We start from the raw sequence: 113,606 nt of genomic DNA, 5'->3' as shown, positions 1-113,606 counted from the left end.
CTGAGTTTTAAAATTTAAGCCCAAACATGGGACTGTATTGAGCTTCATGGTTGTGTAGAGTTCAACAGTTAATGAATGTTTACTCCTTAGATTACATCGACACTTCTCATGTTATCTTTTTCAATCTTCTAAATTTTCATCTCACATACACCAATTATCTCGTTGATTAGACTCCCAGCCACATTGCTCCCTCTAGACCTCATTAATGTAAATACTTCTCACCTTCCATCGCCTGTATTTTCATAGAGCGCATTGAGTTAAGTCTCCTTCCTGAGGCATATGTCTCCTCCCTTCACCAATTTTCTGTTTCCTTGCCTCCTGATTCCCTGTTTCTTAATTAGGACTCATAAACAGCTTATCAAAATTATGTAAAAGTCCCATATCCTACAGTGGCAATTCCCAGATTATATCAACACCCACTCAGGTTTCACAGGAAAAATCAATCCTTTCACTGAGAGTTGCAAGGACTCAAAGCAATACGACTCTCACCCTTCTTTCCATCTCCATTCCAACCTAAAATCTCTTCACAGCCCTTCTATGGGTGGACGGGAAACTGATCTATTTATTCCGGGTCCAAAACTAAGATTCTGCTCCCAGAGTTGTGTTTTGTTGACCGAGGAACTCAGAGGAGGGACAGAGTGAAAAGACATGCACAAGATGATGAGGAAGAGAAGCTTTATTTTTTTCACAGGCCCAGGCACTGCCAAGCATTGTCACGTGCATAGGGTGGGAGAGTTGTGAGATCCTGGGCATCAGACTGGAAGATCGGCTGGAGAGAGGTGGAAACCCTCCCTGGGAACATCCCAGCTCAGGCTGGGCAGACAGACGAGCATGGGGTGTCTGGGAGAGGCTGAGTCTGGCTGGGGCTTTTCCTCTGGCTTCTTGTCTTTTCTCAAATTACTTGTCTCAGCATCAGATCCAGGTCAGCAGCAGCCCCCAGAGCTGTGGCCACAGCCCGAGCCCCCAGAATGCTGGCCACTGCCAGTGTCACAGGAGTCGGAGCTCTGGCGCCTGCATCGGTGGGACCTGCGGTGGTGCCTGTGGTGGCTCAGGCAGCAGCCGCCCTCAGAGGAGCTGGGGCCACAGCCGCCCCCAGAGCTCAGAGCACAGCCAGAGGGGGCTGGGGGCAAACACTGTGCTGGGCTCTTTGGGGGGCACTTCGGGGAGGGGCACTTGGGGGTGCACTTGGGAGGGGGCTGGCACTGCTGCTGGTTCTGCTGGCAGGACATCTCGACAGGAACTTGACCTTGAACAAATAAAGGACATGTTGAGCTCAGAAGCTTCAGAAGTTTCAATGTCTCCTCCCCACAGCTTGTCAAACACTTGTCCTCCTTGATGACCAAGCTGCCTGCTAAGCCAAGCTCTGAGGTGAAGACATGGGAACATGGAGGGGCCACATGCATTTGGATAAAGCACCTTCAAGGATGCCAGATGGACCCATGTGCATCCCTGACAGCATACTCAGCAGGGATGGGAAGGAGTCCTCAGGACCTTGGCTTTTGGGGTTCACAGCCCCCTGATAGGTGCCTGAGTGGCTCCTTCCTCACCATCATCCTCCCCCCACTGCTTGCCCACTATGAGCCTCTTCCCCCTGCTTCCATTCAGATCTGAGCCCCTCTTCCTACACTCCCAGCTGAGGCCTGTCCCCTTCCAGACACTCACCGGATGCAGAGGAGGCAGGAGAAGCTGTTCCTGAGGAGGCTGTGGATGGGGAGCCCAGGGCAGGAGCCCTTTTATCCTGTGCTGGTTTGTGAGGCAGGGCCCGAGCATGCAGCTGCTTTCACAAGCAGGGGGAGGTGACAGGGCCACACACTTCCTAGTTGCCTCCCTCAGTGTCTTCCTGGGCAGGAGCCTAAACTTTTAATAAGATGGAACCAGGATGTCCTTGTGACTGCCAAATACTTCCCATTCAAGTCTGCCGTGGACCTGCGGCTATACATTCATTCATTCGTTCATCCATTCATTCATTCATTCTTTCACTTCCATGCATGGACACAGGCTCTTTTACCTCATTTAACAGTAATAATGTAGAGATACTTATGACATGTCTCTTCCCTGGAGTATCTCCCAGCCTAAATGGACCATCACTTAGACAAAGAATATAATGGATCCGATGAAATAAATACTGTCATAGGAGTGTTTACAAAGACCTCAAGCCTAAGAGTCCAGCTTTTGGAGGTCATTGCCCCATTGCACTGCAGGCCCCATAGGGAGATGGAGCCTTCAGATGCTCTCTAGGGGTGACAGCTGGGCAAGATCATTGTTTCGTGGGAGTGTGATGTAGGCTAAAGGAAGGAGCTTGAAGACAATTCTTGTCTAGGACAGAAAAATTCCTAAGAGGGCCTCATGTCCCCATGTGGCAGAGGAGTTAGAATGGAGAAGGGACTTATAATTCTAGCCATGACAAGATTCACAATTGATATTCTTAAGAAGAAGGAGGACGGAGACTATAAGGAGGAGGAGGAGGAGGAGGAGGAGGAAGATGGAGAGAAAAATATCTTCTTTTCCATTGTGGCTCCATTTCTTCCTGACTGTGGCATATGTCCTATTGATTCTGACACTGTAGAAATTCTTCTGCCTGGAAGAATTAAAGAAAAATGGTTCAAATGATAAAAATGAGCCATTTCATAAACAAGGTTGATAATTGTGAAGCTGATGATGCTAGAGGTGGTTGGTGAGCCTCATTTGCCCTCATAATGGCCAAGACCTCATAATAGATAAGCCTTATGTAAACCAAATACTGTTTTCCCATTTTCTTTCATTGTGATATTACAGATGAATTCCTCATCACATTTTATCTCAAATAATGGTGATAAAATGTTTCACATTTATTTACCAAAAGAAGATCATTGGGACTTTAACAGTCACATATTTAAATTCAATTAAATAAAATTCAATGGAACAGCCGTCCGCTCACTCTGGTGCTTGCCCCAGACTGTGCCCTGGCGAGGCTGGAGAAGAGCCGGAAGTGGGGGAAGCCACCGCTTTCCTGGTGATGCCTAAGGCAGATAGGGATGGGGCAGCCGCAGGAGAGCCTGCTCTCCGGGAAACCTGGGACCCCTGCGGGCGCTACCCAGACCTTCCTCCAGGACCCTGCTGGAGGCATCGCTCCATGGCTTCTCTGCTCAGCCCCAAATTTGCTCAGAGCCTCTCTCCTTCCTACTGCCACCAGCAGTCCTATCTGCTGGCACACTCTCTCTTAAGTCATTCATCCCCACGATTCTTCACCTGAGAAGCACATACTGAGTACCAGCTGGGCCAGTTAGTACTCTGCTCAGCTAGGATTTCCGCAGTGAGGGGAGGCACATTCTCTGCTTTCAGGGACCTTACAACCGAGCAGAGAGGATACACACTAAAAGAGCATTTGCCTTTGGGATGGCTGAGCCCTAAGGCAACAATGTAGGTGTAACACGAGCTGATGTTGTCTATGGGTTCAAGCCTAGCTGTAGAAGGAAATAATCACTTTTTCATGTCATGTGGTTTCCCAGAAAAACAGTACAGAGGCCGTTTTTAATCCCAGTGATGTGTGATTTTGAGTTGCTGTGGAGCTGCACTTGGGGTGTGACGCATGCCCCCCCCCCCCCCCCCCCCCCCCCCCCCCCGTCAGTGTGGCCCAAACTGTTTCAGAGCCTCCAGCAGAAGTGTCTCATAGCCAGAGGTGACAGAAGATACTTGAACCTATGGCCCAGAGCACGAGGTGACTCCAAAAGTGGGGCACCTTGAGGATGTTTTAGGAGCCCTGACATCCCTGAGGAATCTGGAATAACATGTGGAGGAGAAGTCTACCCGGTTGGTCTAAAATGAGCATTGTATGACCTCATAACATGTATGTTAGCTCTGGGGCAGGAATTGCTTTATCTGAGGTCCAGCTTCAGGCTGAGCCTTCTGAGCAAGGCATATTAGTAATAAATGAGCAACAAATAAACGAGGACCTGCCCTCCTCTTTAGTGACTTATGACTGATGCTGTGAAGAGGGGAAGATGAGATGAGCAAGTCTGAAAGCAGTTGCTAGGAAGATATTTATTCCTGGAGTTTGTCATTTACTTGTCTTGTTTTTGGATATTAACTGCATCGATTTGGATAAGCAAATCCATGGTTTATAATAGATGCTCATCATTGGTCCAGGCAAAGTCCTCTTAATTAATTTATCCAACTGCTTATCTATCTAGCTATCTCTTACATCTCTATCTATCATCTATCTATCTCTATCTATCTATCTATCTATCTATCTATCTATCTATCTATCTATCTATCTATCTATCTTTCTTTCTTTCTATCTATCTATCTATTATTTAAATAACACACACAAAAATCCACCACACAAGTGAAAACAAGAACTCTAATAGTAAGGTGCATATAACTTACTAGGTACCTTATCCGTTACCAGCTCCTGCTGCTGTAACCACCACCCTGAATTTGTATTTATCATTCTTTGCTTCCTTTTTGTGTATTTTTTTATCACATTTAATATTTGTATTCCTAAACTGTATTATTTTATTCTATTTTTAAGTCAGATTTCTTGAGGTATATTTTACAAACAGAAAAAAAAATCACCCATTTAAAATCTGCAGTGCTATGAGCCTTGACTAACATACACCAATGTGCGAACCCCACTACCGTTAAGATAAAGTACAATTCCATCCCTGGAATACATTTCCTCATGACCCTATGGAGACATCACTCCATGACTTTTCTCCTCAGCCCTCCCCATTCCAGACCTTGGCAACTACTGATCTATTTTTAGTCCTTATAATTTTGTCTTTTCCAGAATGTCGTATCATTGGAATCATATACTATGTAGCATTTATTTATTTATTTATTTATTTATTTAAATTTCTTTATTGATTAAGGTATTACATATGTGTCCTTGTCCCCCCATTACTCCCGCCATCCCCCCCACTCATGCCCTCACCCCCCTGTTGTTTAAAGTCTGGCTTTTTTTTTTTTCACATAGAATGATACACTTGACATTTATTCTGTTGTTTCTTATATTAGTAGTTCATTCCTTCTTTATTGCTAAGTACCATTCCATTGTACGGATGTATCACATTTGTTATCCATTCACCTGTTGAAACACATGGGCTGTTTCCAGTTCAGGGCAATTATGAGTAAAGCCACTATAGACACTGACTTGCGGGTGTTTCTGTGAACATAAATTTTTTTTTAATCTTGGTAAAAACCTAGGGGTAGAGCTTCTGGGGCAAATAGTGTATGTTTAATTTTTAAAGAAACTGACAGACTGTTTTCCAAAGTGGTTGTACAATTTTGCTTTCCTGCCAGCTCTCATTGAAGACCTAGTTGCTCCACAACCTTGCTTGTACTTGGTATTGCCAGTTATTACTATTGTTATTATTTATTTTAGCCATTCTAATGTGTGTAAAGTGGTATCTCATTTTGTTCTCAATTTGTATTTTCCTAATGACTAATGATGGTGTCATTTCATGGGCTTCTTTGCCACCCATATATCCTTGTTGAAATGTCTGTTCACATATTTTGTCCATTTTTAATGTTTGTCCATTTTCTTATGGTTGATTTTTAGAATTTTTATATATTATGGACATACGTAATTAATCAGATAAATATTTTTCAAATATTTTCTCCAAGTCTGTGACTTTTTTTGGCATTTTCTTAACAGTGTCTTTTAAAAAGTAGAAATTTTAAATTTTGATGAAGTCCAATTTATCAAGATCTTTTTTGAAATGCCCCCTTTTCTGTCATATCTAAAATTTTTGGCATAGCCCAAAGTCACAAAGATTTTTTTCTTGTTTTACTCTAAAAGGTTTATGTTTTACATTTTGAACCATATACAGGGTATCCAAAAAATGTATACATACTTTTGAATAATTATAAAAGCAGTTTTTATTAAAATACATTTCATTTTCAAAATGTAACAGAAGCTACAGACTTGGAGTGTATACATTTTTGGGGGACACCCTGTATATTGAGTTAATATTTACATGTAGTATCAGGTACAAATCATTTTTACACATAAAGATATCCAATTGTTTCAGCACCATTTCTTTCTTTTTTATATATGTTTTTATTGATTTTTAGAGAGAGAAGAAGGGAGAGGGGAGAGAGAGAGAAAGGACTATTGAAATATCAATGTGAGAATGAGACTTCAATCAGCTGCTTCTTGTATGCCCCCTACCAGGGATAAAACCCACAACCCAGGCATGTGTCCTGACTGGGAATTGGACTGGCAACATTTCGGTGCACTGGACGATGCCCAACTAACTGAGCCACACCAGCCGGGGCCCTCAGTAGGGTCTTAAAATAACTCATGGGGTCACTGCTTCAGTGTGGTTGAATTTCAGAGTGAAGTGAGAAAAACAAAATTGTCTCAAGGTAGGAAGCTAGTCCTATAGGTTTGAATGGTCATTAAAGAGTAAAACACATGTCCTATAAAAAAGAACCCATTCAAAATCATTTAATTAACTATGTGTGCTGCTTTATCACCTGCTTTTTACCAGTTAACAAAAGGTCATGAACGTTTTTCTTTATAAGAAAATATAAATCCATGATATGATATTATTACAACAGCAAAAATTATGTAAATTACATATGGTTTATTAAAGTTCATAGCCCTAATTATATTTTTTACTATAGCTAGATAGTATGATAGATTCCAGTGTGCAAATAGTTTTGAGTTTAGATAAATTCAGTAAGAAAGAAATACACATTTTTAACTCTGGTCAATGTCCTTATTTGTCCATGAGCACCTAGCTGGGTCTGCTCCCTTCATGCCTGAAACTCCATGCTGCTCCCCGGGTGCCAGGAGGTCATCCGAGGGCTCACTCCGCAAGACAGGGCCCTACACCAGTCCCGTCCCTCGCCCGCATCTCATTGCCAGGAGCTCAAGGGGAAGTAGTCGCTTATACCTGAAGGTCATGGACAGCCTGGAGACACTGTGCACATTAAATTACATGTATCACTTGGAATTGTTTTGTAATTTATTAATTGCTCATGTGAGTCTCTTGGTAGAATGGAAGGACAGAATGTTTTCATAGCCATCCTTGCTCCCAGGACAGTACCTGAGACAGGCTGAACCAAGGCATGGCAGCTGGGAGAAGGCAGGAAGAAAGGAAGGAAGGGGAGTGCCAGGCTTCCAGGAAGCCCGGCGGGAGTTATGTGGTCAGTCATCCTGCTTCCTGGTTGAACCTCATGAGTTGGACGTTATGCAAGTGCTCAGGGGAAAGGCTGGAAGCCTAGTCCTGGAGGTGCACCCGGCTGTCACCTCCCCCTGCTTGTGAAAGCAGCTGCATGCTCGGGCCCTGCCTCACAAACCAGCACAGGATAAAAGGGCTCCTGCCCTGGGCTCCCCATCCACAGCCTCCCCAGGAACAGCTTCTCCTGCCTCCTCTGCATCCGGTGAGTGTCTGGAAGGGGACAGACCTCAGCTGGGAGTGTAGGAAGAGGGGCTCAGATCTGAATGGAACCAGCGGGAAGAGGCCCACAGGGGGCAGCAGTCAGGGGAGGATGATGGTGAGGAAGGAGCCACTCAGGCACCTATCAGGGGGCTGTGAACCCCAAAAGCCAAGGTCCTGAGGACTCCTTCCAATCCCTGCTGAGTATGCTGTCAGGGATGCACATGGGTCCATCAGGCATCCTTGAAGGTGCTTTATCCCAATGCATGTGGCCCCTCCGTGTTCCCATGTCTTTCCCTCAGAGCTTGGCTTAGCAGGCAGCTTGGTCATCAAGGAGGACGAGTGTTTGACAAAAGCTGTGGGGAGGAGACATTGAAACTTCTGAAGCTTCTGAGCTCAACATGTCCTTTATTTGTTCAAGGTCAAGTTCCTGTCGAGATGTCCTGCCAGCAGAACCAGCAGCAGTGCCAGCCCCCTCCCAAGTGCACCCCCAAGTGCCCCTCCCCGAAGTGCCCCCCAAAGAGCCCAGCACAGTGTTTGCCCCCAGCCCCCTCTGGCTGTGCTCTGAGCTCTGGGGGCGGCTGTGGCCCCAGCTCCTCTGAGGGTGGCTGCTGCCTGAGCCACCACAGGCACCACCGCAGGTCCCACCGATGCAGGCGCCAGAGCTCCGACTCCTGTGACACTGGCAGTGGCCAGCATTCTGGGGGCTCGGGCTGTGGCCACAGCTCTGGGGGCTGCTGCTGACCTGGATCTGCTGCTGAGACCAGCGACTCTAGAAGAGACAAGAAGCCAGAGGAGAAGCCCCAACTGGACCCAGCATCTCCCAGACACCCCACTCTAATATTCCCAGGCTGGTTTGCTGAAATGTTCTTGGGGGAGGGGTGAGCACCCCCCAGAAGGTGCTCGGCATGTATTTTCCAAGTTTCTGGGCAGCCCCTCCTCTCAGTGTTATCACCTGTGTCTGCCTCTCAGTGTTATCGCCTGTGTCTGCCTCTAAGTGTTATCGCCTGTGTCTAAACAGGTAGAAAAATAAAGCCTGTTCTCTCCACCTGCCTCTCACTTGTTTGACTGCTCCTCCCAAGGCTGCTCAAGGGGGTCTGCCTCCTACAGCTCCTGAAGGTCCAGCATCCCAGCACCAGGAGATATTCCTGACATGGGGCTGACCCATGAAATGGGTGGGATTTGTCTCACAGGAGAGGCCCTGGGTGACTTTGTGGGTGGGAGGGAGCGGAGTGGAGAGTGGTTGCTGAGAACACTGTCAGGAAAGGGCTGACTTCTCTTGTGTCACATGGTGGGGAGCAATTATCTAACATCGGATCCCCCGTCTATATTGAGGTGGTAGAGAAGATCAGAAATCGAGAAGAATGAGACCAAAGAGGACTCAGGGCCTGGAGGCAGAAGGAAAGGTCTAAGGGAGGAAGATCAAGTCAACCTACAAATGATTGACTTTAGAGAGAGAGGCAACCTGCAAAGTTAGTCAAGTCTGAAGGAAATGAACTGAGGGTTTTCCCTGAGCGAATAGATGGGGCGTTCTGCAAAGGGAGGCTCTGAGAAAAGTGAGAAGAAAGAGAACATAGGAAATGTCTCAGGGGATCACAGACTGGAACCCTGTACATGTCTCTAACCTCTTCTCAGATACCTGGTGTGAAAATATTTTCTCTCACTCCGTAGGTTGCCTTTTCACTCTGTTGAATGTTCATGACGCAGAAGATTTTAAATCTAATTTAGTCCCACTTGTTTGTATTTGCTTTTGTTGCCTGTGCTGTTGGTGTCATAGCCAAGAAATCATAGCGAAGACTGATGTCTGGAAGCTCTGGAGATTTACTTCCAGGTCTTAGATTTAAGTCTTTAATCCATTTTGAGTTAAGCTCAATTTCTTTTTTTTCATCTGAACATACAGTTTTATCAAAGCTGTTTATTGAAAAGTCTGTTCCCCATTGTGTATGCTTGGCACCCTTGTCAAAGATCAGTTGACTATATATACATATATACCTGGTTTTATTATTAGACTCTATTCTGTTCCATTCATCTGCAGATCTATCTTTATGCTAGTATAATACTGTTTTAATTCTGTAGGTTTGTAATGTTTTTTGAAATCAGGATATGTGATGACTCTGGCTTTTTTTTCTTCTTTTTCTCAAGATTGCTTTGACTATCTGCAGTCTTTTGTGGTTTCATATCAAGTTTAGAATGGTTTTTCTATTTCTATAAAAATGCTGTTAAGGTTTTGATGGGGATAAGAACTACCATATGGTCCAGCAACCCCACTTCTGAGTGTATATCTAAAGAATTGAAATCAGGATATGAAGACAATTGTAGTCACTGGAGTTACACTTTCTGTAACTATTACAACAAAAATGACATACTCTTTGTCTCAACAATTAAAATGTTTATCTTAACTCATCAAACACTTGTATATGCGAACAAGGAAAATTATTAAAGCAGATCTATAGCAGCATTTTTAGTTAAGGAAAAATTAGTCTAAATATCTAATATTAACAGGAAAGATGTAAACACTGACATCTTATTCAACAAAGATGAGGTAAGGGAAAGAGGCCTAAATGTCAAGGGACATGACCTTCAATGAACATGCCCTTTACCACCACCAGGTGTCACCTGTAGAAGCAAGAGCAGGCGGAGGTTGACTCAGAAATTTAGTCTCTGGTATCTCCAACATCACCATTATCCTCTTCAGCATCTATAAACTTATTGTAAGTTAACATCTAATTTGCATAACTTGCTTTGTACAAAGTTCTTCCTGTAATCGCCCTTTCATTCTTCGATTATCTAGTAAAGAGTCACTGGAGACCTCAAGTGAGGTAGGCATTGTGTATTGTAAATAAAGCTTTTAAACCAGTGGAAGAGACAATATTAAATAGTTACAATAAGAATTGTGTATACAAGCACTTCAAAAGGAATTTAAATTACCTTGAGGTCAATAACATCTAAGATGATTTGGATTCTGTAAACTGATGGTCATTGAACCCCAACAGGAATCCCCTCCCCACCTTTGGAAGTGGAAAAGGAAACTTTATGCAAACAACTCAACTGTGACCCAAGTGCTACCTGTCTGTGTAAAAGTGCTACAGCACTGCTATGAAAACAGCGCACTGGGAAGTGGTGGGGGCCAGGCCAGGGGGACAACTCAGCTCCTGTGCGTCTGGGGAGACATCTTCACTGTTTTAAATCACCAGGAGAGACACAGTCTTCAGTCTTCACCGAAATGAAAAGTGCTTTCAGAGCCAGAGAGGAGCTGGCTCATATAGACAGGAATCTCTGCCTCTGGTCTCTGATTGGTCTGTCCTCATGTAAATAAGGGCTCCAAATCCTGGCAGTTTGATTGATCCAAAAAGCACTGTCCTGATTGGTCAAAATAGAGCATCTCTGATTGGTCAGAGCTGCACAGTTCTGATTGGATGGGAAAAGCCTTAGTCCTATTGGTTGAAAGAGGATTCCAGGAAATCTTTATAAGGGCTGGCTCAGCTAGCAGAGGCTGTAGGCAGGCAGTTGAATGCAGAGGCCTCTCTGATGAGCGCCTTTTGTGTGAAAGGCCCTGTGCAGAAATGGCTGCTAGGCTTTGGTTTTTATTTTATTTGAGCCCAGGTAGCCACCCTTCTTAGTAGCTCAGGGCTCCTTGGTAGCTGCATGACGCCAATAAGGACCTGGGTTCCTTTTCCTTTGCTCTTCCTCTGTCCTTAGTTCTGGTTTCTATTCACAAAATTGCCAGAGCCCCAGGGTGCTGGGCTCCAACCATGATGTCTGGGACTTAGGAAGAAGCAAAGAGGCATAGCAGAAGGTATCCACAGCTGGGTGAGCCCCTTCAAATGGCACTTTTCAACACTTGCATAGTTTTCCTCAATTATAGGTAAGGCCAAGTCAGTGAGTGGCTCCCGCCGAGTAAATGCAGGGCACACCCCTTCAGAGCTACACCTTTGGAAACTCCCAGGTAATTGCCAAATTGAATTTTCCATCCTCACCTCACATTGGCACCCTCTCATGTTGGTCCATGGAGGTGGCATTGTAGGTGTGAGTTTCCTCAGTCTTTGTGATGAAGATCACAGGTGTGTTTCTGTCAGATATCAGATATGATGCAGGACACCCAGCATTTGCTGCTTCTAGCTACCCAGTGGCCCACCCATTTTTTCTACCGTGAGAGCAACTGCTAGTTGCCTCAATATTCATGTTCCCCATTTCCTTAACTTTGGGCCAAGAGCCCAGTGTGGGAGGAAGCAAACTATGAAGATGGAGAGCTCAGCATTACTGTTTCCTTCTCCCCCTTTCTTCACTGGTCACTGCTACCAGGCACTGCTACCAGGTACAGGGACATACGTCCCTGGCAGTCTCTCAGGGACCAACAAAGAGGAAAACAGAATCTTAGAGTCCCAGAGCTCAGGCTGCTGTGACTATGAGCCCTTGGGGTCATGGGAGGGTGAGGAAGGGATTCTGGTTGTTGTCAGCATTCTGGGAGCTGCTGCTGAGCTGGGCCCTGAGGACCACTAAGGAGCAATACAGGAAGAACCAAATACCAAATAATCGTGGGCCTGGCCCAGCCTGATGGTTCTTTCTCTCCCCTTCCATTTTGTCCTGTACCTCTTGGGCTCAACATGCTTTATGTAGACTCAGATTTGCTCTTGACCTTATAAACCCTACTCAACAATAAAGCTCAAATTTTATGATTGAATTGTGTTTCATTTCATTGTATTTAAGTTCCTTCTCAGAGCTGAAGTCCTTGGAATCTACTTACAACGAGACTTTTAATTTAGTGGACTTCTTCCATTGTGGTGTGGAGCAAATGCAAAATTAGCTCCATCTTCAATTCAGAGTTGCTCCAGCGAAGTGTGATAAGGACCCATCAGTCAAGGCAGGGGGTCTAGGTGATGGGTGGGTAGATTCAGACACATAGGGGCAGAATGGGTCTCCTAGAAATTACCTCCTAGAGATCATGACCACTTCCCAATGAAGATAACTGTAGACTTACAACATGCTTGTTTAATCAACACTTTATTATTCTATATTTGTTTCTAGAGTTTGTGTGCTTATGATTATAAATAATACAAAAATTAACATCTTAAATTTCTGAAAAATTTTAATATTTTAGAACATTATCTAAAATTCAATTTCCAGATTTAAAATTGATTATAAAACTGTTGCAACAGAAATATATGAGGGTAGTTTTAATGCATCTAATCCAGAATTGGATAGTAGCTTTTTAAAAGAATCAATGATGGATATGAAATTATACTTTATTGTTTACAATTGTTATTCTCTATTTATTTTTCTGAACATTTATTGTTCCTTTGAAATATCTATGCTGTAATTAAAAAAATTACTGTTGCCATTAATCTCTAAGCTCTCAGTATTTTCTTATTGATTACATAAGATTTTGAAAGTTATTAACTTGAGTAGTTTAGTGATTCATGTCCCCAGCAAGCTCTATAAATTTTGTTTGGTGTTTTATTTATTATGTAAATTATTCTTCCATTCTAAGAGAATGGAATGAGTTATCATAATTCAACTCTTTTTGCAGTATTTTGTAATGCTACTCATTTTGTAGTTTTATGAATAATTTTTATTCAGGTGATTTATAAATATTTCATGTTTAGTAGTGCATATGTAAAGGGCCATTTCTACTCATAAATTCAAACCAGAATCTGCTTATATATAGCCTGTGATCAATTCAGAGAATTTTCTAATTCTAACTATGTTCAAATAAATTGTTATATTTTTTACTCTCTAAGTCTATCATTGTGTTATTTGCAAATTAAATCTACACTAGGAGTATTTAACTGGTTAAATATTATGCAAACTCTGGGACAATCATGTGTGCAAGCTATTACACTCTTGAATTTTCCCATTATTTTTCCATTTTAGTGGTTATTTTGTTTATGATGCTTATTTATGCAGGCATTTGTGAATTGTATGCTAAATAAAAATATATTTAACATACAATTGAGAGCATGTTGAGCATTAATACTTTTGTGAATTTCAAAAAAAGGACTGCTATCTGTTCATTTTCTTTAAAAACACACACATTTCTTTATGCACCTATGATGCTAATCCTCTACAGGACTACAATTTGACAACCACTGAAGTAATTTTTGTACAACCTTAAGTACCCAGTGTCTGCCTTGCCTCTTCTATGAAGTCTTAACAGATTTTTTTTACCTAACATGGATCTCTTCCTCTATGTCTAGAATGATAATTGGCCTTTATCTCAATTGTATATACAATAAACTAGTTATCTTAAAAAAATACTGCTGCCCTAACCAGTTTGGTTCAGTGGGTAGAACGTCGGCCTGCGGACTGAAGGGTCCCAGTTTTGATTCCCGTCAAGATCATGTATCTTGGTTGCAGGCACATCCCCAGCAGGGGGTGTGCAGGAGGCAGCTGATCGATGTTTCTCTCTCATCGATGTTTCTAACTCTCTATCCCTCTCCCTTCCTCTCTGTAAAAACTCAATTAAAAATTAAAAAAACAACAACACTGCTGTAGGAATACCCAGAAATTTTGAAATCAATTGTTCGATTGTGGTGTCCTGGCAGCATTTTAAAAAACTGCCTACTGAGAAACATGGTGTAGACTCCGGAATTTGCCTTCAGTCATGCCCTGTCTACTGGTTTCTCTTGTGTCTTGAGGGTCAGCATTACCATCTAACTTCTCAGGTGTCTCTGCGTCTTCCTCCAATTAAATTGTGAGCTCAGTGAGGGCAGAAGCTGAAGTTTATTTGTCTATTTTTCATAGGACTGGGGCAGTGTTGGTCATAGATTAAAGGCCCAGATGTGGTTGAGGTTGTTATGATAACGGTTGTTATGATAACTGTTCCTGTAGCCCATGATCTCATCCCTATTTCCATAGACTCTCATCTGAGTTTTGAGTGACATGATTGCAACATTGTATTAGTGGGGAGAGATGGGGTGACGGAAGGACATTCCTAGAGAGATACTTACCAGGAAACTCTTTTCCCACCTCTACCCCAATGCAGACAATCTGAGTTGGTAGCAGAAGCTGTCATGAAGGCAGTTAGTTCCTGGTCCTTCAAGGGTAGAAATGCAAGCTTGGAAGGGAGTCATCTTCCATGTCCTTGTTATCAAATTCATCATCAACACCAGCATCAGCTTTGTCATTATTAAACTTCTATGTTTTAAGGTAGGTGTTTTTAGATGCCTTGTGAGAAAATGAATAAAAAATATATCTTATGGCCCAGTCGGTGTGGCTCAGTGATTGAGCACTGACCTATGAACCAGGAGGTCACCGTTCGATTACTGGTCAGGGCACATGCCTGGGTTGTGAGCTTGATTCCCAGTGTGGGGCATGCAGGAGGCAGCTGATAATGATTCTCTTTCATCATTGATGTTTTTATATCTCTCTCCCTCTCCCTTCTTCTCTGAAATCAATAAAAATCCTATATAATAAAAGGCTAATGTGCAAATCGACTGAATGGTGGAATGACTGGTCGCTATACATGCACTGACCACCAGGGGGCAGATGCTCAACACAGGAGCTGCCATCTGGTGGTCAGTGTGCTCCCACAGGGGGAGCGCCGCTCAGCCAGAAGCCGGGCTCATGGCTGGCGAGCGCAGCGGCAGTGGTGGGAGTCTCTCCTGCCTCCACAGTAGCTCTAAGGAGGTCCAACTGACAGCTTAGGCCTGCTCCCCGGAAGCAAGGGCTCCCGGACTGTGAGAGGGCTCAGGCTGGGCTGAGGGAACCCCCTCCCCCCCAGTGCACGATTTTCATGCACTGGGCCTCTAGTATTAAAATAAAATAAAATAAAGTTAAAAATATATAAATCTTATGAAATATATTAAAAAAGTTGGTTCCCAGAGGGAACTTTCCATAGGTGGGAACATCCAATGCTAAATTTTCTCATCCTAGGTATCTGTGGTCTGGAACAGAAAAAAAAATGTTTTTGATTTTGTGGAGGATTTTTGCCTTAGTGATTTCATTTTTAATTGTGAGAAGAATTCCTTCTGTACAACTCATTATCTTGTATGTTAAGAAAACTCACTTTTTAAAATGGTTACCAGAGTGCATGTGTGCCTATCTGAGTGTGTGTGCATGCACACGTGTATGCAAGCACAAGAGACAGACATATTGAGGGAGAAAGAAGGAGGGAGAGAGAGATGGTGATGGTGATGGTCCGGTGCTTTCCAAAATGGGTGGAAAGTGGTGGCCAGCCTGACCAGGGGCTATTGTGACAGAGTCACAGCCTTTCTAGGCTGCAATTCTTCTGAATTAAAAGAAAAGACTTATTTCTTACCCTGTCCACCTGTATTCAGCCTTTTTGCTCAGGACTGAATGCAACTTGGATTATTGCATGTGGTTGATGGTGGATATAAGGTAGAAATACCAGCAAAACTAACCGACAGTCACTTAGTACTGGCTCACATGTTAGGCGCATGCTTTATTTCACATTAATATTTGCTTGGACTTTTCATCCAAAAGATATTTATTGGTTATTTTTTTTCTGTCCCAAGAGCAGTTTCAAGATCTAAGGCTATAGGTGTGAACAAAATAAACATGGTGGGTTTGGGAGAGGGGAGGGAGGCAAGGAGGCGGCCAGATAAGGACGCTCCCTAGCAAGCCTGTCCAGTGACCACATGTCGTAATGGTCTGTGACCTGGTTGGGATTCAGAGATTCCTGTCTGGTGTCTGCTCCTACCTGGTTGTGTGGCTTTGAGCAAGTTTCTTCCCTCCTGTGGGCCTGTTACAATATAAGGGCTGAGCCCAGTGCCTGTAAAAGTTTTTGCCTGTTGTCTATTCTGTGGTTCTACAATATGATATCTTGATAATCTAGGAGAAATCTCTGATTGTCCCTGAAATAATGGTGCAGAGGCTCTGGGGCAAGTGTCATAGCTGAGCCCAGAAGAGAGACACACATGGACACGGGCTCCGAGGGAAGGGCCTCTGCACTATCTTCTAGTCTCAGACACAGAAGTGAGATTTCTTACTGGATACAATGTTCCTGTGTCTCCTCTCTCTCTCTCTCTCTCTCTCTCTCTCTCTCTCTCTCTCGCCTAGGTGTGTGGCTTCTTAATACCTTCCACTTCTTTTTCACACACGCACACGCACACGCACACGCACACGACCCAGATTTTGCCCTCAGAACCTCTCTAGACCCTGGTCAAAGGAAGCTCCCAGGATGAGAGGAGTCCCAGGCCCTGCCCTCAGGGAGCAACAGGTCAACTTGGGCAACTCCTGCTCTGATCTCCTGATTGAGGCTGGTGGTACCATTGAGTTAAAATCTTGGTTTGGTTCATGCACTTAGGAGCACAGCTTCAAACACATAATTAATGTCAGGATTTGTGGATGCTGAGGCTCTCAGGAACCTTAGAGATACTCTAGTATACAGTTCCTGACTATGAAGATGGTAGTAAGTCCTGAAATGAGCTAACCAGAGGGACTGTAGAGAATTTTTAAAGACCAGAAAATCTTTTAAAGAAGAATAGCCCATTAGGTCAGATGACCTGTCTCTCCTGGCAGGGGCCAGACCGATGACATGTGTTAGTCCCCTGTACCTCAGAGATGCCAGGATTCTGATTCTGTGAATTCCTAATTCTCTTCCCTTCTTACCCCGTGAGTCTACTGGACTACTATTGCGTGAGTCCACAAGTCTCTGATTTTATGAGCTTGTGTCCAAAGGGAAAGATATGTTTGAAGATAGCCCTGTGATTCACCCTGGCACTTGTACCAGTCATCTGACTTCACCATGCCTTGCCTTCTCAGTCTGTAAAATGGGTGGGACACAACCCACCCACCTGTTTTGGTGGCACATGGAAGCGGCATCTCTCACCAGTGATGTTAATGCTGCTTAAAGATGTCAAACCCATTAGTGAGAGCCTAACCCCACAGAGCAGGAAGTGATCCAATCAGAGCTCACAGATGACACAGGACACACAGATTGGCTAACAGCAGAATGTGCTCTCACCACATGGGGGAAGGAAGGTGGTCTAGGTTCTACCATCAGTGTAAAGCATCCCCATTCCTGCATCCGTTTCTATGTTTGTCTAGTGAATGGTCCCCAGGTCCTGTGCTAGAGCCAGGTGATATACAGTGAACATGTCCATAGTTGCCAATGCATGGAATTATAGTCTAGTGGGAATAACTCCATGGATGACTAGGATGTGGAAATGTACATTTCCTTTGTAGAATAGACTTCCATAATCATAGATTATCCCAGGAGGGGCCTCATCTAACTCTTTATTTTAGAGTGGATGGGTATGATATATATGTAAATATAATGGAACACTACTCAGTTATAAAAAAGATGAAATATTGTCATTTGTGACAACATTATGGATCTCAAGGGTATTATGCTAAGTGAAATAAGTCGACGGAAAAAGACAAAAAAGCATATTATTTCACTCATATGGGGAATATGAAAAAAAAGTAACAAAGGAACTAATAAAACAAACTCATAGTACAGACAGCAGGATGGTGAATACCAGAGAGGAAGAGGGACAGGGGGTGGGCAAAGTGGGTAAAGGGGGTCAAATATATGGTGATGAAAGAAGACTAAAATTTGGATGGGGAACACACATTAGAGTACACAGATGTTGAATTATAATCTTGTACATTTAAAATTACATAATATTATTAACCAGGGTTATCCCAATAAATTTAATAAGTGAGTGGGAGAGACTGCAGGCCACAGTGGAATCGCTCTGTGAGGCAGTGGCAGGATCAGGACAAGGGCTTCGTTCCATTTGTGCCTTGAACGCTCTCTCTTGTTTCGTCGACATGCCCTAAAATACTGGCCTTCTAGGACATTTTCTTCCCTGTAAAGTGGGGTTGCCCATCCTACGCGTAAGGTAGTGGGCTTCTTAACTGTGTCTGTTAGGTGCTGAAAGGTATAGTTCCTAAAACATTGTAGATTTTAACACTAGAAGCAGCATGCTATGGTGGAAAAGACAGTAAATTTTAAGTCTCTTATACCTGGGTTCAAATTCTGAATCCACCACTTCTAGTTATGTGAGCTTGCGCACATTTGTTTGTTTACTTATTTATTTGTGACACTCTTTTTTAAATTTTTATTTATTTATTTTTTTACAGAGAGGAAGAGAGAGGGATAGAAAGTCAGAAACATCGATGAGAGAGAAACATCGATCAGCTGCCTCCTGCACACCCCCTGCTGGGGATGTGCCCGCAACCAAGGTACATGCCCTTGACCGGAATCGAACCTGGGACCCTTGAGTCCGCAGGCCGACGCTCTCTCCACTGAGCCAAACCGGTTTCGGCTATTTGTGACACTCTTAAGGGGACTAAATTTGATAATATATCCCATGTGAAGTGTCCAGCCCAATAAAAGATCACCCTTTTTCCATTTCCTCCATAAAACATCAGGCCTAGGTATTAACTGATGTGGGCCACTTAGACGAGCAGGCACTGGAATGGCCTGAACCACATTCCTCCCCACTACACCATCCCCTTGGGGAGAGGGATTGGTGGGCTTCTCAGAGGAAGCTATGGAGTGTTACAAGCCTACCAGAAGCACGAATGGCAGGAGGAAGCAGGAAACTTTCCACGTCTGGGGCAGAATCTCCGATTCTTGCCTCTTCCAAACTATTCGGGGACAGACCTTGAAAGACCTGGGTTGGAGTGAGAAGTGCCTAAGAAGTAGTGGGGGTTTGCGTTGTTGTGTTTTTTCCTTTTTATTTAGGAAGTTTTAGAGCCTTAAGGCTTATGGGTCCTGGGGAGTTTGGGGATCCATTATGGACAAATACAGAAGCATCTTTCACCTGAAAGGCCACAGGGACCATGGTGGGGCCTGGGCTGGCTGATCTGAGGGCATGGGTATTTGGAACAGTGCTAGGCTCAGGAGCAAGCTAACCTTCCACATTGGGCGACTCAACATGGCTTGGTGGGAAGAGTGTGGGCTCCGAAAGTAGACAAGCTTAGGTTCAATGATACCCCCTTACCTACCAACGGGATGACCTTGGTGGAATTGTTAAGCCTTTGGGTCTTAGATTCCTTTTCTGTAAAACTAGGATTAACATAGCCTACACCACAGGGTTATTATGAAGATCAAATGAAGTAACACAGATAAAGCAGTAGGATGGTATTTAGTACATAGTAAGTTCTATATATATATTATTTCTACCTCTCTTCCTACATACACTGCACTGGGGAAAGAAAAGGAGGCAGAGATTCAGGCACAAAGCTATATCCAGAAATAAAAGGTAATGTATTATAGTGCTAAAAATCATGGCTTATGAAGGCCAACTGCCTTATGAAGGCCAAATGCCTGCTTCTCTACTTATTTGCTTGTGACAATGGGTAACTTCCTTAGTCTTTCAGGGCCTCAGCAACACGGCCATCTGTAAGTGTATGTATCTCATGAACTCTTTGGCACACAAAGAGAATTCAACTAAATGTTAGATTCTACTATTATTGTTATCACATGGTGTTCCTTTGGCTGGAATTCCCCCTGTGCTGGGCTCTTGGGGATCTAGGCATGGTAATGAGGTTCAGAGAGATGAAGATGAGGCAGATCATAGGGCATGAGAAGATGGGGAAAGACAGCCTAGATATAGATCCTGGAGTTTGGGATCATCAAGAATTCACCTCGTTTCCCAAATAAACTTAGAATAACCCATCAGTCCATGGGACAAAGCATTTCCTGAGGGCCTTGCTGCCATATTGAGGCAGAGACCACTGAGCCAAATGCTTTATGTGCAGCAACCCAGACCAGCAGGAGCTACCATCAAAGTCCTCAGAAAGAACACTTCATTTAGTCTGGGAAAAATGCAGTGTAGCTCTTGGCACAGCTAGTGTGAAAAATTGAGCCACTAATCACATCTTAGATAAGTCCTTGAAGACTCAAGTGACCCAGAAACAACTTCATGGGGACAGATCTCATCAGCATCTCTCCTAACTTGTAGAAAAAGAAGACTGACTTGCTTCATGAAGAAGGCGACAAGAATAATTTAGGCAAATTCAATGTCAAGCAGAGACATGCCCTGCCTATGACTGAAGAGCCAGACATACTGGGGAGGAATCTCACCAATGCAGTGCTGGCCCTTGTCCTCGTGATCGCCGGTGCTTCATTCAGATACCATTAAATTGCCTCACTACTACCCTATAAAAGGTCTCCCCAACTGCCAGCTCCTCAGATCGCTGGCTTCTTCCAGTCGTGTTCCTGTCAGCAGAGGGTAAGTCTCTGTACCCGGGATAACAACAGAATGAAAGAGAGCCGTGATGGAGTTGGCGTGGAAAAGTCTGGAGGAGGGTGGTCAGGACTAGGCATTGAGGGCCATCGCTGAAGAAAGCTGAGGGCAGTAGCTGGTAGGACAGGAGGCTGGAGGGTTGGAGGCGGGTAGAGGTGTGAGCTGAGCTATCGGGCTTGTGGGAAAAGGGCTTTTCAGAGAACTGGGTAACCATCCTCTCTCGCTGACTGTAGTTGTGCCATCCTCTCTGAGAGCCATTAAGGAGGGAAAGTGACAGTCTAGCTGATCCAAAGAGAAAATGGTGGAAATTTACTCAAATTTGGCCTTGTTAGGCTCTGCCAGGCTCAGCTTGAGACTCATGTTGGCTTGGGGTCTATTGACATGAAATTGCCTTCCCTGTGTCTGCCTGGCTGGGCAGGAGGAAGGAAAGCCACTCTTTTTTTTTTTAAAATAACTTTATTGGGGTGACATTGGAAAGCCACTCTTGAATGAATTGATGGCAAGATAAACTCAGTGGAAACAACAGTTTTCCAAGAAGCATTCATAATGCAGACACCACAGTGCCTGAGGGGAGAGGAGGCTTAGAGAGTTGGGCAGAAATGCAGACATCACTCTTGCAAGCCCTTCATTTTCCGTTGTGGAAACTGAGGCCCAGTGATGAGTGGTGCCTTATCCAAAGTCACACGGCCACATGAGAGAACAAGAGCTGAGCCTAAGGTAGCAGGTCCACCTGAATGCCAGGTTGGCAGCTTCTGGGTGCCCATGACCTTCTTGAAAAACTACTCCTCACAGATCACGCTATCCAAAGCGGGTGCTGCAGGTGCCCCTGGGCATCCTCCTAGTTCTGACTAAACCTTTCTTTTCAGACTTTGCAAAGCACAGCAAGATGTGTGACCAGCAGAAGCAGGTGCAGTTCCCTCCATCTTGTGTGAAAGGTTCGGGATTGGGGGCTGCGCAAGGTGCCCAAGTTACCACTGTGAAATGCGCAGCTCCATGCGCAACCCAAACCTGCGTGAAATGCCCAGCTCCATGCGCAACCCAAACCTGCGTGAAATGCCCAGCTCCATGCCAGACAACCTATGTGAAATGTGCAACTCCCTGCCAGACGTATGTGAAGTGCCCAGCTCCGTGCCAGACGACCTATGTCAAATGCCCAACTCCCTGCCAGACGTACGTGAAGTGCCCAGCTCCGTGCCAGACGACCTACGTGCAATACCCAACTGCCTACCCGACCCAGACATACTATGTCCAGTACCCTTCTTCTTCCCAGAGCTACTACTACCTTCAGTCTTCTGCAGGTGGCTCGGGCGCCCAGTGCTGTGTCCCTGATCCATGCTCTGCTCCCTGTTCCACCAGCTACTGCTGCCTGGCTCCCCGGACCTTCGGGGTGAGTCCCCTGAGACGCTGGGTCCAACGGCCTCAGAACTGCAACTCAGGATCATCTGGCTGCTGTGAGGATTCTGGGTGCTGTAGCTCCGGGTGCTGTAGCTCCGGGTGCTGCAGCTCTGGGTGCTGCTCTGGGATCTGCTGTTTGGGAATTATTCCCATGAGGTCTGAAGGTCCCGCGTGCTGTCATCGCGAGGATGACTGCTGCTGCTAAATACAGAAACACAGCTCTAGCCCTCCTCCCAAATTCAACGCCTGCTCTACCTTCTGGACCGTCACCTGCCCCTGCCTGCTCTCTGTCTTCCCCGTGATGTAGAACCTCATCGCTTCACCTCCGCACGTTGCTTCTTTATCAAGGCAGCCTGCCAGAGTTAGCGCAGCCCCCAGACTTTGGCAAGAATAAAACTTTGGATGCAATTCGGTGACTTCCTGTTTGTTTATTTGGTCCATGTTTTTCCACTAGAAACTCTTCCTCCTTCCTTTCTTACTCTTTCTTACTCTCAACTAGAGGACAGGTCCACGGGGGCATGACCAAGCAGACCAAGCTGGTGCAATCCCATGTGGGATCCCTATGCTTTCTAGAATGCTCGGAATAAACCTCCCTCTGCAAGTCAGCAGGATCTGAGGGTGGAGATTTGAAGGTTGAAGAGTTAAAGGTTGAAGGTTGCCTGCCCTCTAATTAGTCCGAGGAGAAGGTTTGGCCATGATGAGGTCCTCATGGTAGCATGTTCTCTGAATGTAAGTAAACTCAAAATTCATCTTCCTGGATGTTGAAGGAAATGCAAAATCAGATCTGTTGGGGAGGATCACTGGATGATGCCCCTGCTACTGTGTGAGTGGCTTGAACCCATGGTGGCTGTATGGGTTACATTTTCTCATGGTGATAGGTTTGCCCTCCCGAAGTCAAAGGGTAAAGGCCTGAGGGAAGAGGCTGGGTGGGACTCCCTGAAATAGGTAGGCATTCCCCATATCAGCCCTGGTGAGGCAGCCTTGGTGGTGAGAAGTCTCCAAGAGAAAGGTGAGCCTCGTGGGACAAGCATCTGGGTCCCAAGGCCAGTCACCCTTTCTCAGTAGCGTGATCTTCTTTCTCTCTTGCTTGCTAACTCTAGAGCAGGGCTGGGGAAACCTTTTTCTGCTAAGGGCCATTTGGATATTTATAGCATCATTCACAGGCTGTACAAAATTATCAACTTAAAAATTAGCCTGCTACATTTGGGCAAACACGTAATTAACTCACCCCTAATGCCTTGGCAGCGCCAGACCAAATGATTTTGAGGGCCTTAGTTCCCCACCCCTGCTCCAGAGGCTTTGGGGTGGACTTTTATAGCTGGAAACTGTGAACACACACATTAAAAATATAGGTAGACCGACAACTGCTATTCCAAGCAACCCCATAAGGAGACAAATTTTTTGGCAGATTCATAAACAAATGGATAAATAAGAGCAGGTAATCTCATGTTTGCCTCTAAGCAAGCTCTGTTCAGTCACCCTGGGACATACTGGTAGCAGAAAGTCATTTTGACTGCTACGCTGCCTTTGAACACTAAATTACCTGTGGCTCCACAAATCAGACTCTGTCTCCCCCTCCCCCCTTCCCAATCCAATCCCATGAACTTGCAGCCCAGCAGCAGAGAAAGAATAATCCAAAAAACTGCCCAGTAGCATTCGTTTACCTGTTCTCTCCTAGCCCTGTTATGCTGCTGTGTGTAACTTGTCTCTGGATCTAGTTCTCACAGTTTGGGTCTTCAAGGTGCCTTCAAGCGTCAACGTTGGTGGCTTTTGTCTCCCAGGACAGGTACCTTCACACGGCTGCACAGTGCTGGCACGCTTATGTCTAAACCTTATGGTTATAAAAGTGACCTTCCGAGTATTCCGTTTCAGCAGGTTTTAGGCTAATTAAAAGTTCTACCCTAGCCTGTTTCTTTTATAACTTAAAAAATCGTAACATGTCCTTTCTTATGTAAGACAATCCAGATTTTCTGACTCGTGGTCCCTCTACAATATTCACCTGGGACATTCTATGAGCAACTTAAAGAGAACGGCAAGCCCAGAACGTGGAGCCAAACCCCTGGGAGGCTGGGAAGAGCTTCCTTGGACAGGCTGAGGTGCTCTCTGCTGGGATCCAGGCTGAGTCTGCTCTGCACAATTGTCACAGAAGAGGAAAACCTGCCGAATAGAAGTCAAACTCCACTTCCCAGTGTGCTATATTTTTCAATGATGTTTTCTCTTTCAGAAAAATGCCTATGCAAAAATTATTGACAATGGTAGGTTAATACATAGAGATAGACTTCATAATATTTCCCATAAACAATCAATACAAATATGGCTATATACATCTAAATTTTTGTATGTCATAGTATATTATCCATATGTTATACATGAATGTATCACCAATATTATTAAATATCCAGAAGAAAAATGACTCAAATCTGTTCTTGACTCCTATAGGGGAAGGGCAGAGGGAATCGCCCTTTATTGATCGAGGGCCTACTATGTTCTGGGCGCTGCACTAGTCACTGTGCATGTGAAGCTTCTCTTTTCTGAGCAATGAAATGACTGATGTAAATTGCCTGGCAGGTATGGGGGGAGCACCAGGAGCTTTTGAGCCAGACAGGTCCATTTCCTGACCCTCTGATATCAGACAAGTTATACACTCTCTCCACTCTGAGGGATCCTGTCTCATAAACCTGCCTAAAATGGCACCTAGCGTGTGTTAGCTCCACAACCATGAAGCCATTTTCCTGTTCCTGGTTGAAGGGGTTTCGTCAGTGAATCTGAAAGGCAACTTAAAGAGTGACAATCATATTAAATGAAAAATATTAAGGGATTTTCGTTGTTTGGAATTTTATAGCTCTAAAATAAAATGCAACAAGAGAAGGGTTTCTTCATGGATAAAATTATGAGAATGTGTAACTCGACATTACAAATGCCTATTGTCCCTCATTTTCTCTCCCATCTGTTCTTATCCCAGCTCTGCCACCATTCTTTCTGTAACATCGAATAAGCCATTTCACCTCTTTGGACCTCTGTCTCCTCCTCCATAAAATGAAAAAGTTGGATGAGACCATCCCTAAGGACCTTTACTATCTCTGACAGTCTGTACTTTCAAGTCTTTGAATCTACCTCAAAGTTCAGAGAAATATCTTTTCAAGAAAGTAGAAATGGGGTATAGTTTGATGGATAACTAGTTCCATCCTTTCAGTGGGCGGTGGGAGGCGGGCACCCAGATAAGATAACAGCTACTCTCCTGGGCTCAGAGCTTGCAAGAAGGGAATATAGGCCAGGTCACCAGACAGAAGTTGGCTGGGAAAATGTCACAATCAGATGTCATTCTTTGTCGTTGGTGTAAGCATCTCCACCCAGCTGATGGTTACTGACAACCAGATTAGTAAGGAGACTCTGTGAGGCAGGTGGGTGTTGGAGGGGGCTGGGCAACAGGGTAAAAAAGAGGGGGTGGAATAATGTGTACAGCACCAAATGCATGAGAAAGATTGATAGTGATTAATATCCTCAGAGATCCTCATGGCAAGGCCTCGTGTTAACTCACATGGATGATCTGCTGGGACACCTGTTCATCTTAACTACTAGGCCAGGCCTTACTTTGAAGCCTTTGTTCTTAACCAATATGTGGTTCCGCCTTCCAGTCTAGAACTTGAGTTCCCACATATGAAGGGCTTCAGTGCCTTTATGACAGTTGAGAATCTGCTTCTGTTACAGTGATTTTTGTCTTCACCTTCTCTTCACTTCACTTCAGCGTCACTTCTGTGCTTCGTTTTCTCTCTGGGTCTCCTTTCAAATACCACTAATAATAAAACCAAAAACTTCAGTGCAAAAGCTAGTTTACGTGCTCTTTTTGAATTACAAAGCAATTCCAAATCTATCACCTCGTTTTGAAAAACAACCGTATGCAACAGAATTGATGTCATTACTGCTTCGATGTAACAGCTGAGGAGCCTGAGGTGCAGAGGTTAAGTGACTTGAACCAGATGACTAGTAGGAGGTGGGGCAGGACTCAAAGCAGGTGTTTTGTGCATAGATCTCATTCTCGTTTTCATGACAGCTGTTGCTCACTTGGGTCTCCCCATTTTCCACGTTCTATTTCCTCATCCTCTGTTCCTTGTCCCCGCATTTGGGGACCTGTGGCCTGGGGACAAACCAAGGTGGCCCTGGAAAGCCAAGCCAGAGGAGATGGCCTTACATCTCAGGAGTTACCTGCCTTATTCACACACTGGAACTCTCCCCTTCAGTTTCCATACCTTCAGAAGGGCTTGGTCACTCATTGAATACACACTATTGGATGCATGCTCTGTCCTAAGTGCTGGGTGCAGGGAGCAGTGCTCAGTGCTGGGAACACAGGATGAAGAAGGCATGTCTCTGCCTTTGAGGGGCTCACGGTCTTTTGGTAAAGGCAGTCCACCAAACAACAAAACAAAAATGGTAAATACAGCAACTAAGGCATTTTGGGAGCATAGAGGAATCAACCTATCTTGGATGGAGAGGCTAGGGTCAGGGAAACTTATGAAAAGCCTATTATGAAGTGTAGGCCAGAGCTGAGCAATACTTCAGCCAAGGAGGGGACAGTGAGGGGTCACTGGCCTGCACATGTACTTTTAGGAATAAATGAAAGCCTAGGATGCAAGTGCCTCTCTCTAGAGATGATTTATGATGGTTTCTCCCAGGGGACCAGAGGAGTTCCTGTTCTAAAACCACCTTTACCAGGTTCAGGTCGAGGGGCCTGGAGCACAGCAGTGAGTCTGCCCAGCTGGTTTCCTCTGGTTCACCCCTACCCTGAGCGAGCCCTGCTACCTCTGGAGGGTCCCCTATTAGAGCTGCCACCTTGTGGGGAGCCTGAGCTCTGATGTTTGCCTTCCTCACCAAACAAAGTAAAAAGGAAAAAGTCAATGCGTTTGATTTTGCCCTCGGGCAAAAGCAGCTTCCTTACTCTGCTATGTTTCTAGTTTCTATTTTGTTTCATTTTCCTTTCGTTTTTGCCTGGTAATTTATATCCCTATTCTGTGTGTATGTGTATACATACCTACACATAAGAGAGTAAGGAATGCATATGTATGTGTGTCAATATAAATAAGTAGATTTCATGCATCATTTTTATTAGGACAGGTTATTAGAATAATATGGTCCACCGTTATTGAAACCGAAAGGTTAGATCAGTCTCCTAAATTCCGTTCCCATAAAATTCATTATAAAGAAAGGTTCCCATGTTTAAATGCATCAGGAAACAATGAGTTGTTTGAAACATCGCACTGTAATGAACTCCATGCGTACCAACCACTGTGTAACAGTGTGTTGTGCACTTATAGAAATGCTGCATTAAACATGGACAATGCGATCGTTTCCCAAAGAGGATATCTATGTCCAACAGTTGCATCCTTCACATCACACCGCTAACGAATGTGGCCTCAGAAAGTGCTGCACCTTTAATGATCTGAGCTACTTTTTCAATAGAGATCAGAGAAAGGATCCACATATTTCCAATTGACCTTCCAATTATCACACAGTTTCACATACGTGGGCTGTTTCTGGGCCATCAGATGTTTAATAGATGTTCATGACACAGATATGAAAATATTTGTTGATGTTTATCATAGATGCAGGGGGAAAAAACAGTGAGTATCTACCGTGTGCTGGGCAATGGCTGGCTCTTTCCCATTATTTAAACTCATTTATAATTAATCAAAATTCCCTACAAAAGGCAACTGATGGGTGTCCCCCCAATTCCAACAATCTGATTACCAACCTCTTTATAATATAAAGTGTAATGGATAAAGTTTACATAGCAAGTTTTCCTCAGTGTGGTAGAGTGTTTCTAGAGTATAAGTTTATCTTTATTACCTGCTAGTTCAGTACACGTTACCGGGTCATGTACACATTTTTGAGTGGATATTTTTGTTTTTCTTGGTAGGATTTTCATTTTTCTAGGAGGGGAGTTGGTGGGTCATGTAGTTTAACTTTTGAAGAACTGCCAAACTGTTTTCTACAGTGGCTGTACCATGTACATTCCCACCAGCAATGTATTGAGGGTTCCTATTTCTCCATATCCTCCCCAATACTTGTTACTGCCTATCTTTGTTTATTATAGGCATGCTAGTAGGCATGAAGTGATATGTAATTGTGGTTTTTACTTGCCTTTTATTAATGACTAATGATGTTGATCATATTTTCATGTGCTTATTGGCCATATAAATATCTTCTTTGGAAAAATGCCTATTCAAATCCATGATCCATTTTAAAATTGTGATATCTTTGTTCTTTATATATTATAGATACAAATCCCTTTTCAGATATATGATTTGCAAATACTTTCTCCCATTCTGTAGGTCATCTTTTCACTTTCTAAGTGGTATCATTTGCAACTCAAAAGTTTTTAATTTTTCTGAAGTCCAATTTATCTTTTTTTCTTTTGTTGCATGTGCTTTTGGTGTTGTAGCTAAGAAGCCATGGCTTAAACCAACACCATAAAGATTTACTCCTATGTTTTCTCCTAATATTTTATAGTTTTAATGTCTTGATCCATTTTGAATTAATTTTTGTGTGTGATATGAAGAATCATATATTCTTATCTTAATTTCACCCATATTTTATGAACAATGTATATAATCTTATTGTACAAATTTCTCCTCTCATCTTTCTATTTACATATCTAATGCTGACACTGTTTATTGTCATAGCTTTATATCATTGTTCTGCCTCAATCTATATTTTTATCTCTTTGTCTCTCTCTTTTTCAATTCTATCTCTATTTCTATAACTTGAATCTAACATTAGGAACAGAAATAAGTTCAGAATTTATCTAGGCCAACTGAGACCCAGAGAATTTAAATGATTTTAATGGAGGCCACAAAACTCTTAATCTTCTTTATGTTAATAAAAGGGATTTGTAATAAGTAAATTAATGTTATACTAATAAATAAACCTCAAGATTAAATTTAGGAAAAATATATATTATATGAAATATTAAATCTCTAAACTGTAGAGTCATATATCTTTGAAATCCACAATAAACAAATAATTCAAACATAAAAGTTTAACTTATATCTTTACTTTGAATTTAACAAATGAATCTTATCTTTTTTTTGGCGGGGGGTGTGGGGGGAACTTATGTCCACTGAAGTCTTTCCTTGTATCTTATCAGACAACCAAGTTTTTAAATTGGCCCTTAGGGCTTATTGCTATTCTGATTTACATAATGCATTCAATAAACATTTAACGTGCACTTTCTAGGACTCTGACTTTTTGCTAGGCATAGTCTTCTGCCACCAAGATGCTCATCATTTAGTGAAGAAACCAGACACATCAGCAAAGAAGTGCAGCATTTGTAGGTCCTATAAAAGAAGACTTTTGGGGACCCAAAAGTGACTCATTTTACCTGGGACAGTGGTGTGATTAGAGCCAGGTAAGACTGATGGAGACAATGGTGTTTGAGCTAAATGTCATATTTAGCTCACTATTAAATATGGGAAATATCTGTAGATGTTTGGCATACACGGGGAATAGAGGTAGGTGGGGAGAGAGGGACAGGAGAGAGTGTTCTGAGCAGAGGAAAGAATTCTGAGAAAAAGCAGTGAAATGAAACACCAGACTACTTGGGGAGCAATTGTGAGGAGTTAAGATGTAGCTGAAGGCTTCTCAGCAGCCAAAGAAGATTAGTGTTTGATGTATCTTTGCCAATGAGTCCCCTTTGCTGTGCTCTAGATTATGGATATTGATAACCCAGTGATGCTATGTTGGTCACATTCGATGAGGCTGAGGATCTGATTAAGCAGGACTTTGCATTTGCCACTGTGATGATTGAGAGTTTACTATGATTTAAAAAGTAGTTGGTTTAGTACTGACTTAAAATATTATTGCTTGATGGTATGAGTGTTGCAAGATAACCAGGAAGCCTTTCAGAAACCCCAAATTCTCTGTACAACTGAGTACAACCTGCCTAGCCTAGTTTTTATCCTAGCAATGAAACATACATATACTTCTATTTAACTGAGGCAACATTATCAAATTTGAAAAATGTCTAAAACACTTACATAGATATATAGCTCTATTTTGTGTCATTGTGTGATATGTTTAGTATTAACATTTCTTTGTTCTCCTGACACAGCCTTCAGGTGTCCTTGTTTCTTCATTTATTAAACAGCCACATGGTGACAATCTGTGATACTATTTCATGCCATTACCTTTACCCTGGTTGACACATAGGTACTCTGTGGTTTAAACACACATCAGGTCTTTTGAAACTGGACTTAGGGAAAAACACCAAATGGTACTCTGTGCCAAGAAAAAACCCTGACTACTGCAATTCTTGAGGGTGGAGGTCATAAGACACTAAGAATTTTGCCCAGCTGGTGTAGCTCAGTGGTTGAGCATTGAGCCAGGAACCAAGAGGCCACTGGTTTGATTCCTGGTCAGGGCACATGTCCGGGTTGCTGGCTCAATCCTCTGTTGGGGGTGTGCAGGAGGCAGCTGATCAATGATGTTTCTCTCTTATCAATGTTTCTATCTCTCTAAGCCTCTATCTTCCCCCCCCTCTTTCTAACATCAGTAAAAAAAAAAAATATATATATATATATATATGTATATATATATATATACATACATATATATATATATATATATATATATATATATATATATAAGAATTTATATGGAAAGATTGAAAAAACCTCAGATAACAAATATGACCTCCATTTCAGGGACAAGTTTTAGTACCTCCAGCTATTATAGTGATATGAGGGGGACTAAACTGAAAAGAAGATTGTGAAATGATCCAAAGGAAGAAGAGTCTTATTGCATCTATTGAAAACATGTATCTTTGCAAACAGAGGGTAAATGTTCATGTCCTAGCTCTTGGATCAAGGCATCATTAAGACACCAGTACATTCTTTTAAGGTTCAGCAAGCCAGGGCCCCAAAGGCTCATAACTCCTGAAAAAGATCTCAGAGTATAATAAAATGTAGAGTGCACCTCTGTGTATCCGTGACTCAAGGTAACTATCTCATTTTATATTTACCCCCAAGGCCTTGTTCTCTAGATACCTTGGCTGTGAATGCTGGTTCTGCTATTTCTAAGCTTGTGACCTACAACAAATTTACTTCCTTTTTGAACTTTTGTTCTTTTAGTTATAATATCATGATAATAATATGTACCCCCACAGGACTATTTTAAAGACTAAGAGGGTTAACCTATGTCAAATTCTTAGCCAAGCGACAATGAGATATCAGGGCTCAATGAGCCACCTCTAGATTTATGTGTGCTTTCAAGTTGCCTCCACCTTTTTTTTTTTTATGCGTCCACATGCACTGCTACCCCCGCACCTCTATGTGTCTTTCACATGACCCACCCCACCCCCAATTTGTAGCATTCACATTATGTATTTTAAAAAATCTATAACTTATATTTATCTTTTGCTCTGCATTTTATTATAATTATATGTATTTTATAATTTTGTAGATAACTATATATTCAGCTCTCTTGATATCTTTATATCAGGTTTGTAAATTGCCACATTATCACATATTCCTAGATTTATATCATTATATTTCTAGCCATTTATATTTCACCCTACACTCCTATTTCCAACAGCCCCCCCCACCCGATCTAAATAGCCTTTATATCTCTGCCTAAAAGTAATGACCTATCTCTGGAGATAACCACTGCCTTTAGCACATTTTTTAAATCTATCTATCTATCTATCTATCTATAATCCTCTATGTCTTTTGCTACTTATTGTGACTTTTAATCTGGTATTTATAATGCCATATATCTATTTATTATATTTCAGTATTTAATGAAACCAATAAATCTATAAAATGCAGTATAAATATATACATATGTTAGACTTACATGTATGCATGCATATGCATGAGTGTGTGTATGTTTGCATGCATGAAAATTAAATTACTTAATCAACAAGGTGAAATGAAAACTATGTACTGGAACAGTGCCTGTTTCTGGGATACAGACTTCTTTTCCTGGAGGTACTCATAGGTTGTGTGGAAGACAAGAATGTAAATAATCAGAGAACACATGATAGCTCTGATGATGGGGTGTGTCTAAAGTGCTGCCAGAACATAGAGTGAGTCATGGCTTTGGGGAGTCAAGAAACATTACAAAAGAAATGACATTGGAGTTGTTTCAAATGATGAGCAATTATTCTATACATAAAGGAGAGATGAAAGGATGTTCCAGAAAGAGGAAACAACATTTGCAAATGTCTGCCAGAGTGAATATCAAGATGTATATAGAGAATGAAAACCACTATGTATGGCTTCATTTGATATATATTTATTTTGATGTGTGGGGTGTCGAAGATTGCGGTCATTTTTTTTTTTTTAAGATCAGTCTTGTGGCTATTTTAAAAGTTACATGGAAGAAGGAAAGACAAGGGGCAGAGAAAACTGTGAGGAGACTATTGCACCAGTCCATATAGGGGATTATGAAAACTTGAGATAAAGCAGGGACAGTAATAAAACATATAGATAGGCTCAGAGATTAGAAGGCCACACTAAAGCTTTATCCAAAGAGGCAATTTAGTTTTAAGACATCTCCTAATAAGGAATGCCTTTCTAAGAGTTTTAAACCTCCCTGGAGAAACAAAAGAATGAGCTATATCTACCCCCACCTTTAGACAATTTCAGTACTAATTCCATTTTTAACCAATGACAATTTTCCAATTCTAGGACCTTTCATATCAAAGAAGGAAGAATGTCAGGAGTTAGATGTTTTGTTTTTTTGGCTTGGTGACTGGGATCTAAAGTTATATGGTTGAAAATTCTATAACCTAGCCTCATTGTCAACTTCAAAATTTATCTCTCCCCATCCTTGTCCCATTTGTCTTTGTAAGAAGCAAGAAATAACAAGAGTTGTAGTGCTCTTTGGTCTTTGGATTGAACAATATTAACTTTCTCCAGTGGTTTAAGATGTGTGAACCAAGCCCAATTTCTACCATCTTTCCACTCATCTATCTATCCGTCAATCAACAGATTCATATGAAGTCAGGAGTCTAGAGATACCAAGATGAATAAGATAGAGATTCCTCCTTCAAGAAGTGCATATTCTATCAAGGGAGAGAAACAACTATTAGGATTCAGTAATTCACATTCTGGTTGGGCCAGCTGGTCTATGTTCTCAACTTTCCTATTTCACTGCTTTTATGATTAGACAGGATCAAGTCCCAGAGCTATCCAAGTTTGTAGCACCTTGGCAAATGACGTGATCAGAGAAATAACTTCTCTGCAGTAGTAGAAAGAGTCCTTGTCTGGGACTAGAGCTACCTGAGATATGGGCCCTCCAAGGCAGTCATTAGCTTTAAGTCTCCACATAGGTTCCTCTCTTTCTGGGCTTATCCTCATCTTGAGAATGACAGAATGGGACCAGATTGTTTTTCTGGCATTTTGAAAATTTCTGATCCTACTCAAGTTCGAAATGGTGTTTGGACACCACTTTGTAATGAGTAATAAGATCCAGAACTTGGACTCTGAAGTCATTTGATCTAGACAGAGACTTCCTCGTGGGAGGGATTTCATAGCTATAATTGGCATGTGCACCAAAGGTCCCAAAGCACTTTCATACCCATTACCTGATTCTCTCTTCATGAGAACTTGGTGAAGCATTTTCACTCCCATCCTTCTAAGACAGTAGTTCTCAACCTTTCTAATGCCGCGACCCTTCAATACAGTTCCTCATGTTGTGGTGACCCCCAATCATAAAATTATTTTTGTTGCTACTTCATAACTGTAATTTTGCTACGGTTATGAATCGTAATGTAAATATCTGTGTTTTCCGATGGTCTTAGGCTCTACAGCAGCAGTTCTCAACCTGTGGGTCACGACCATCGAAAAACACAGATATTTACATTACGATTACGATTCATTAACAGTAGCAAAATTACAGTTATGAAGTAGCAACGAAAATAATTTTATGGTTGGGGGTCACCACAACATGAGGAACTATATTAAAGGATTGCGGCATTAGATAGGTTGAGAACCACTGTTCTAAGAGGAAACGAAAGTCCAGAGTGCTAAATGATTAATTAAAAACTAAAACTTTAGACTAGTTATTTCATCTAATTCACACAATAATCCTGTGACTTTTCTAATTCTTCTTTCTTCTCTTCTTTCCTTCCTTCTACTCCTTATTTTTCTTCTTTCTGTCTTATAGGTAAGGAATCCAAGCTCATGAAGGTTAAGTAGCTTTCACCCCATTAGCAAGTACTAGAGCTCAGATTCAAACCCAAACCTCTATAAATCTAAAGTCCCTGCTCACAAGCTTAGCCAGAATTTTAAATGCTGACAGGGGCTGGACAGTTACATAAAAAAAATGAAGTTATCCAGGTGGAAGGATTATTTCACTTCCCTTTTAGTTTCACCAAAGATAAATAAGAATATAGGTAAAATAATAAAAGGAAGTTTTCCCTTTGCATTGCATTGTGGATACAGTAATAAAAAAGATGGAGGATTACAGAACATCAAAGTATATGACCTCCCTAAGAGGGGCAGATGTTAATTAGGTTGAAGTCAGGTGGGCCCACCTATGCCTGATCTTTTAATTTTGAGAGAAAACTAGAGATCTGTAATCTTAAAAACAAACAAACACAAAACCTCTCAGTTTGTAAATATTCATGATTACTTAAAAAACTATGTGAGCAAAAATGATTTAGGCGAAAGATAAGAACATATGCATCTTGGCTGTATCTGGCTCACAAGATGCCAGTGTATTATTTCTGTCCTGTATTGCGCTGCTCTCTTGAAGGATGACTCCATAGCATTAGCTGTGCACCTTCTGTGATGACATCAGACGGTTCAGCCCAGGACTGGGATACCACAGGCAGCCATCAATCCAGCTGTGTCTGCTGCTTGGTCCCCAGTTACTCTGAGTGGATGTTAGATATTGTGAATGTCATTATTGACTGGATGCTTTTGCATAAAATAGTTGCCTTAATCCTCACAATAGCTCAGCAAAGAAGAGTTAATATCTCCATTTTGCAGATAATTGGATCAAACTTAAGTCAGTTATAAAGGGCACACAAGTGTAAGTAGCCAACCTGGGATGTTAGATTCATCTCAAACCCAATGTTCTCTTCATTCTGTACCTTTGAGGTGATTTTAACTGCTTCCAGTTAGGGAGATTTTCTTCTTTTATATCCATTTGGTGAGAATGTCAGACAAGGAAGAAGGTAGGGGCCTGGAGTCATCATTCAGGAGAACATGTCTCTTTGTCACTCCTCTTCATCCCCACCACCAGCTCCTCTAAGGGTGAAGGAGAAACAGACAGGGTGAGAAAGGAGGAAGAGAACAAGAATCTGCTCCTCCGTAGTCCAGAAGCTTCATCACTGAGGTGAGACACTCCCACACCCTGTAGGTGACTGCAAGGACAGGCACACGGGGAGGGGACTGGCTGCTGGAATGCCAACCTGGGTGATGAGCCAGGCAGATGCCAACCAATTGTCTCATGGTCTAAGCCAGACCCAGAACCCTTTATATAAACACAGCCTTCTGTCCAGATGCCTCAGCCTGAATGACTGCTTGCCTTGAAGAAGGTAAGTCTAGGGGCAGGTCCTGGGATTGGGTGAAGCTAATGCTTAGGGGGTGTTCAGATTCATAGGGTGACACAGAGTGAGGGGGGAAGCTGGGAGCAAAGGAGGACTGGTCTATCAGCCCGAGGAGAACAGGGGACATTCAGGGGACATAAGAAGGCTATCTGTGGAGTCTCTGTGAAAAAATAGGGCAGTGAAGTAAGTGTATTTGCCTTCTATAACCCTGGTCTCATCCTCGGGTACCATTTTTTCTCTTCAGGACCTCTCTCCCTAGAAAAGATGCACTAGTAATTGCACCCCATGAGCAGAGTTGGGTGAAGGAGGGAGAGTTACTTTCCCCAAGGGCATACATATTTAGATATTCTCTATATATGGATAATGCGAGGCTTTGCCCTTCACAAAAGTATTTTCAGTATTTCAGGAGCTTATTGAGAAGTGTTTTGTTGAGTGAGCTAACTATCAAACCAACCTCGCTGCTATGCTGGTCCCTGGGCTGCCTGTACCTGAACAGCTGGACTTGGGGAGAGTGGGGGGACTGCCCTCTGTTTCTGCCTGTTGGGTATGGTGTTGGGTGGTATGCCTGTGTCCCCCACGTCTCGTTTGTGATGCCCCTGCTGCGTGGGCTTTAAGTGTGGCTGAACGTCAGTCTCCTAATTAGGAACCTGGCACTTTGTGGGTTACCCTCTCTTACGTAACTCCACCCTGCCTCTCAGAGGGGCTGCCGAGTGGCCCTTTCTGAAGCTGGCAGGTGAGTAAGGACATCAACTGGCTCGGCAAGTTGTCATGTTGATCCTGAGCCTTTCCAAGGCTGGTGTTTTGTATGCGCATTTTTTACCTATGCCCACGAGGGCCAGTTTAAACAAATTCACCTCGAAAAGATTGAACATAGAGAAACAAACATTTTAGGTTGGGATTGAGCTGCCCAATAACTGAATTCTTTACTCCCCAGTGGATACTTTGAGCACAGGTGGTGCCTGAGTGCTTGTTCTCATACACACATTTGTTCATGTGTGGACAGTACATGTGTCTGAGAAGTTTAAGCTCTTATGGTTGGGGAGTCCCCACTCTGGACGACAGCCTTGGAGCATGGGTCGCCTCCACTTCTGTAGAGCTCCCTCCCACCACTTAGGAAACCAGGAGGTGATGGGACCCTTCCTGTTGTGAGCGCCCTCCTGTGCTGGACACTGGTATGCCCGGCCTCCAGGGAAACAGCCCAGATACCTGCAACCCTGGCTGTGCCCTTGAGGCTGTCCCAGATCAGGACCTTGGTCAGGTCTTTCAGCGGGTCCAAGGCAGGTATCTTGGGCAATAGTGACTAATCTTGGGTCCAGACAACTCAGCGAGTATTCTAGAATGAAGGTCGAGGGTTGGGGAAGAAAGGCCAGGGAAGAAGCAGGGTGTCAACCCTTGGTCTTGGGCCGTCCTCCCCAAATCTCACCCTCTTAAAGCTGGTCTTTCTGCCCCTCAGGTCCTGTTCACACGTCTGCACCGGAACCATGTGTGACCAGCAGCAGATTCCGTGTTGCCTGCCGCCCCCGCAGTGCTGTGTGAAGGGTTCCTCCTTCTTCCCCTCCCCGTACGCTTCTCCCCAGGGCCAGGTGGTAGTTCAAGCCCCTTGTGGGATGCAAATCGTGGAGTGCCCTGCACCATGCCCCGTTCAAGTCTCCGAGGTGAAGTGCCAAGCTCCCTGCCAGTCCCAGACCATCCAGGTGAAAAGCCAGGCTCCAGGCCAGTCTCAGACTATCAAGGTGAAGGGTCAGGCTCCATGCCAGTCCCAGACCACGCAGGTGAGCAGCCAGGCTCCGTGCCAGCCTGAGGTTTGCTACGTGCAGTGTGGAGCCCCATGCCCTGTTCAGACCTGCTTTGTAGAATGTGCTCCAGCTTGTTATACGGAAACTCGCTACGTGGAATGCCCCGTCCAAACCTACGTACCCTACCCAGCTCCCCAGCCTGTCCAGCGGTATGTAGCGTACCCCTCAGCATGCCAGACTCAAGGAAGATTCTCCACCCAGTGCCAATATCAGGGCTCCTTCGGCGGCTGCACCCCCCAGCGTCAGTCCCGGGCTTCATTTCGCACGTATGCACCCCAATGCCAGAGCCAGGGCTCTTATGGGGGCTTCCCCATGCAGCGTCGCGCTAGGAGCACCGGCAGATGCCTCCCACCCCGCCAGATGCAGCCTTCTTACCGCAGCTGCTCCCCACCCCGCCAGATGCGGCCTGCTTACCGCAGCTGCTCCCCACCCCGCCAGATGCGGCCTTATTACCGCAGCTGCTCCCCACCCCGCCAGATGCGGCCTTATTATCAGAGCTGCTCCCCACCCCGCCAGATGCGGCCTTCTTACCGCAGCTGCTCCCCTCCACGGCGTGAGCCCTACTACAGCAGCTGCATGCCATCCAGATGTGATTCGGGTTCCTATAACTACTGCACCCCACCACGCCGCTCTGAGCCCATCTACCACAGCGGCGGCGGTGCTCAGCGTCCCACTTCGAGCTGCTCTCAGAGACGCGGGCCCAGGTGCCGCATAGAGATCTCCTCGCCCTCCTGCCCCAAGCAGGTGCCCCCCCAGAGGCGTCCCGTTCAGGTCCCTCCCATCGGACGCTGCTCTGAGAGTTGTGCTCCACGACCCTCCTGGGGGACCTCCTGCCCGGAGCTGAGGCCACGTGCGGAGCCGCGTCCACTCCCAAGCTTCCGTCCACCCCGGGGTTTTGACCAGTGCCCCGTTCCTGCCCCGCGTCCCTCACGCCCGGCACGGTGCGAGAGCCCGGAGCGCCGCCGGTGTTCCCCGCCACGGCGATTCCCCGAGCCCTGTCTGTGTCCGGAACCCAGTCCGGCCCCGCGTCCCGCCCCACGATCTGGCCCCACGCGGTGCGAGTTTCCAGAGCCGCGCCCGCAGTCCTGTGAGCGCCCAGAACCTTGTCCGGAGCCCGTTCCCCTCCCGGCACCCTGCTCAAGCCCAGAGCCCTGTGTGCAGCCGCAGCGCTGCCCCAGCCCCTGCTCAGGCCCGACTCCAATGCCAGGCTCAGGAGACTTCGGCTGTCATGAGTCCCGCCCAGGCCGCCTAGACAGGGAGGGCCCCAGCTGCGGCCCAGCTGCTTATAACCAGTGCGGAGAGGGGGACGCTGGCTATGGACCTTGTGATGTGTTCCCCGAGCCGCGGGGTCTGGGCGGTTATGGAGACCAAGGAGGCGCCTCTGTTGGGGTGAAAGGGGGGGACTATGCTGGAGTGAAGAGCGCCTACTTTTAAAGGAAGCGAGGCTGAAACATCCCGGCCTCCGGCCCTGAAGAGGCGGCTCCTCCCCTCCCAGCACCCACAATGTCCCTGCTCTTGTTTGCAATGCTCCAAAGACAGTCAGAGGCTCCCTGCTGCAGAGGCGATGTCCTCTGCATGTCATCCTAGGACCCACACCTGCGTCTCAGACACCGCTGCAGCCTCCTGTCCGACTCCTCTCCCATAAGCATCCTCTCTGTTCCCGCCAGACCAGTCTCACAACCAGGGCACATCTTGGGTGTTCCCCAGGACATACCTTAGCGATCCCTGCCTCCAAGCCTCTGTCCATTCCTCACCCCCGGGATTCCTGGACCACGTCTCCGCTCCTCCCAGTATCTGAAACCCAGCCCATCTTTCAAGACCTCTTCCTCGGAGCCTTTTCTGCTTGTTCCTACGCACAGAAGCCTGCGCCGACTTCCTAGAATGCACTGCATCGTCCACACCACCCATTTGGCAAGTGCCTTGCAACATCTCTTGAACTATTTAATTTTTCAGGAGTGTCTGTCTTACCTGCCCAGCTAGATTGTAAACTCCCATTTGAGTGGAGTCAGAATATCCCTCAAGTCCCTTGCTTCTCCCGGGGCAGGCAGCTACTCCTCAAGGTTTGTTGGTTGGCAGCTTGAGCCATGATCGGTCCTGATGGGCAACCCCACGCCTGGGACAAGAGGAGACCATGTAACAATAAAGATGATGCGACACTCGGATCCTGACTCCCTGGGATAAACTTTTATTTTTCTTTTCTTTATTGTTTTTCTTCTTGGGTTTATTGTTCCCCATGGCTGAACTCTCCTTAGACTAGACCAGGTGGTCTGCTTTGTGGGTTTTCTGTCTCCCCTCAGTGTCCCTGGCCCCTGCTGAGAAAGGATGGATGAAAAAAAAAAAACACAAGGAATGAGGAAACAAGGAAGGTAGCTCTTGCTCCTCAGTCTAGGGGTAGAGGTCTTCAAGCCCGCCGTGGTCAGGTCACCCAGCTGTGCTCTGGGGCCGTAGTCACTGCCATGTGACCTCTATGGAGTCAGGGGCAGAGAGAAGGGCTCCTTCCTAGGCTCTCTGGGATACTCTGCACAGGCTACACTCTTCTGTATTTCTGAATAAACCATCTGCTGTGTTTTGGGGGACATACTAGAAAAGGGAGCATCTGAGGCTGTCTCTGCATTCCTCTATTGCTCCCAAATTCCATTAGGCATGTTGGTCTTGGCAGCATGAAGGTGGGGCTTGGAGGGGCAGGAGAGCCAGGGGTGTCTCTTCCTCATACTCCCTTCAGATGACAAGTACTGGCTGGGGAACTAGTGTTCCCGAGGAGATCCCTTCCCCAGAGGGAGAGAGTACCTGAGGCCACCAGGATGAAAGGGAGGCAGCTCTGGTCTGGGTCCTGAAGGTCTGATCCAGTGCCTTCCTCCTCAAGGGCCACAACCCCAGAGGGCCCCACAGCTCCGGCACCATAGTGGGCACCACAAATACAGGGCCCGGCTCTGAGTATGTTTCTCCCTTGCCCCAGGGATCTAGTAATGCAATATCAGTGGTGGAGAACCCAAGAGACTACCTGTGTTATATAAAGAAAAATTGAGGCTCTCCATGTGTAATCCACTCATTTATTTATTTATTGATTGATTGATGAACTAGAGGCCTGGTGCACGAAATTTGTGCACAGGGGGTGTCCCTCAGCCTAGCCTGCACCCTCTCCAATCTGGGATCCCTCTCACAATACAGGACTGCTGGCTCCCAACCGCTTACCTGCCTGCCTGCCTGATTGCCCCTAACCACTTCTGCCTGCCAGCCTGATCAACCCTAACCACTCCACTGCCAACCTGATCGAGACCTAACTGCTCCCCTGCCAGCCCGATCACCCCTAACTGCCCTCCCCTGCCAGCCTGGTCACCCTTAACTGCCCTCCCCTGCCAGCCTGGTCACCCCTAACTTCCCTCCCCTGCAGGCCTGGTCACCCCCAACTGCCCTCCCCTGCAGGCCTGGTCACCCCTAACTGCCCTCCCCTGCAGGCCTGGTTGCCCCCAACAGCCCTCCCCTGCAGGCTTAGTGGCCCCTATCTGCTCTCCCCTGCAGGTCTGGTCACCCCCAACTGCCCTCCCCTGCAGGCCTGGTCCCCCCCAACTGCCCTCCCCTCCTTGCCTGATCGCCCACAACTGCCATCCCCTGCTGGCCATCTTGTGGCAGCCATCTTGTGGCCACATGGGGGTGGCCATCTTTGACTACATGGAGGCAGCCATCTTGTGTGTTGGAGTGATGGTCAATTTGCATATTACTCTTTTATTGGATAGGCTATTCACTGCTTACTTGCTAGGAAGACACTGGTAAAAGGGACAGACAGAACCCTTGTTTGCTCTGGTAGCGTGCAGCCTTGCACACTGATTCTCAAAGTGTGGTACCTGGACCAGCAGCATCAGCATCACCTAGGGCCTTGTGAGAAATACAAATGTGTCACCCAGACCTACTGATACAGAGCCTAGGTGAGTCAGGCTGGGCCTGAGCTAGGGAGCCCCGGATGGCCTGGAGCTCCTCACAGGCCAGGGCTGTGCAGGAGCCAGCCTCAGTGCCATCTCTGAGGCCAGAGAAGCTCAGGGCCCAGTCTCTCCTGGGATTAGTCCAAATTGGCCTCAAAGGTCCACTTCCTCTGACAGTGTCCAGCCCTGAGCCTCCAGACAGGCCCATAGTGAAAAGTTACAGCCTATTTGTAGCAGTTCAGAGGAAACCATGCCCAGGAGTGTGTGTGTCTGCATGTCCTTCTGTGGGCTTTGCATGTTTCTTTGTGTGAGCCCATGTGTCTGCTGTTTCTGTCTGTATGCTTTAAAAGCTGGAGGATGGTTTAAAATGCATTTGGCAATGGGGACTGTGACCTCAGGAGCATCATTTATGATACCCTACAGTCCTTCAACACTGACTTTGGGTGACCCTTCCCAGACATCCCTTCCATCCCCACCCTCTACCCTTTCACTGACCACCTGCCTCCAGTTCTCTGCATTTTTCTTCTATGCCAAGATTTGAACAAAAATTAAAGAGTCCTTGGGACCAGGGCTGAGGATTCAAAATTACATTTAAAAATACCATTTATAAAGTTCTTTGAAGGTGCTCAAAGATCTGCGAGAGACTCCCCTTTGAATCTCACAGTAATCTGAGGCAATACACAGGTTGTATAGCATTGTTTCCATTTCAGTTTGACAGACTATTGCCCAGAAGTGCCAATGCATTGGCAAAGTCACAGAGGGTGAGACAGAGATGGCCAGACTCTCACGCCTGACATCCCACCATGCCAGAAAGGAGGGCCTGGCTTCCAGAGATGAGGGCCAAGTCCAAGTGACTGTAAGAGAGATTAAGATCATGCTTCCTATGGAATCGTGTTTCTCTATTTTTTCCTCTCTCTTTCTACACCTCCCTCTCAGGGATTAGCATCCTCACTGTAGAATGAGGGAATTGCTCTAGATGTTCTCAGAGGTTCCTTCCTCTTTGTCGTGGCACTAGGCTAGGGTGAAATGACCTGGGAACCCACTTAAAGACATGGAATCCCAGAAGTGATCCTAGACCTACTTAATTTGAATTTCCAGAGAGAGAGAGAACCGGGAATCCATTTGAAAATTATTATGATCAGCTGGAGGTAGAAACCATTCCGATAGTGAATACCTAGGTGTGTGAACTTGCTCAAGACCTGCAGGAGAGTTGACACTTGTACGCAGTGGCTACAGCATGCGTAGGATGTTGTGGCAAAATGGAGCTGGTCTGTAACTGTTTTTGTGGGAGGTTTTATGGAATTATTTGTGTGAAGTCAAATTGTCTACTCTTTAGTCTAGAGGTGCCTCAAGACCAAGGAGTTTCTTCTTTTTCTCAGTTAAATTCTCAGCCCTAAGGCCACCAAAAGTACCCAGAATGGGGTGCTTGTTGCATGGCTGATGTAGAGGGGTTGTCTGGTACATGTTACAGATATTTTTTTACTGGGAAATGGTGGGCCTCATTTTGGTATATTTCTCCTTTATTTAGGCACTACCCAAACATTAAGGGGGAGAAATTCCACATCCCAGAGTTTGTCCTACAAACTAGAGTCCTGATGAACAAGCAAATAGAATGGTCATGCATAAGGGAATAGCTCAGCTGTTTACAATGGAATCAGAAGACAAGCAGCGCATCTGTGGATATTTCACTGATGCATAGAAGAATATTCAGGTGGTGACCAAGACTTCTAACAAGACTAGCATACTCCTGATTTCTGGCATGGTTGGACATCCCAGAGGATCCACATGCCTGCGGCCTGAAACTAGTTGGGAAGACAGGGTGATGCATGATGATCCATGTGCCTCCCCATCACCATCAAACCCAAGGGCCATCAAACTCATTCCTCCAAAAGAGGAAGCTTCCTGACCTAGAAGACTAAACTAGAAGTATCTAGAAGCCTAGGAATAACCCAAGCGGTGCCAAAGCCACCCATCATATTCCTCACCACATCTTGTCATAGGAGCCCTGAGCTGGGTTAACAGCTTCCCTCTGTTCTCTAGTATTGTATCGGTCAGGAAGAAAACCACTTACCAACTTGTATTAACACATCCATTTAGTTGACAATCTGCCAGGAACTGGGTATACTTGGTCCTGGAAATACAATGGTGAGCAAGGCAGGCACTGTCTTGCTAACATGAAGTCTGAGAGACAGAGCTTGTGAGAGTTTCCACCTGGGAGGCATATGGTATCATGGCAGCCCATAGAAAAGCCACTTGAGTGGGTCAGGTGCCTAGAGAAGGCAACTACAAACACAGATATGCAAGATAAATGGGAGGAAAGAGGAGAGTGTTCCTGGTAGAGTTAACAGCAGGTATAATGTCAACATAATGGACACAATGACAGACAGCCCCAGGCGAAGTATTTCCTCCTTACTTGACCATTCTTCCTGGTCTCTGTGTTGCTTAAGGGTCAATACCTGCCTGGTCACATTGAGGATGAAATTAGATAAATTATTTAAAAACACGTTGTGTATTATAAAACACTAAAAGTATATTTGCTTTTGATAGTGAGGTCTTTATCCCTAAGGGAAGAAGAAGAGGAAACAGATGATGATGGGTCCTGGGGCACTGCCCATTTGATAAGCTGGTTGGGCCACAGAGGCAGGTCAAGTTGAGGCCCAAGCAGAGGCCAGATGAGTGGAAGGGAAGCACAAATAGGCATAAGTGTAGTCATCTGGGGCAAGTCATGAGAGGATTGAAGGAGGAGGAATTGAAGGAGTGAAGGGACAAGGAATGGCAGACAGGAAACAGATGGGGTAATTGGTGGGGAAAATGGTTCAGGCAAAATGCTGAATCTAGAGGATTATAAGATTTGGGGACCAGAAGCTCAGATACCAGGATTAATGTTGGGTTCAAGGATAGTGAGGTGAACAGCTATCACAAATGCTCATTGCTATGGATACCACCCATCCAGTTTGCCATTGGGCAGGGCTCCTTGGGTCAGCCAGAGTGACAGGAAGTACCAGGGAGGAAGGCTCTCAGTCAATCAGAAATATCTTTTAGGCTTAAATTGGGTTGGGCCCTTAATCGTTGCAAGACCTGACTTGACCCAGCTTAGAAAAGGCTGGATTGAGCAATCATTTAATTAAGCAGTTATTTCCATAGCGTCTCATCAGCATTATTCAGAGGGTTGTTTGGTTCCATCAGAAATGCAGGAGCTGTTTCCAATGAGTATAGTCTTAATCCTCCTATAGCAAAGCAGGGTTTCTCACCCTCAGCACTAGTGACATTTTGGACTGGATAATTCTTTGTTCTGGGAGCATTATCCTGTTGCAGTGTAGGGTGTTAGCAGTATCCCTGGCCTCCACTTGCTAGATAACGGTATTAAACACCCCCCCCCCCTTAGCTATGAGGACTAAATGTGTCTCCATTGTCCAATGTTCCCTCTAGGGGTAGCGGGGTGCCAAATCCACCCACACTGACACCCACTGAGTTAGAGGAAAGACAATCAGAGCTTGACCTCAGGGCACTTGAGCAATAAAAAAATGCTCTAGGATGTAAGGCAGGAGCACAGGTAAACACAGCCAAGGAATTCCAGCTTTAAGGATCTATGCAAACTTACTTTTTTCTTGAAGGGACTGAGTGCTGATTATGGAAGAGTAGATTACCTCGGCTATTATGACTATTATGACTAATAGATTATCTATGACTCTTTATTATAATTATTTGGCAAACTTACCCAATAGCTCTGAATACTCCCTTTCTAACTCTGCACAGAAATGCCCATGGCAACATGAAAAAAATTATAAGCAGGAATTTCCATTGTCTTGAAAACTCCTAACACAGGACATTACAACACGAACAGAAGGAATTTGTACTGACGATCAGTTAACAGGATTTATAGGCAAAAGCAATGTTGGGAGGGGGGGAATCCCGCCCTCCTCCCCCACTTACCCTTCTTTAGTTCTTATGACTGGACTAATAATAGAAGTAACGCAAGATTGCATTAACAGGGGGAAAAAACAATTTAATACGTGTGCAGGGAATAATCTCTATATGAAAGAAGGCTCAAAGAACCGTTTGAACCAGGCACCTTTGTATGTTTTAGACAAAGAAACAATACATTTGTGAGAAACTGACAAGGAAAAAAAAACGGTAGTGCTCCTTAGAAAGGAAGGTTTGGATCTTCATTAGTGAGGAATTGAAACAAAGTAGTGAATTAGAAAAGAGGCAGTAAAACTTGATGACAGACTCTTTGGCTCTGAGTTGTTTCTCTCTAGAAATAAGGGGGTGTCTTCCAGGTGCTGGAAGGACATCTTCCACAGGAGAGGTCTATTTCCTGCATTCAGGGAGACAAGGGAGGGTCAGGGTACCCTTCTGGCACTGGCTGCTGGTCTATTAGTTTAATGCAAACTAGTCAATATGCCATTGTGGGATAGAGGGGAGCAGCCGGTGTTGGGCCCCAACAAAGAGAGGGCAATGCACAAAGACCCTAGGAGGGCCTGCGATAAGCATGTCCACACTTTCGTTCTTTTGGGTCCCCCACTGAATATAATGGCGTAATTGAGAATGAGTAAAGGAAACGTACCACATAAGGATGAATTACGAATTAAGGTGGTTAGTGTAATTGAGTAGGGAAAATCTTGAGGTGTCCGTTAAAGACGGGGAGGACCTGAGGCTTGCTTAACTCTGTGAATTTTAGTAGACAGACTGGTAGAGCAAGGCCCCATCAGCAAAGCAGTGACGATTAGAGATAAATTGATGTGACTGAAAAATGTTAGAGTTCTGTGTTCCGCTAGTGACCTAAGAATATTTACTAGTATAAAACAGAGACGATAATCCCTTATCTGAAACCCTTGGTGCCATATGAAATTGAAAACTCTTATTTTATTATTATTATTTTTTTAAAAAGGACAGTGTAACAGGGAAGACAAACTTAATACTCTTCTGACTAACCAAGAAATGAAATTAGGATAAAATGTACTAGCAAACTGATAAAAGGAACTTACATACTGACAGTTTCCTTCTAAGCATATTGCGGGCATTAGCAGTGCCAGCCTTCCTTGGACAAGAAATGGCCTTGACCATGACTTCGGTTGATGCAGATCGCCCAACTGCAGGAATTTGGCCAGCACTGACCAGTGCCAGTATGCTGACATTAAAGATCCATTTGGGGACCAGCAAGGACACTGCCTGCACGTCCACAGCGTGTTCCCCTGATCTCTTTGTTCTGCTTCCCTTCTCCCTCCCTGTGAAAACCCCTGTCTGCGCTAAGATGGGCTTTGGGATGAGAGTCCCCCGTCTTCTCAGGTGATTGGCACTTGAATAAACTTCTTTCCTTTTTCACCAACACCTGTCTCATGAGTTTGGCTTTTGTGGTGGCAGGCAGCTGAACCTTGGATTCAGTTTCAACAGTACAGTGAATAGAATTTATTAGCAATGCTACAGGTATACTTCAGTACAGGCCATGTCCAATCTCAACACTAAGGAATTCATACCAAGGAGTCTACCACATCTGGTGTGCAAATAATTTACAGATTCCCCACACCCCATAGCTCAGGACTCTTACCCCTTGGGGAAGCCATTTATATGTCTACAACAGAACATATGGATATCCACAGTAAGGTAAAGAGACCTCACTGTCAACAACTGGACAAGAACCTCTGTTTTCAGAGGTCTTTGGATATGGAGATTATGAAGAAGGGATTGCAGGTCTATAGTGACATTTGGGGGATTAGTGGTGATAGTATTGCCTCATCCCATTGCCGACTGCTGTTATATTCTATCCCAGAGTTTCCCACACAGTCTCCTTCCATATTAGGATCCAACACTAATGTAATTATCCTGATCCTGCTAAAATGACACCCATGCAAGTAATAATAATAACATTAAATTAAGACCTTCAGTGGATTTCTGGTGAACATTCAATAAAACCCAGTGACAGGCCATGACAACAGTCTCCCCACAATCTGGAACCAATCTGTTCTCAGCCTCATTCTGATTCTCACTCTTCCTCCCACTCCATCACACATGCCCTACCTTCCCGTCAGGTTGGGTCACTCACTGCTCACACAAGACCACCTGCATCCCCCTGCTCCATATAGATTCCCACACTGCTTCTCCATTGATGTCCTCCTTTCTCCACGCACCGTCTCCACGACTCAGTCTCACCACCTTTGGAAGCCTATATTCTAGCAGACTTCTTTGGCAAATATTTTCTGACACTCTTCCTCAGAATTCCCCTCTCACTCATTTATTTTCCAAGACTACTAGTAATTTGTACCATCCCTCTGGACATGTTGTACCACTTACTGGCTTTCTTCTTATGTATCCTGTTTTGGATTTATTAATTTTTTGGTCCTGTGGGTTGATGGTTTTCATGAACTTTGGAAAAAATTATTTGACCAATATTTTAAAATATATTTTTCCTCCATTGTATTCATTCCCTCCTCCTGGGAATCCAACTACATGAATGTTAAACTGTTTGCTCTTATTCAACAAATTATCAATCATCTGCTTATTTTCTTCACTATTTCCCCCTTCTTTTCAGTTCAGTTTGAATAATTTAACATTATATTTAATTTGGAACACATTTAACTTTTCAGATATTGTGTTTTTCACTTTTAGAATTTCCATTTGGTTATTTCTGAGCATGGGAAATGTGGGGAATTTATATTGCAGCAATGCAAACAATTTAAATTTGAATATTTAATATGTCTGTTCTTAAGTATACCAGTGACACCACTTGAACCCACTCTTTAAGACCACTAAAATAAGCCATTCTCTTTTCTCTTTTTTCTTTATTGATTAAGGTATTACAGATGTGTCCTTACCCCCCATTGTCCCCCCCATCCCCGGAGTCCTGCCCTCACCTTTACCCCCTGTTGTCTGTGTCCATTGGTTAGGCTCATATGCATGCATACAAGTCCTTTGGTTGATCTCTCCCCCTTACCCCCACCCTCCCCTATCTTCCCTCTGAGGTTTGAGCATCTGATCGATGCTTCTCTGTCTCTAGATCTGTTTTTGTTCATCGGTTTATGTTGTTCATTATAATCCACAAATGAGTGAGATCATATGATATTTATCTTTCTCTGACTGACTTATTGCACTTAGCATAATGCTCTTCTCTTAACCCTTTCCATTTTTATTTTACCTCACCCCTTCAGCTTTGCCACAGAAGACTGTAAATTATTTTCAGGCTATAATTTAGGGCAATATACCCAGCTTTAGTCACTCATTCTGGATCTACCTTCATAAAGCCAAACTCATTGATGTATATAGGAGGGAAAAATATCATTTAGTTTGAACAAGATCCATCTAGTTTAAAAGGTATATGTGGCTTAAAAAAAATCCCACCATCCATTAAAAATCCATATGTGCACCTATTTCTCTATCTATCTATCTATCTCCCAAATGTTGCCCAGTGCTGCATATTATCTTGCCTACTTCCCTTTTGCCATCTTAATTAATTTGTAGATCCTTCAAAAAAGACATTTTTATCATTAGCATTTAAAATATCAGAATGCTTAGGTTACAAAAAATTGAATACTTTGCTGAAGTCTCCAAGGATTCTTTTCCCAACCTCTATACTACACACACACACACACACACACACACACACACACACACACACATTTTAGACATATAGATTTTCACACCAAGCCATCTAGATCCAAAGTCCAGATGGAAAATTAATATCTAGGGTGGCAGGAAAAGAGTTGTGTGAACAGGGCCCATAAGTGTGAATGGAGAACCATTTTCCATAGAAAATAAGGCAACAGAGGAACAATGATGTTCATTTCTACTCACCACACCCCACATTGTAAGCAGGTTTTTTTGTTTTTTTTTTAGCCAGGAGCAATTGCCCTGAGCCCCATGGACAGAGGCCGGGGAGGTGTGGCCAGTCATCACCTGTCACAGGACCATGTGGGTGGCAGGGGGCAGTCCTCTCATGCCCAGGCCCTGTCTCACTCACTGGGGCAGAGCTCAAGCCCAGCATAAAAGGGCCGTGGGGATGGAGCATCTCCATCCACTCCCTCCTGAGGTAGTGACAGACCCCGTGCTGCTTGTGTACCTGGTAAGTGTCCACTGGGAATGGAGCAGGGCCTATCATAGGGGGAGGCCAGACCAGTGCAGGAGGGCAGGTGGGCAGGGCCTTGGGGACTGGAGTTGTGGTTGGCAAGGATGAGAGCTCAGAAAATCTGAAGGAGAAGAGTGAGGGTGCAATGGGTGAGAGAGACCACGGTAACTGGGAAGATTTGTGTGGCTGGTGCTAGAGGTTTAGAGAAACCAAATTGCTTTCAGTTGCTGGGTGTGTTTCTTTGGCTTTAGAGGATAAAAACATTGACCATTAGATTATGCTGGAATAGGTTGTAGAATGGGAATATAATTTTGGAACTACAGCCATAACCAGTTGTAGAAACAATGTGCTCAGGACATTGGTACTTAACAGAGAGAACCAGAGTGGATCGGACTAGACTCCAGGAAGATCCATGATGGGAGATGGGGACACACTGAGTTGCGAAGCCCTGTGACAGGCCTGGGGAGGAGGACTGTAAAGGACAGAGTGTGAGGTTGAGAATCAGGGAACCTGGGAACAGAACTGTGACATGCTGGTGAAAAGCATTGAGCCAGTGAATTCACTTCTTTTGCTTTTAGTTTCTTCGTTTATAAATTGAATTGATTGAGACAAATAGACTCCAAGGCACTTTGCAGTTACAATTTTCTCTATTCTGCAAAAGCAAACCATATCAGAAATCCTTTCCAGAGAGAATGAGTTTGCTTTTTTCTTAAAGAAGCTTTAGCTCTAAAATGATCCTACATTGGACATTTTCAAGATTCTTGGTGACATGGTAGAATGAATGCCGTCCTGAAGCAAATTTATTGCCTGGTCTTCTCTCCAACACTTAGGAAATGTTAACAGGCATCAATTTTCCTTATATATTTGGGGGTGATATTGTATGACAACCATCCAAATGAGGTTTGAGACTCATGATAAACTAATAACACTGATTAAAAGGTCAGAGATTATTTTCCTATGTCTGATCTCACAACTTTCAAAATAAAAGGGCTAGAAATGATGTTAAAAGGACACGAAGGGGCAGGGGTGGCCTCTGTGTGGGACTGACTTGCTGTCTGACTCTCCCTCAGCTCCTGAACGCCCGCCCGCCTGCCCGCCCAGATGTCCTGCCAGCAGAGCCAGCAGTGTGCCCCCAAATGCCCTCCCAAGTGCTGCACCCCAAAATGCCCACCCAAGTGTCCCCCCAAGTGCCCTCCAGTCTCTTCCTGCTGCAGTGTCAGCTCTGGGGGCTGCTGCAGCTCTGGGGGTGGTGGCTGCTGCAGCTCTGGCGGTGGGGGCTGCTGTAGCTCTGGGGGTGGTGGCTGCTGCCTGAGCCACCACAGGCCCCGCAGGTCTCGTCTCTTCAGACACAGAAGCTCTGGCTGCTGCAGCTCAGGCGGCTCCAGCTGCTGCGGAGGGGGCTCTGGAGGGGGCTCCAGCTGCTGCGGAGGGGGCTCTGGAGGGGGCTCCAGCTGCTGCGGAGAGGGTTCTGGAGGGGGCTCCAGCTATGGAGGGGGCTCCAGCTGCTGCGGAGGGGGCTCCAGCTATGGAGGGGGCTCCAGCTATGGAGGGGGCTATAGCTATGGAGGGGGCTCCAGCTATGGAGGGGGCTGTGGTCAGTCCTCTGGAGGCTGCTGCTGAAGTGAACCCTGAGCCAAGAAGAGCAGAATCAGAGGCACTAAAGGGGCAAGATCATCTCCCTTGGGCCTGCCTGTGTTGCTGAGACATGTTAGTGAAGATTGATTTCAAATTCTGTTCTGGAAGATTCTTCTGACTTGGAATCCAGAAATCTGTGTCCTCTCCTAACATCTCATCTCCCGACCTCTGATCCCACCTTTGCAGCTTGCCCTGGGAACCCCAGATTATTTCTTTGGCTGGCCCCTTCTTGAAGGGAAACAATAAAACAGTCTGCTCCCCAACTTGTTCTCCACTGTTGTCTCTTATTATACACTTTCTGGGAAAGGTGAGCATGTCTGGTCTCGGTTCTGTCTCTCCTTGCCACCTGGGCCCTGAACCAGCATTGGTTGCTTTCAAGACTCCGAGAGACCCCACGAACACAATTCCTTCCACTTCTGCCGGTCATTAGAGCTGAAACCAGTCCCTCTGCCATTGAAGGTCAGGAAATGAAAATTACGGGATTTCCTTTAACAGGCAGAACAGAATGTAAAGAATTGCCAACTTGGTGTTGGAGAACTGAAAAGACATGTCCGGGTTGATAAGTGTTCATGGAGGTAGTAACTTGAACTACTACCACCCCTATAAATGGGAGAGACAGGGAGAGATGCTGGAATTATTAAAATTCAGAAACTTGGAGGAGGGGACCCATGAAATTAAAACTCAGGCCTCTGAGGAGGGGCTTCTGCTCACTGATGCAGGGGTCCTTGAGCTCAGATGAGAGGTTCTAGTGGTTGGACCCTCTGAGGAGCAGGTGCCACCTGGTGGTGTCCTCATGTCTGTAAGGGGCACAAGGCCGGCTCTGTGAGAGCTGGGAACACTGCACTCTGGGACCCACTCATGTTACTGTAACAAATGGCCACGGCTGGGTGAGGAAGTAAGATTGGGACGACCTGGAGAGATACAGGAAACTAGCAAGGAACAGACAGCAGGGAGCCTGGCCCATGTCCCTCTGCCTGTCCTTTAATCTCTTTATAGCTCCCCCTGTTGGCAGAGATTCAGGAAGCCAGCTGGCAAAGGAGGAAGGTGGTTTGCAGAGTGACAACCTTAACTAACATCAGAAAGCCAGATGTTGAAGAGGGGGCTTGAAGTTGAGTAACAAACACCTAATTATCAGTACCCAGAAGCAGGCAGGGACCTATTGTCCTACTCAGCCATAACTCTCCTCCTTCCTGATACCCTTGCTCTCTTCCTCTCCTAACAATTTCACTATGCTCACCCTTCAGCCAAAATTATAAAATGACCCCACATAACTCATACTTAAAAAATGTAGACTGCTATATTACAAATAAAACTTCAAGGTCACTTCTGCACATGGACCTCCAGCAGTTTCTATTATCACAGAGTACAAGTAGAATCACCAATTATAGACACATACACACCATCTTCATTAAGGGTGTCAAGAGCTTGGAAGCAATGTCTGTGAGAGACACAATTGCCTCTGTGCTTCTGGTGGTCCTTCCGATGATGTGACTGCAGGTTTTGATTCTGGATGGATGTAAATCAGTCTCCACTTTGTTTTCCAGGGAGCTGCCCTAATGCTTCTACTTTCACACCCACTTTAACACTACAGTTCTTCGGTGATAATATTCTCAGGTAGTCCTCTCTCCTTGTAATATAACTTGTTGTGTGTGTGTGTGTGTTTTTTCTCTTGGGACTGCCCAAGATGTGTTTCCTCTTTTCCCTTCTGACTTGGAATCCTTATAAATTATAATACCTGTAATACTAGGTGTTTCCATGTTAGGGCCAAGGACATTCAAGGTCAGAGGCAGAATTTCAGGCCTCAGGTGAATGACTTCCTAACTTCAGGGGATAGGCTATCACACCATACTGGGGGCTTTCTGGGGGCTTCCTCTCTACTCCTGTGGCTTCCCTCAGGCAGGGAAAACTGTACTTCAACTTAGGATGGGGCTCCTCCTGGGAAGGTAGGGACACTCACCATACTTTCTCCAGAAGAGATCACATTATCTCTTCCTCTTTATTGCTCTTTCTAAGTTCTAAGGGCCAGAGATACTTAGATGGGATCTGACAGATGCTTCAAGGCCAAAAGCTCTTCAAAAACAAGGAAACAAACTTCTGCAGGGTCTCCGTGAGTCTTTCCTTCTCCTGGCTCTCTGTTGAGTCCAGAAACCGATGTCCAGCAGAAGTGGCTGGACTTAATTTCTCCTCTGCTTCCCATATGCGGGCACCCTCCTGCTTACGCACAGGAAATTCTCCACAGTTCTCATGCAGTTTGAGGCTGGGATCTCCACACTGTCCCACAGCAGGAGTGGGTCCAGAATGCCCTCTCTGACTACCCTCCTCCCAGCCTTAGGCAGTCAGACCAGCGGGAGAGATCGTCACCCTCCTTCACTGTCCTGGACCAATCTCTTCAGCTAGCTTGGGGAGTCCCTGAGAAACGCCTCTTACTCTGGCATTGTCCTGCATTCTGATGACTGGGTAACATTGTCCTGACAATGATGGAGCAATTCCAATATGTCAGGTACTGTGTTAGCACGTTGCTCACTTTATGCTATGCTACGAGCAGGTCCATTTTTAGCCCCCATTTTACAAAAGCAGAAACTGAGGCTCAGAGAGGTTAAGTGCACTTTTCGACACTTGTCACAGTTGGTCACCACCACTCCTCTCCACTGTTCACTGTCACTGCACCAAGGGTCTGAGAGTGGACCCCTGGGATGGTGTTTGTTGGTGCCTGTCCTGTAGAACTGGAAAAAACACACACCAACATGTCATGTTCTATAATGAAATGAGTTTCATGTAGATTAAAGAGCTAAATTTTTGAATCGAATCACAAAGTTGGACTCATGATGGAAACAAATTTGGTGTGTAAGAAAAACAGAAGAAATGTTTAAGGGAAATTTTGATAAACTAATCCCATCAAAACAAAATTCAAAATAATATAAACAAAACAAAATAGAAAGCAAAAATCATATAAACAAACCAAAATAGAAAGTCAACACAGTGTATGTAAAGTAATAAATATTTATTAAGTATTTACTATATCGCAAGCATTCATTACCCTAAGTGTTTGTTCTTCTGTCTAATTTTTAGGAACATAAGCTTGTCACGTTCCACAAAGCCAAGACAAAGCAAAGCTAAGCAAAGTGTGCTGTTGGAGTTTTGACTGGCATTGTATTAAACTCACATAATACCACAGGGAGAGGGTGAGGATTTTCATCTTAATATTTACTTTTTCTATCCATATACCATGAACATATGCTATAGATTTCTACTTAGATATTTTAAAATATTTTTCAATAAAGTTTTAACATTTTATACATAAATGCCTTTAAAATATGCATTATTATATATTGTATTTTGCTGTTTTTTAAATAACAGGTTAAATTTCTTTTATTTTCGAACTTATTTTTAAAGAAAAAAATATTGCTCTCATGTCTGAAAACTTGCTGTACTCTTATTATTTGTAATTAGTTACAGGGAAAATTCTTATACATATATTTTTCCTTATCATTCCCTTATCTCCTTAGGTTCTATTCAGAGATGTTCAAATGCTGTAAAAGAGTATGCTCATTTTACATTTTAATTCATTTATACATCATCATAAAGTATGTACTGAATGAATGAATCATCATATTATCTTACATAATAATTATGCCAAACCAATGAAGCATGAATGCCTAATTCCTCACTTCCCCTCCAACACTGAGCTTTTGTTAAACACTCAATCTTTGACTATTTGTATGAAATGAATGAACACTGTAACATAAAAAGACAAGGTATTTGTTTTTGATTTTTTATTCTTTGATTAATAGTAAAATTGAACAGATTTTCAATTATTTTTTGCCATTTGTATTTCTTTTCTGGTGTGTGCATTGCCTCTATATGTTTGTTCTTTGCTCATCCTTTTTTTTTTTTTTAGTATGCTTGCATATTTTCTATTGATTTGTAAGGGCCTTTTTTCTATATTCCTAGTAAGTATTTTATAATTTACAGTACTATTTTTTATATAAAATTTTAACTTTTAATATATACATTTATCAATTTTTTTCTTTCATATTTCCATTTCCTCTTTTTCATTCAAAATAATTTCTTTCTCGAATTTGAAATAATAAATATTTTCCATAATACTTTTAGCGTGCTTTGAAAAATAATTTTATAATACAAAATAAAGGTTTTGAAAGGGAGAGGAACAAACTAAAATCCAATCATGAGATAAGATCCTGTCTCTAGCAAGGGCTTTAGGGTGCTGGGGATAGAGTGAAATTCACACAGTTCTCATGACTTCCCAGTGACCTCAGCAGTTTTTTTCTCTCATCCCCTGAAAGTAACAGAGCACAGGGGAGACAGACGCCTCTGATGAGTAAGTGACCTCAGAAAACCTCGTCATTAAACACTTTTTGCTATTAAATGTTGCCAAATCAATTGCAATCTAATAACCAAGGCTGAGGACGGAGTCCTCATGGTATTGCAACCATGCTACTGATTTATTACCTGCCCTGAAGTCACATTAATTGATGGTTGGGCGCTGCCTTGTCTGCAGACAGAGGCATAACCGGATAGCATCTCAGCCACATCATCCTAGGAATCCCTGAGCTGGGCTTCTGAGTCGTACTACCTGTGTGAGCCAGGGAATCAATATTCCGACCTCTCCTTCCATAACTAAGCCCTTTGGAACAACCTGAGAACCAACATCGCACCTGAGTAATATCGAGGCAGATCTCTGTTGGATGATATGGCCAGCACTTATCACTGTGCATGTCTGAATGGCAAACTCCTATCCGATTGCCTAAGTCACGTGAAAAAGCTATTTGCAATCTCTCAGCTGCTATGAAATGCTGGTGATGTGACTATATGCATATCTGTGTTCTCGATGCTGATGAGGGCATGCAAGCATGTCATATCCAGACTCTTGCTCCCAAGAAGTATTCAATCTCATAGCAGAGGCATAAGAGAGCAAATAGAAACCTGTAGGAACAGACCAAGTTCATACTTCATAGATATTTGAATGCTGGGGCAAGGAGTTTAGATTTTGTCCTGAATCAGTCCCCTAGAGAAGACTTTATTTAATGGTAGCGTGACTGTATAAATTATCCAAACTGAAACACAGTTGAGATAGAAAAGGAGGTTTATGATGATTTATGTTGGGACAAAAGGCATAATCCCAAACTGTCCCTGGTAAATGGGAATGGACAGTTACCCTATTCAATGGTCGTAGGTAGTTATTTTTAGAAGAATCTTAATGTGGATGAGATAGAGGGAGAAAAATCGGGAAGATGGGAAACAAACAGACAACAAGGTACCTACACACACACACACACACACACACACACAAAATTACCATAGAATATGTGTGTATGTTTATGCAAACATGCACACGTGTAGTCTATATTATTTGCACATCCAAATGCACAGACACAAACATATTTATATTTGCAACTGCATGTTAGCTGGCTTCGCCCTTCCCCTTATGACTTACTAATTTATTCCGTTGTGCTAGGCTCGGGGGAATTTTAGATTCTGCCCCAATTTTCCTGCCACTGACAGAAAAGAGAAGCTTTTTCTTCACAGGGCTCTTAGGGCTTCAATGTGCCTTCTTCTAATTAATTCATTCGTTTGCTTTGGGAAAATCTCCCTGTGGTGTTGTACACCAATCTGAACCAAACGTGAGCTCCTGCCCTAGCCCGTCATCTACTGAAAGCATCGGAGTAGACAAACCGTGCAAGCAGAGAAAACAATAATAAAAACTTAAGAACATAAGCCAAAACTGCCTTAAGAGATTTAAAGAGAGCCCTTCGAGGTTGCTGCACTGCCTCCCCGCCAGTTTCCCTGGCCCCCGTGTTTGGGAATCCCATGTGTGATTTTACGCTTTCCCTTCACGTAAAAGGGATTTGTCTGATTAAGTGGTGCAATGTGGAGCTCTCCGACCCCTCACCACAAACTCCTTCTTGGCTACATTTTCATGGTCAAACACATCAAGATGTTTAACAGAACAAAAAGGCCTGCAATAGAAATATAAAGTAACTAATTTGTAGAAAACCAAACCAAACCCAGATTTACCGTCCTTTGAAAAACGCTCTGACTTAACAATAACACCCATTTTTTTTTTCTGTTATTTATGAGTCCAGAGGCTTCATCATTTGAGGGTCCAGCATATCATAGGTCTCCCGTCAGGCTCTCTCTTTATATTACCTTGCTGACTGGCACAATACTCCCGTGAGATATTTCCCTCACTATTCATGTTTTTATACTAGAGAAAACAAGCACACGAACAAATTTAGAAATAAATTCAGTAACTTTCACAGGACACACAGCTGTCAGGCGGCTGAACCAGGATTGCTTCCTAGGTCTGTGTGACCCCAGGCTCCGAAAAATACTGGGATGCAGCAGGGGCCAGCACGTTTTTGGATAAAGGGCTGAGGAGTAAATATTTTAGGCTGTGGGAGGCATAGGGTCTCTGTCCCACTTACTTAACTCTGCCAACGCAGTGTGAAAATAGCCACAGATAATAAAGAAACGAGCACAGATGAACACCGAAATTGGAACTTAATATCCTTTTCAGGTGTTATAAAATATTCTCCTTTTGATATTTCTCCCCAAGCATTTAAACACCTAAAGCCATTCTTAGCCTGAAGGCTATACGAAACACACAGTGGGCATACTTGGGCTGCAGATCAAAGTCGATGGCCTCTGATAGCCTTGTGGAGTGATTTGGACTTGAACTTAAGTGGAGAAATGTGACGCCATCTCTGAATTATAGTCCAAAACAGGCTGCCAAGAGCCAGTGAGTTTATATCAGCTGCTATTGGGGTCCAAGGTAAAAAAACAACAGGATTTAAGAGGCCTCCAGGCTGGCACTTCCCACAGAGATGAGGCAGAAGATCAAAATAAACCCCCCCAACCCCACCACTCCTGTTTCTAACCAGCCCTATTCCTAGTCCAAGGTGGGTACCCTGATCCTCCTGGAGGGAGGCAGGAAGGAGCAGCCAGTCATCACCTGTCACAGGACCATGTGGGTGGCGGGAGGCAGTCCTCTCATGCCCAGGCTCTGTCTCACCTGCTGGGGCAGAGCCCAAGGCCAGGATAAAAGGGCCTCTGGACCAGGGCACCTCCATCCACTCCTGACGGACGGACCCTGTGCTGCTTGTGTACCCGGTGAGTGTCCACTGGGAATGGGGCAGGGCCTTCCATAGTGGGAGGCTCAGACCAGAGCAGGAGGGCAGGCAGGCAGGACCTTGGGCAGGGGGAGGCCACTGTGTCAGAGGAAGGGATTCAGGAAGTTTGGGGGAGGGGTACAGGAAAGGGTCTGGCACCCACTGGGGGCATAGAGAGAAAAGCTAGATGGCTGTGCCCTTGGGCTCCAGAGGAAACGAGCTGATCAGCAGCAGAGTGGGCCTCTCAGGACAGGGACACCGAAGCAAAGAACACTGTGCTCCACTCTGGCAGGTGCCATGAGGGAGCTCACCTTTGAAAACACAGGCCTGTCCTTGCCCACAAAGGAGGAGCAGGGTTGTGCAAGGAAGCTCAGGCTCCTGTGGGCTTGTTAAAGCCGCACATCCATAGCCCTGGGAGTTTGTTGATCGGGACACAGCAAGCCTGAGAATCACCAGGCCACCCCATCAACTCGGGTGGGAAGCAGAGACTTAAGCTCTGATTTGAGACCGGGGAGCTGAGCAATCAAGAGGTTTACCATGAGCTTACTGAGGTGGGTCATCTCCAAGACCCCTTGCAATGCCAATCTTACAGAATAAAGTCATCATGGAGGTAATGACAAGAGGGAACGATGACTGAATTTTTCCTTGAAGAAATTATATTCCCTTAAAGTGGCTGATAAGTAAAACTGCTTCCGATTGGGAGGGCATAGCTGGATTGAGTTCTATCACCACTGATGAGGCTTTAGACTCTTGGATGTGTTCGGTAATATTGTTTGGTCTTAACGTTACTTCTTCGAGCAATAGACGGAAGTTCATGTTTGACTTACAAGGATATACTATGGTTCCAAAGAGATGATGCAAGAGTAATGGGAAAACTACTCAAAGGAGTAAAACTACTGGAGGTTATAGCGATATTCAGAGAGCAAGAAGAGACTGGGGTGGTCTCTGGTGTGGGGCTGACTTGCTGTCTGACTCTCCCTCAGCTCCTGAACGCCCACCCGCCTGCCCGCCCGCCCAGATGTCCTGCCAGCAGAGCCAGCAATGCACCCCCAAGTGCCCTCCCAAGTGCTGCACCCCAAAATGTCCCCCTAAGTGTCCCCCCAAGTGCCCTCCAGTCTCTTCCTGCTGCAGTGTCAGCTCTGGGGGCTGCTGTGGCTCTGGGGGTGGGGGCTGCTGTAGCTCTGGGGGTGGTGGCTGCTGTAGCTCTGGGGGTGGGGGCTGCTGCCTGAGCCACCACAGGCCCCGCAGATCTCTCCGCCTCAGACACAGAAGCTCTGGCTGCTGCAGCTCAGGGGGCTCCAGCTGCTGCGGAGGGGGCTCTGGAGGGGGCTCCAGCTGCTGCGGAGGGGGCTCTGGAGGGGGCTCCAGCTGCTGCGGAGGGGGCAGTAGTCAGTCCTCCGGAGGCTGCTGCTGACCTTGATCCTGACCTCAATTTCCCCCTGAGCTCCCTGAATGGCAGAGGGGTCCTGGGAAACCTTGAACTCTGTTCTAGAAGTTCCCTCTACCCTGGTATCCAGAAGCCCAAAACCTCTCTCTAAAACCCGGTTTCTGACCTCCTTCCCCATATCTGTGACTGCCCTGGGAATCCCAAAGCACAGATCCTCTGTCCCTTGGAAGCTCACGTTATTGTATTCTCATGCTTGAATTGAAAAATAAATACAGAATCTGCTCACTAACTTGGTCTGGGCTGATTTCATTTCCTGTTGGGGCACCACTGTTCTATTCTCTAACCCTGCTGGTGGCTGAGAGGCCTCAGCGGACAGAGGACAGGGTGAAGAGTCAGGAGAGAAAAATGTGTGTTTTTGTATGTTTGCATTTTTCTTTATTTTTTTTTTTTGTTTTCCCCTTTAACCAAAATCCTGGAGCAGCAATAATTGCACACATTGCTCCTTTACATTTTGGTTCTCTTCACATGTCTAACTCTGTCCCTCAGGCATGGCCAGGTGACAGACATCCTCCTCCTTCTTCCCACCATTCTCTCCTCACTCCCCATTCCACACCCTTCTCTTCATCAATCTCCATCTGACTCTTTCTTCAGTTCAAATAAACATGCATGTGTGCATGTGTGTGTGCACACACATACACACCTACACACACACACACACATATATATGTATAAATCCTTCTTTTTAAAAATTTTAAAATCACTTTTATTGTTGTATACTTACATGCAATAAAATTCACTAATTTTCAATATACAATTCAATGAGTTTTGTCAAATTTATGCAGTCATATAACTACAAGTGCAATCAACACCTAAAAATGTATTTGGTGGCTATAATTATTTGGAGAAAATTTTAAGAATAACACAAAATCCATAATATATAGAGGAAAATGTGGATATGTGTAATCTATGTCATTAAATGCTAACAATTAAATTCAAAATGGTAGAAAGCACCATTAAAAATATGGGAGGATAGAAAATTAACTTGGTGAGAAATTCTAAGCTTTCCTTCTAAGATCAGGTATAAATCAAGGATGTTCCCTTTCACCACTCCTTTTCAATATGGTATTGGAAGTTCTAGCTAATACAATAAGACAAAAAATAAATTAAGGGTATATAGACTGGGAAGGAGGTAGTAAACTGCTGTTGTTCACAGATGCCATAATCATCTGCGTAGAATCAACAAATCTCACTGACATTGCGTCTTTCGTACATTTTCCTATAGCGAAAATGTTCCTCTATTATCTCTATAGAGGAACTAGAGAGCAAATTGGCATTGCCTTGCACAGTAGAATAATTTGTTTCCCCAAACTCTTGCACAGGGGAAGAGGGTGAGCCTGTGGATGAGAAGCAGGAAGGAGAAGAGACTGTTAGAGGGTCAAGCCTGGGGCACATGTTGGGGAGGACCCTGTGGAAATGAGCCTCTGGGTCAAGCAGGCTGGATGACCTTACAGAACAGGAGCGTTTGGAAGTCAGTAGGAATCTCTAGCGTCACTGCTTTGTTCCTCCATGGGCACAGACATCCTGAAGGATTTTTGTATTTGAGCATTTTCAGATATTAAGACTAGTGTCAATTTAGCAGATAGATGCTCCCTCCATGTCTAGAGGGCAACATTATTTTTAAATAAGGAAATAATTAAAGGAAGGCAAATTTGACCTAAGGGGATTTATGAGAAGAAAGTCTCCCTCCAGAAGCATACAAAATAATTCTCCAGAGCTTGAGATGAGGTACACATGACACAATAATAATGTGTTATGTGGGTCATAATGGGCAAGGATAACCAATATCTTGTGAAATATATGTGTACACATGACTACTGGTATTTTTGACTGTTTAGCCATTATATAAGATAATTATATACATATATATACACACACTAGTATATATATATATGTATATATATGTATGTGTTTGTATAGATGTATATAATTATCTTATATAATAAAAGCCTAATATGCTAAGTGTCCGGTCAGCCGGTCAGCCGGTCAGCCGTTCAACCAATCAAAGTGTAATTTTATATAATAAAGAGGTAATATACAAATTGACCATCATGCCCTCATAAGATGGCAGTGCCCACAGTGGGGGCAGGGCTGGCTGCTCCGCATGCCGGCCACCAGAGTCCCCTCAGCCCCGCCAGGGGCCTCGGGTCCTCCTGCACCCCCCACTGACTGACAGCTCGCCCAGGCTCCTCCAATGAGCTGCCCATCTCTCTCTTCCTCTCTCCCCCAAAGCTGAAGCCTGAATGTGGTGTCCAACAAATTGGAAGTTATAACTCACATCCTTGAGAGTATCCTCCATTCCTCAGCTGGAGCCGGCCGCTCTGGACACCTGACGCCAGAGTCCCCTCAGCCCCACCTGAGGCCTTGGGTACTCCTGCACCCTCCACTGACTGAGGCTCAGGCAAGCCTTGGGTGGTGGCTGCCCAGCCACCCAGGGTCAGCCCAAGGTGCAGGCAAGCTGCTGATGGTGGCTGCCCAGCCACCCAGGGCCGGCCTAAGGCTCAGGTAACTAGGGCTGGCTGAGGCTTGCACTGCCGGCAGTGGCAGCAGCAGAGGTGTGATGGGGGTGTCACCTTCCCCTGATTGCCAGGTCGCCTCCCACCACTGAGGCCTCCTGGACTGTGAGAGGAGGCAGGCCGGGCTGAGGGAAATCCCTGCCCCCCGCCCCTCCCCCTCTCCCCCCCCCCCCCTGCTTCCAGTGCATGAATTTTCATGCACCGGGCCTCTAGTATGCTAGTGATATGCTAAGGCGCTCAACGACTTGCTATGACGTGCACTGACCACCAGGGGGCAGATGCTCCAACAGGTAGGTTAGGTTGCTGCTGGGGTCCAGCTGATCAGGACTGAGCGAGATGGGCTGGACATGCCCTGGAGCCCTCCAGTGGTCCCTCCCCGGCTGGCCAACCTCCCACATCCCTTCCCAGCCCAGATCATGCACTAGTGGGGTCCCTTGGCCTGGCCTGCACCCTCTCAGAATCCAGGCTGAGGGACCCCCTCCCCTCTGCCCCAACTGAGTGCACTGGGCCTCTAGTATATTATATAGAAACAGACTATATATGTGTGTGTGTGTGTGTGTGTGTGTGTGTGTGTGTGTGTGTGTGTATAGAATCCACCTTATCTATTATTTTTAGCATCTGATAGCACAAGGTTCATGGCCTTCCCTGAAACTCCACTGATTCCCATCTGTCATGGTTTCTCTTTGATTCTCATCTTCTTTGGGATCCAAACATGTTCTTTCTTCACCATCTCCCACTACAGAAGTAATTAGCATGACCTTTAAGGTGATGATAATCTGCTTTGAACTAAGACTCACAGAAGACTTTAAATTTCTCTGGATGTTTAGGAAGCTATATATAGGGCTCCACAGTGTGTTCAGGATCAAGGCCAGAATTTTTGACTGACATCCAAAACTCTGATAAATATTCGTACAACTACCAATGTGCAAATACAGAACTTTGTAAAACTTATCCAATTTCTATATTACTTCCCAGGAAGAACTGGTATTCTGCCTCTACTGTAAACATGTCTCTCCCTACCCTACTCCTATGCTTTATTCCATGATATTTCCTTTCTGAGACAATGCAGTTCAATTACCACTTGCTCCATTATCCTTTACGAACATATCTTACAAATGAGAATTTAATAAACCCTTTAACAGCACAACTTGTGCCCTATTCTTATTCCCCATCAGCAACTAGTACAAGGCTTTACACATATGGGTGGTTAATAGATTTTTAATAATCTTTTCACTACATTAGCATCCACTTTACAGTTTACAAATAGTTGTTCCTATGACCTATGTCATCCTCATCAGGGGACCACACTCTGAGACAGACAGAGAGAGAGGTGTGATGGCCACATCACCCTACAGAGGTAGATCTGCCACTCTCTCAGCAGGGCATGGCATTAGCTCAGGTTGTTGCTATGGGTTCCTATGTGGGCGTGACCAGGATATCCATGCCTAGGCTCACACAGGAGCCCAGCTTCTGATTCCTAGAATGATGGGGTGAAGAGGTCATCTGGTCCACACCTCTGCCTCCAGGCAGGGCAGCACCAAACTATCAATGTGCTTCGACTTAAGTAATGAATTAGCAGTGTGGTTATAACTGTAGCATTTGGACTGAGGCCATTCACACATTTTTATTTAAAACTAGAGGCCTGGCGCATGAAACTCATATGCAGGTAGGGTTCCTAGGCCTGGCCGGTGATCAGGGCCAATTGGGGCCTTCCGGCTGCCAGCTGGGGCCTTCCTTCCCCAGCTGCCGGCTGGGTCCTTCTTTCATTCCGTGCCGTCCCCTGGTGGTCAGCGCACATCATAGCGAGCAATCAGTCTCCCAGTCGAACTCCCATGGGGACAATTTGCATATTAGGCTTATATATATATATATGGACATTGACTGACCCTTTGGCCTTAGTTATTGGTTATGGGTTTGGGACCATTCAAGAAACATTTTTTACTAGCAAAGGTTTTCTGAAGTCACCTAGTCATTCAAAGGGTCTCTTACATCATCAGTTTGACATCTTTGCAAGGAACCAAAGGGCACACTGCTGAAATATCTGGGAAATAATTCAGATTCAATTCATTTTCCTGTGTCTTTCCTCTCTCCTTCCTTCTGAGTTATGAACTAGAATATTCACAAATTTAGGGCGTTTTTTCTCCCTGAAAATCTTTCTTTTAAATCATAAATGATAAAATAATACTCTATAAGAAATAGAATATAGAAATGGTAATTGCCTATTAAGTAAAATATAGTAATAATAAAAATGGCACAAATCCTATAATATGTGAAGGAAAAGTTAGATAAATTATATAGAATTTTAATTTTATATGGCAAACTATACCCCATATAAGACACAAAGACAAATAATCAACTGGAAAAAAATATAATACATGTGCCAGGTATGGAATTAATGTCCCTAATTTAAAAATATATCATATAAATTAAAATGAAAATAAGAATACCAAAGAAATCTAATGGACAAGGACAGGGGTAGGCCATTCTCTTTCTCTTTCTCTCACAGACACACACACACACACACACACACACACACACACACACACACACACAATTTGGTAATATGTTCAATGTTATCAATATTAAAAAAAAACTTCAAACAAATCAATGAAGAAATATCTTGTATTTTGATATGTAGTTTAGCAGATCCATTTTTTGTTTGTTTCAAAATAATAATGCTTGTAATCTCTAGCAAAGCTCAGGATGTGTGAGAATGTATGGTAACACACATTTTTATTTGGGGTGGCAATATAAATTGGAAAAATTATTCTGGGTGGCAGTTTGTACTTACTGGTGTATAATCAATTTAAATTTAAAATGAATATATCCTTGTACACAATAATTTTTCCAAGAATTTAGCTTAAGAAAATAAAAATATGTACAGGAGAGCAACATGTACAATAATATTCATTGCAGAAAATTAGATATAAGGGATTAGCCAGAAGGAGGATAAATAATTAATAAGCTATAAGTGTTTAAATAGTTATATAAATATTAAAGTTATAAAAGTCTCTCCCTTAAGTTATTAATTAATAGAAAAAATAGTGGGGGGATTCCCAGATGGCCTGCAGAGTGGCCCGAAGCTGCGTCTGCTTGCTCCTAACTCTTGACCGGACTTGCAGCTAAGCTGCAGAGCAATTGGCTTGAGAGACCAGTGGAAGTGTAGCTGATATGAAACGTTGAGAACAGGGGACAGGGAGGTGAGAGGGGAGGAGATGCAGAGAGGGTGAGCACCCTCATGCAGTTACTCAGCTGGGAAGTTGGAGGGATATTAGGGCAGCAGAGCCCTCTCTCTCCATGATTGTGGGGTCTCAGCCCCACACAGGGATCCCAATCCAGAGCCATAGGGAAGGGAAGGGGAGCCCACCTAGCACCAGGCGGTAAGAATCAGTGAGGGTCCCTGCACACATGCATAACCAAATCCAGGCAAGAAGAAACATCGGACACGCACAAATCAGACATCTACAGGAACAAAGCACTCTTAAAGTGTCCAGTTCAGGAAAGACAAAGAAAGCCTGGAGGACTGTCACAGATAGGAGGAGACTAATGGATTGGATCCTAATTGGATTCGCTAGCAATGACAATGTCTTTTTCTATAAAGGACATTAGAGGCATAAGTGGCAACTTTGAACAAGGTCTGTAGATACTGAGGCCTCAGGAGCCCAGGAGTTGAGGACAGAGTAGGAGAAAGATAATGTAGGAATAAAACTCAGGCAAGGCAAGAGCAAATGCAGAATCATCCTTTTATTGTTTCACATCAGGCTGGTGTGTGAACACACATAGCTGTGCAGGGGCACAGGTCTGCGCTGTAGGGTACTCAGGGCAGCCACACATATGGGCATATGGGGAAAGAAGTTGGGAAGTGGGTTTGGGGGAGAGGTTTGGGCTCCAGGACACCGGGATACAGGGATCCTCGGCACCAGAATTCAGAGGCCTCACCCAGACCTCTCAGCAGCAGGCAGGCCCAGCAGGAGGAGCAGGGGGAGGAGAGGACTGGCCATTGGTAGCCCCCCAGTCAGCTCTTCTTGGCTCAGAGTCCACTTCAGCAGCAGCCTCCAGAGGACTGACTACTGCCCCCTCCACAGCAGCTGGAGCCCCCTCCAGAGCCCCCTCCGCAGCAGCTGGAGCCCCCTCCAGAGCCCCCTCCACAGCAGCTGGAGCCCCCTGAGCTGCAGCAGCCAGAGCTTCTGTGTCTGAGGCGGTGAGACCTGCGGGGCCTGTGGTGGCTCAGGCAGCAGCCACCACCCCCAGAGCTGCAGCAGCCACCACCCCCAGAGCTACAGCAGCCCCCACCCCCAGAGCCACAGCAGCCCCCAGAGCTGACACTGCAGCAGGAAGAGACTGGAGGGCACTTGGGGGGACACTTAGGGGGACATTTTGGGGTGCAGCACTTGGGAGGGCACTTGGGGGTGCATTGCTGGCTCTGCTGGCAGGACATCTGGGCGGGCAGGCGGGCGGGCGTTCAGGAGCTGAGGGAGAGTCAGACAGCAAGTCAGCCCCACACAGAGGCCACCCCTGCCCCTTTCTCCTCCTTCTTGTTCTCTAAGCATCATTTCTAGCCCCTTTATTTTGAAATGTGTAAGTGGAGTATTTGATAATTAAACCCTGAAAGGTTTGTTATTTCTAATAGATAGGCAAACACTCTCAGACTTCCTCCTTTGAGCCTCCCAACTTCTACTTAAGGTAGGCAGGGATTAATATATCTTTTACAAAGAAGGAAACTGAGATAAAAATCAATAAGAAAAAAACTGCTATCATTAAATATCTAGTAAGTGAAGGTCATTTTTTCCATCATTTCAGCCAGAAACCTGAAATTGCAGTTAAGAAAATTGAGAGAGTAAATATCTCTTAAAAAAAGGAAATTCATGATTGTACCTTCCTAGATAGTTTTGTTCTGTAAAGACTTAGGCATGCAGGTTGGAAATAGTCTGTGAGGCCCGCTGGTTATTACTGCAAATGCTAAAGAGCAGGAGTTTTTGAACGTTTAGGGGATTTGAGCTCAGACACCCTGGCTCTTGCCTGATGCTCTCAAGTTTTCAGCACACCAAGGCCTTGCATAAACATCTCGGCCCAGTGATTCTCACGTTATTGTGCCTGACTTCTTAAGCAGAATCCCAGTTCCATTTCAGGTCCACAGATATGTGGGTTTTCTAAAGCCCCAAAGGATCCTCTGGTCAGCTCTCTCTATTGGTGGAGAACCACCATCCCCAGCATTTTTGCATGGAGGGTTGTGATCTTACTCTCAAAGGTAAAGGCTCCTCGTGAAAATGGCTCACCAAGAGCCTTATGGTCAAGGCTGCAGTTCATCTGACCTCAGAGCATAGCCAATAGGATCTAAATTCGGTCCAGCACAAACACACAGACATCCAGTTCTCCCTCATGGTCCCAGTTGGTCCACTCCCACCATGCACATCCTCCCTCAGTCTTCCTCAGGCCCCTCTCCCTCTATCTACAAGGCCTCCAACACCCCTAGCTTCTGCCCCACCTGCCCACCAGCTCTGGTCTGAGCCTCCCTCTTGGGAGGCCCTGCTCCATTCCCAGTGGACACTTACCGGGCACACAAGCAGCACAGGATCCGTCACTACCTCAGGAGGGAGTGAATGCAGATGCTCTGGTCCAGAGGCCCTTTTATCTTGGTCTTGGGCTCTGCCCTAGCAAGTGAGACAGGGCCTGGGCATGAGAGGACCGCCCCCTGCCACCCACATGGGTCCTGTAACCCGTGACTGGATGATGACTTGCAGTTCCTCCCCTGCTTCCTTCTAGGGGATCCAGCACAGCTGCTTCTGGACTACATACGACCCAGCAATTCCACTCCTGGGTATTTATCCTAAAAAATCCAAAATACCAATTTAAAAAGATACAGGTACCCCATGTTCATTGCAGCAGTATTTACAATAGCCAAGATATGGAAGCACCCTCAGTGTCCCTCAATAGACCAAAGGATAAAGAAGATGTGGTACATATAGAAAATGGCATATTACTCAGCCATAAAGAACAATGAAATCCTGCTCTTTTTTGACAATGTGGATGGACCTAGAGGCTATTATGCTAAGTGAAATAATACCATATGATTTCATTTATGTATGGAATCTAAAAAACAAAGCAAATGAATAAACAAAACAGAAACAAACTCATACAGAGAACATATTGATGGTTGCCAGATTAGAGGGAGGTTGGGGAAAAAGGTGAAGGGACTGAGAAAAATGAATTGGCAGTTATAAAAATAGTTCAGCATTGGGATGTAAAATACAGCATAGATAATATAGTCAATAATGTTGTAATAACTGTGTATCATGTCAGATGGGTACTAGACTAATTGGGTGATCATGTCATAAGTTATATAAATAATCACTATGTTGTACACCTGAAACTAATTTAATATTATATATCAACTTAAAAAAATCATAAGGAAGAGAAAATACAAAAACAAACAAACAGACACACAGTAAAAAACGGAAATGGGGGAGAAAAGTCCTACACTCATTTCCTACCTTAGTCATCCTGGAGGTTATTGCCTCGCTTACTTTTAGGACTTGAGTTCCCAACCTCTCCTTTCTTGCCTCCCAGATCTTAATTCAATGGCTCTGGGCAATCTCGTTTAAACCAAATTTCATAGAATCCTCCAAGTCTTTATCATTGTATATGTAAGTGTGTGTGCATGTGCATGTACATGTGTGTGCATATGTGCGTGGATTATAGCCATGAAGACCCTGGTTAAAGATTCAGATCTAATAGAGAATCCCTGTTCTCCACCTATTCACTGTATGATCTTGTGATAATTTCTGCATCCTTCTTGTCCTGTTTTGTTGATCTATAGTAGAGGTAATAAAAAATAACTCTTCAGGGGGATGTGAGAGTCAGTGAGCTAATGCAAAGAAAATCTCTGGCAGAGAGTTATAACATGCTATATTTTCTTAAAAAAATGCCAACACATTAATTTAAAAAAATTATAGCTGCTTTCCAAGAAGAGCAGATCTGGTTAGAAAATTTGGGAAGAATTGTTATATTTATAATTTTCCATTCCATTCAGACTCAAATATGGTATATGTTTATTTATTTTTATATCCTGTAAAGTTTTTTTAAGTCTTCTCATTTTATAAAAAATACTTAATACTAAAATTATATTTTACATCATGTATATTATGCTGTTTTAAATAGCTATTTCTAAAATTATATTTTAATATATATTGGTAGCCAATATAAATCTAATTTATTATGTCTTCTGATCTTGTATCCTGCAACTTTTCTAACTCTTACTATTATTTTAATTTTCTATAATAATCGTTCTTATGATATAATTTTCTTTATTAAATTGTTTCTTCTTAGGTGACATTCTTTGAAGTTCAATTACTATATAAAAGAGTATACTACATTTAAATTTTAACTTGTATACATAACAATAATGTTGAATAATGAATCATCAAATTTCCATTCAAATGGTCACGCCAATTTATATTTCCAATAACACAAGACCCATTTTTTTAATCACCTTTAGCAAAACTGAGTTTTGTTATTTATTTTAAGTCTTTTTCAATTCAATATAAAGGAATAAATCTAATAGACCTCATCCCTGAAAAGTCATCCTTGTTTTATATGTAGTTCTTTGGTTATTTATATATACACAAACATGAAGTAATAAATGTCTAAATTTATTGGTCATTTGTATTTCTTTCTAAGCTATTTGTCCATGTGCTTTGCCTATTAGTTTGTAGATAGGTTTGCTTATTTTCTACAAAATTGCAAGAACTTACTGTTTATTATGAGTTTTAATTTATTACTGACTTGTGTGTTTTCTTTTTCCTCAGCTCATGATTTTTTAAAATCTTTCTTATGATGCTTTCTACCATAAAGATATTTTTTTCTATATGGTCAAATTGATCAGTATTTTTTGCCATGCTTAAAATATTTTACCCAAATAATTATAAAGGAACAATTAGGTACATATGCTAGTAATTTTGGAGTGTTAGTTTATTGTTGCTACTGTAAATAGAGACTTGTAAATAGTGCTGGCTCTGAATTTGAGTTAATTTTCACCAGGTCTCAGCATTCTTCCCTCCTATGTTTTGAGATTATGAGATCCCACTGACACAAGAATCATACTCTTCAGAAAATCAATTATTTGCTAGTGCACATTGTTTAAATGGTACCCAAGCCATTGAGCTCTAACACCAGTCCTGAGGATGTTCCATCATGCTGCTATGTTATCCCCTAAACCCAAGTCAGATCAAATGACCATAGGTGATGCCCTTGGTGGTGACAGAGGCATACACAGAATAGCTCCTAAGTCTCATCACCTTTAGAATGGATGAGCTGGGCTCCTGAATCAGAGCTGCCTGTGTGAGCAAAGTAATCAATATTTGACTACACTCTCAGGAAACAACATGAGCCATGACCAGGCAGTTCAGTGGCAGAATTTTGCAGGGTGATAAGGCTAGTGCATTGTAATGTGAATACTCCAGAGTGAGAATTCTGATGATGATGGCTTAAGTCATACTAGAAGTAAAGCTAATGCTAATATTAATAAATAGATTTTTAAATGGATGTCCATTGAATGCATAGCCCTGTGTTAGGAGCTGCGGATGGATACAGAGATATAAGACCCAAGCCAGGGATTCAAGAAGAGTTTATTATAAGTGTTTTTGAGACAAAGGACTCATAACAGATACACAGCAAGTTATATTTGAGTAGCACTGTTTTCGAAGTGCATAGATTATGGAATAAAGCAGGGAAGTTTGACAGGAAGGAGCAAATTCAAAGTAAAGCACACAGCCCATTTAAGCTAAGGAAGAACATTTCTAAAGGGAGGTAGCAAGGCCTACACTGGAGATATAGCAAAGAGTCATATTGCATAGGCCTAAAGCATCAGTCAGTAGAGATGGGAACTCATCAAGAATCCAGTGGTGACCCCAAGATGAAACTTACTTACTGATCTGGGGCAATTATTCCTGAGGGTGTGGGATGGAATCCAATGAGAAATATAACTCAATGAAGAGTTGAAACCCAAGGTAAATAGAACAAAGGAGAAATAAGGCCGAAAATTTTTTTTCTCTGGGCAGACAAATTTAGGGAAAGCTGGATACTAGGTGATATTGGATGCTGAGAGAACCATGGTAATGTGTGTGTGTGTGTATGTATGTGTATATTTAGTGTCTCCTATACTCTCTGTAATTTCTAAATAGAATTATACACAAGGTCACATGCACATATCTTCACTGCATACTAGTAGGGTTCGTACTGCACAACATGACCTAGATATTATGAAATCAACATCTATTCAGGCTCTAGGGAATTCCAGAGTTCATTCCCAAGCGTGGAGGCAAGTAGACTCTCTATGATAATTCTCCTTCATCTGGTAATTTAGTTTAGTTGTTTAATAACCTTGCAACACTATAAACTGGGCTGTTATTAACTGACTTACTATGAACCCAAATGCAAACTCTGGCCCTTTCTCTTAATCTAAAAATAGGAAGTCTCAATTTTTTTTCCCAAGGAAAGCCTGTGTTCATGTAGATAACTGAGTTAAGAGACTCACAAAACAGACAACAAATCACATGAAGTGTTAGACACTGCTGTTCTTTTTTTTAAGAAATATATATTTTATTGATTTTTTACAGAGAGGAAGGGAGAGGGATAGAGAGTTAGAAACATCGATGAGAGAGAAACATTGATCAGCTGCCTATTGCACACCCCGCACTGGGGATATGCCCGCAACCAAGGTACATGCCCTTTACCGGAATCGAACCTGGGACCCTTTAGTCCGCAGGCCGATGCTCTATCCACTGAGCCAAACCAGTTAGGGCAACACTGCTGTTCTTAAACATCCTCCTGCCTCCCCTCCACCAGGGCTGTCTGCTCCTCAGCTGCCTTACCTCCAGCAGTGCCCCCAGCACAGTCTCACTATCTCGTCACTACCTTCCATCCTTCCCATCTGTGGACTTGATTCCAGCCCTCCAGTATGATCCTTGAAAAATCTGAATTCTCACTCTAATTAGCAGATCAAGTCATCTCTCACTTTCTCCTCTATAAAACTTCATTCCTGGTTCACATTTTCTTATTTAAAAACCTAGCAATGAAACAGGAAGGTCTTGATTTTCTAATCAGATCCACTCTGCTTAGAAAGCAGCTATCATTTTTAAAAAAACGAGTATATTGGCATTTTTTAGAGAATATAGCATGTTATAACTCTCTGCCAGACATTTTCTTTGTGTTAGTTCACTGACTCTCCCATCCCCCTGAAGAGTTATTTTTTATTATCTCTACTATAGATCAACAAAACTGAGGACAGGTAGGATGCAGAAATTTTCACAAGATCATACAGTTAATAGGTGGCAGAACAGGGATTCTCTATTAGGTCTGAATCTTTAACCAGGGTCTTCATGTCTATAATACAATACATATGCACACACACATGTACATGCACATGCACGCACACTTACATATAAGGTAATAAAGACTTGGAGGATTCTATGAAACTTGGTTTAAACGAGATTGCCCAGAGCCATTGAATTAAGATTTGAGATGCAAGAAAGGAGAGGTTGGGAACTCAAGTCCTAAAACTAAGTGAGGCAATAACCTCCAGGATGACTGAGGTAGGGAATGAGTGCAGGAATTTTTCTCCCTGGTTTCCATTTTTTTTACTGTCTTTTTATTTTTTATTTTCTCTTCCTTATGATTTTTTAAATTTTTAAAAAATTTAGTTGACATACAATATTAGTTTCAGGTAATCAACATAGTGATTAGACACTTATATAACTTAGGAAATGATCACCCTGATTAGTCTAGTACCTATCTGACACCATACATAGTTATTACAATATTTTTAACTATATTCCCTATGCTGTATTTTACATCCCAATGCTGAACTATTTTTATAACTGCCAATTTGTTTTTCTCAATCCCTTCCACTTTTTCACCCATTTCCCCAACCTCCCTCTAATTTGGCAACCATCAATTTATTCTCTGGATCCATGAGTTTGTTTCTGTGTTGTTTATTCATTTGCTTTGTTTTTTAGATTCCATACATAAATGAAATCATATGGTATTATTCCACTTAGCATAATAGCCTCTAGGTCCATCCACATTGTCAAAAAAGAGCAGGATTTCCTTGTTCTTTATGGCTGAGTAATATGCCATTTTCTATATGTACCACATCTTCTTTATCCTTTGGTCTATTGATGGACACTTAGGGTGCTTCCATATCTTGAATATTGTAAATACTGCTGCAGTGAACATGGGGTACCTATATCTTTTTGAATTGGTATTTTGGATTTCTTAGGATAAATACCCAGGAGTGGAGTTGCTGGGTCGTATGTAGTCCAGAAGCAGCTGTGCTGGATCCCCTAGAAGGAAGCAGGGGAGGAATTGCAAGTCATCATCCAGTCACAGGTTACAGGACCCATGTGGGTGGCAGGGGGCGGTCCTCTCATGCCCAGGCCCTGTCTCACTTGCTAGGGCAGAGCCCAAGACCAAGATAAAAGGGCCTCTGGACCAGAGCATCTGCATTCACTCCCTCCTGAGGTAGTGACGGATCCTGTGCTGCTTGTGTGCCCGGTAAGTGTCCACTGGGAATGGAGCAGGGCCTCCCAAGAGGGAGGCTCAGACCAGAGCTGGTGGGCAGGTGGGGCAGAAGCTAGGGGTGTTGGAGGCCTTGTAGATAGAGGGAGAGGGGCCTGAGGAAGACTGAGGGAGGATGTGCATGGTGGGAGTGGACCAACTGGGACCATGAGGGAGAAGTGGATGGCTGTGTGTTTGTGCTGGACCAAATTTAGATCCTATTGGCTATGCTCTGAGGTCAGGTGAACTGAAGCCTTGACCATAAGGGTCTTGGTGAGCCATTTTCATGAGGAGCCTTTACCTTTGAGAGTAAGATCAGAACCCTCCATGCATAAATGCTGGGGATGGTGGTTCTCCACCAATAGAGAGAGCTGACCAGAGGAACCTTTGGGGCTTTAGAAAACCCACATATCTGTGGACCTGAAATGGAACTGGGATTCTGCTTAAGAAGTCAGGCACAATAACGTGAGAATCACTGGGCCGAGATGTTTATGCAAGGCCTTGGTGTGCTGAAAACTTGAGAGCATCAGGCCAGATGCAGGGTGTCTGAGCTCAATTCTCCTAACTTGCAAAAACTCCTACTCTTTAGCATTTGCAGTAATAACCAGCGGGCCTCACAGACTATTTCCAACCTGCATGCCTAAGTCTTTACAGAACAAAACTATCTAGGAAGGTACAATCATGAATTTCCTTTTTAAAAGAGAATATTGACACTCTGAACTGTTTTCTTAACTGCAGAGTTTCAGGCTTCTGGTTGAAATGATGAAAAAAGAATGATCTTCACTTACTAGATATTTAATGATGGCAGATTTTTTTTATTACTGTTTTTTATCTCAGTTTCCTTCTTTGTAAAAGATATATTAATCCCTGCCTACCTTAAGTAGAAGTTGGGAGGCTCAAAGGAGGAAGTCTGAGAGTGTTTGCCTATCTATTAGAAATAAGAAACCTTTCAGGGTTTAATTATCAAAGACTCCACTTACACATTTCAAAATAAAGGGGCTAGAAATGATGCTTAGAGAACAAGAAGGAGGAGAAAGGGGCAGGGGTGGCCTCTGTGTGGGGCTGACTTGCTGTCTGACTCTCCCTCAGCTCCTGAACGCCCACCCGCCTGCCCGCCCAGATGTCCTGCCAGCAGAGCCAGCAATGCACCCCCAAGTGCCCTCCCAAGTGCTGCACCCCAAAATGTCCCCCTAAGTGTCCCCCCAAGTGCCCTCCAGTCTCTTCCTGCTGCAGTGTCAGCTCTGGGGGCTGCTGTGGCTCTGGGGGTGGGGGCTGCTGTAGCTCTGGGGGTGGGGGCTGCTGCAGCTCTGGGGGTGGTGGCTGCTGCCTGAGCCACCACAGGCCCCGCAGGTCTCACCGCCTCAGACACAGAAGCTCTGGCTGCTGCAGCTCAGGGGGCTCCAGCTGCTGCGGAGGGGGCTCTGGAGGGGGCTCCAGCTGCTGCGGAGGGGGCTCTGGAGGGGGCTCCAGCTGCTGCGGAGGGGGCAGTAGTCAGTCCTCTGGAGGCTGCTGCTGAAGTGGACTCTGAGCCAAGAAGAGCTGACTGGGGGGCTACCAATGGCCAGTCCCCTCCTCCTCCCCCTGCTCCTCCTGCTGGGCCTGCCTGCTGCTGAGAGGTCTGGGTGAGGCCTCTGAATTCTGGTGCAGAGGATCTCTGTGCCCTGGTGTCCTGGAGCCCAAACCTCTCCCCCAAGCCCACTTCCCAACTTCTTTCCCTGTATGCTCATATGTGTGTCTGCTTTGGGAACTCCAGAGCACAGACATGTGCCCCTGCACAGCCATGTGTGTGCACCAGCCTGATGTGAAACAATCAATAAAAGGATGATTCTGCATTTGCTCTTGCCTTGCCTGAGTTTTATTCCTACATTATTTTTCTCCTACTCTGTCCTCAATTCCTGCCCCACTAAGGCCTCAGTATCCACAGACCTTGTTCAAAGTTGCCACTTGTGCCACTAACGTCCTTAATAGGAAAGCACATTGTCTTTGGTTCAGAATGTAATTCAGGACCCAATATTGCACTTATTTGCTATGATTCATTGGTCTCCTCCTATCTGTAAACGTCCTCCAGGTTTTCTTTGTCTTTCCTGACCTTAACATTTTTAAAGAGTGGTTTGTTTCTGTAGAATGTCCAATTTGGGTTTGTCTGATGCTTCTTCTTGCCTGGATTTGGTTATGCATGTGGTGCTGGGTGTTGTGTCCTTAGAGCCCAACATTAAGCTTCACATGGTGTCTAGTTGTCCCATTCCTGGGATCCTGAAAATTAGAATCAAGACATTTGAGAAGATTTTGACAAAGGTGGGACACTGAATTTCTAAATTCTGCCAAATCTTTATTTTTGCCAGGATAAGCAGCCATTCCACCCCCATTTGAGGAGATTAACCCTAGGAAACTATAATGACCTTTCCTGAAATATTTGCCTTGAGCGACACAGCTGTTTCTCTTCAGGACCCACCCCACCATCTCTCTTTGCTTCTGGACTTATAAATATACTCAAATCTCAGTATGTCCCAAAAGATGAGGTACACAGAACTGCATGTCTTTTTCTAATTTATACAGACATAAAACCAGGGAATACACGTGAAATGGATATTAAGTGTGTGGTCTAATTTTGGAGAAGACATAATGTTGGATCAGGCCAAATTTATTGAGATAGATCCAGTATGCATGTATTCTAAACTTAATGTTATAACTTGCAGCTTAGACAAGGCTCTAACACTTTGGTTGGTTGGCTGAACCATGGATCAGAGATGACTTACACGAAATGAAGATGAAATGCCAGAACTGCCTTGGTCTACTATAGGAAGAGACGCAAAGGATTAGGGTTATTGAAATCTTTGAGTGGAGTTGTCATTTAAGATCTGCTCATCTGACCTTGAGGGGGTTCAGAGGACTCATTTTTCACCATGACCATGAGAACTATATTTTTGAGGGTACCCCAGAATCCTCAAAGAGCTCTGTGATTGTTTTCCCCTGCAGTCAGAAATTACATTGAGACATGCTGCCACAGAATTGGGAAACCTAATGCAATAAGGATAATTAGATCCCAGGATGGCTGGGGCAAGTGGTAGTACTTAATCACCAAAAGCTAAGTGGGCATGGCTACTACAATGAACAGCAGAGTCGAAGCACTAATCAGAATATCCTGACACAGAAAGAGCTATGGTTCTGGCTAGCTGATCATGGTTCTCTTAGAAGTGAAACAGATGGCAAGTCTACTAAGTTCTTACTTGATACGTATAAGTAGAAGAGTTCTAAGTCAAGTGAACAAAACTCTGAATAATAAAAACAGGTAATTATGACACTCAATCAAGTGTTAGACTTGAGTCAGTTTACAGACTCAGAACTCCTTGAGTGAAGGGGAGTCCAGGTCCCCTTGAGGATGGACACAAGTACACTGCCAAAAAAAAAAGTTATACGGTTAATTCCCCTCCCTCCAACCTTCTCCAAAGGGACCTATAGGTTGTGTGTGTGTGTGTGGTGTGTGTGTGTGTGTGTGTGTGTGTGTGTGTGTGTGTGTGTGTGTGTGTTTTACCAGGGTAACAATGCACTGGGGAAAAGGAAATAATCAGACTTGGCGGAATAACTGGGTCTGAATTGATACTGATTCCAGAAGACGTAGACCATAATTTTGGTCCACTTTTGTCCCAATTTGGTCAGATAGGGGGTTATGGAGGTCAGGTGATCAATGGAGTTTTGGTTCAGGTCCATCTCAGAGTGGGCCCCAGAGATGCTGACTGCACCCTGTCCTTACTTCCCCAGATCTGGAATGCAAAACCTAGAATCCACTCCATTGGCTCCTCTGGTTCTCAGGCCTTCAGATCTGAACTGAATCATACCACCAGATTTCCTGCTTCTCCAACTTGGCATTTCTCAGGCTTCTTAATTTTATGAACCAATTCCTTCCAGATGATAGATAGATAGATGATAGATGATAGCTTTGTGTTTCTCTGAAAAACCTTTACTAAAAAGCAAATAAAGCATGGCAAGGGGCCATGCTCATGGCTGCATTCACTGTTCTTTCCATGTCCCCCGTCATCTTCAAGCAGCTGGCTTGATGAAACAGTGGAATGATGTTTTAAAGATCTAGTTACAATCCCTGTTAGGTGGTAATATCTTGCAGGGTTGGGTCAAGGCTCTTCAGAAGGCTTTATATACCCTATATCAGCATCCAATATATGGTTTTGTTTCTTCTATAGCCAGAACGTATAGATCCAGGAATCAGAAGCCGGAAGGGAATAACACTACTCACTATTACTCCTAGTGATCTACTAGCAAAATGTTTGCTTTGTATCCCTGTGAACTTACACTCTGCTAGCCTAAAGGTCTTAGTTCCAAAGGGAGGAATGCTTCTACCAGGAGACATGATTCCATGGAACGGGAAGTTAAGACTGCCACCAGGCCACTTTGGCATCCTCAACAGGCCACTGAATCAACAGGCAAAGAAGGAAGTTACTGTGCGTGATGGAGTAATTGACCTTGATTACCAAGGGGGAATTGGACTTCTATTTCACAATGTGGGTGAGGAAGAATATGTCTGGAATACAGAAGATCCCTTCAGATATCTCTTAGTAGTACCATATTCTGTGATTAAAATCAATGGAAAACTATAATTCAAATCCAATACTAATTGTCAAGAACATTAAGGAATAAATGTTGGGTCAACCTGCCAGGTAAAAACAACCACAACCAGGACTGTAATTAATATAAGAATCTCTTCCTTGTTTTGTTATGAATATATATGTATTTGTATCTCAAGTATCTTTTGTTTTCCCCCATCCCTATTCCCTTATCATATAACATAAGCTGCATTGTCTGATGAACTTAAGTATATAAGTTACAGGGTATCGAGAATAATAGTAAATTTAAGGACTTCACATCCTCTTCTGGGGAAAGGGTTAGTGTATTTCCAGTTATACTCAGGATTATTCTATCATGTTAACTGGAAGTATGACCTTGTCAGTTTTTATTTGGAGATTAAATATGATTTAAAGGCATATGGGTGTCAAACTGACAAGAGGTGAACTGCGATGGTTAATTTTACGTGTTAATTTGGCTAGGCCAATGGTCGCAAACTGCAGCTCGCGAGTCACATGCAGCTCGCGAGCCGCGGTTTGCCGCTCTGTTGACTAATGAGTTTGCCGACCACTGGGCTAGGCCATGTTACCCAGATTTTAACTTAAACACCAGCTGCTGTGAAAATATATTTTCAGGTATGATTAACATTTAAGTCAGTAGACTTTGAGCAAAGCAAACTTCCTTCAAATGTGGGTGGACCTCATTCAATAAGTTGAAACTTTAAGTGAAGACTGAGGCCCCCTGAAAAAGAAGAAGGAATTACGCCTCCAGACTGCCTTGGGAATGAAGCTGTAACATCAACTCTCCCCTGAGTCTCCAGCCTGCCAGCTTGCTCTGCAGATTTTGAACTTGTCCCCTCCCACAACTGTGTGAGCCAAATCCTTAAAATAAACCTCTGCCTATATTGGCATTCATCTTATTGGCTCTGTTTTCTGAAGAACTCTAACACAATGTGTGAATGTGTGTGTATGTGAGGGGGAGAGAGAGGGAGAGAGAGAGAGAGAGAGAGAGAGAGAGAGAGAGAGAGAGAGAGAGAGAGAGAGAGAGAAAGAGAGAGAGAGAGAGAGATCTGTGTCCTTTGTCCATTATGTTTTTGTATGTTTATTTATTTTTGGATTTGTAAGATAGCTTTATGTATTAGAAATGGCAATTTCTTAATAAACATGTGTTCGTTTTTCTCTAGTTGATTTGTCTTTTTGCTTTATATGTGATACTTTATACTATTTAAAATTTAATTCTTATGTAGTTTAATTTATCAATTCATTTCTCTATATACAATGGGATTTGTATCATTCTTAAAATACTTTCCCCTAGTTAATTATTAATCAATAATCATTTATATTTTCTATTTATTTTAGGGTAATTTTTCATATTTTATATTTAAAAGAAAGAATTGCTGGGAGGAAACAAAACCTAAAATTTGTAAGAGTATTAATTTGTAGCTCATAAAGGAGAGTGGAAACGCACAGAAGAAAATTAATTTGGTCTGAATTACTTCTTATAAGATCTCAGCTGTGCGTCCCCCACCCCAATCTCCTGCGATGAGAAAATGACAATGTAGAGATAGACCCCTAGGATGAATAGTTGACCTTAGAAAGCCTTTGCTAGTCAAAAAATGTTTCTTAAATGGTTTCAAAGTCATTGATAACTAATATCCAAGGCCAAAAGTCAGTCCAACACCCATTTTAGATGAACATGTATGAGATTTCAGTCCAAATACTATGGGTATAGCCACATTGCTGATTCATCACTTAAGTCCAAGCAGATTCATTTGGACCAGATGACCTCTTCACCCCATCATTCTAAGAATCAGAAGCTGGGCTCCTGTGTGAGCCAAGGCATGTGTATCCTGGCCACACCCACATAACTGAACCCATTGGAACAATCTGAGCTAATGCAATGCCTGCTGAGAGAGTGGCAGATCTACCTCTTCAGGGTGATGTGTCCATCATACCTCTCTGTGCCTGTCTCAGAATGTGGTCCCTGATGAGGATGACATAGGTCATAAGGAATAACTATTTGTAAACTGTAAAGCCGATGCCAATGTAGTGAAAGGATTTTAAAAAATCTATTAACTACTCATATGTGCATAGCCTTGCAGTAGTTGGTGATGGGGAATAGGAATAGGGCACAAGCCCTAACCGGTTTGGCTCAGTGGATAGAGCGTCGGCCTGTGGACTGAAGGGTCCCGGGTTCGATTCCAGTCAAGGGCATGTACCTTGGTTGCGGGCACATCCCCAGTGGGGTGTGTGCAGGGGGCAGCTGAATCGGTGTCTCTCTCATCGATGTTTCTACCTCTCTATCCCTCTCCCTTCCTCTCTGTAAAAAACCAATAAAATATATTTAAAAAAAAAGAATAGGGCACAAGTTGTGTTCTTAAAGTGTTTATTAATATCTCATTTGTAAAATATTTTACATAAAGTATAATGGAGCAAATGGGACTTGAATTGTCTCAGAAAGGAAATATCATGCAATAAAGCATGGGAGTAGGGTAGGGAGAGACATGTTTGCAGTACAGCTAATACATCAGTTCCTCTTGGGAAGAAAAACAGAAATTGTTCAGGGTCATACTGCCCAGAGCTTTGAATGTCGCTCAAAAATGCTGGCCTTGACCCTGAATGCACTGTGAAGTCTTGGGTGGGGATTCATTAAAGGTCAGGACTAATGATTTCTGGAGTGGGGGATGGTGGAGAGAGAACACTTTTGGATCCCAATGAAGATGAGAATCAAAGGGAAAATACACAGATGGAAGGCAGTGGAACTTAAGGGAAGGCCATGCACCTTGAGAGATCTGATGCAGCCAATAGTAAAAAGGTGGATTCAATATCTGTGTATGTATCTGTATTTGTATATCTCTATATCTGTCTATGTTTATATGCATTTATATACATTCATAATCTTTCAAATGTAATCAGTCTAAAAAACCACACATGCACATGCAAATTTACATTCACAAGATATTGGTCCTTCTTGCCCATTATGACTTAGATAGAGATATTATTGAGTCAATCCATATCTTATTCCAGACTCTGTAAAATTATTCTGGATGCTTCCAGAGGGAGACTTTCTTCCCATAATTACCCTTAGGTGTGATTAGCCTCCCTCTAAGTAATTGGGTTAGTTTTTGGTTTTGTTTTCATGTTGCCCTCCAAACATGGAAGAAGTACCTGCTCCATATTACATTAACATTAGTCTTTATCTCGATCTCCTACAAATGTTCAAATAAAAAAAAAGCCTTCAGGATCCCCGTGTCCATGTAGGTACAAAGCAGTAACCCTAGAGATTCCTGCGGATTCCCACCTATCCCATATTCTGAAAGGTCTTCCTGCCGCCTCCACTCAGGGTGGGGAGATCATTTCCACAGGGTCCTCCCCACATGTGCTCCAGGCTTGACCCTCTAACTGTCTCTTCTCCTTTCTGTTTCTCATCCACACACAGGCTCACACTCTTCTTCTGTGTGAGAGCCTTGGGAAACAGTGTCTTCTACTGAACAAGGCAATGCCGGTTCTCTCTCTAGCGCCTCTACAGGGATGCTGTTATATGAAAATACATAAAGGATCTCAGTTGAAAAAAATGGCTGTTTATAGATCAGATGCACCCCTCCTGGAAAATAGCTGTGAAGTAAGAAGACTTGTCCCCATTTTAGGATAGATGGATAATTCACTTATGAAGGTCTACTGTGTTACAGGACCTTTTCTAGACATTTTCCTTCCATGATTCTGCTGACCCTCATGGCACTGTTGAGAGTGATTTTTAAAGTTGAAGAAACTGAGAATGAGAAAAGTGAGGTGCTTTTCACCAGATCACACAGCTTATAAGTAGCAGGACCTGGATTCTGTCCTAGCCTTTTAACTGTGATGGTACACACACACACACACACACACACACACACACACACACACAGGATCTGCCACCAGGTTGGCTGGGACACAAGCCGGGCATTTAGAAGTTTCTGTGAGTCTTAGTTCAAAGCCATCCAGGCAATAGGACAGGAGGGCTTGGGAGGCCAAAGTCCAAGAAGGAGGTATGACAGCGAGGCAGCTGTAAGGAGAAGGAAGCATTGATGGTGAGGATGTCCTGAGTTTCATGGAGGGAGGCGGAGGAGCTGCCAGGGATCACCTGTCACAGGACCATGTGGGTGGCAGGAGGCAGTCCTATCATGCTCAGGCCCTGTCTCACTTGCCCAAGACCAGGATAAAAGGGCCTCTGGACCAGAGAACCTTCATTCACTTCCACCCGAGGTGGTGATAGACCCTGTGCTGCTTGTGTGCTCGGTAAGTGTCCACTGGGAATGGACCAGGGCCTTCCACAGAGGGTCGCTCAGATCAGAGCAGGAGGGCAAAGTAGGGCCTGGGGGTTGGGGTTTATATTATTAGAGAGAGACCAGGCACCGAAGGATGGAGCCAGGAGCAGACAGGAAGACTGAAAGAGCAACAGGTTCTAGCAAAGGCTCCAGGTGCTCTGAGGGGCCAACTGGCCTGCAGCTGTGTGGGAATGCCAGGAGGAGGGACGGAGACCTCTGGCTGCTCTGAGGTCCCTGAGAGGTTTCAGAAAAAAGTTTACCTTTAAGATACCACTGTAACCTCTGCAAGGTATGATTTGGGGATGGTGATTCTCAAAACAAGGAGCAGATCAGAGGCATTCTGGGGGAATGTTACACATGTGGGTAACAGAGGCATTCTTGGGAATGCATGTTAAAACTCCAGAGTTGAAAGAAACACGGAAGTTGAATAATCTCCAGGCTAAGCTATTAGTTAAGAGGTGGTATTTCTGAGAAGAACTGAGCTGCAGGCTGTGAGTCCAGGGACCTATCAGCTTCCTGTTGAATAAAATGAGCCAGCCAGGAAAGTGTCTACAATATGAAATGATTTTTACAGTGTTATGTTTACAGGATATTTTTCCTCGTGAAGGAAATATTTCAGTTCTAACTTAGTCTTTGTTCACAATTTCAGTATTTGGATGGCATAAGTGAAAAAATTGCTTTTCACTTTTTTAACATCATTTGGTCTCAATTTTCCAACTGATAAAACAGATGATGATCCCTTCCTACCCTAAAAGGGTGAGCTGAGGTGCGAAATGATAAAAAGAGGAAGGGATTTGTTTTCCCAGACTGATCGGAAGCAGGGTATTTAAATGTAATTGGTAGAACTGATGTTGAAAGGACAGGAAGGGGCAGGGGTGGTTTCTGTGTGGGGCTGACTTGCTGTCTGACTCTTCCTCAGCTCCTGAACGCCCGCCCGCCTGCCCGCCCAGATGTCCTGCCAGCAGAGCCAGCAGTGTGCCCCCAAATGCCCTCCCAAGTGCTGCACCCCAAAATGTCCCCCTAAGTGTCCCCCCAAGTGCCCTCCAGTCTCTTCCTGCTGCAGTGTCAGCTCTGGGGGCTGCTGTGGCTCTGGGGGTGGTGGCTGCTGTAGCTCTGGGGGTGGTGGCTGCTGCCTGAGCCACCACAGGTCCCACAGGTCTCGTCTCTTCAGACACAGAAGCTCTGGCTGCTGCAGCTCAGGGGGCTCCAGCTGCTGCGGAGGGGGCTCTGGAGGGGGCTCCAGCTGCTGCGGAGGGGGCTCTGGAGGGGGCTCCAGCTGCTGCGGAGGGGGCTCTGGAGGGGGCTCCAGCTGCTGCGGAGGGGGCTCTGGAGGGGGCTCCAGCTGCTGCGGAGGGGGCTCCAGCTATGGAGGGGGCTCCAGCTATGGAGGGGGCTATAGCTATGGAGGGGGCTCCAGCTATGGAGGGGGCTGTGGTCAGTCCTCTGGAGGCTGCTGCTGAAGCGGACCCTGAGCCAAGAAGCGCTAACCTCAGAATCTGAGAGACGGTGAACTTTCGAAAATAATATTCTCCTTGAGCTCCGGAAACTCCAGTCCTCTCCTGAATCCCCATCCATGGCCGCGGACCCCATGTCTGTGGCTGCCCTCACACCCCCATGCCAAAGCCCCTCAGCCACGTCATGTCCTGTCTTCTTACGGGTGCTGCCTGGCTGGTGTAAAACAATAAAACAAGGAGTCTGCTCAGCAATTTGTTTCCGAGGGTGCTTTTCTTCTGGGGTGGCCGTTGTTCTCCTCTACCCCGTCCTCTGCAGGCGGTGGCCTGGGACCCTCAGAGGCAGAGGGTCATTCCGTCCTAAGTTAGGGTGAGTGGGGTGAGCGTATGAGAGACAACAATTCCTAACTCTGTTTTGTCCTGTGTCATCTGGGCCAGCATTTTTGTACAAGCCTCAAAATTTTTTAATAAATATGAATTCTTGGGCTTCTGACCACCTCAGGGCCCTAACCCTACCCTCCATGTTCCTCTCCCTCTGTGTACACATCCTCTAACTGCTGACATACCCCCACCAACACACACACACACACACACACACACACACACACACACACACACACGAGAGGGAAAAAATGAGTAAATTAAATTTAAAAAAAGGAAAATATTTGAAAATACATATTTCTCATCAGCCACCTCAATTGGTTTAGTTCCAGGCGTCCTGGCACCATGGTGTGTAAAAATTACTCTTGTACTAAGTTTCCTGAAAATCTTGCCTATTTCTTCCTTTTCCAGCTCCAATACTTCTCCACACTTTTTCTCCAAACACACTCCCGATGTCACATTTATGCTCTCTACCGAGTAATGTGTGTGCTTCTTAAATACTACATTTAAGACCTGACAGAAAGTGTTCTTAACTTAATTTCTAAGGTGCACCATTTGTACTGACTGGAACTCCATGTCCCTGCTGCACTGAACAACTCACCCTTAGCTAGGTGTAACTGAGACTTGTCTGTGGGGAAGCACAGGACTTGGTTGGAAAAGTCAAGGCAGCAGCTGCCGCCTTCGGCAAGGTCCCCCTAGATGCCCTCAACCTTTCGGAGAATCCTCCTTACAGACTTTCCAACCAAGTCCCGTGCTTCCCCACACTTGTCCATCCTGATTCCTTTGTATGTGGGAAATAGTAGAAGTTACTATCGTAGTTCAGTATCAAGTCTCAATAAAGAATATCTTCCACTATCCTATAGAATAAAAGGCTAATATGCAAATTGACTGAACAGTGGAAACCAGTCACTATGATGCACACTGACCACCTGGAGACAGATGCTCAATGCAGGAGCTGCCCCCTGGTGATCAGTGCGCTCCCACAGGGGGAGCGCCGCTCAGCCAGAAGCCAGGCTCACGGCTGGTGAGCGCAGCAGCAGTGGTGGCAGCACTAAGCCGTCAGTTGGACATCCCCTGAGGGCTTCCGGACTTCAAGAGGAGAGAGGGCACAGGCTGGGCTGAGGGATTCCTCCTCCCTCCCCCCAAGTGCATGAATCTCGTGCACCGGGCCTCTAGTTATTTGATAAGTGCTGTTACTGCTACGACTGTTATTATTAGCCCCATTACTTGCTCTTTCCTTTATCTGGAGTTCACTTCAATTTCCTCTCCGCCTTCTGGACAGTTTGCAATTCTATCCCTCCTTGAAGGCCCACCTTCAATCTTATCTTTGGTGAAGCCTTATCTAGCCATCCAAGTGTTTCCTCAGGGAGGTGGATGTTAAATAATCTGTCTGTAACCCTCACATTGAGCAAGCTTGGCTTGTAGGATATAATAAAAATGTGACATTATTGTTATATGCTACTGTTCTTAAAATTTTACTCAATAGGATGGTCTTCTGATTACTAAATGAACACTTGGGGAGACCTAGTGGTTTTATGGTCCTTTTCAAGTAATAGAAAGAAATTTTGTCGTTTTAGATCACTAACCTGATCTCAGTTTGGAAATTAGAATATTCAGTCTGAGAAACAATCACAATGTCACACTTGTTTAATGGCATATTTGTCAGTCCTGTGGGTTTCCTGCCTGATATTTCTCTCTCTTCCAGTTTTCTAAATGTATTCTCTAGCCCCAGCATGAGGATTAGGGGGAAGGGACACAGTCTCACAGGTGGGTGCGATTTTCTACTGAAAATGGATGAAAGTAGACAGCAGAATCAAGTTTCTGACGACTCCTCTCATGGGCATTTCAGTGTCTTCCCTTTATCTATGACATGGGTGCTGCCCCGCCCATGGCAGATCACTCCAAGGTCAGAGCTGGTTCTACAATCTTCTCTTAGACAAGGGACGAAATGGCTCCAGATCAGTTATCCTCTCTAATGTGATTCATGCCTGGTCACAGGAAGCATTCATACCTCATTTGACCCACGTTTACAGCGAACTGGAAACCTTTGCTTGGTGACAAAGCTGGTCTAATTTCCATCCCATTCCCTGAGGCAAGAGTTGGGTCCTACTTCTCCACATTTCCCAAATCAGAGAGACAGAGGCAAAATAAATTGGAAAAGACATGATCACAGTTATTTCTTTAACTTTCCTGTGTGAGACAGATTGCCTTACTTTAGATTTGCCTTGTATTTCTGCTCTAGATCTCCGTCATGTTCACTCCCTATCCATCCCCGTCAACAGAAGACCTAGAAAGCCAATCATCCTAAATAATAAAAGGGTAATATGCAAATTGACCCTAACGGTGGAACGATCCGAACGACTGCTGGACCGGTCACTATGAGGTGCACTGACCACCTCTTAGTCCCTTTCCCCGGTCGGCAGGCTCCGATCGCCTAATGGTGAACAGGGAACTGGGGGTGGGTGGTGGGTGGTGGGGGACACGGGAGGCACCAGGCCAAGGCCCCTGCCACCACACAGAGGGCGACCAGCGATGGAGGCGGGGCTGGCGTGCGGGAGGGAACAGCTGACCTCTTGGTCCCTTCCCCTGGCCATCAGGCACCGATCACAAGATGGCGAATGGGGAACCAGGGGTGGGTGGCGGGGCCGGCTGTGGACAGCCGGGGAAGATGGTCCTGATTGCCGGCCAGGCCTAGGGACCATACCTGTGCATGAATTTCGTGTGCCGGGCCTCTAGTTTGCTTAATAAAAATGTTCTTATTGACTTGAACTCCAGCTATTGACTTCACACAGACAAAGCAAGCAAACGAATCCTTTGAGGTTTCAAATGTGCTGCCAATGTATCACCCAGATCTAAATCAGGCTGATTGATGATTTGGGTAGCAGATCCATGGAGTCATGGACCATATGATCCCTCAGGCCAGTTATCTTAAGAATCAGTGCTCTGTTGCTGAGTAAGACTTACTTACGTATGTGAGCCAAGGAATTGATATCCTGACCACTCCCTTATAACTAAACCTTTTGTAACAGCCTGAGCAGAAAGACAGGAGTCATGCTCAGGCAACATAGGGCCAGACCTCTGCAGGGTTATGTATCCTAGTCATGTATGTCTGCATAACCCAGGTCTTATGTTGATGGCCTAAGTCATATGGAAAACTATTTGTAAACTCTAAAGTTCTAGGTAATGCTGGTTTCATGCGTGACAAAATATAATCTGTTGGCTGCCACAGCATGCATCCAGCAGGTGATTAACAAAAATAATGGTGATTGCTATGATGATGATAGCTTTTGGTGTGCACAAAATGTGAGCAGTAACGTCCTGCGAGCTTTATGTGTGTTATTGTATTAATACACCTAACAAATTCATGACGTAGAGGTTATTGAACTCACTATCTCACAAATGAGGAAACTGAGGCAAAGAGGTTAAACAATGTTCCCCAAATTATATACATAATAAGTTTCAGAGTTAGAATTTATGCCAGGCGGGTCCGGCTCCAGAGCCACAAACCTAGCTTCTAAGAAATGTTTCCAAGTTTGAGTTGATTTTAAGAGGTAAATGTACTTTGGAATCTGAGCTCCACACAACACACACCAAATGCATACACCACACTTAGAAACAAACACACACATCCCAGACAATAAAAAGTGAATGAAATCCATCACCCCCAAACCAGCATTATAAGAAATATTAAAGGGACTTCTTCAGGAAAAGAAAAGAAAAGAAAAAAAGAACATAAATATGAATACTTAAATGGCAATGACTACATACCTATCAAATGTATTAAGTACTCCAGTCAAAAGATGTAAAAATGAAATCATACTATTTGTGGCAACATGGATGGACCTAGAGGGTATTATGAAATAAATCATACAGAAAAAGGCAAAAATCATATGATTTCACTTATATGTGGAATCTAAAGAACAATATGAACAAACAAAACAGAAACAGTCTCATAGTTACAGAGAACAAGCTGATGGTTGATAGAGGGGAGGGTGTTTGGGGGACTGGATGAAAAATGTGAAGGGAGTAAGAAGAATAATTGGTAGTTTCAAAATAGGCACAGGGATATAAAGTACAGCGTAGGGAATATAGTCAATCATATTTTAATAACTATGTATGGTGCTGGGTGGATACTAGATTTATCTAACCACTATGCTGCACACCTGAGACCAATATAATGTAACTAAAGGCCCGATGCTTGAAATTCGTGCAAGAGTAGGCCTTCCTTCCCCTGGCTGCTGGCACCCGGGACCCGGGCTTCCCTCGCAGCCCCGGCTTCATCCGGAAGATCATCCGGAAGGATGTCTGGTCTAATTAGCATATTACGCTTTTATTATTATAGATATTAAATATCAACTGTACTTGAAAAAAATAGTGATTGACAAATCCAAGTTTATATTAAGGAAACTGAAATAAGCATGCATTTAAAAAAAAAGAACTAAATACATACCTAATTACTCAGAACACAGATACACTGAAACATAACAGTAAACTGACTAGACCATGTGAAAAAGTTTGGAAGCATCTATATTTCTTTGTTTAACATGGAGGGCTGGAGCTAATGAATTAACATTGCAGGAGGAAGGGGAAGGTTTGGGGAACCAAGCTCCGAGAAAGAGAACTGAGAGGCAGGAACTGCTAAGAATAATAAGGCGGCAGATGATGGTAGGAATCCTCCTTCACCCCATTTCTAAACAGCCCTATTCCGAGTCCAGCAGCAGCTGTCCTGAGCCCCATGGAGAGAGACAGGGAAGTAGCTGACAGTCATCGCCTGTCACAGGACCATGTGGGTGGCAGGGGGCAGTCCTCTCATGCCCAGGCCCTGTCTCACTCACTGGGGCAGAGCTCAAGCCCAGCATAAAAGGGCCGTGGGGATGGAGCATCTCCATCCACTCCCTCCTGAGGTAGTGACAGACCCCGTGCTGCTTGTGCAACTGGTAAGTGTCCACTGGGAATGGAACAGGGTCTCCCACAGGGGGGCGCTCACCAGAGCATGTGGACAGGTGGGCAGGGTCTTGGGAGTGGAGGAGGATGTGGAGAGCAGGGAAGGGAACAAAAGTGTAGAAATTCTGATGAGAAAAGTGAGCTGTGAGGCAAGAAAGATTGGAAGCACCGGGATGATTCTGTGTGTCTGTGCTATAGTTAAATTAGTTTTGCATGTTTTTTGGGTTTCTCAGTTTTAAGCAAGTTAAAACAATCTTCCTTAGAAGGAAGAGTTTACCTGGGAGAAATGAACTCTCTCCCTTCCCAGAGTCTGTACTGGGGTCACAGCGATTCTCAAAGAGTGGGAGCAGAGGAAGGCTATTTGGGGCTTCATAAACACAGAGATCCAGTGTCCTTCGGTTGGTGAGGAGTGCTGACTAGGCATCTGAACCAGAAGCCCCAAAGTTGAATAGTGACTAGCAAGTTGAAATTCATGGTGCTACCGTGAAAGATAGAGGAGTCGGTGTATTATAGACTGTGTATAGCTCGGCCTCGGTTCACTGGGCCAGCAAACCTCGGTTCACATCCCAGCTCATATCACTTCTCCATTTAAAATAATAGCTTAGAATTGCAAAGAGTAATCATACAAGCTGTTTAATGGCAATATATGTCTACATATATACACATGTATAATTATATGAGATAATCATAATTTTAATATAATATATGGCATAATAATATGTATTGTGAAAAGCTACTAGTATATGGGAAGTTCTTGCAAAAGGAAGTTTTTTTAAAATATGTTTTTATTGATTTTTTTTTTTTAGAGAGAGTAAGGGAGAGGGAGAGATAGAAGAAACATCAATGATGAGAATCATTGATTGGCTGCCTCCTGCACGCCCCCTACTGGGGGTGAAACCTATATCCAGGGCATGTGCCATGACCTCCTGGTTCATGGGTCGGGGCTCAACTACTGAACCACACCGGCCAGGTGAAAATTCTTATTTCTTCCTTAACAAAGAGCTCTGCAGCTCTAAACTGAGTCCTAGATTGGACATTTCCAAACTTCTGAGTGGTGCAGAGTGGACTTGAGTCAGACTGTAAATGCCAATTTCGCCTTCACTTAGCACGAGCTTTGGGCAAGCTTGTTAAACATCTGTCCTCTATGTCTTGCTTTGTTAAAAGAAGTTCATCTATATCTATTTCAGTAAAAACTCTTTAGGCTCAAATGATAAGCTACTTTAGAGATAATTTTTTATGACTTATCTTGAACAGGCTTCAGAAATGAAGAGTAAAAAAATGATGGTAAAAGGACAGTAGGGAAGGTCTTTGGTGTGGGACTGACTTGCGCTCTGACTCTCCCTCAGCTCCTGAACGCCCGCCTACCTGCCCGCCCAGATGTCCTGCCAGCAGAGCCAGCAATGTGCCCCCAAGTGCCCTCCCAAGTGCTGCACCCCAAAATGCCCACCCAAGTGTCCCCCCAAGTGCCCTCCAGTCTCTTCCTGCTGCAGTGTCAGCTCTGGGGGCTGCTGTGGCTCTGGGGGTGGTGGCTGCTGTAGCTCTGGGGGTGGTGGCTGCTGCCTGAGCCACCACAGGTCCCACAGGTCTCGTCTCTTCAGACACAGAAGCTCTGGCTGCTGCAGCTCAGGGGGCTCCAGCTGCTGCGGAGGGGGCTCTGGAGGGGGCTCCAGCTGCTGCGGAGGGGGCTCCAGCCATGGAGGGGGCTCCAGCTGCTGCGGAGGGGGCTCTGGAGGGGGCTCCAGCTGCTGCGGAGGGGGCTCCAGCTATGGAGGGGGCTCCAGCTATGGAGGGGGCTATAGCTATGGAGGGGGCTGTGGTCAGTCCTCTGGAGGCTGCTGCTGAAGTGGACCCTGAGCCAAGAAGAGCAGAATCAGAGGCACTAAAGGGGCAAGATCATCTTCCTTGGGCCTGCCTGTGTTGCTGAGACATGTTAGTGAAGATTTCAAATTCTGTTCTGGAAGATTCTTCTGACTTGGAATCCAGAAATCTGTGTCCTCTCCTAACATCTCATCTCCCGACCTCTGATCCCACCTTTGCAGCTTGCCCTGGGAACCCCAGATTATTTCTTTGGCTGGCCCCTTCTTGAAGGGAAACAATAAAACAGTCTGCTCCCCAACTTGTTCTCCACTGTTGTCTCTTATTATACACTTTCTGGGAAAGGTGAGCATGTCTGGTCTCGGTTCTGTCTCTCCTTGCCACCTGGGCCCTGAACCAGCATTGCTTGCTTTCAAGACTCCGAGAGACCCCACGAACACAATTCCTTCCACTTCTGTTGGTCATTCGAGCTGAAACCAGTCCCTCTGTCCTGGGATTCAGAAGCCAGAATCCTCTCAGAAGTCTATTCCTCTTACATCAAATTTATTGTCTGTCTTGGGATCCCCAAACTACAGACTGTAACTCATTCCCTAGCTGACCTCCTTGCATTCTGCTTGCTCAAACAAAACAATAAAACAAAGAATCTACTCACCACCCTGTTGTAGACTCTTTCTTGCCTGCTTGTGTCCCAATATTCTTTTCACTACTATCCATTCATATGCTGCCTAGAGACCCTGGACATCAAATACGTGCTAGTTACATGGTGGGCATGGATGGAGGGGAGAGAAAAATGGCTCTGGCTCCTCCTCTGACACTATTTCTCAGAAGAATCCTATGTACCTGCCTGAGTGCAACCTACTGGTGTCTCCCATGAACACAGTGCCTTAGACTCTGGGCTTTCCATTGCCTTGGGCATGACAGGAAGACAGATGTGTATCCTATGCTCTATTGGTCTCCTTTTTCTCTTCGTGACATTCTTCCTACTCATCCCCAGATTGCTTACTCCTTCGGTAAAAAAGAAAAAAAGTTTAGAAATTATACATGAACTTTCTAAAAACAGACCATGAGTATTAGTTAATTCTAACTAGAAATATGCATATTGCATGTGGCAAATATCATAAAAAATTAAAATCCATAAGAAAAGAACCAGGAACTTTAAAAATATCACTAACTTCTCCCTTTTCTTGAGGCCCAAGTCCAAATTTTCAAGTCAAATATTTCATCTCTATATTTTGTAAAGAAGTCTTGCTTTATCATCAAAGATTTTTAAAATAGCAAATTTCATAAGATCTAATCATTATTAATTTTCTTTGAGTTATTATACCTTGACAATCTTAATAAGAACTGGATAGTGGCTAATAAGTCATATATATGTTTTAGTCTATGAAAAAAACACAGGTGGACCAGTCAGAGTATTGGAACCCATGAGGAGAATAGGGTAGTTCACACTTCACCACTGCTGTGATCAGTATGACCTCTAGATGTCACTATGTCTCTAATTAATCACTCAAGATTCAAAGTCCTGTGAGGGATCATCCAAAGAGCTATTCCAAGAAGTTAGAAGAGGAATATATCTCCTTTGGTTTCAGGAATAAGAGGAAACTCAAACACTACACACACTGGGTGATTCCCTCCAAGTCACCTCATACACTAACAAGTATGGAGTTGATTGTTGGCCAAAGTAACAGATATCTACCATCCCATCTACATATAAATTCTCAGACAAAAGCATCTTATATCTCCAAGAACTGTAATGCTGCAATTGAGACCAGGTATACTCAAAGGTCAGAGGTTCTTTCTCTCCCCTTAGACCAGTTGCCTCCTAAGGATGGGTGATATGATATTGCAGACCAGAGTTCCATGGAAGTTAAGATTGTGTTTCCCTACACGGTCATGGAGATTTTCTTATATATTTTCTTCCAAGAGTTTTATAGTTTTAACTTGTCAGTTAGGTTCTTGATGCATTTGAATTTTCTAATGTCATATTTTTTAAATATTGTAGATCATTCTTTTACTTGTGGATCTTCAGTTGCCCTAATACTGTTTGTTGAAACAACTATTGTTTTCTCCTTGAAATGTCTTGACACCTTGCCAAAGTCAAATGACCATACATGGATGGGTTTACTTCTGGACTCTCTATTATCTTCCATTGATCTTTATGTGCATCTTTGACCTAGGTTTTCTTTTTCTTTTTCTTTTTTCAGCATTTGGAAAATGCCATTCCTATGCCTCCTGACCTCCATTGTTTGTTTGTTTGTTTTTGTTTGTTTGTTTCTTTTCAATGAGAAGTCATATGTCATTATTAGGGTCTTTGTAAGTGATTAGTCATTTATCTCTTGCTATTTTTAAGAATTTCTCTTCATCTTTTCCTTTAAACATGTTTACTAAGATGTGTCTGAATGTGGATCTCTTTGTGTTTGTCTACTTTAAGTTTATTGATCTTTTTGACTCTTTAGTTGTGTTTCATCAAATTTGGGGAATTGTCAGCATTATTTTGAATATGTTTTCTCTTTCTCTCCTTTCCTTCTGGTTCTCACATTAAACATATGTTGGTGAGCTTAATGGTGTCCCACATTTTTGTAGCTCTGTTCACTTTTTACTATTCATTTTTAAAATTTTTGTTCTTCAGATTGCATAATGTCTATTGATTTATCCCAAGTTTGATGATTCTCTCTTCTGCCAGTTTAAATATACCACTGATTCCCTCTAGTAAATATTTTGTTTCATTTAGTGTATTTTTTAACTCTAAAGTTTCCATATTGTTATTTTAAAAAACAATTTCTATTATTGACATTCTGTATTTGGCAAGGCATTATCACACCTTCCTTTAATTCTTTAAGCATGTTCTCCTTTAAATATAGCTATAATAGCTGCTTTAAAGTTTACTTAAGTTCCATCTCTGGCGCTCTCATAGGATGTTTCTGTTTCTTGCTTATTTTACTGTGTATGAATAACAATTCTCTGCTTATTCCCATGTTTCATGCTTTTTGCTGAAAATTTGTCATTTCAGATAATATATTATAGTGACTCTGAATAGTGATCCTTCCCCCTCCCCTCTCCCGGGGTTTGTTGCTGTTGTTGTTTGCTTGTTTATTTGTTTAGTGGTTTGGAGGGACTGTTTCGGTGTGGCCTATTTTCCCTGAAGCCTGCAGCCTGAGATGTTGCTCCTCCGTGTGCTCAGCCTTGGGCATGTATTTGGTTGCCCTGGATGACAGTAGTTTCAGCAGAGGTCTGTTTGGTTGTCCCTTTCTCTGTTGAGTTGTCTTCCTCTACTGGTATCACACCTGACAGACATCAGCTGGTTGGTGCTCTACTGTTTTTGATAATGTTCTGGGACATAAATTGTTTCATAATCTGATCCAATTAGATCCAGAAACTTTTGCAAGCATAGGTTTTATTTTTTTAATTTTTTTTTTTTTGTTGTTAAGCCTCACCCGTTTCCATTGATTTTTAGAGAGAATGCAAGGGAAGGCGAGGGACACACAGAGAGAAACATCCACGTGAGAGAGACACATTAATTGGTTGCCTCCCTCATTAGCTCCAACCAGGGCCTGGGATCGCGCCTGCACCCAAGGCACATGCCCTTGACCAGAATCGAACCCGGTACCCTTCAGTCCACAGGCTGACGCTCTATTCACTGAGCCAAACTGGCTAGGGCTGCAAGGGTAGTTTTTGAGGCCACTCTTTGAGGTTTGTTCTACTTAGGGCTCTACTTAGTTTCACTTTCCTTGGTTTTCTGGGATAAATTAGCTGTCCTGCACGTTAGCATGTTGTTCTCATGGATCAACAGGCTCTTCTTAATTGCTTGCCAACAAAAACTCCCTTATTTTCTAGAGTGTTTAGAGGCTTGGACATCAACTCTGCTCTGAATAAAATTGGTTACTTTGGTGAGAATTTTGGTTTTCCATTCTCATGGCCTGCTTCTTTGCCTGGCCAAAATCTCTGAGCCACTGCTCCGGAGCTGGGCATGGGAACGGTTGTCTGCTTTCTTTGGAGTGACACACCTGCTTTATGAACACGATGCTATACCGGGCAACCTCTAATCTTCTTGGATTGCCTCTTTCACCCTGGAACCTCTACTATACAGGTGGATTGGGGCAAAGGTGATCAGGGTCCCAGTATTCTGGGCCTGGTGCACCTGAGGTAGAGTCACTCTTGACTCACAATTCCGATTTGGGTGGAAGAAGGAAGTCCCCAAATGTTGGCTACTGTCCCCTGGAATTTAGTCTTTGCAACTCAGAGTGGGAGGTGATAGAAAACAATGTTTCAAAGATACCACAGCCCATGTCTTGGATCTAGGGAAGGAGGAGCCCCATCATTTCCTGGAGTGGAGCTTCCATCATGCTGAGTTGAAAAGGGTCAGGGAGGAAACAAGTTATGATTTAAGCCATAGACTCTTGCTGTTGTTACTGAGGTTTAGTAGATTTTCTTGGATAAACATTTTTTTTTTCATTTGCTGTGTGCCCTTACCAACAGTTAGAGTGGTTTTGCTGGAAGAGAGTCCAAGGTGTTCTTCATGCTATCATTCTGAAGGTTCTCCTTCAATGTTTTTGGTTTAGTTGTTTTTTAAGCTTAAAAAGACTCAGCATCTCAAGACTTTATAAAGATTTCTTTTATAATCTGTAATAATAAAAGCATAATATGCTAATTAGACCATATGTCCTTCTGGATGTCCTTCTGGGACGAAGCCAGGCTGCAGCCACGGGATCCAGGCAGCCACCCACGGCTGCAAGGAAGGGAATGAGGCAGCTGCTGCAGCTGCGAAGGCCTACCCTTGCACGAATTTCATGCATCGGGCCTCTAGTTTTTCTTATAAAGTTATTTTATGAGGAGTGTGGGCAACCTAAATTCTAGGCACAATTTTAACTCTTTTCTTCTAAATTTGAGAAGCTTCTCCTCTTCTTCCTTTGCATCTTGAGAGATAGGGAACAAAAGAGACTGCCCCCTTTGGTGAATAAAAGACTAATTCCATTCTTTGCTAGTGACAATTTCTTCTATTGAAATGAAAGCCATGCATTTAGACCCAATGGTCTGGGTTAACAAGCTAGTCCTTTTGATATTATAGCCTTATGTAGAAGTCAGGATTTGGCTATCATCCTACCTGAAGGAAAAAAACCAAGATCAGAAGATCGCTTAGCCCTTCTTACTAGAATATATGACTATTGCTGATTTTTAGAGGCAAAAGAATGTACCTGCTGGGGTCATGGCATTGATTTCCTAGACACTCCTACCAAATTGAACTTTTTGCACAATTTAAATAAAAATATGATAATATTCAGGAAATGTAGTTGAAGTGTCCACAGTGCCCCCCTTGCACTTAAGAGATAGCCGAATTAGCAAATGTCTTACTCTTCACACTATTCTTGGTCTGTTGTGTAAGGTGAGGTACACCCACAGATTTCTCTATTCTATTTATGGAAGGGTGTTCACAAAGGTCTTAGGTGAGGATGGTGAACACAAGAAGTCAAGATCTACAAAACAGAAATGGGTGGGATTTTGTTTTCCTATGATTTTTTGTTCTCCTCAAACACAAAGTCTATTCTAATGGCATGTAGGTTATTTCATTCAACAAATATTAATGAGCATCTTCTTTATTGTCAGGCCCTAGGAATGAAGAAATGACAAAGTCCCTATCATTAAGGAACTGTTTAATAGAGGAGATAGGACAAGTATTTGGGTTACCTTGACCCTGAGCAGCTATAAAGTCTGTAAGAGGTGTCCATGAAGTTCAGAGATTGGAGAACTCAGATGTGGCTGGGAGACCAGGCAAGTCTCCATGGAGGCGATGACATTGAGCTGGGTGATGAAAGTCATGGACGATGGGTTGGGGTGGACAAGTAGGGTCTTCCTCAGACTTTGGTGGTATTGAATCTGATTCTCCCTCTCTGATCCTAAGCAGGCCTCAACAGCAGTAGTTTCCACATCCATCCCCCCCAGGAATGTAATTTAGACTTAGTCATACCCACCTCCACTGAGGTCAATCTGAAGGCCCCAGACTTCTGGTCACTCACTCACATGTGAATCCTTTTGATCCAATCACAGGTGTGTGTAGCTGAGGAATTCATCCTTGGGGATTGTGAAACATCCAGATAGATAACCTGCTCCATGGCTGTCCTCCAATAACATGTCGCCTGGAGGCTTCAACTGGAGGATGTATAAATAGCCTCTTCCTTCCTGGCCCCATAGGGCCTCCAGACTCCTCCTGGGGTGACTTTTCCACACATCTTCTTCTAGGGTGAGGCTACTTCTGAGTGGAGAGACACTTTGATGTTCCTCATTCAGATGCTGCAAAGGCAGCCCTAATCTTTCCTCTTGTCTCTTCCCAGAGGTTAGATAAGCCAGGTAGGAGAGGTTTGGGTAGAGAGAAGGGGAGGCAAGTGGGTCCCTGCAAAAGACCTGAAATGATCTCATATGGGAGAATGCCAGGGAAGCTAGAGGGCCAGAGAAGGACAGAAAGTACACACAGACTTCAGAGTCTCAGGACAAAATAAGGTTGAGTGAAGAGAGAGCCAAGACCCAGTTCTCATTTACATTTGACCATGGTAGACATTGGCCTGGGGAATGTGGACTAGGTTGCGTATTGTTTTCCTCATTTAAGAAGAGTAAAATACTAGTCTGGTTGTTGGTGAATGGGTCCCCTGGGATTCCCATCATGATTTACACCCCAAATATTTAGCCCTTTCATATCAAATTTTTTATCCTCCTGGGATGGATTTTAGCAGACTGCAAATGCTAGGCTCCCTTTGACAGCTCCAACTCATGCAGAAGAGAAACAGGCACCCAAGTTCCCGGTCTAACTGAATGCTCTTTTTCCTTCCAGCTTCGACCTGCTAGCCCAGCGATGTCACAGCAGAAGCAACAATCTTGGGAGTCTTTGCAGGCTCCCAAACGCTCCCTTCCCCAGGAACCACACCCCTCCCTGGCTCCCAGCTCCGACCCTTGCTGTGCTCCCTGTTCAGGCGGCTGTGGTTCTGGTTCCCAAAGCTCCCGGACTCAGAGCCCGGCCCGTGCTCGGAGGGCTAGCCGAACGCCCCGCTGCCTCAGGGGTGGCACGGTCTACCACATCAAAGAGGAGGAGTGTTGAGGTGACCAGAGAGGAGAGGGGCACAGGGACAGTTGTCCTCTCCCCACCCAGGTCTTGGGTACTCCTTCCACTGGGAAGCTCAGGACCTTCCCTCTCTTTTGGGGCAGGAAACACCGTCAGGCCCCAGCACTTAAGAAAGAAGTGAGATCTCAGCCGAGCTGCACTTCTGATTCTGTCTTCCACCCACCCCCTCAGCTCAGCAACGCGACAGCTGCTTCGTTCGGAGCCCTGGCTGCTGTGACCCTTGAGGTCCCTGCTCAGATGTGCCGAGACCTCCCCAGGTGGATGCTGCCCCTCCTCCTCTCCTCCTAAGATAGCTGACAATGCTTCCAGGAGACAGATGGTTTGAGATTCATGACTGAGTTCTCAGCATCCTCATGGCCATCAACCGATGTCACCACATAATCCTAGCACTGAAGGCTTCAATGCAATAAACTTACGTTGTACTAGTACCTACTGTGTATTGGGCTCTGTGGTCGCAGATGCAAGTAGGAGGTTTGTCTCTGCTCTAGAAAAGCTTGCAATCTAGTGGGAGAGGCAATGTACTCTCTAGATTGAAATATGTGAACTAATGAATATAATTTTAAGCTGATTGACATACTTGCTTTTTCTCACTTTGTGTCCAAAAATACTTAAAGGGGGGGAAAAAAATTCAAAGGCCAAGAACATCAGGGAGAGGCTTCTTCTGATGTTGATCTAAGGTGGTTTCTGGGCTTTGGAAGGAGAAGTCGGAAAGAGAGAGAGCATGTGCGTTGGGGGAGGGAACAGGCTCCCTGGGGTAGGTAGCATTTAAACAGGACCTTTATTTTTGTGTGTGTTTTGTTTTGTTTTTAATTTTTAATTTTATTGTTTAAGGTATTACAAATAGTAGTACATATGTCTCTTTCCCCCCCACCCCCCCCCACTGACTTCCCCACCACCCACGGCCTCCCCTACCCCCCCACTCCCGGCACTTGCCCTCCTCCCCCCCTCTCCCCCCCCTACCCCCTACCCCCCCCCCCCCCCCCCCCCCCCCGCCCCTAAACAGGGCCTTTAAAGTAAGCTGGCTTTGGTCCTGTGGGTGGAGTGAGGAGGAAGAATCTTTCAGGTGGAAGATACAGCATAAACAGATGCGTGTCACGTGGGGTACTTGCCAATGGCATGAATTTTAATTTGGCTGGAGTGTCAGGTGTAAGATGAGGATGTGGGACTGTAACCTGAATTCCTTATGTTAACTCAAATCAGCTGAGTTACTGAACTTAAGGTTGAAAATCCCAGCTACCAAAGTACTGTCATCTGGGGAAAGTCTGGGCCAAGTTCAGGGTCTATAAGCCTGAAGTTGGGGGAACCTGCAGTAAAGTATAGGGGTCTGGAGGGGCTTGAGGCTCAGCTATGCTGCATATCAACCTAGGTTCCATGGAACAATGTTTATCTGATTCTCACTTTCTGGGGGGTGGAGACAGAAAGTATTTTTTTCCCAGTACTCACCCTAATAGATTATATTGTAGAGGATGCCTATTTCTAGGACTTAGCAGTCTTCCTGGTTGCTGGGGCCTGATTTTGTCTCTGTTACTATATACATAGACCTGTAGATATATCAAAACTATATAAAATTATAATTTTGTATGTATAATTTTTCTCATTAAGCAAATGATAGATACCTGTTTCATGTTATAAAGATTTGTTAATAAAGATAAGCATAAGTAAGCTGATTAAGACCAATTGCAAATCTTATCACCTAAAATAAGCACTGCTAATAATTCCATAGATTTCACACTTTCTGAAAATTACAAAATGGGATCATTTCAGAATATTTTATAATCTGTGTTTTTAACCTAACAATGTCATTTATGTCAATACTCTTCTATGTTAATAAATAACACTATTGCGTGAAGACACCACACTTTGTGTAACTAGTTTCCTAATATTGGACACTTAGGTTGTTTTCACTCTTGTGCTGTCTCAACATAGTAAAATAAATATTCTTATCGGTGATTATTCTTAGCAATTTTTCAAACTGTAATTCTAGAAGTGTCAAACCTTATGAAGATCTTTTTCAATATCTTGGGAGCCATTAAAATGCCTCCATTTAAGTAAATCATTTTCAGGAAAGGGATTTCTTTTTCAAGCTAAAGGAAGAATTCAGCTATACAGAAAAACAATGTCAGAGAAACTTGACAATATCTGCCTATTTTACTGTCATAAAATCAATACTTGTATGAAAGCGTAGATGCTTCTCCTTTGAGAGGAAAAAGGTGCTTTACTAGTATAGTATATAAAGCAATGTCTTATAAGTTTTCGTAGACCATTTCTTGAACTTCCATATTTAGCTCATAGGTATTTAAACATGATTTTAGAAGTTCTGTTATGTTTGTGTGAGAGATTTCGGGGGGGGGGGGGAAGGAATATAATTTTTCCCTAAGAAAAAAGCAGAATATTAATGTTTGGTTGATTGTGTAAAGCAGGGGTCCTCAAACTTTTTAAACAGGGGCCCATTTCACTGTCCCTCAGACCGTTGGAGGGCCGGACTATAGTTTAAAAAAAACTATGAACCAATTCCTATGCACACTGCACATATCTTATTTTGAAGTAAAAAAACAAAATGGCAAAAACACCCGCATGTGGCCCATGGGCCGTAGTTTGAGGATGCCTGGTGTAAAGCTTACCATATAAAAATACCTGGTTTTTTATTTTTGCTCTTTATTAAAAACAGATATTCACCAAACAACTATTGGAGAAAAGTTTGACAAAAACTAATGTTCTTTGATAAAAGTACTACTTAATATTTTGGCCTATTCACATTTTCTTAGTCAGTACTTGGATTCCCTGTGCTAATTGTTCAACTAGTATATTACTCATTGGTACACTGTAAAGAATTTTTGTGAGTTTATTTGAGTCAAACTGCTGACAATTGCTGGGAAGCAGGATCTCAAGTTATTGGGATAATGCTCCAGAGAATGGCAGTTTTCACCTTGTCTTATACATTCCAATCAAAGGAGGAGGGAGAGGTAAGTGGGTTACATGAAATCCATTGGTGATAGATTAGGGAGTTGAAGAAAGCAAAGGAGGAGGGGGAACCTCTGGGATTGGATAAAAAGCAAAATGATAGACACATATTTCTTTTATTTAGGTTGGTACAGGATAGTTAACAGTCAACAATTAATATGCTAACAATAACAATGAGGGAATTTGTGATATTCATCCTACAGCCCAGGGCACTTGGTTGTGCCCTGAGGGGACTGGAAAAAAGTAAGTTACAAATTACCCTGACATTTCAACGATATGTTATTGTAGATGCAAAAAGACAATAGGCTCAGTTAAGGTAAAGATTGACCTTTGTCAGAGAAGATACTGGCCGAGGGCATGACTACCCACCATAACTGCTCCAGTTAAAGCTTTAATTTCAGACTATCCTTTACGGGTTACTTTAGGTCTTTGAGTTTGCATGCAGGCCTCCCCTGAGCTTGTCAGGTTATCATGTACCCCCTTTTTAGTCCACAGAAGATATTAGGGAGAAAAGAGGCTGTCATGCTGGTGCCACATGATATTGGTGTGTGCCCCCCCAAAGCCATGGGTATAGGACTCAGAAGCTTGGGAATGCCTGGGACTACAATAAATAATGGTAATGCTGGCACTGTAACTACTGCTTATGGAACACCACTGAATGCGGGACAGATTTGGTTTCTTTGCTCATAATATTTCTTTTAACCATCATATTATTCATGGTGGGTCTTTGTGTTTAGCTCACACTGTACAGACAGGGAGAATAATTGGCTTTAGAAGCCACCTCATGGAAGGGATGGGGATGTGTTATAATGAGTAAGTCTTGTCCCTTTCTTTTGTCTACTAATTGGGATGCTTTAAGAACTACTGGGCCATTGGATATGGTTATTGAACATGGGTCATGAGTGTTTCTTCCACCCCAAGAGAAGCATCAGCTCTTCAATGACCAATGAATTCCATTGCCCTTGGGAAGACTGTGAATTCTCTTCCAGTGATCTTTGCCAGAGTCAGACCCACATGTGGCCTGCTCACTGGGATTCTAGCCCAATGGAGGACTGCTCAAAGGTCTGACTGCTTCAGGCAGAAGAAGATCCTTGTTTTCCTTTCTTTCATCGCTTGGGAATCAGCGTGATAAGAATCTCATGCATGTCAATGCTGGCCTCACTGGAACCTCACCCTTCTATTAAGGGGCACACCTAACACAGGCAGGAATCCATAGCATGTTTGAATCCTCAGGCAGGCAGGATGGTGGAGGAATGCTTGGGCAGATGACAGCAGAGTCCAGGAATGCATGAACTGTGCTTAGGGAGGCCTCAGCCTAGTAAAGACCCCCAATCACCTTCCAGCCAGTCCCTCTGTCTACAAGCTCATTAACAAAGAGATTGCCCAGGTCCAGTTCTGAGTCTCCTATCACATTTTAGCCTGGCCATTCACAGACTTCAGCTTCTTCAATAACCAAGTCACGGTCACCTGATACCAATAATCTTCCTAAAATGTAAATCTTACCATATTGCTTCCTTACTTAAATGATCAAAGATGCCCCAATTGCTTCTGATCAAACTTTTTAAGCAGCATTATTCTGTTTTCAAGTTAAATCAAATGTATACTTCCAAAATATAAAGCAGGTAAAGGTGTAATTTCTCTGCAGCATGGGGTCAGTGGAAGCCCAGATTTTTGCCTCCTCCTACGCAACTTAAATAGTCAAGGATTAAGAATTGATGGTATTTCAGGCAGAGAGCTTGTGTGTGTGTGTGTGTGTGTGTGTGTGTGTGTGTGTGTGTGTGTTGGGGGAGGTGGAGGGATTAAGCAAAAAAGAGAGAGCTCATGGGCATGGACAACAGTATGATAATTGTGGGTGGAGGTGGAAGATGGCATAGAGGGGACAAATGGTAATGGAAAAAAATAAAAATAAAAATTTTTAATTAAAAATATTCTTTAAAAAAAGTGATGGTATTTTAAAATGTGACTCAAAGTTTTTAGGAACCCCCATAAAATGTATTTTCAACCTACTATCTGTTAAATGTTATTTGCATTATTGCACTACAATATCTCTTTAAGTTTCTTATTGTTAATCCCATTTTACAGATTTTAAAAAAAAAAAGATGAGGCTCAAAACCATTAACATACCCATGGTTCAAATGCCTGTGCTCCAATTCTAGACCCATCTTCTTCCAGCTTCTGTACTATGTAAATACATGAAGCTGATGCAACGGACAATGGTGGAGGCATGGAGGGAGGGCGGGGAGCACCCCAACACAGAGCAACTCAGACTGTCAGGAGGAGTGGCTCATGAAAGAGGTGATGTTTGAATATCCTTGGCAACAAGGCTTCAAAGACTATAGTTTGGAAACCATTTATCTGTAAGCTAAAGCCCACAACCCAGCAAGCAAAGCTCTCATGTTCTGGGTTCTTCCCTTCTTTCTGTCCGCTTAGTGTCCCACTTCTCACTCTTCTCCAATATCATGGCCCCTCTGTTTCCCGAAGAGATCAAGCCCTTTCACATCTCTGTGCCCATGCTTGTATTCTTCCCTCCGTCTGCAACAGCAATTGTCCTGCACCTCCTGACTACCTTCCATTGTTTCTGAGCCTTAGTCTCTTTTATCTGTAAAACAGGATTAACAATAAGAAACTCATGGAGCTACGTGCTGCAACAATGCAAACAACATGTTCGATGGATGGAAGGTTGAGAATAAATTTGAACTTCCTTTGCCTCATATCATCCCATTTGTACCATTCCTTAAGGGCAAAAAAAGTATCTTAATCGTTGAATTCTCAAAGCCCTGCACAAAACAGGCACTCAGCAATTAATATCCATGAAGGAATAGTTGCAAAGTTACTACAAGAAGGGAGTTTCTCTTGGGATAAATAACTTTTCCTTATTGAACCAGTAGTTCCCTGATGGTGTTGGATCAACACAATAGAACAATACTTTCCAACCTTTTAAAAAATAATTTGTAATATTTTAGTGGGGGTCATTGTAGGAAAGGAGCGTACTTTCACCTGTCCCTACACATCTGGGCCTCAGTTTCTCATAGTCTCAGTTAGGAGAGGCAAATTAGGCAAGAGCCCCAAATACTGTGTATACAATACTCTGCTTTGGCACAAGGCCAGAAGTTAAGTGATTTTCCTCTAATAAGTAGGATGAACTAAACAGATTAGATGGAGTTGCCTCCTCATAGCATGACCTACCTTTGAATATTTCATATCCTCATAGACACACCAGTGACCATCTCTCCCTTCTTCATCAAGTTCACCAAACATTGCCACCCCCAGGTAAAATATGTTCATCCGAAAGAAAGAAGAGACCAGGAAAGGAACACTTTGGCTAGTTGTTAGCTTCTTGGGGATCTGATGCTCATAAATGCAAATACAGACTTAACGCCATACTGAGATCATGTGGCCCAGTCTCCTCAGAGCCAGGACCAGAGCTCTGACTTCTACCACAAAGCCCTCGTTGTTGGCCATTATCCATGACTCCATTCTTGGGGCAGCATTCCACACCTGTCCCATGTGCCTGCCTCTGACCTGCTTCCCAAGGTACCCTCTCTGAGGCGTGAAAGGAGGGAGACCTTAACCTCACCCACAAATCACTCATTAATTCATTGAACAAAAAAATTTTTTGAGCACATACAAGAATGTTAAGCACTGTGTAGGTGCTGGGGACAAAGAGTGAACCAGCTAACACTGAGATTTCATTCTATCCAGGATGATAGATATTAAAAAATAAATACGAGCAAGTTGTTATCAGAAATACAGAGCAAAAGAGTAGAGTCAGGGATTAGGAAACAAAAGGGGCTGCTCCTCCTCCAACACAGGAAGTCATAAAGGATGGGTGCAGGCATGGGTCGGCTTGAATACTGGTAGTGGGGAGTGGAAGTACCTTACATTTGACAGCTACTGTTTGCCCCAAGAAGCAGCAGCAGTATTATCTAAGCACAGGCAGCAGAGAAGGTTTAAGAGAAGAGAAATATTGTGTGTGTGTGTGTGTGTGTGTGTGTGTGTGTGTAGGTGTGTGTGTGTGTGTGTGTGTGTGTGTGTGTGTAGTGAATACGGAGAAGTATATAGGATTGCCAAGCAGTGCTTTGAAACTAGCCTAGGTGGATGATCGTGACCTTATGATAATGCCAACCTGCCAAAGTATCTTTTTAAAAAAAATAAATTATTTCTATAGCAGCTAGGCATAGCAGAGAGGATTCAGCCAGGGTTGCAGTTTTGTCAGTCAAGTGTATTGACAAGCCAAAGGGGTGAAGAGTTTACTGTCTTGGCAAAAGAATGGTTGAAATGATGGACTAAGGGAAACACACTGGGTGGGGAGTGGCATGAATGAAGAGGGAGCTGAGGAGACAGTAGATTTCAGGGGCTATAACCACGCAGGTTGAAAGGGGGGACTGTGATCAGAGACAGGGGTGCCTGGCTTTGTGGTGTCAGAGACTCAGAACCTGGCTACGAGTTCAGACTCTGTACAGCTTTGAGCATCTCCTCTCTGGCTCTCAGTGTCCTCATTTACACGTGGATTGTAAGTAGTGATCTAAAACCCTTTCCAGCTGGGCCTTTCTATGACGCTACATTGTTGGTCAATGTTTTAGGCACGTTGGAATCTGAACCAGGTACACTGAGCACTCAGTAGTGCCCCGTGGGTGCTTAGATTACTGGTTCCCACCCTGTTGGTAGAACCTACAGAAACTCTGAGCTACATCCTTCATTGATCCAACATTTGTGGCTTTGGATTTTCAACTCAATCATGCTTTGGATTCTTCCAGACACCTTAAATTCAATCCCTGAGCTGTGCCATTGTAAACTCCCTCATAAATCAGGACCTTCTTATCTTTATAAAAACCCTCCCAAGGTTTATGGGGATGATACTCATGAGGAAGATCCAATAGTGACTGAGCGTGACAAAATGACAGAGCCTTGGAACGTGAGAAGTCGTCATCATAACCACCTGGTTGGGAACAGTTTTCACATCATCGTGGCTCATTCCCTCGTGTTGGGTGCAGGGTATGTATAAAAGTCCTCAGATCACACTGTGTCCTCACTTCATTTGACGCACCCTTCGCTTGCCTGAGGTTAGGAGAACAAGGTGAGTGTCCTTTCTGACCTGATGGTGGTTTGGGAATGGCCGGGTCTGCCACTCATCAGCTGAATGGGACCAAGCCAGTCCAGGTTGGAGAGAATGGGAACTAGCCAGTCATTGCAGGAGGATCAAGCTTGTGGAAATCATTGTGTTGGCTCCAAAGTAGCAATCCCAGAGGAGGCTGAATGTTAACCCAAGACTGGGTTGGGGTTGGGGAAGCTCTAAAGGCAGAGTCCATGATGTAAGAAAGAAAAAAGGGAAATGATGAGGACCAGTGGTATAACCATGGACTCAGGCTCAACACCTGGTTTCTAGAATGTATAAATTAGGAGATGTGATCAAAGCAATTTAAGACTTTGGAAACTACTTAGTGCTCTAAGTTGCTGCTTTTGTAGCCAGGGAGTCTTGGGAGAACCAGGACAGTTAGGAGAAGGTGTCACCAAATTCTAACTTACCTACTGCCTGATTGCTCCTGTGCCAGGAAAGCAGGCCTACTCTGCTGAGTATGGGCCCTGGAGCCACAGAATCAATTACAGAACTTCAGACTCCGTAGAAAGATACTAATACAAATTACATTTGTATTCACTGGACTTTCAAACATTCTGCATTGTTTTTTAGAGTAACTGAACTTTCTCCAAGATGTCCTGCCAACAGACCCAGCAGAAGTGCCAGCGTCCTGCCAAGTGCCTCCCCAAATGCCCACCCAAGTGCCCTCCTCAGGCCCCTCAGGTCCCTCGGGCCCCTCCTCCCTGCCCAGCGCCCTGCCCCCCTCCTGCTCCCTCCTGCTGTATCCCCAGTTGCTGTATTTCTGGCTTTGGAGACTGCTGCTCTCTGGTGTCTCACCGGTTTCCAGAAGTCTGCCTAGGCCAGCCGTCCGCCTGCTGTGTGAGGGAACCTTCACACTGTTGTTCCAGTTGTTGCCATGGCCATGGGGGCTGCAGCTGATCTGTTACTTTTGAGGAGCCAAAGATCCACAGACAAGGACCAGCATCAAATGGACATCTTTCCTCACTCTCAGCCTTGTTCTCTCCTCCTCAACTAAGCTGCCTAGATGTGTAGGGGACAGACCCCTCTTTTTGCTGAGAGCCTCAGACCTCCTGACCTTGGCTCTATTCCTAGATCAAGGAGACCTGAATGCTACAGAAAATTCTGCTTCCCAAAGCCTCATCTGTGTGCAAAAATAAAGCTTATCTTTTCTGGCACCTTGAACTTCTTGGTGTTTGTTGATTCCCCCAGCCTCGGCTCTGAGGAACCCCCATGAACCTGGAGTCTTCAAGAAGACCTCACGATAAGCCAGCCAGATGGGACCTTCACACTAAGGTAGACTCCACATCTGAGCAGTTTGGGAGGGATGTGAAAGGAAAGCTCCAGAGGGGAGTCACACGGGGATGTTCCCTAAGTAACAGCTATTCCATTGCCGCTGCTCCTGGTGCCACCAACACTGAGGTTTTTCCTGCCCATTGACACGCTGCTTTCAGTCCCAGCATTTAGCCTCCAAACCCTTCTAATTTGGGGGAATCGTATGCTCAAGAAGGAAATGGCACAGGGGTACTTGTAGATTTTAGATCTTGGTTTAAAAAGCCATGACAAATACTCTCCTTGAACATATCCACCTGCCTGAGTCCATTCTCTTCACACAGTACGGGTACTAGGTGATTTTCAACTATCAATTACCATATTGATTACAGTACACAAAATTAATGCCATGTGCCCAAAATTTGACTCAAATTTACCCCAAAATAGAATACCATAATTATGTTTTTTTTCACCAGGATGTACTCTTTATAAAGGTTAAAAATAGGTTAAATCCCTGACATGATTTATGAAGTGAAATTTCACAAGGTAGCTAAGCCAACTACTTCCTGATAACTAAAAATGTCATTTTTTGTTGTTGCTAGAAAGCGTAGTATACATGGTCTTGAAATAGCTAACTGTTAATTTAAAAAGTTAATTTAAATATGGCAATGAAAACACATTTATATTATATTTAAAGTGGGTTTCCACATTGTACATAAGAGAAAAACATACATCACTAGAGAATAGCTTGCTAAAGGTCTCGTGTTGTTGAACCTGTAAGAAGGATGTTAGATGACTGATTTAGACATGCAATTAGGATCATTTGCTGATAAAGAAGTCCAGAAAGATTCCAGTATGACATCAACCACACTTTATGAATTATTCTAAATGTTGAGATCATGAGATATTTACACTAAAACTGAGCAGGAGTATGTATGGCTGTTGAGAATATTTCCATTTTGTTTATTTGTTACTATATGTTCAAGCAAGTAAATATAAAGATGATTGATGCACACTTAAGAAAACAGCTCGCCCTAGCCAGTGTGGGTCAGTTGGTTGGAGCGTCATCCCATACACTGAAGGGTGGCAGGTTTGATTCCTGGTCAGGGCACATACCCCGATTATAGATTTGATCACCGGTCTGGGGCATTGATGTTTTTCTCTCTCTGTCTTTCTCGCTCCCTCTCTTTTCCTCACCCTTTCTCTCTCTAAAATCAATGGGAAACATATTCTCAGATAAATATTAAGAAAAGTAAAAAACAACTTTATTTATTGAGATCAGATTTTTTAACACATTATTAAGTAAATAGGAAAAATGTTATTTTTATATTGATACTGCAAGAGCAAAGGCAAGAAAAACTGTAGGAACTGTGCTTTGTATAGAGACTATTGCTGACATATGCTCAAGTAATTGCTGTGGGCTGCATGAAAAAGAAATGAATTTAATAAGATACTAAAACAAGGTCTGACAAAACCATTCACAAAAATTGGCTTTAATTTACCAGATTTCCAGTGTTATTTATATAAAATGAGAGAAAATGGCATTTATTTTTTTACACCATAAAACATTGCCAATACAGAGGCATAGATAATTTAAATGTGATAAGAAATAACCATTTTTGTTGATAAATATCATTATGGTTGATCAATATCTCATAAAAATATCATAGTTCAATCAGTTGCCAAATTTTGCTGATCTGTTTGATAAACTGAAAGGACTCAACATATACAGTATTGCAATGTTCCTATGTTTAACCAGCAGATACAGTATAAACAGTGAAATGAAAACTTTTGACAACATTAAAAATAAATTCAACCTTTAAAAATCATTTATTTACTATTAATTTATTAAATGAATATTTATTAAGCACCTACCACATGCTTCGGATTGATCTAAGAGTTGAAGATATAGTTATAAACAAAAAGGAAATGGCTCTTGCTCTCATGGAGCTTCAAGTCCATTGGGAGAAGCAGACGATAACTACGTAGTAGTTCAATGTGTGCTATATTCAATGCTTCTAAGTGGTATGGAGAAGAAATAAAGGAAGGTTGGGGGAACAGAGATTGCTGGGGGGCCATGCTAGCTTATATAGGATGGTCAGGGGAGGCCTGTGTGATAAAGTCTTCTTTACAGGAAGTGAAGAAGGGAGCCACATGGATATCTGGAGCAACAGCATTTTAGGCAGAGGGATCCATGAGTACAAAACCCAGGGAAGTATTACATCATATTGTATCATATCAAGTCACATTATATCATGTCATGTCATATATTTGTCTACTCAACAACAACCATTTACATTGTCCAACATACTGAATTTTGTATTCTTTTGGTATTACACTATCTAATAAAGACTGTGAACAGTTCTTAAATATTGCTGTGGACAGTTCTCAAACCCTCTATGACTCTGTTTTCAAATGTTGAGATTAGTCTAATAGAAAAATGTGCTGAAATTGAAAGCTGAGCTATTGAAACCAAACAAAGAAACCCCAAGTGTTAGTGCTGGCTGATAGGTGGGATTCACTGGTGCCCCAGGGTTTGTACATCACACTGTCTGTGCAACTCTGAGCAGAGGCCCTGGTTACCATGTGCAAAGAAGTAATTACAATTTCCCCAATACTGTCGAACCAGAATAAAATTTAAAAAAAGAGTGGATGTTAACACCAATAATAAGACTGCAACTGTCCGCTGCAGCCCACTAGTTAATTTTTGTGTGTTCATCAGAATAGCTCCATGTCTCTTACTTGATTTACTGATGTAAATTTGACTGTGAGAAAAAAAACCTTAAATGAATAAACTCTTGTCTGTTTTATATACCATGGTCCCAATGTAATATTTTATTTAAAAAATGGTTGCAGTTGTTAAAATATTTGAAAGCTTCTACAGAATATTAAGGTTTCCATGCTATGGCACTCTATATGCCATAGGTATTCTATTTTAAACAATGCAAATGACACTTACAATGACACTTATTTGGTTATAATGATACATATATTTAATAATGTATCATTATAACCAAATGACATTTATATATGTTTATTCTTAGCATGCAATATACATTGAAGAAAATAACACACCTCACCAGAGAAGGTCAGAAGGTCACTGACAGCTTATCTGAACTGGGAGCACATGACCTTTAAACCGGGCACTAATTCACATGTAGAATTTCTGGTTAATTTCTGCCTTGCTGTTTATTATCTAATGGGTGGGAAAGCTCATCAACGTTATTTATCTTATTTTTAAATATCAGAATATACTTCTGATACTATTTAAAGTTATTCAATATTGGGCATTTTACTAGACAAATTTATTTCCTTTTGATGTGTAACTAAGAAAATAAATTTGTGAGACTTTTGGTTTTTTCTCTACTTTAACACAAGGGGGCAGTAAAGTTGTATCTTCCACCAGGGGGCAGTGAAGCTGAGCCTTAAGCTAGATTTTATAGCAGCCATGTACAGTCATGACTTACTTGGAAATTCTTCTACTATATCCTAAAGTGCCTCCTGAATTCTCACTATTGGTGAGGCTATTTGGAGCTGAGATGAAAGGAGACACCACAGGTATGGCAGACAAACTGTGATTTTTCTCCCCACCTCCCACCCCCCACCAAAAAAAAAATGAGTAACTATCATCATTTATACTCAACTAATATTGTTTTAGTATTTCCTGTGTGCCAGGAACTATTCTAGGACCTTGAGATATGGCTGTAGAAAAAACAAACAAACAAGATTTGCCTCTTTGAAGATTTTAGTGAGAGAAGAAAGACATTAAACAGTAACATAACAAATAAATTATATGTATAATATATTGTGCGTATGTGAAAAGTGCTACTGAAGAAAATAAACTGTGTAAAGGTGATTGGAGTCAGAGGAAGGGTGACAGATTGTAATTTTAAATGGGAAGATGGGGCTACAATACCTCATTTAGAAAGTGACATTTAAGCAAAGACTTGAAAGAGGCGAGTCTTGAAGACGTCTTAGGGAAGGTCTTCCAGCCAGTACAAAGGTATTGTGTGTATGTTTGTGCTGAGCTAGACGATGGGGACATCAAAATGAAAAAATAAAAAAACAAAAACAAAACAGAGACCTTGCTTCCCAAGGAGTCTTGGCTTCTGCCCTGCTTAGAACTCCTCAATGGCTTCCATTGTCTTCAGGATAAAATCCAAACTCTTTCTCATGGGATTCAAGCCCTCATCAATACAGCTCCCACCATCTTTTGTAGTTTATTCTACCTCTTCTTCTGTCTCCTGCTCTAGCCCCGCTGAGCTTCTCCCCAACAGAGTCCATGCTTTTCCACCTCTGAGTCTGAATGCCCTCTCTCAAACACCTCCATGTCCCACTGCTTATCTCTATGTGCCATCCAAGTCTCAGCAGACACATCACTCCCTCCAGAAAGCATTCCTAACCCCAAACCTGACCCTATGTGCACCCTTGGTCTCCTGTGCTATCCTACTGTCACTTTCATCACACAGTTTTGACAGTGTCTGTTGTCTCTATATTGAATTAGAAGAGCTTTGAGAATGTGAACTATATCCTATTGAGCTTCAAGACTTCACACTTTAGACTGAGCCTGATAGATAATAGACACTCAGTACAAATGTGCATTTTAGGGTTATGTTTTAGGTGATGGAATGATTACAGGTTAACTAAAGAGCTCCCCTTGCCCTTCAGGGGAGAAGAAACTAAGAGGAGTCCTGCTGTCCAGCCAGCAGGGGGCGGGGTGAGTCAGTCATAGTCATAGTCACAGAATCTTGGGGAGAATGACCATGTCACAGAGGCTCAGAACCTCAGACTCTTGGCGCTGGGAGGGGAGAGAAACCACTTGGCTTCTGATAGTCATGGACTCACTAGGCTGCTGAGGGAGGGTCAGATCTGCTGGAACCAGTCCAGGGAAGACCGTTTCGTGAGAAACCGAGCCTGTAAATCATGAATTAAGAGACTGAAAAGAAGTGGCCAGACAGGTAACCCAGAGAAAACTTGTCATTTGAGTCTTCTCTTCACAGCTTGTTCATTTATTCGTTCATTGATTCCTTACTGTTGAAGCCCCCATAAGGTCACAGTGTGTTAAATGCTGAGCATAGTGGCAAGTAGGGTAGCAAGGACATCTGTGCTTATGAAATGAACAGATTGGAGGATAAGTCAGATAGTTAGGGGAATCATAAAACTATAGTGAGAAGTATAGGGGGTGCCAAGAAGTTGTATCGGGGCACTGACCCTATGTGTTAAGGGAGTTTTCCTCAAGGGAATGATGTTTAAGCTGAGATTTCAGGGTTGAGTAATATTTAGTGAGGGTGTGGGGATGGAGCTAGAGAAGGGGGTCCTGGGCCAGGGGAAGAGCACACACACAGATTCAGACAGAGGTGAGCAGAATTTAGCAGGGACCTGCTCTGAGCCAGTCTGATACCTGAAGGAATTCACCCAAGACCCTCATGGAAGGACCCGTCTTGCACACATGGAAGACTGGGGACCAGACTGGCTGGGGGGCGTGTCACAATGAGGGCAGCCTTGCCACTCTCAAGGCAGCGAGACAATGGAGACAGTGCTGGCTCAGGAGGCATGGACCTGGGGGAACTTTCCTTCCCTCCCTATGAATAGTGCACAAGGCTGATCCCTAAGCTCCTCTCCATCTTTGAAATGGCAAAGCCCCCATCCAGGACCTGTTCCCAGGATCTGCCCACAAGAGTTGTGTTCAGAGGGGATGTCGCCAGGTGAACACGGATGGGAGCCTGGGTGCCTTTTGGTCACCAGGATGTAGAAATAGCCCAGCCCAGACTGAAAGATGGAGCCTGACGGGCTGGACTTCCAGGTGGACAGAGAGCTGTGAACTGTCAATTCAAGGGTAGTGACCTTCAGGGGGAGAAATGTAAACCATGGGCACAAAGGAGAAGAGAGGGGGAGTGAGGGGGAGGGAGAGAAAGAGAGAGGGAGAGAGAGAGAAAGTTCCATGCGGGAAGGACATTGATTGGTCGCCTCCCATATGTGCCCCAACTGGAGATTGAACTGGAAACCCAGGCATGTGCCCTGACTGGGAATCAAACCCACAACCTTTTTGGTGTACGGGACAACACTCCAACCAACTGAGTCCCCCGGCCAGGGCTCTGCAGTCTCTTGCCCTAGAGGGGGAGACTGTAGAACTTGTCCCTACTCTCACCCCTCAGCAGTCCTGGTTCAGGATCC

At 43.9% G+C, this 113,606-nt stretch overlaps 10 protein-coding genes across 11 annotated transcripts; 8 read left to right on the top strand and 2 right to left on the bottom strand.

The window, feature by feature from the left end:
• Window positions 1-923: 923 nt before the first annotated feature.
• Window positions 924-1,229, bottom strand: LOC307092957 (late cornified envelope protein 3A-like; the record flags this gene model as incomplete). Its single annotated transcript, XM_079760553.1, has 1 exon — window positions 924-1,229. One exon carries the CDS (start codon window positions 1,227-1,229, stop codon window positions 924-926), a length of 306 nt encoding a protein of 101 aa, XP_079616679.1.
• Window positions 1,230-7,805: 6,576 nt separating this feature from the next.
• LOC307093525 (late cornified envelope protein 3A-like) lies at window positions 7,806-59,428 on the top strand (the record flags this gene model as incomplete). Of its 2 annotated transcripts, XM_079761693.1 has the most annotated exons (2): window positions 7,806-7,876; window positions 59,050-59,428. In XM_079761693.1, the coding sequence occupies 2 exons, from the start codon at window positions 7,806-7,808 to the stop codon at window positions 59,426-59,428; spliced, it is 450 nt and encodes a 149-aa protein (XP_079617819.1). The 2 variants fall into 2 exon arrangements, with proteins under 2 accessions (XP_079617819.1, XP_079617820.1); XM_079761694.1 differs by lacking the exon at window positions 59,050-59,428 and having other exon boundaries at window positions 7,806-8,111.
• On the top strand, window positions 21,417-22,130 carry KPLCE (KPRP N-terminal and LCE C-terminal like protein; the record flags this gene model as incomplete). The annotated part of the gene is made up of 1 exon (XM_079761692.1): window positions 21,417-22,130. One exon carries the CDS (start codon window positions 21,417-21,419, stop codon window positions 22,128-22,130), a length of 714 nt encoding a protein of 237 aa, XP_079617818.1.
• On the top strand, window positions 36,959-38,707 carry KPRP (keratinocyte proline rich protein; the record flags this gene model as incomplete). Its single annotated transcript, XM_079761691.1, has 1 exon — window positions 36,959-38,707. One exon carries the CDS (start codon window positions 36,959-36,961, stop codon window positions 38,705-38,707), a length of 1,749 nt encoding a protein of 582 aa, XP_079617817.1.
• Window positions 50,351-50,869, top strand: LOC307093709 (uncharacterized protein; the record flags this gene model as incomplete). The annotated part of the gene is made up of 1 exon (XM_079762006.1): window positions 50,351-50,869. The coding sequence occupies one exon, from the start codon at window positions 50,351-50,353 to the stop codon at window positions 50,867-50,869; it is 519 nt and encodes a 172-aa protein (XP_079618132.1).
• Window positions 59,429-66,016: 6,588 nt separating the features above from the next.
• Window positions 66,017-66,412, bottom strand: LOC307093526 (uncharacterized protein; the record flags this gene model as incomplete). Its single annotated transcript, XM_079761695.1, has 1 exon — window positions 66,017-66,412. One exon carries the CDS (start codon window positions 66,410-66,412, stop codon window positions 66,017-66,019), a length of 396 nt encoding a protein of 131 aa, XP_079617821.1.
• An 8,235-nt stretch (window positions 66,413-74,647) lies between these two features.
• On the top strand, window positions 74,648-75,043 carry LOC307093528 (uncharacterized protein; the record flags this gene model as incomplete). Its single annotated transcript, XM_079761696.1, has 1 exon — window positions 74,648-75,043. One exon carries the CDS (start codon window positions 74,648-74,650, stop codon window positions 75,041-75,043), a length of 396 nt encoding a protein of 131 aa, XP_079617822.1.
• Window positions 75,044-83,355: 8,312 nt separating this feature from the next.
• On the top strand, window positions 83,356-83,865 carry LOC307093745 (uncharacterized protein; the record flags this gene model as incomplete). The annotated part of the gene is made up of 1 exon (XM_079762036.1): window positions 83,356-83,865. The coding sequence occupies one exon, from the start codon at window positions 83,356-83,358 to the stop codon at window positions 83,863-83,865; it is 510 nt and encodes a 169-aa protein (XP_079618162.1).
• A 6,693-nt stretch (window positions 83,866-90,558) lies between these two features.
• On the top strand, window positions 90,559-91,023 carry LOC307093744 (uncharacterized protein; the record flags this gene model as incomplete). The annotated part of the gene is made up of 1 exon (XM_079762035.1): window positions 90,559-91,023. The coding sequence occupies one exon, from the start codon at window positions 90,559-90,561 to the stop codon at window positions 91,021-91,023; it is 465 nt and encodes a 154-aa protein (XP_079618161.1).
• Window positions 91,024-106,775: 15,752 nt separating this feature from the next.
• Window positions 106,776-107,081, top strand: LCE7A (late cornified envelope 7A; the record flags this gene model as incomplete). Its single annotated transcript, XM_079762034.1, has 1 exon — window positions 106,776-107,081. One exon carries the CDS (start codon window positions 106,776-106,778, stop codon window positions 107,079-107,081), a length of 306 nt encoding a protein of 101 aa, XP_079618160.1.
• Between the last annotated feature and the right edge of the window lie 6,525 nt (window positions 107,082-113,606).

The sequence above is a fragment of the Cnephaeus nilssonii genome, assembly GCF_951640355.1.
Source record: "Cnephaeus nilssonii genome assembly, chromosome: 21".
Taxonomy (NCBI): domain Eukaryota; kingdom Metazoa; phylum Chordata; class Mammalia; order Chiroptera; family Vespertilionidae; genus Cnephaeus; species Cnephaeus nilssonii.
Note: the sequence above shows the minus strand (reverse complement) of the source record. Positions and strands in the feature narration are given on the sequence as shown.